This window comes from Salvelinus sp. IW2-2015, linkage group LG7, assembly GCF_002910315.2.
Source record: "Salvelinus sp. IW2-2015 linkage group LG7, ASM291031v2, whole genome shotgun sequence".
Classification (NCBI taxonomy): domain Eukaryota; kingdom Metazoa; phylum Chordata; class Actinopteri; order Salmoniformes; family Salmonidae; genus Salvelinus; species Salvelinus sp. IW2-2015.
The window spans coordinates 5005621-5129224 of record NC_036847.1 but is presented as its reverse complement, the minus strand read 5'-3'; the positions used below and the strand labels follow the sequence as shown (position 1 = coordinate 5129224).

The following is a 123604-nucleotide window of genomic DNA, read 5'->3' as shown; positions in this document are numbered from 1 at the left end:
CTGTGGTCTACTGTGCTCTACTGTACTGTACTCTACTGTGGTCTACTGTAATGTACTCTACTGTGCTCTACTGTACTGTACTGAACTGTACTCTACTGTGCTCTACTGTGCTGTGCTCTACTTGTACTGTACTCTACTGTGCTCTACTGTGCTCTACTGTACTGTACTCTACTGTGGTCTACTGTAATGTACTCTACTGTGGTCTACTGTACTGTGCTCTATTGCAGCTGTGGTTTCTGACTACTATGATTTCCCAATGTAGACAATTCAATTGCAGTCAAATCAAATCAAATTTTATTTGTCACATGCGCCGAATACAACAGATACAACAACCTTACCGTGAAAGGGGCCTTATGGCTTGAGGGTAGAAGCTGTTAAGAAGCCTTTTGGACCTAGACTTGGCCCTCCGGTACCGCTTACCGTGCGGTAGCAGAGAGAACAGTCTATGACTAGGGTGGCTGGAGTCTTTGACAATTTCTAGGGCCTTCCTCTGACACCGCCTAGTATAGAGGTCCTGGATGGCAGGAAGCTTGGCCTAGTGATGTACTGTGCCGTATTCACTACCCTCTGTAGTGCCTTGCGGTCGGAGGCAGAGCAGTTGCCATACCAGGCGGTGATGCAACCAGTCAGGATGCTCTCGATGGTGCAGCTGTAAAACGTTTTGAGGATCTGAAGACCCATGCCAAATCTTTTTAGTCTCCTAAGAGGTAATAGGCATTGTCGTGCCTTCTTCACGACTGTCTTGGTGTATTTGGACCATGATAGTTTGTTGGTGATGTGGACACCAACGAACTTGAAGCTCTCAACCTGCTCCACTACAGCCCCATCGATGAGAATGGGGGCGTGCTCGCCCCTTCTTTTTCTGTAGTCCACGATCATCTCCTTTGTCTTGATCACGTTGAGGGAGAGGTTGTTGTCCTGGCACCACACTTCCAGGTCTCTGACCTCCTCCCTATAGGCTGTCTCATCGTTGTCGGTGATCAGGCCTACCACCGTTGTGTCGTCGGCAAACATAATGATGGTTTTGGAGTCATGCTTGGCCACGCAGTCATGGGTGAACAGGGAGTACAGGAGGGGACTAAGCACACACCCCTGAAGGGCCCCCGTGTTGAGGATCAGCATGGCAGATGTGTTGTTGCCTACCCTTACAACCTGGGGGCGGCCCATCAGGAAGTCCAGGATCCAGTTGCAGAGAGAGGCGTTTAGTCCAAGGGTCCTTAGCTTATTGATGAGCCTTGAGGGCACTGTGGTGTTGAACGCTGAGCTGTAGTCAATGAATWGCATTCTCACATAGGTGTTCCTTTTGTCCAGGTGGGAAAGGGCAGTGTTGAGTGCAATAGAGATTGTGTCATCTGTGGATCTGTTGGGGCAGTATGCAAATTGGAGTGGGTCTAGGGTTTCTGGGATGATGATGTTGATGTGAGCCATGACCAGCCTTTCAAAGCCCTTCATGGCTACAGACGTGAGTGCTACGGGTTGGTCGTCATGTTGTGTAGCCATAGACACTGTTATTCTGTACTCGACACTGTTATTATGTTATGTATTCTGGCTCAAAGCAGCTTTCTGAATGACTGGAGTCATGAAATAGTTTGCTATGGAATTGTGCAACATTGTATGGTAACATCGTGTACTGTACACTATGTGACATGTGCCCTCTCTCTCCCACTCTCTCTTTCTTTTTCCCTTTCTCTCGCTTTTTCCCACTCTCTTATCCCTTTCATACGCAGATCAAAATCCCACTATTTTACCATGCCTGCTTTTTTATACCAGCTTTTTGGTATATCTGAAAGGGGTAGGGGTTAAAAAAACAAGGAAAAATAAAAGCCACCTAAAGACCTAGCCACGTTTCCTGCATTTTCACATACCCTGTAAGCAAAATACAGGAATCAGGTCTGTGTGAATGGTTCTCTGCTTTTTTGCCGGTAAAACCAATAACACTTATATTGTTTAACATCTCCCTAATTTGAAATGCAAACAGACCCCATGGTTTTACAACACCCCCCAACTCCCACCCCTCCCAATTAGCCAGGTTCTACTCACTGATGTGTGTAAAAGGGGTATACCTGCAAGAAAGTGGTAAATAAGGTGCGGTTTTAAAGGGGGTTATATAAATATTGCCTTATATATATTTTTTTACAGGTAATATACCACATATTCTGTCTGAAATGGGTATCTCTGTCTGATTCCATCTGGTTGTAAAGATCCTCCTAGATGTTCTAGAAGATAACCTTCAACACAAGTTCACTTTCTCACATGGATTCCATAGACCTGCACAGCTCTGACGCATCAAAGGTGGGAAAGGTGCAGTAATGGAAAATCAACCAAGGTCCACTTCTAAGACAGCCTAGGTAGAATGGCTGTTCCAGAGCAGCAGTGCTCGAACAGAAGCACACTCACAGTAGAGGAGAGAGCACTCAACGCTGCAGAGTAGAGAGGGATGGACAGTAAGTGGAACAAGTCTGTGTTGTGATGTGATAACTCAACTCTCACTCAGCCGCTCTCAACCTTCAGCACATCAGCCCCACTACAGTCAGGTGCAGTCTACGACATGTACACCTGAAGGACAACATACTCAAGGTATAGAAAACAAACATGATCCACGCTCACACGCACGAGCACAGCAACAGTGCATGAAGTGCTATAGATAAGGGAGTAAAAGTTACTTGGCTTGGTTCAGAATGCAGATGCCTGTTGGGTTCTGAGGAACCCCTGAGAAACACGAGTCATTCTGGTAACAGGGGCACATCTACCCAATCGATCTCCTCTGCGGAGAAACTGCAGTGTGGTGGGCATGGAGGAGAGGGGGTGTACAGAGGGTAATCCTGCAGGGAGAGATTATCTGATGTTGCATCGCCATCTGATGGTCATTGAGGAAAAATTCAATCCAGCACCACTTAGGCCTGTGTCAATGCCAATGCACAGCAGTAGACTACCATCAACAGCACCTTTTAATAAACAGAAAGTAATGTATCAATCCAGAGCATATTAAAGTGAATTGTGCATCTGTCAATCCACGCAGAGTTAAATACAACTGAAGTCACTTTGCGCCATATGTGGGCTCCCAAGTGGTGCAGTGGTCTAAGGCACTGCATCTCAGTGCTAGAGGTGTCACTTCTGACACCCTGGTTCGAATCCAGGCTGTATCACAACTGATTGGGAGTCCCATATGGGCGGTGCGCATCGTCTGGGTTTGGCCGGTGTAGGCTGTCTTTACTTACATGTCCTTCACCAACAATATAGTTTAAGAAAATACCTAAAAAAAAGTAAGAGATAAGAATAACAAATAATTAAAGAGCAGCAGTAAATAACAATTGCGGGGCTATTTACCGGTTCAATGTCACAAATGAGCAGTCAATGAAACACATGCCAAAAAAATGTACTTTGACATTTTGGAAAGCTCTCAATTTGAGCTGCTGTGAATGACCACTGAACAGACTACAAATGCTTAGCTAACATATCCCATCAGCCTGTTCTGTGATGTTTCCGGAATTTCCGGTCTAATTTCAGCGTTTAACGCGCGCTCAAACGTCAGTGAAACAACTGCAGTTGTACAGTCTCATCTATCTGTGAGGTTATCAACATTTTTAAAATATATTTGCATACTAGCTTAAGAAATGTCAGCTGCTGATTATGACCAGGCCTCTCTACTACCGCCGACTTTTCCCTTTCTCTCAATATTACCGGTGGCTGAACCATGGAGGAGGTGAGTAACGTTAGTTAGCTAACTAACATTAGCCTGCTATTTAACTTGAATCTGGGTTTATAGAAGAAGTTGAATATGGCGATTCTCCAAGCCCAGGAAGCAGCCATTCAATTTGCCATTCACCAGCTTTTCAAGCTTAATAATGTCAAAATTCGTTCGATACTTACCAAAGAATGGCGTTTTGCTCAGCAACTATCGTCACTACTGACGTGACCGGTAAGTTATGAACTGTATTTCCAAAAAAGGTCTAAATAAAAAGATACATGTATCAGAAAAATTGAAATAAACAAAGTATTGTTTTTGACCAAGTGAGCATGCATCTTCCGCAATTAATCATTACTGCCATGCACTGGTCGGCTGCACTTGGTAAAATAAACTATACTTAGATTCACCAAAAACTGTTGTATTCTTCACACAACACACGAAGACATTATCCAATTCAACTATCTTTTGGGGGTCGTTCCACTTGGTTGGTGTTTTGACACCAACCATCTCTGCTTGTTCTACAATCATTTCTGTAGTTAGAAACACATGATTAGCAGTCTTGCAACATTCTTTTGTTTTAATATAATTTGATCTCTGAGAAATTAAACTAATTGATTACACCAAAATTGGCTGTTTCAATTTATATGATTCAATAAATGTACTACCCAGCAACCGACATGGACAACTTCTTTCTAACAGTGAGTTAGCCACCTACGGACCCCGCGCTGCAATCTCCCTAACAACGAGTATATAGTATCAGTTCTTTGTCTGACAAGTAGTATCGAGCTGAGTATTGTTTTCTTCATCCTATGTAATGTATTCCCAGTGAATTTGGTGGTTTCTTCCCGTACAGAGAAATTATTCATTGAAGCTGTTAGGTTTATGTCTTGTCCTACATCCAGATATTACCCTGTTCTGATCACTAGATGGTGTTGTTCCATTGCCCCCCCCCCCCCCAAATGTTAAAAATTACATTGATTTCCTTACCCTTTCCTTACCCATTTCCTTTATGGACAAGATATGACAATAACCCATGCTTTGGTTTTGTTTACGAGGACACTAAAGTCCATAAAGCCTCTGAAGAGTATGGATCCTTAGCAACTGAGTCTCTGTAAAATAAATTATCAATGGCAACTTCAGGTTTTTCGGGAATACTTTGAAAAATAACTTGACACTATTAATCAAGTCGGATCTGCTGACTAGGAGCACTTCTAACAAAAAATTGCCAAAACTTGTAAATGATGGTTATGAAATAAACCAAAACGTGTTTCTTACAAGTGTAGCAGGTTGTGAACTCTGCAAACAACGTTTCCACTCCGAGAATGAGAAAGGTAAATAATTAATACATACATTAACAGAAATTTATGTAATCAAACTATGCGGTATTGCCACGTGCTCTGCCCAAATAGAGCTTGTAGTCCTAAACCCAAAATGAGTTACCTTGTTCGTTCAGCCATTCCTACGAAGAAAGAATAGGGTTTTGGATTAAATGCCAAAAATAAAGTTTGAGGTTAACACAGGCTTTGACGATTTTATACGTTCTATTACTTTAAAAAAAAAACTGTTACAGGGGAGAAGAGGGATGAATGAGCTAATTGGAAGCTGGGGATGATTAGGTGACCATGATGGTATGAGGGCCAGATTGGGAATTTAGCCAAGACACCAGGGTTAACACTCTTACGATAAGTGCCATGGGATCTTTATTGACCACAGAGAGTCAGGACACCTGTTTAACGTCCCATCCAAAAGACAGGACCCTACACGGGGCAATGTCCCCAATCACTGTCCTGGGGCATTGGAATATTTGTTTTTAGACCGGAGGAAAGAGTGTCTCCTACTGGCCCTCCAACAACACTTCCAGCAGCATCTGGTCTCCCATCCAGGGACTGACCAGGACCAACCCTGCTTAGCTTCAGAGGCAAGCCAGCAGAGGGAATTATGAAGCTTTAATGTGGTGTTTTTTTAATTACATAAATGTTTCAAAATTCAGTGACATTAGCTAATGAAGATTCTTAGAACAAAATGTATAAAATCTCTTAAGCTTGTTTACCACAGACCATATTTTCTGTGTTTCCAGATAGCCTATGCACTTGTGATTTGAAACAATCCACAGCTAATGATCCTTTGTGGCTAACTCGTGCTCTCTGGTGAAGTATTTTGAATGATTTGATCTTATATTTTGTACAGACTTGAGTAAATATATACTTTTGGCAAATGTATTTCATTTTACTTTAAGCCTATTGAATGTGCCACCTATTCAAAAAGTGGGTTACCTTCGCATGTTCGTCCAAAATAATTCCAACATCCGAATAGTGCGCCCAGCACCCGCCAATTCGCATGGCTGAAACTATATCACTGGAGAAAGCATCCGAGCCATACTCTTTTAGCCCAGACGGCATCAGATACATGGGCTACACATACTGAGACAGGGGAGTGCTATTTCGCTCGTTGGGCTGCTTTATCTGAGATTGATGCATATTTCTGTCGGTGTGCGTCTTGGTCAAATAAATTATCAATATTTAAATGTTTTATTTGGATGGGCAATGAGGTAGGGCGGGCGGGCCAACTAACGTTGCCGCTGTATCCTACTCTAAATAAAAGGTTGGGGAAAAACATCATGCACTATACAAAAATAGACACATTTAGAAAGCCCATCCCACACACTCAGTCATATATCAAATCCCTACAGGTTCAGACGTGTGGGGGCAGAACGTTCTTCGACAGGATTCCCTGCAAGGCCTCGGCTGTAAAAGGCATTTAGCCGCACCCAATTTTCTGATTTCTACTCTGTGCTGTGCCGTTTATGACCGTGTCCAAAGCTATAGCCATAATTGGTAGACGGTTCCGATTGGATAATCGCTGTTTGTATCACCGAGCAGTGAACCAAACTATTAAATCCAGTTTTTAGATGTTAACCCTGTCTCCCCAAATCAAAACCAAACAGATTCCATGTTGTTCTCACTTTGCGTGCACACCTGTCTGTGTTTTAAAAACATGTTTGTCTAGCTAATCCGCCTTGCAATATGGGAACGATGCTGCCCCAGACGGGAATGTAGAGGAAATGTGCCCGCAAAGTCAGAACAAGACATTGCCAGCCAAATTACATTTTGATTTTGGGGGGGGTAAACTGCGATTCTCCGATTGGAATCTTCAAGCGATCATAGATGTAGCTTCAGATGCGGAACACATGCTGCTAGCAGGTACAGTGATTGGACCATGAGTTATCTCAAACGTAGTCGCTATGGAATGCCCCTCTACTTTTTCTCATTCATTAAATAGAGGTCTAATATTGAACTATTTGCTAGCTAACCTTTTAAACACGAACCTCGGTGGCAGAGCTAAAACTTGTGTCCGAGGTCGGGTACAGGCTGCTGTTCAGCTGTAAGCAGCAGATTTTCGACCCACCTTTACTTGCCCGAAACTTTCTTTGTTCTCAATTGAAAGTCACCGGTGTCTTCTTAAAACCCTGCTCAACATGTTGTTGTTGCATGAGGCTTGGAGCTAAATTGATATCGGATGGGATTACGGAATTAGTTAACAAACTCAAAGAAATGGGCTACAGCAGCAAGATCTGTCTTATTTCTGAAGATATGGATGTTTTATCAAGCCCGACACGTTCAACAGTTGTTGATCATAACTAAGGTAAGTTTTCCTCTACTCACTTCTAATTGAAGCCTTTTGAAAACTTTAGTGGACACCCACCTGTCTCGATCAATGAGAGAAGATCAGAAGTGGACAAGATGGCAACAGTTTTAGCTCTGCCGCCGTTGTTCCTGTTTACAAGGCTAGTTGTTCACAACCAGTCAAGTTTTTAATGATGACAACTCATTTTGCAACCCCCTCCCCTCCTCAGTGACAAAGAACTACTTCCAAAATCGAGAGTTCTCCTTCACGTTGAAGAATGACATCTACATACAGTATCAGTCGTTCAGCACGCAGAACGAGCTGGAGAAGGAGATGCAGAAGATGAACCCGTACAAGATTGACATAGGAGCCGTCTACAGTCATAGGGTGGGGGTCCGTTACTCACCGTCTTTATCTGACCATCTGTTACACACATTCTTGCTTTCTTCTCCATCTGCCTAACTCAATCACTTGCCTCTGTCCCTCAAGTGTCCATTTTATAATTATAATTTTTTCATTCCTCTTCTTCTGCCACCCTCAGCCCAATCAGCATAACACAGTCAAGTCTGGATCCTTCCAGGCTCTTGAGAAGGAGCTGGTGTTTGATATTGATATGACCGACTATGATGATGTCAGAAGCTGTTGCAGGTACTTGGATCACAACCAGAAAGTGCATTTGTAGTTCCACCATCTTTACTGTTGTACAGATGTAAAGTATATTTGAATGTACAACAGACTAATTCAGTGACGGTGCCTTTTGACGTTTTGTTGGGGGTTGTGGGGCTGTTGTCTTGTTTTCCAGTGCTGCAGACATCTGCAAAAAGTGCTGGACTCTGATGACTACTGCTATCCGTGTCCTGGACAGGGCCCTTCGAGGTGAGTCAAACCCACTATCCTGGCTTTGCAACCAACTGAGCGACAGAGGACCAGGATCTTTCTATCGGTAATTTTGGAACGTTATCTGAATGTGATTCATTTTCATTGTTACCTGTGTTTGTTGCCTTTTTTTCCCTGGGGTGCTCCAGATGACTTTGGTTTCCTGCACCGCCTGTGGGTGTACTCGGGCAGGAGAGGGGTGCATTTCTGGGTGTGTGACGAGGCCGCCCGGAAGCTCTCTGTGGCGGCGCGCTCCGCTGTGTCTGGGTACCTGAGTCTGGTCAAGGTAAGACCACCTCTCATTACATAACCCACACAAGGCTAAAAGATGTTTACAACAATCAAGGGTTATACTCTTCTTAGATGTATTTTAATGGAGCAGTAGACTCAATCACATGCAATATTTGCTAGTGGTGATCCGGGAGCACGTTTCTTGATTTCTGTTCATTTGAGTTAAATGCTGAGCGTAAAGAAATGCCTCGGTGATTACATCAGCACTGTAGAAAGGGTTTCACACTAAATTTAAGCAAACTTGCACTGTGTTCATGTAAATCAGTAGCCTGGTCATTGAATATTTGTTCTTTTTCTTCAGGGTGGAGAAGAGACGGTGAGGAAAGTAGTGCCGTCAGACCCAATTCATCCATTCATCAAGTAAGATTATGATGCACTTTAAAAGCTTTCCAAATGAGCTACAACCTTTTTTTTTCACAAGTCACTGAGCCATACATGGCGATATCCTTGTTAGATGCTGTGGGTTCTAATAGCTGAGAAAAGGACCATTAGTTTGAGGCGTTGTCTGACTATTAGAGGGCAGCGTCATGTTCAATCTTGAATGACGAGTTGACCTCTGACCCCTGTTTTTCCTCCAGAGAATCCCCGAGTGTGGTGGAGCAATACTTTCCCCAGTATGCTCTAGTAGGACAGGACATACTGAGCAGCAAAGAGGCTGCGGACAAAGTGCTGGCCCTCGTGCTAGAAGATATCCTTTTCCTCTGCCAATTTTTATTATATGACACAATATGAAATGTGACATGTCTACAGTACATGCATGGCTACACACACAGTGTTCCGTATGTTACAGTTTAGCAGGTTTTTGTGATAAAATGCCTATCCTTAACGGAAACCACATGTCAGAAAGGAGCTGCTGCAGTGCTTCCAGACTGAAAAGAAAACCCTAAGAAGCGCAGGTGTGTACTTAAGACTGTGGTCCAAAACAAACGTGTAGGTGGCCATGCCCACACAACAGTGAAGACTGACAAGCCTTGTTTATAACACAGTACATCAATGTGGTGATGTCGTAAGCGCATGCTTGGCTGCCATTAACAACTCTACTTTCTACCACCAGATGACTGCCAAGGGCCATTACTTTGAGAGGGAGATCATGCTGCAGTACTGTTACCCTCTGCTTGATGTGAACGTCAGTAAAGGAGTCAACCACTTGCTGAAGAGCCCCTTCAGCGTCCATCCCAAAACGGGTAAGGGAAAAACTAATGAAGTGCAAGAGTAATGGATGAAACGTGACCGACATTTAACCTAAATGTTGCCTGTGAGAGAAACGGTCAAAAGACGGTCTCATCCAACTGAAGGAGATACTCTTAGGATGTCATTAGCACAACAACACCTTTTCTCAATTATCCTTACTTCCCCAAAGGGTGGATCTCTGTTCCTATTGACCTGAGAGAACTGGATCGCTTTGACCCCTGTGATGTGCCCACTATCAGGTAAGCCCTCAGTCAATTTGTCATAATAAGAACTTTGTAAAGAGCAAAATGTATTCCCAAAGCCTTAAACACAAAGTTTGTATGTGTGGCGTCCCTAGGGTTCTTCTCAGTTGGTACTCACCGGTCCTGTTATTGTATCTCCCTGTAGTCTGATCTGTGAGGCGCTGGATCGGCCCAAGACAGCAGAGAAGGAAGAACCCAAGGAGAATGAGAGAGAGAAGCAGGAGAGCGACGGAAGAGAGGTATTCAAAAAAGACAAGTGCAATTAATCACAAAGAACCAAGGGATCTAATATTATTTTGTTCATTGCATGTTGATTTTACTAACAAAAACGTTCTGKTTCCATAGACTACAAACGAACAAGCTTGGGGAAGTATGTGAAACTGTTTGATCAATTCCTGGAAGGGATGGCTCGCTCAAGGAAAGGGGAACATCTTAAAAAGAGTGGTGGGTGTAATTTAAAGACCTTTGTGGAAGAATGTTAATATGAACATTCAGATCTAAAAGAGTTGATGATCATGGATTTTTTTTCTCAATTTCTTTTCACAGATCTTCAAAAGGACTTCTAGCCCTTAGCGGTAGTCAACGGAATACTGTCTGATGCTGGGATTGGTACCTACATTGGTTGGCTAATCTTAAACCATCCCATCATATCAATTGTTTATAATCTGGCAGTTAAAGATGGAAAACACACATTACAGATGGTCTGTTTGAGAATTGTCATGCAAATATTTTACTATATCAACAATTAAAAAATCAGTTGTGCAATACTTTTATATAGCCTATTGTATTCTAATTAAAATGACTTTATACTACAGTTTGTGTCAATCTATGTTGTGTGTCATGAGAGTCAAGGATAGAGCAGGCACAATCAAGTCACACAACATAACAGTACATGCCAGGGTATCAATGTAAAATCATAAGATCTTCACTTTTCCAATAATTGGGTTGAAAATACATAAAGTAACTATCTAACAAACTTCTGCAAGGATACACCAGAGATTTATTTTTTGTAAAACCACCACTGGGAAACAAGAACGACCCGGAAGAAGTTAGTGCAAAAAGTGATATCGGGAGACCGAGGTCAGAAATTCTCTCTCACAACCATCTTGGATATAGAATCCTAACTCGGTGAGTGTGTCTGCCGCGAATCAAACTTCATCTAACCATTTATCGTAGTTTAAATTATTTAAAACAGGGCTCTGAAAGTACATGACAAGTGTGGCATACCCCTTACGCGGATATTTATCCATATCATTATCTGTACACAGAAATATTCACTGTTTATGTTATCGATCTCTGGTACAAAATGGGGGAACACGACTTTGCCCACATTTGCTAATGTTGTTGCTAACTGGTACATGCTTGGTTTCTTCATGTGACACGACAGTTGAGAACACAGGACGAATTAGACATTTTACAGATGGGGCAACTTGTGTAGTGTTCAGTGGAAGTTGTCAGTGAGTCAACCTATGAACATATCTTTGACAGCGCACATCCAGCAAGCAAGATTCAAGCGAAGCTTGTTCGAAAGTGAGAGTACCGTTAGCTAACCATCAACCTAATCTTTTACGATTTTCTTTGTAGACTATACAAGTTGGTAGCTATGATTTATTGCGGCGACGTTATATTAAACAGCGTTTTCGTCCATTTGTCTCCTAATTTGCAGCTTGTCAATATTAACTAGTTAGATAACGTTTATCCCTTTTAAAGTGGCTAGTTAGCTTGCTAACTAGGGAATGTATCATTACATTAGCAACACGTGAAAAACAGAAGTTAACGCTCGAGTTCGAAATTAAAATGGCTTGTTGGCTAACCACTAACTTATCCAGTTACCCTCACTGTCAGTAAGTACCTAACCAATGTTTGACCGTATGAGTCGGTCACATTGAGTATAATCTGCTGTTCTAGAATTTATCTACATCCGCAATAAAATTAGATTCGACACAGTGGGAGAACCTCAAATTCATACTTTTCGCGTCCTCTTTCTCAACACCAATTGGATGAGAGAGGCAGAGGTCCCTCCCCTCTGACTTCATTCAATGGGGTTTAAGGAGGTGAGAGAGGACTCGAAGTGTGCAGGTGATTTCCCTGAGACATTGAGTACGATTACATGCTCACAATAATGCGATTATTGTGGATAGATTGATATAATAGTTCGATTAAAACGTATACATGCTTTGCAAGAAGAACGATTCCCTTAATAATCATGTTTTACATAGACACATATGAAATCGGGCTACCTGATGGCACTCAAAATAAACGTTCTACCACAGCAAACATTGTTATTTTTTGGAAGCATGTTTGATTTTGAGATCAGACATATAAAGTTTGAACTACTTCTATGCATTCATTCAGTTCTCAACGCACTTCATTCAGCACTAAAGAGGGAGGCTAGCTCAGCTGGTGTTAACACATACACCGATCAAATACAGCACTGGGAATGCCAATTAAGGTGTTTACATGTGCAAATAATTTGAAAGATTGCTCAGAAAACCAGGTGCATTAATCGGTGTATGCTTACTTTGATTTTGACCTAATGCCGATTTTATGATGAGCAGAGTAAGGTGTTTACATGATTGCATAATCTGCCTACTACCATAATCAGTTTAATATTGAATTACTACTGTGCTGGTTAATGTACTCATTGAATCCAGTTCCTACTACTACATTTTTTTGTCATCTGCTCTCTATGGATTTACCTAGTCAATGGGAGACGTGTAAAAGTATCTAGTAAGTTAGTCTGTGTTTTATTCATGCCATGTCAGTTATCCCTGGTGAGTCATTCCTTGATTTCTCATTTCAGACACAAGCATGCCTGGTGAAGCCACAGAGACGGTCCCGGTCACTGAGCAGGAGATGCAGCAGCCACAAGTTGAGACTGGTTTGTATAGCATTATTACATCACACTTGCATGCTAAGATACTAAACTGCAAGGCTAATGGGGTCCTGGAACTCAAACACTGCAGTAGCTAATTCAACAGCATCAGTGCTTGTTGGATGTAGTGACTGAAGTCATATTCCCCCAGTGGAGTGGTGGCTGTTATTTGAGAGCTCTATATTAATTGAACTCCTTCAGGAAAGGTAGCACTCATCAGTTGACACTTAGATAATCAAGCAGGTGACACTGCTATAGAATGACACACTGTTGGTGACGTTCACTTGGAACCGTTTTCTCTGGGTCACCTGCTGAGTACAGCTTTACACATATTATCATATATAGGGATATGTGGTGTCATGTTTCTTTTAAGGGGAAGGGTGGGCTGATCAGCTGAGGGATCATATATAGTAGGCCCAAAAGTATTTGGACAGTGACAAATGTTTTGTTTTGCCTCTGTACTCTAGCACTTTGAAATGATACAATGACTGATGTTAAAGGGCAGACTGGCTTACATTTGAGGGTATTTTCATCCATCTCTGGTGAACCGCTTAGAAGTCACAGCACTTTTTGTACATAGTTCCCCCCATTTTAGGGAACCAACAGTATTTGGACAAATTCACTTGCATTAGAGTAGTCAAAGGTTGAATATTTGGTCCCATATCCCTAGCACGCAGTAAGTGTTGTCCCTGTATTCATTTAGCAGCAGCGTAACTCTGCTGCTAAATTGTTGCCACTCTCCCCCCCCCCCCCAAAAAAAAGTGTACATTCATATGGATGGTACCATGGTTACAGATCATCCTGGATTAATCATGATGAGTGAGAGGTACAAATATCATACCCCCCAAGACATGCTTACCTCTCACCATTACCAATAACAGGGGAGGTTAGCATTTTTTTTTGGGGGGGGGGGGTGATATTTATGCCTCTAACTTTCTCAACATTATTCACAATTCATTCATGATTATCTGTAGTCATGGTAGCATCCACATTAATGTAGAAGTGTTTAGAAAACATTTACATTAAAAGTGACTCAAATGACACTACATTTTTTTACCATTACTATTGGGCACAAAGTAATCTGAAATACAACCAAACTGCAAATGCAGTGTCACAAGCTTGATGTAGTCATTGCGAGCTAGGAATATGGGGCCAAATACTCAACTTTTGACTATAATACATGTATTAGTGAATTTGTCCAAATTCTTTTGGTTCCCTAAAATCGGGGGGGGGGACTATGTACAAAGTGCTGTAATTTCGAAACAGTTCAACCAATATGGATAAAAATACCCTCAAATTAAAGTTGACAGTCTGCACTTTAACCTCCTAGTCTTTGTATCATTTCAAGTACAGGGCCAAAACAACAAAATGTGTCACTGTCCAAATACTTTTGGACCTCCCTGTATAAACCATGGCCTGTAGATTATAATCCTGGGGGGTGACTCTTCTTTTTTACTTTGAAGTGAGTAGCCCTCAAGGATAATGTTTGGCCAGTCATCGACTCACTTTGCATTAATGTTGAAAAAAGGGTGTAGGAACAATTTTAGGGATTTGAGATGGCTTTAAAATAAAAATAAAAATGGATGTCTTGAATTTCACTACAGGTCAAATGGGTTATCCAGGACCCCTTATTTACTGAAACCTACTCACTCACAACCGCATGTGTTGAATGTTACTGCACCGACAACTGTGTTGTAAAACACTTTCTAATGCACGGGTATTGATGTAGTGGCATGTGCATGGATTTTTTTTTAAAGAAACACCCAGCACGCATGAATTATACTGAACAAAAATATATACGCAACATGTAACAATTTCTATCATTTTACTGAGTCACAGTTCAGTCAATTGAAATCAATTCAATAGGCCCTACCTAATCTATGGATTTCACATGACTTGGCATGGGTGGGCCTGGGAGGGCATAAGCCCACCCACTGGTGAGCCAGGCCCAGCCAATCAGGAGTTTTTCCCAACAAAAGGGCTTTATTACAGACAGAAATAGTCCTCAGTTTCATCAGCTGTCCGGGTGGATGGTTTCAGATAATCCCGCAGGTGAAGAAGCCAGATGTGGAGGTCCTGGGCTGGTGTGGTTACACAAGGCCTGCGGTTGTGAGACCTGTTGGACGTACTGCCAAATTCTCTAAAATGACGTTGGAGGCGGTAGAGAAATTAATGTTAAATTCTCTGGCAACAGCTCTGGTGGACATTCCTGCAGTCAGCATTCCAATTGTACTCTCCCTGAACTTGAGAAATCTCTGGCGTTGTGTTGTGTGTCAAAACTGCACATTTTAGTGGATTTTTGCCCCCAGCACAAGGTGCACCTATGGAATGATCATGCTGTTTAATCAGCTTCTTGATATTCCACGCCTGTCATGTTGATGGATTATCTTGACGAAGGAGAAATGCTCACTAACAGGGATGTAAACACATTTTTGCACACAATTTGAGAGAAATACGCTTTTTGTGCACATGGAACATTTCAGGGATCTTTTATTTCAGCTCATGAAATGTGAGACCAGCACTTTACATGTTTCATTTTATATTTTTGTTCAGTATACGTGATACTATTTTATTAGCAACCTCGGCATTAAAAAGTGTCACTGACTTATCATACAGCAGTAGGAATTCCTTATGCTTCTGGAAATATAGATTTAGTTTTTAGACCAGCTTTATTTTCTTTAAATATTCACACCTACATTCTCTTTGACCATGTTAGTGATATGGTTGGTAAAGTTATGCTCACAATTTGCGGGCCTTTTTATGGCATTGATTTTACTAAATGTTTGATGGCAAAGGTAAGCTGCTTCTGTGAAGTAGCTTATGGAGCTTTATTTTCAAGTCATTTAAGAAACATTGGTTTTGAATGGAATTAGTATTGATGGTTTTCTTAAAGCATTTTCTCATTTCATTTTCATGCTGCAGCAAAAAAAAATCTGATTAGTATAACAAAGATGCGTCAATATGCACGTGGAGGTAATTGGTGACACTGTTATGGATTTCCTCACTACCAAGCCCTGAACCGGAAGAGTGAAGTGTTGAAAACCATGACGGTTATAAGCTGATGAATCGCCATGTTTCCTGAAGAGACAATGTGTTGGAGCTGGTGAAGGCCACAGATTTGCTTTTGAAGACCACTGGTCATGATGGCAGCCGAAGAAGGTGCTGAACAAGTGAAGACTACTAATATTGATGGGAGAAGATCCTGGATGTTCAGTGCCACAGGTGCCTGTTAATGAAGTTGATGAGAAACTACAGTACAGGGTTTATGGAGAGAGCCCACATAGTTTTGCAGGTAATTACTTAGTGTTGCTAGTGGAAACACCATAGGTGTTGGCTGATAAATGGGAACTGTTAGCTATGACCACAGGGGAAGACTTTAGGAATTAAAGTTGGACTGTTGGAAAAGCGGTAAATAGTTTTTGTTCAGCAAGGAAGACTGCGTTGTTCCAGAAAAGTGTTGAAAATCCACTTGGGGATTTGGGTTAAATTGCATGAAGTGGATGAGAAAATTATTAGATTTTGCTTTTCAGTTCTAGTTATTTGACTGTAATTCAGGTAAGGTTATCAAATTGCCTCATCACATCAAACAGAATAGCAACCTATTAAATCTCAATTTTCTAATTCAACCGTTTTCACTAGTGGTTCAGTGTGCATGATTCTCTGTGGTAAGATTCTTTTCACTCTGAAATATTGTGTCATTCGGGTTTGTAGATGTATTGAATGCTGTTCGCTCTTCAGAGGGTTTCTACCCACTTTCGGTCTCACGGTTTTTCCAGTCACAATCTTGTGCATTTAGGCACTGCATGGTAACAGGGACATGGGCTCAAGTTTGGTTTTGTGGGTACACACAACATTCACCCATTCTTGGTTCACTTGTAGCAAACGGAAGGCTGATGTCTGCATCTTTGAACAACCTCACAAACACCTTGGTTCAACTGAATTGATACACTACATGACCAAAAGTATGTGGACACCTGCTTGTCGAACATCTCGTCCCAAAATCATGGGCATTAATATGGAGTTGGTCCCTGCACTTCTGGGAAGGCTTTCCACTAGATGTTGGAATATTGCTGCGTGGACTTGATTCCATTCAGCCACAAGAGCATTAAAGAGGTCGGGCGATTAGGCCTGGCTCGCAGTTGGCATTGCACTTAATCCCAAAGGTGTTCGATGGGGTTGAGGTCAGTGCTCTGTGCAGGCCAGTCAAGTTCTTCCACACCGATCTTGACCAACTATTTCTGTATGGACCTCGCTTTGTGCACGGGGGTTGTCATTGTCATGCTGAAACAGGAAAGGGCCTTCCCCAAACTGTTGCGACTAAGTTGGAAGCACAGAATCGTCTAGAATGTCATTCTATGCTGTAGCATTAAGATTTCCCTTCACTGGCCTAGCCCAAACCATTAAAAAAATGCCCAGACCATTATTCCTCCTCCACCAAACTTTACAGTTGGCACTATGCATTGGGGCAGTTAGCGTTCTCCTGGCATCCGCCAAACCCAGATTCGTCCATCGGACTGCCAGATGATGAAGCGTGATTCATCACTCCAGAGAACATTGGCGGCAAGCTTAACACCACTCCAGTCGACACTTGTTATTTTGCATGGTGGTCTTAGGCTCGTGTGCTGCTGCTCGGCCAAGGAAACCCATTTCATGAAGCTCCCGCTGAACAGTTTTTATGCTAACGTTGCTTCCATAGACAGTTTGGAACTCGGTAGTGAGTGTTGCAACTGAGGACAGGTGATTTCTACAGGCTCCAGCACTCGGCGGTCCCGTTCTGTGAGCTTGTGTGACGTACCACTTCGTGGCTGAGCCGTTGTTGCTCCTAGACGTTTCCACTTCACAATAACAGCACTTACAGTTGACCAGGCAGCTCTAGCAGGGCAGAACATTGTCTATTGAGATTGTATGGCTGTGTGCTCGATTTTATACACCTTATCAGCAACGGGTGTGGCTGAAATAGCCAAATCCACTCATTTGAAGGGGTGTCCACATACTTCTGTATATATAGTGTAGATCTAGATCCCAACCCCAGTTCTAAAAATGTACTCATTCAATTGTTTCCTCTTAATATTTTGTGTCATATAATCAAAACATTTGGACCCCAACTTCCTCATGTTGGTAAAAGTATCTGGTATAGGAGAATACCATTACTGTAGTTAGATTTTATTAAACGAGGGGTTAAATCATTTTGATCATATGCTTCAAAAAAACGTTATTGTAAGCTTATCAACCACTCCTCACACTTGCTGTGACTACCCCCTGCTGCTCCTTCCGCTCCTCCTTTCCTTCCTATCAACTCCAGGGGTGTTGAGTTCCTCTGCTCCCCCTGAGATGGCTGTGTCTGACGTGACCAAGGCAGCCGCTTTGGAGAGTCCTGTGCCTCTAGGACCCGCCACTGTTCTTCCAGAGGTCGAATCCCAACCGGTGTCAGAAATGGCTTTAGGAGAGGCATCTAGTGGACAACTTAATGGTGTTGAAGCAACCATTGTTGAGGAACGGAAAGAAACTGCTGAACAACAGGTCACCCAAGCACCAGAAGAGGTCATCATTCAAGATTCAGCTGAAGTTATAGAGGCTACCGTGGCAGCCACTGAAGATGCAGTGGCTGCTGAACCCGTGGCAGTGGCTGCTGAACCCGTGGCAGTGGCTGCTGAACCCGTGGCAGTGGCTGCTGAACCCGTGGCAGTGGCTGCTGAACCCGTGGCAGTGGCTGCTGAACCCGTGGCAGTGGCTGAAGAGACTCCGGTCCAAGAACCAGCACCTGCTGCTAAAGAGCCAATCGCAGACACTATTGATGGGATGGCACGTGTAACTCCAGAAGTCACCCCCGAGCCTGCAGTCAAGATGATCACTGAAGAGTTGGAGACTGTGAGTCTGGATCCAGCTCTTGATGATGCCGTACTATGCACTGAAGTGGCCAGCTCGGACACTGGGGCCCCAGAACCTGAACCACTGCCTGCTGATATGGCCATTGACACGCTAAACGAAACTCCTGTTGAAAAAGAACCAATTGCGGCCTTCTCTGAGGCCGTCCAGACGAAGGTGATGTCAAATCGTGCAGGCCCGACCGTCTCCACCTGTCTCCTGTCAGGTGGGTCATTCTGTGTGCAAAGTTAGTTGTTTTTCCCTTCTTACAGCAGCTCCCTCTTTTTGTCTCTTTTTTTATACTTGCAAACTTCTGCGCCAATGCTGGGCCTCTATTTGCCCTTTCAAATGTTATGTTTTGCCCCAAAAATAGTCAAATGTTATTATGCTTGTTGAAAAGGGCTTATGTTGAGAGAAATGAAGAGATTTTCAATATTACATTTTCTTTTTTAGGGCTTGTTATTATCTCATGGGTATCCATTGGCTCTCAATTTTCTCTTGCGTCACTGTTTAAACTCAGCGTTTCACCTTGAAACAGGCCAGTCCATTTAGGCACTTAATGTAACGAACTGACTTCCAGCAACTTCTTTGTCTTTTGTCATCAGATGTGGACTGTCCTTTGACTGTTCTATTTCAGTCTCTCTCACTTTCTCTGGGCTTATTGGTGTTTATCAGGAAGAATGCCACCTAGCCAACTGTGTTAATGTGCTCTTAACTGCAGTATCTGTTTTTAACACTGGTATTTGTAGCCAATGGGGGTGGTTAGGGAGTGGTAATAATTCCAGTTATGGCTTTTTTGTCATTGCGGTACACCTTTTTACTACTCACTAGCCACATTTAATCCATTGTGGGTTGTTTTTTTATTTAACATATGAAATTGGTCATGTTTCAATTAAGTAACAATTGCATTTATTTGTCTATACTATAGCCCGACTTTTAAACTTGGTCGTAAACAACAATTTATATTTTTACATCCAAAATGAACAACATCGCACCTCATCACTGCAAGAATTCTTTTTTGTGTGTGTAATTCGTTACTATCTCATTCAGTCGATTGAACAATTTCAGGTAATGGATGTTAGTGGGCTGAATTTGCCTTTAAGTGTGAACCCATTAGGGACCTTATGTCAAACAATGCATAGCATTGTTTATAACTGCTACAGTTCCTTAGAATTTGACCTGTCATACCACTGTCACATGTATTTTAGTGTAAATAGTGCCACGCTTACATCTGCACTGAGTGGGTCCTCACTTTTAATTTCTGGTCATGAAATTGGACTAACGCTGTAGAAAATGTTGTGTGTGGGTCTGTGCTTGGACCGGGTAGATGTTGGTGTTTTAACTTTAGGTTGTCAGTTGTGGTTTTGCCTGAATACTTGAATTGTAGTGTGCATTGAGTTTGCTGCCCTGCAACAAATCCTTCCATTTCGGAAATAAGGTTGGTGTGGTGTTCATCCTAACCCTGGAGTTCTGAGGTAACATTGTCTTGTGTGTTCTGATCTTTTAACCCGCATGGTTCAGGCTTTGACTTCCTTCCAAATTTTTAACAAACATATTTGTTTCATTCAGCCGCACCCTCTGCCCCTGCAAGTGTGGCTACCTCCCAGGAAGCCCAGGCGGCTTCTGGCCCTGCCAAGCCCAAAGGCAAAGAGGCCAAGGGTGGCTCTACCCCAAAGGCTGTCCCTGGCAGAAGAAAAAAGTCCTCGATGTCTGCCTCCTCCTCTTCTCCTACCTCCCCAAAGCCAACCTCCTCAACACCCCGTTCCCCCTTAGCTACCTCACCTGGGTCATCTGGAGCTCCCAGCCAGGGCAACCGTGCCGTCCCAAAGGTTGTAAAGGCTGGCAAACAAGGAAAGGCTAAGAAAGGAGAGGCTTTCAAGCCTGCTGCTGACCTGCCAGCCCCAGCCAAGGCTTCCTGCCCCCACAGAGGCCAAACCTGTTCTATTGAGCTTAAAGCTGCTCCTGACCAGTAGTGGCCATGCCAGCACCTGTTGCTTCAGATCCTGCACCTGCCTCACCAATCTCTCCCAAGCCTGAGGCATCCCTGTGGCCTTCAAAGTGACCTCAAAGCCTGCTGCATCAGCCCCTATATCATTTGCTGATGCTGGAGCTCCCAGCCAGGGCAACCGTGAAGTCCCAAAGGTTGTAAAGGCTGGCAAACAAGGAAAGGCTAAGAAAGGAGAGGCTTTCAAGCCTGCTGCTGACCTACCAGCCCCAGCCAAGGCTCCTGCCCCCACAGGCCACCTGTTCCTATTGAGCTTAAAGCTGCTCCTGCACCAGTAGTGGCCATGCCAGCACCTGTTGCTTCAGATCCTGCACCTGCTCACCAATCTCTCCCAAGCCTGAGGCATCCCCTGTGGCCTTCAAAGTGACCTCAAAGCCTGCTGCATCAGCCCCTATGTCATTTGCTGATGCTGTTGCCTCTAGTCCACTTAAAGCTGCCCCTGAAATGCCCAGGCCAAGCCTAAGCCTGTGCCCAAAGCTGAGGTGAAAGAGGTAAAGGCAGCCCCTGCACCAGCTAAGCCTGCTATGGAGAATGATGCCCTTCCACCTCTCATTCCACCAGAGGAGCCAGTAAAGATGCCAGTCTTCTCACCCCTACAGTAGTAGAGGCTCCTAAGCCTGCCCAGTTGCTTCTCCAGCTCCCCTAAACCAGCTCCAGTTGAGCCCGTTGTAGCTGCACCAGCTCGCCCAGGCCTGCGCCAATTGAGCCTGTTGTAGCTGCACCAGCTCCGCCCAAGCCTGCCGCAATTAAGCCCGTTGTAGCTGCACCAGCTCCGCCCAAGCCTGCGCCAATTAAGCCCGTTGTAGCTGCACCAGCTCCGCCAAGCCTGCGCCAATTAAGCCCGTTGTAGCTGCACCAGCTCCGGCCAAGCCTGCGCCAATTAAGCCCGTTGTAGCTGCACCAGCTCCGGCCAAGCCTGCGCCAATTAAGCCTGTTGTAGCTGCACCAGCTCCGCCCAAGCCTGCGCCAATTAAGCCCGTTGTAGCTGCACCAGCTCGCCCAAGCCTGGCCAATTAAGCCCGTTGTAGCTGCACCAGCTCCACCCAAGCCTGCGCCAATTAAGCCCGTTGTAGCTGCACCAGCTCCGCCCAAGCCTGCGCCAATTAAGCCCGTTGTAGCTGCACAAGCTCCGCCCAAGCCTGCGCCAATTAAGCCCGTTGTAGCTGCACAGCTCCACCAAGCCTGCGCCAATTAAGCCCGTTGTAGCTGCACCAGCTCCGCCCAAGCCTGCGCCAATTGAGCCCGTTGTAGCTGCACAAGCTCCACCCAAGCCTGCGCCAATTGAGCCCGTTGTAGCTTCCCCTAAGCCTGTTGAAGTAGCCATTGTACCACCACCACCTCCAGTTTCAAAACCTGCCCCCACCCCTGCTAAAACCCCAACCAAACCGGAGCCTGTGACCAAGAATGAGGGTATTTCTTCTTCCTCCTCTCTCTGTCTCCTGTGTCCCCTCTGTTTGCCTGCCAATGTTGAGTTCTGTTGCCCATTCACTGGCTTGCTCAAGTGTCTCTTCCCTTTTTCTTCAGGTTTGAGTTGAAGAAAGTAGAGATTGTAGTAGTCGGTGTATTAGATTTGCTTCAAATGTAACCTCAACTGGCCTGTTTCAAAGACTACATGTAATTATTGGAGCTATTGATTGGTGAAATCAGTGCTCCCACTTTAGTGCCATTTTTGTTATTTTGGATTATAATTTAAAGCAGCAATCAGCAGTAGAAACGATAACAGTGGTATCCCTGGTTTGGTAAAAAGCTAAGGGGTGGGGCTGGAGAAATGTAATCACTCTCAAATTAATCGGCTGGGCTATGGATGTAAGGATTTGACAGTCCATGATATCAAAATTATAGTTTTAACCATGTTTTGAGGCTATATACTGTTTATTTACATTTTCGTTGTTTACAAATATTGGAGTAAAACAAGCTTATTTTGGGTTCCGATGGGGTACGACAGTTGAACTAAGCTCATGAAGCATTTATAAGTCAAATTGATGTAGCAACTGCTGATTTCCCCTTTAACTGTGCTTTCAAACCAACCAAAAGGTTCCAGTTGGCATGTTTTGCCTCCCATCAAGATGCATGTTAAAAGTTCAAATTATGTAAATGTTCTCAAATTCCCTACTATTTTTAGACACTGTTTGGTGGATGTTTTTCCCCAGAATGATACAGTTAATTGAGCCATAGTATGGAACTCTATAAAATATCCTTTGGGGGGGGGTCATGTCATTCTGAAGTTGGGAGATCCATCTTTAAATCTGTATGACTAGGGCAACATTTTACCATAACATTCTTTTAACATTTATTTATAAGCAGGTCTGTTAATTTGTACACTGATATATATATATATTTTTACCTCATCCACATTTAACCATTCTTTCAGTGCCTCAAATTACTAGGTTAAATTCACTTACCACCAACAAATGTTGGGCTCATTCAACATCTCAATTTGTACTTTGCTCAGTTAAATGACCCATACAATTACAATTCTCCGGTCTTACACAGGCGCTACTGTAAGATAACTGGTTATCTGCTGCTCAGGCATCTGCCTGTGACAGCCTGTATAATGTGACTAATGCTTGTTTCTCTGTGGGGTGCTTACAGGGTCTGGCACTGAATCGGACAGCGACGAGTCTGTACCAGATCTGGAGGAACAGGACTCCGCACAGACACAGCAAGCACAGGTAAGACCACCTGAGTGATCAAGTGCCCAGGTAAGACTGCCTGAACAAGGGTCTGGTAGGGCACAGATTGGATTAACTGCTTATATATTGTATATACTGATACAGAAACAGTCCCTCCAGGATTCTGCAATCACAATTTTATTTAGCAAAATCAACAACTTCCCGCATAGTGAGGGCTTTCAAATTTGACCAATTGCCACAATATTTCTGCATTAAGAGTCAAAACGTCGCAATATTATCGCATAACTTCAATACAAAAAGAGGACTCGCAATTTCAACCAATCACTGCTAAGGATGCACCGATATGAAATGTTTTGGCAATACCAATATCTGGTATTTTCCTTGCCAAAAACCTGATGCCGCTAAACAATTTAAATAATCGGTATTTTAAGCATTCTAGTACAGTTAAATAGTTGAAACACACACACACACACACTGACCAAGAAGTTATTTTGTTGGCATTTACGTATGTTCCCCATTACCAGTATAAAAAAAACATAATCGAAACCTATTTCTTTCACTTACTTGTTGTGCTGTTTCGTTGTTCAGTCGTTTCATTCTCAGAGGATTTCATCATGCATGTCAAGCAGTGAAGTTTCAGCTCAGTTGGTCCTTGTCCTCTTCTATCATGGGTCCTCTTCATCGGTGCGCACTGTGTCCAACATTTCACGTAAACCCTGTTTCTTGTCTGCATCGAAGTAGCGGTCCTTGTACCTAGCATCGAGCATGGTGGTGACACAGTAAAGAGGCTCAGAGAGAATGCCACCGAATCACTTGTTCACAGCCTCTAGTAGAGTACTTTTGCTAGTTTTAACCCCACGGTCTGTTTTGGAAGTATTGTTGGGCAGGTGTTTCATTGCCATGACAGATAGTATCACGTCTGCTGCAGACACAGTTGATGAGCTTATTTCTCCAGTCAGTTGTTCGAATGGAGCTTAGGAGTGTGTTCATGTTCTCAAATGCCAGCAGCAGTATGAGAACCAGCACATTCTTGAGCATGCAATACGGCTTTCCTCAGTAAAAAATCGTTGTCGACCCACTGTGCTGTCAGACTCAGCATGCTCATGGGGCTGACATCGATGGTCCAAATGTCAGTCGTGAAGCTAATAGCAGTGACGCCCATAGCAAGTCGTTAATGGATGTGCGTTTCAACAATACTGTGTAATTCCGGTAGTATAGCGCCTACTTGGTAGTGTGTACCGGGGCTCGAACCAGTCGGCGAAAGCCAACATCATCCACAACAGAGAACGGTTGATTGTCAAGGGTAATGAATTTCATTACCTTGGCGTTGATGGATTTTGCCGTTGAGTTGTCTCACTGAAATGTTCTTACTCTTTCAAATGACTGGTCAATTTGAACTTGTTTAGTTGTTGGAAGTGTGCGCTTAGTATTTTTCTGCTTTTATTCTAGGTAGCCGCCGAACGTCTGGGGGTGATGCACGTTCAAATGAGTAATTAGGTTTGTGGTATTGAAAGATTTCACTTTCTCCCCTCTGGAAATAATAGCAGCACAAATGTTGCATATGGCCTTTTTGTTATCTTCCTTTGAAACTTCAAAATAGATCCACACAGCAGACGTTGTGGACTAGGTTAGGAATTGTGTTGCATGTGTAGCTCTGTATTTTTTCCGTGGCGTCATTACGTCATCTACCTACGTTATATAGGTATGCACGTCAGCTTTGACATCGATTTTGCACATCGGCGTTTATCTAGACATCGGACCGATGTTGCTATTTTTAGCTAATATTGGCCGATTCCGATATGCTTACCGATTTCTATCGTGTATCCCTAATCATTGCACATTTACCACATATGGTTCAATCTGTTAGGTTCTTATTTTTCAGAGTAAATAACTCACGGACACTAGAGAAGCTTTAACCAAGTTTATTCTTCCCAAAGGTTCTGTACAGCTGAAAACAGACAGCAAAAGATTTCAGACTTCACAGTTTATATGCATCCTACTTAAAACACTCCCCTTTCTCTCCAATCCTTACATTTTATGGCTCTACAGGAAGCTAATAAAGAGGGTAACAGGATTCCAAAAATGTATTACTCTTAAGAGAATCTGTCCTCACCTCCTGACCTCAACCCCTCTTTCATCTAATACACATTCCAAAGCCGACGCCTTTCTTCTGAGATCCATTAACTTCTAATATAAAACCCAGTCTCTTTCATTTCCTATCATTCATTTACTACCTCAATTATCAAAGTTTAGCACATTCCAACAAATCAAACCAGACTTTTTTTCCGTCGTCAGCTCATTTTCGCCACAGTGGACAATCATTACATATTGCCATGCAAATATCACAATGAAATCCCAGCGACATCCTGGAGGGACTGAGTAAACACTTGCACTGCACTCACAACATGATTAGAACCCCTGAGTATCTGTTTAAGAATAGATCCTTGACTCTTCAGTGATGATTGATACAGTGACTTTCGTTCTTCTGAGTCTACTGAAGCCAACCTTTCTGTCCTGAGAAGAGCAAAGGCCAAAGGGATACTTTCATTAGTTTTATTTTCACCATTCATGCCATATTCTTACATATGGGTGGAATTTTTGCTCTCATTCTGAAACCTTGACTGCCATTTAAAGGAGGAAAAGTGTATTTTTTCCCACAGCTTGCAGCTGCTGCAGAAATAGATGAGGAACCCGTTAGCAAAGCCAAACAGAGCCGTAGTGAAAAGAAGGCACGAAAGGTAACTAGCTTTTTAAAAAACTATCTGGACTTCATCATATTTTCATTAGACATTCCCATCTTAAAAGTGTACGTTGAATAATTTAAATTACTATGCCACCTTTAACTATCCATTGTATAGTATAAACAATGGATAGTTAAGGAGTACGGTTCCAGTCAAAATATAACCCATGATTGTTTGCTTTTCTTCAGGCAATGTCTAAGCTGGGTCTCAGGCAGGTGACGGGGGTCACCAGGGTTACCATTCGCAAGTCTAAGAACATCCTATTTGTCATCACCAAACCAGATGTCTACAAGAGCCCTGCATCAGACACTTACATTGTCTTTGGTGAGGCTAAGGTAAGATGGATCCAGGATACTGTTATAATTGTATTTTTCTGGTCTCCTTTTAAATCTGAAATGCTATTGACATTGTTCCATCTAGTCTAGACTGTTCTTTCACGATACCCTTGTAGTATGCAATTCTGGTTATCAGTCAAATATGCAGTGGAATGTCCTTCAACCAAGGTGTTGGTGTTCTTGCTAAAGGATACGGCACTGAAATCGCCGTTTCTCTCCCTTTGTGTCTCAGATCGAGGATCTCTCACAGCAAGCCCAGTTGGCAGCGGCAGAGAAGTTCAAGGTACAGGGAGAAGCTGTGTCGAACATCCAGGAAAACACACAGACGCCCACCGTACAGGAGGAGAGCGAAGAGGAAGAGGTGAGGGCATTCAGGGGTGCAAAAGTTAGCATGTAATCGGCAGGAGTTCATTTCTCTTCGGTGATGATTGATACAGTGACTTTCGTTCTTCTGAGTCTACTGAAGCCAACCTTTCTGTCCTGAGAAGAGCACTGTTAACTATGATAGGGCTTAGTTTGTACATGATCAAAAACCGGGCACCGTATGTTTTGTTGTCCATTAGCTTGTATAGCTCTGTTTGCCACAAATAGTTTGATTGTAGTAGTCTCCCATGCTTAATGGGGTAATTTATGGGCCCAATTCCCCTGGAGATGTCGGTGAATTGCAGTGCGAGTTGACTGTCAAATGTACTCATGTTTTGTCTCAATGCATAGGTTGATGAGACCGGGGTCGAGGTGAAGGACATTGAACTTGTGATGTCACAAGCCAATGTGTCGCGAGCGAAGGCTGTACGCGCCCTGAAAAACAACAACAACGACATTGTCAACGCAATTATGGTAAATCATTTTTAACACACAATTCCCCTTGTCACCAGACAAAATAATATCTGGCACAGGGTCCATTCACTCCAAATATTTGTATATTTGAATTGTGACCTGTGTCCAAGTTACCATGGGATCTACCAGCAGGAGATCCTTTCTCTTCAGTGATGATTGATACAGTGACTTTCGTTCTTCTGAGTCTACTGAAGCCAACCTTTCTGTCCTGAGAAGAGCAAAGCCGTGTTCACTATGATGGGACTTAGTTTGTACATGCATCAACACATTGTATTCTTATATTCACAGGAATTGACGATGTAGGCTGCTGGAGTCGACGGGGTTCTGAAAGGTTGCTGATTTAATCTATCGTTGGTACAATTTATACCCTAGATGGAAATAAAGTTGTAAATCGATGCGGTTTCCCTCTATTGTCCTTTTGTTTTGTGAAATTATGCATCTGACACGTCTCCAAGGGACACTTGTCTCCAAGGGATTTGTCTGAACAGGGATATTGAATACAGTTGAGTCCTTTACAGGTGTAAAGTCTGCTCTGTTTTACTGAACTTTCAGAAGTCCCTCGTCTTAAATAATATTGTAGGACTGTATATCTTATCATTGCTGGCAGTTCAGTATACATTCTACACAGAGGAGTGTACCACAGATTTAAGTCGGAAGGGTGGAGTTTATGAGCTGGTGCTGGAAATTACTATGACTCATCGGAAGACGTCAAGTGAAAACCTCCCCTCTGAGGATCAAGGAAGCTGTGGCATGCACTCGGGAAAGGGTGTGGAAGGTTGGTAAAGGGACCACCAAACCATTTCAAGCATTAGTATGCAATTAATTTGATATCCTAGAAATACCTGACTGATGCCTATGATATTACACCAGGCATCAACCCAGAGTGTTTCAACGAGGTATGTTAACCCCTGATACAGGGTGTTTCCCCATCCCCCTAATGATAAAGGCTAGGAATAGCGTAACCGTAGATATGTGGTCAGGCCAAGTCAGCCACTTCTTTTTTTTTTTTATTAAACTAGGCTATGAACAAATTCTTATTTATAATGACAGCCTAGGAACAGTGGGTTAACTGCCTTGTTTGGGTGCAGAATGACAGATTTCTACCATGTCAGCTCTGGGATTCCACCTAGCAACCTCTCGGTTACTGTCCCAACACTCTAACCACTAGGCTACCTGGGGTTTGGCAGTTTTCTTAATATATATACAGTATATCACAAGTGAGTACACCCCTCACATTTCTGTAAATATGAGTTTATCTTTTCATGTGACAACACTGAAGAAATTACACTTTGCTACAATGTAAAGTAGTGAGTGTACAGCTTGTATAACAGTGTAAATTTGCTGTCCCCTCAAAATAACTCAACACACAGCCATTCATTTCTAAACCGCTGGCAACAAAAGTGAGTACACCCCTAAGTGAAAACGTCCAAATTGGGCCCAAAGTGGCAATATTTTGTGTGGCCACCATCATTTTCCAGCACTGCCTTAACCCTCTTGGGCATGGAGTTCACCAGAGCTTCACAGGCTGCCACTGGAGTCCTCTTCCACGACAACATCACAGAGCTGGTGGATGTTAGAGACCTTGCACTCCTCCACCTTCCGTTTGAGGATGCCCCACAGATGCTCAATAGGGTTTAGGTCTGGAGACATGCTTGGCCAGTCCATCACCTTTACCCTCAGCTCCTTTAGCAAGGCAGTGGTCGTCTTGGAGGTGTGTTTGGGGTCGTTATCATGTTGGAATACTGCCCTGCGGCCCAGTCTCCGAAGGGAGGGGTTCATGCTCTGCTTCAGTATATCACAGTACAGGTTGGCATTCATGGTTCCCTCAATGAACTGTAGCTCCCCAGTGCCGGCAACACTCATGCAGCCCCAGACCATGACACTTCCACCACCATGCTTGACTGTAGGCAAGACACACTTGTCTTTGTACTCCTCACCTGGTTGCCGCCACACACGCTTGACACCATCTGAACCAAATAACTTTATCTTGGTCTCATCAGACCACAGGACATGGTTCCAGTAATCCATGTCCTTAGTCTGCTTGTCTTCAGCAAACTGTTTGCGGGCTTTCTTGTGCATCATCTTTAGAAGAGGCTTCCTTCTGGGACGACAGCCATGCAGACCAATTTGAYGCAGTGTACGRCGTATGGTCTGAGCACTGACAGGCTGACCCCCCACCCCTTCAACCTCTGCAGCAATGCTGGCAGCACTCATACKTCTATTTCCCAAAGACAACCTCTGGATATGACGCTGAACACGTGCACTCAACTTCTTTGGTCGACCATGGCGAGGCCTGTTTTGAGTGGAACCTGTCCAGTTAAACCGCTATATGGTCTTGGCCGCCGTGCTGCAGCTCAGTTTCAGGGTCTTGGCAATCTTCTTGTAGCCCAGGCCATCTTTATGTAGAGCAAAAATTCTTTTTTCAGATCCTCAGAGAGTTCTTTGCCATGAGGTGCCATGTTGAACTTCCAGTCAACTTCCAGTCAGTATGAGGGAGTGTGAGAGCGATGACACCAAATTTAACACACATGCTCCCCATTCACACCTGAGACCTTGTAATGCTAACGAGTCACATGACACCGGGGAGGGAAAATGGCTAATTGGGCCCAATTTGGACATTTTCACTTAGGGGTGTACTCACTTTTGTTGCCAGCGGTTTAGACATTAATGGCTGTGTGTTGAGTTATTTTGAGGGGACAGCAAATTTACACTGTTATACAAGATGTTCACTCACTACTTTACATTGTAGCAAAGTGTCATTTCTTCAGTGTTGTCACATGAAAAGATATACTCAAATATTTACAAAAATGTGAGGGGTGTACTCACTTTTGTGATATACTGTATATTTCACTGTGACCTGCTGTTGATTGTGAGGCAGCCTGTTGCAAAGTGAGTGAGATTTCAGACACACAAAGAATTCGAAAACAAATCCAATTTTGACAAACTCACATATATTGGGGGAAATACCAGTGTGCCATCACAGCAGCAATATTTGTGACCTGTTGCCACAAGAGATGGGCAACCAGTGAAGAACCCATATGTATGTTCCCTTTTGTGCTTTAACTATTTGCACATCGTTATATAGCCATAATATGACATTTGAAATGTCTATTCCTTTGGAACTTCTGTGTGTGTAATGTTAACTGTGCATTTTTTGTTTTCCTATTTCACTTGCTTTGGCAATGTAAAAACATGGCAGCTGAGTCACGTGAGTGAAGAGGAGGCTTTTTTGTTTAACTAGGCAAGTAAGTTAAGAACAAATTCTTATTTACAATGACTGCCTACTCCGACCAAACCCCCAATTGTGCGCTACCCTATGGGACTCCCGATCACGGCCGGTTGTGATACAACCCAGGATCGAACCCGGGTCTGTTGTGACGCCTCTTGCACTGCATCGCCACTCAGGATCCCCAAGACATAAGCACGTGCACGTCATGACAACTTCTTAGCAGTTGTAGGTATGCTACTTAGGTTGTCATTATGGAGACACCTATTCCCATAAAATATTAACGCGCTAATGTGCGTCAAGAAATACGGCGACAATGCACAGGAAAACGAATAGGCGCTCTAGAGCGCATGAGATAATTAGGTTTAAACTGCCTTCTAATGTCGACTTTGCTTATGGAAAACAAATATCAAACCAAACATGCAGTCAGTCTTTGGTTCTCGAGCGCTGCGCGAGTGGACATTTTAAATTGAAGTTATGGAACTTCTGTTCCGGGGAGAAGTCCACAATGAAACTGACATTACATGTTGAGAAGGATACATCTGTTGGCCATTAAATAGCCTAGTAATTTCTATGCAGGTTACTGTAACCTACCATTTCATTCAATAAATATGTTGAAATGACGATATCACTGGAGGCATTGCAAATAAACGTGTGCCACTTGTGTAGCCTACCTGGTGCTGGCAAACTATTTAATAAATAGCCTCCATATTATTAATATATGATTCAGTGATTGAAATTACAACCCCATTCTCAGTAGCCTAATCCTGGAGGCGTTTGGGCAACAGGAGCACTTCTTACCTCGAAATCGCCTCGTTATTTATGTTAAATGAGTCTCAATTGGAAATAAGCAAGCTGCTAAATCGCTATCGGGGAAATATAATTAGCCTATGCCTATTGAAATGACAAGTCAATCTCGCAAATATGCCATTTATAACGGTTTGTAGTTTTAACATCTGGCACAATTGACAGAAAATAGCCTAACATTTGTTATTTTTTAAATTCGTCCAAGATTCTTGCAGAGATTTCGAGATCCTCTGTCGAATTTTCACCCCTCAAACTCTACTGTTGGATTTGTCTATCGTTATGCACTTAAGGGATTTATTGACAATCATGGCAGTCAAACGAGTTAACATCCATTGATGGAAAAGGATCTGGCGAGTTTAATAAAGGCGAATTATATTTTCTCTTGCAACCTATTCAAATCCCTTTAGTCACGTTAGCTCACAATTATTATTTTGATGCAAAACTGATTTTTCCCCCCCGTCATTACAAATTACGTCAATAGTCCTTAATTCACTCGATAACGTTATGTAAAAAATATTGTTTGGGCTAAATGTTGCAACTCCACTCTTGCTGCTGAAAACAAACATTTGGGCTAGTTTTCAGGCCTTGTCGTAGATGTTGAGTAGTCACTGGGCTAGAAAATGTGGCTAGACCTGGCAACCCTGCTCGTGAAGGCTCTAGAAACGTCGAAGGCGCGGTAGCTGCGTCACAGCGTCAGGTCCGATTCAGAGTCCGCGAGGTGTAGACAGGGTGGCCTTGCAGTGTGTGGATATACAATACACCGTTTTTGTAGTTTGCGCACACTTTTCTACAGCCCATTGAAACGAAATCCCCATAAGGACCGTATTCTAAATTGAATTGTGTATCCCCAGGGAGACGGCGATCACAACGGTATTTGACATACAACAAGACATGTAAGTTTGTGAGGAATGGCGAGCGCGTGCTCCTGTACAATTTAGCCAGCAAAAGAACGCTAGCGCCAGTAGCTAGCTAACGTCGCTGGGTTCGTTATGCTGCTAGCTACCTAGCATACCAACATGCTTTTGCGAAAGATTTGAGGAACACCTAGCGATGATAGGCCTTATTTCATAGCTATCTGTTAACTACCAAGCTAATTTACAATGCAAGTTAATGATTGCCAATGTCCATAATTTGATAACTAGCGCTAGCTACTAACGTTAACATTTACTCGTTTTCTGTTTACTCGGTCCCTTTTTGCTAATGGGAATTTTGCCCATTAGTTCGCCAGTTAACTAGTTAGTTTCTACTATCTAGCTACAGTAACGGAAGTTGGCTGGCTAGCTAACGCGTTAGTGTGGTCAAGTGCATGGCCCCGCATGGCGTGTGTGGTGTGCTTTCCTGACCATGTTTCAGTGAGCTAACGCTAGCTAACTAGCCAGGTAGTAAAACATTCTACAACTGATTTAACTTTTAACTAGCTAGATTAGTTAGCATATCGATCAGTCACCATGGGTTGGTCTTACCTACATAGCTAGTTAGCTTACGTTAGCCACAGAACGGAAATCCCTTCACGAGATTTAACGTTCAAAGAGCTCTATCTAGCCTAAGTAGCTAGCCAGATTAAGAGGCTTTATAGAAATAATGAACGATGCATAGTTTTGCTGTAACGAAATGTTTATTCATACCGTGCAAATGGCTAGATAATGTCCAGTTACTCTCAACAAAATGAAAGATTTATCCTACTGCTGACTGTAGCTGTAAGGAAGCCAAGCGAGATGGCTAACTTAGTTGGCTAATGATACAGCATGCTCATTGTTGACTGTCCGTAATAGTAGCTAACGCTACGTGCATTCGGAAAGTATTCAGGCACGTTGACTTTTTCCACATTTTATGTCACAGCCTTATTCTAAAATGGATGACACTTTTTTTCCTTCTCACCTGTACACACACTACCCCTTAATGACAAAGCTAAAACTTGTTTGTAGAAATGTTAGCAAATGTATTAAAAATAAAAACAGAAATACCATATTGACATAAGTATTCCGAACCTTCGCTATGAGACTCGAAATTGAGTTCAGCGGGGTCATGGGGCGACGCACAATTGGCCTAGCGTCGTCCGGGTTAGGGAGGGTTTGGCCGGTAGGGATATCCTTTTCTCATCGCGCACTAGCGACTCCTGTGGCGGGCCGGGCGCAGTGCACGCTGACCAGGTCGCTAGGTGTACTGTGTTTCCTCCGACACATTGGTGCGGCTGGCTTCCGGGTTGGATGCGCGCTGTGTTAAGAAGCAGTGCGGTTTGGTTGTGTTTCGGAGGACGCATGGCTCTCGACCTTCATCTCTCCTGAGCCCGTATGGGAGTTGTAGCGATGAGACAAGATAGTAACTACTAACAATTGGATACCACGAAATTGGGGAGAAAAAGGGGATTAAAAAATCATTCTTGAGCTGATTCTACAACTTCATTGGCATTCACTTGTGGTAAATTCAATTGATTGGACATGATTTGGAAAAGCACACACCTGTCTATATAAGGTCTCACAGTTGACAATGTCTGTCAGAGCAAAAACCCAGCCACGAGGCCTAAGGAATTGTCCATAGAACTCAGAGACAAGATTGTGTCAAGGCACAGATCTGTAGGAGGGTCCCAAAAAATGTCTGCAGCATTGATGGTTCTTGGGGACCATCATTCTTAAATGAAAGAAGTTTGGAACCACCAAGACGCTTCCTAGAGCTGGCCGCCTGGCCAAACTGAGCAATCGGGAGAAGGACTTTGGTCAGGGAGGTGACCAAGAACCCGATGATCACTCTGACAGAGCTCCAAAGAACCTTCCAGAAGGACAACCATCTCTGCAGCTCTCCACCAATCAGGCCTTTATGGTACTGTCCAGACAGAAGCCACTCCTCAGTAAAAGGCACATGACAGCCCGCTTGTAGTTTGCCAAAAGGCACCAAACGACTCTTAAACTCTCTGGTTGGATGAAACCATGATTGAACTCTTTGGCCTGAATGCCAAGTGTCACATCTGGAGGTAATCTGGCACCATCCCTAAGGTGAAGCATGGTGGTGGCAGCATCATGCTATGGGGATGTTTTTCAGCGGCAGGGACTGGGAGACTAGTCAGGATGAAGATGAACGAAGCAATGTACAGAGAGATCCTTGATGAAAACCTGCTCCAGAGCTCTCAGGACCTCAGACTGAGGGTGAAGGTTCAGCTTCCAGCAGGAGTGGCTTTGGGACAAGTCTCCAATGTCCTTGTGGCCCAGCCAGAGCCCGGACTGGTCGAACATCTTTGGATAGACGTGAAAATGGCTGTGCGGCAATGCTCCTCCTCCAACCTGACAGAGCTTGAGAGGATCTGCAGAGAAGAATGGGAGAAACTCCTCAAATACAGGTGTGCCAAGCTTGTAGCGTTATACCCAAGAAGACTCGAGGCTGTAATCACTGCCAAAGATGCTTCAACAAAGTACTGAGTAAAGGGTCTCGAGGCTGTAATCGCTGCCTAAAGTTCTTCAAAGTACTGAGTGCTTTGTCATTATGGGGTATTTTGTGTAGATTGAAGGGGGGACAAAAACAATTTAATCCATTCCAATAAGGCTGTAACATAACAAAGTGGGGGGGAAATCAAGGGGTCTGAATACTTTCCGAATGCACTGTAATTGGGGCTTTTCTAATCCAACTGTTACAGAATCACATGAGAGCAGGAAGTAGTTAAATTAATGAAAAAATTAAATGTTTTTAAATGATCACAGTTGAGTTTGCACAGGGAACTTTGCATATGTGATTGGTATGACATAATGTCAGTTTTGAAGAGCTATAGATGTTTCAATCAGCTTTGACATTGCATCAGTATTTTCCATCCTCTTTGGTATGATCAACGTGAATCTGTTGACAGCCGGGTTGCTTTTTAATAAATGCTCAGCCGTTTTCCATTTTGGAACCATCTTGCCTTTACTGTACTCGCAGCAAATTGATGCCTTATTGGCAACCTGATACACCTGTCTTTGACGGTGAGCTTTTGTGTCACAACTCACAACGGTGTCCCACCTGCTCCATGCAGGTGCTTCACAGCCGTCTGTCCCCGCCTCCCACTGTTAGTATCACTGGGGTAGAAGTTACCCTTGGGTACAGCTGTAGGATCAGTGTAATGATTAGGGTGATTTGCATGCAGTTTGCGATCCAAGACAACATTGCTGGAAAATACCAGCAGGAGATTCTTCCTCTACCGTGATTATAGATACAGTAACTTATGCTCTTCTGGTTATACTGAAGCCAACCATTCTGTCCTGCGGGGGGGGCTTTTCTCAATTCACAAAATATTATGGGGAACGTTGGCATTCATTGAGTTTCTTGATCTGTGTTTCCAGGCATCCAGCGACTGCTAAGTGGTATGACAGACGGGACTCCGTCTACATCGAGTTCTGCGTAGCGGACAGCAAGGATGTCAAGATCAATTTCGAGAAAGCAAAGTTTGCTTTCAGGTGAGTTATGACATCTGTCAATGGAGTTTAAAAGAAAAAGTTTGCCGGACTGCTCTAGGTATTTGAAAATCCCTCTAATTCAGTTTAAATATGTGCACCGGGACTTTAGCAACTACTAAGTAGATTTTAACCCTCCCACTTTGGGCTGGATGTGTCACTGTGTAGTTCATACATCGGGAACCACTTTGGCTGAATTCTTTTCGCCCCTCCCTTTACCAGTTGTCTTGGAGGAACTGACCAAGTCAAACACGAGAATGAAGTAGACCTTTTCGAAGCCATTGATCAAAATGTGAGTCAATCACTTCATTACATTGTCATCAGGACGAGGTACAGATTGCATGATGTATAACTAATGGAACTTAATTTTGCGGGATGAAAGTGTTCATGTATCTCTTGTACACACACACACACAGGAATCCATGCACAAACGCACAGATCGGTCAGTGTTGTGCTGTTTGCGAAAAGCAGAACCTGGGAAGCCGTGGCTGAGGCTAACAAAAGAGAAGGCTAAGGTCAGTTCTAGTATCTAATGTATTTGCCATATATAGTTAAATAAAAATTCTGTGCTTAAGTATTGGTTGATAATTGATTTCGGAACACGCTGAATTCTAAATGCATGTAAGGAGCCAGGAAGATGACCTCCAAACGAGCATCTGCAATCCTTTTTGTCATACATGCTATCCCTCAACAGCTAACTTGGCTCAGCGTCGACTTTAACAACTGGAAAGACTGGGAGGATGATTCAGACCAGGAGCTAGGCAACTTCGATCGTTTCTCAGAGGTAGGAGATGGGGATATGGCGTTCAACACACAAGAAGCAATGGCTAAAGTAAGGGCCCTAGGGCAACTGGTGAACTTGCTCTTGATTGCTGTATGAACGGTTGGGCCAAGACTGTACAAATGAGTACATGGCAGCATGATGATATTTGGCTCAGACTGTTCTTTGTGATTCTGATTGCAGATGATGAACAACATGGGAGGGGAAGATGACCTACCTGATCTAGATGGTGCTGATGATGTAAGAGCTACTCTGTGGAGTTCATTCTCTTTTTCTCCGTTTCACTTTACTTGACTTTGTACAAAAACATAATGTCACGCTCTAGTCATGTGCCTCTTGTGTATGGGCTTGCTAATGACTGATCAGTCTCTTTGGAAGAATGTGTGGGGCACAATATGTTCAAACCTTAATTGCGACAGTCATATCAGCGAGTCACACTAAAATTTCCCCTGGTGGCGCTGTTGCCACTAGGTTTCTCCAGTTGGTTGCATCAGCCCATGATTTGGTTGCACCAGTTTGTCCTGCGACGGCATGCAATAGAGAAAATGAGTAATCGTCTTTATAAAGATATTCAGTGCTTTATTAACCCTTCTCCTACAATTTCCGCGGCCCCGTGGAAATCAAATTGATGTAAAAAAGGGAAAAAATCCATCATAATCCCTGTTTAAGATATGTTTTTTTGAGTGGGCTGCGTCTCAATCCGCCGATATCGCTCTTTGGCATCTGCCATGGTGACACTGCGAAAATCGTCCTTCTCACAAAGTGTCCAGTTTGACCAACAAACTATTATGATCCCTCTGTGGAAAGATGACTCACTGAGTCACGGGACAACTTCTGATGCCCATTTCTGTATGTATCGTTCGTTCAAACAATTTTGCCTACACACTACGAACGCGTACATGTGGTTGTTTTGCTCTAGGACAACCATAAGGCTCACAAGACTAGTCTGAAGATCCCTAGTACCAGTTTAAGAAATGAATGGAAGTACAGTACCTTCGGAAAGTATTCAGACCCTTTGGCTTTTTCCAGATTTTGTTACGTTACAGCCTTATTCTAAAATTGATTAAATAAAACATTTTCCTCAGCAATCTACACACAATACCCCATAATCAAAGAGCGAAAACAGGTATTTATGTTTTCATTTCTAAATATTCAGAACCTTTGCTATGAAACTCTAAATTGAGCACAGGTTCATCCTGTTTGGAGCCATCTGTGGTAAATTCAATTGATTGGACATGATTTGGAAAGGCACACACCTGTATGTAAGGTCCCACAGTTGACAGTCCATGTCAGAGCAGAAACCAAGCCATGAGGTTGAAGGAATTGTCCAAAGAGCTCTTGAGACAGGATTGTGTTGAGGCACAGATTTGGGGAAGGGTAACAAAAAAATCCTGCAACATTGAAGGTCCCCAAGAACACAGTGGCCTCCATTCTTAAATGGAAGGAGTTTGGAACCCACCAAGACTCATCTGAGAGCTGGCTGCCCGGGCAAACTGAGCAATCGGAGGAGAAGGGCCTTTGTCAGGGAGGTGACCAAGAACCTGATGTTAACTCTGACAGAGCTCTAAAGTTCCTATGTGGAGATGGGAGAACCTTCCAGAAGGACACCATCTCTGTAGCACTCCACCAATCAGGCCTTTATGGTAGTGGCCAGACGGAAGCCACTCCTCAGTAAAAGGCACATGACAACCCGCTTGGAGTTTGCCAGACATTACCTAAGACTCTCTTGAGAAACAAGACTCTGGTCTGCTGAAACCAAGATTGAACTGTTTGGTCTGAATGCCAAGTCTCACGTCTGGAGGAAACCTGGCACCATCCCTACGGTGAAGCATGGTGGTGGCAGCATTATGCTGTGAGCATGTTTTTCAGCGGCAGGGACTGAGTAACTAGTCAGGATCGAGGCGAAGATGAACGGAGCAAAGTACAGAGAGCTCTTTGGTGAAAACCTGCTCAGGACCTCAGACTGGGGCGAAGGTTCACCTTCCAACAGGACAATGACCCGAAGCACACAGCCAAGCAACGCAGGAGTTGCTTCGGAACAAGTCTCTGAATGTCCACATGTTAGCTTAGTAGAACCCCCCCTAGACGGGGCTTAGACTAGATGGTTTGGAAGTGTAACAAGACTACTGAGATGGCTTCATCTAACATGTTATCATTCAAAATGTTATGATCCAGCCATTGTCATGAATTTTGGGTTGACAACTAGGCTATTGTAGTTTTATATTTAACTGTTAAAATAGAGCTCAAGAATTTAGATTTGTTTTGTTCAATAGAGATTTATTTGCATATCTTTATATGCACGAATCTATGCTTATTTAGGTTCAATTCACCACCTGAGTAAGTAGAAACTCAAATGCTAGATTGCTAACTAATACCCAATGCTAGTATCCATGTATTAATCTAACAGTAAATGTAATGTCCTAAAAAGCTTTGCAGTTGTAGCCTACTTCCCAGTGAGACTTATGCAATCACAATGGCGGGTGCGCATTTCGCGCCCTCCATATCTCAAAAGCCATAGGCCTATAAAATATCTTTGTTTTAAAATGATGCTATTGAGCTCAATATTGAGAGTTGAGAAATGAATAAGAAAGCTGAGAAATGCCTCTTCAATAGTGACAACTAGAGGTCGGCCGATTATGATTTTTCAGCGCCGATACCGATTTATTGGAGGACCAAAAAAAGCCGATACCGATTAATCGGCCGAATGGTTTTTATTTTATATTTTTTCCCCTTCTAATAATGACAATTACAACAATACTGAATGAACACGTATTTTAACTTAATATAATACATCAATAAAATCAATTTAGCCTCAAATAAATAATGAAACATGTTCAATTTGGTTTAAATAATGCAAAAACAAAGTGTTGGAGAAGAAAGTAAAAGTGCAATATGTGCCATGTAAGAAAGCTAACGTTTAAGTTCCTTGCTCAGAACATGAGAACATATGAAAGCTGGTGGTTCCTTTGAACACAGTCTTCAATATTCCCAGGTAAGAAGTTTTAGGTTGTGGTTATTATAGGAATTATAGGACTATTTCTCTCTATACCATTTGTATTTCATATACCTTTGACTATTGGATGTTCTTATAGGCACTTTAGTATTGCCAGTGTAACAGTATAGCTTCCATCCCTCTCCTCTGCGCTACCTGGGCTCGAACCAGGAACACATCGACAACAGCCACCCTCGAAGCAGCGTTACCCATGCAGAGCAAGGGGAACAACTACTCCAAGTCTCAGAGCGAGTGACGTTTGAAACGCTGTTAGCGAGCAACCCGCTAACTAGCTAGCTATTTCACATCGGTTACACCAGCCTAATCTCGGGAGTCGATAGGCTTGAAGTCATAAACAGTGCCATGCTTGAACCATTGCGAAGAGCTGCTGTCAAAACGCACGAAAGTGCTGTTTGAATGAATGCTTACGAGCCTGCTGGTGCCTACCATCGCTCAGTCAGACTGCTCTATCAAATATGAAATCATAGACTTAATCATAACATAACACACAGAAATACGAGCCTTAGGTCATTAATATGGTCGAATCCGGAAACTCATCTCGAAAACAAAACGTTTATTCTTTCAGTGAAATACGGAACCGTTACGTATTTTATCTAACGGGTGGCATTCATAAGTCTAAATATTCCTGTTACATTGCACAACCTTCAATGTTATGTCATAATTACGTAAAATTCTGGCAAATTAGTTCGCAACGAGCCAGGCGGCCCAAACTGTTGCATATACCCTGACTCTGCGTGCAATGAACGCAAGAGAAGTGACACAATTTCACCTGGTTAATATTGCCTGCTAACCTGGATTTCCTTTAGCTAAATATGCAGGTTTAAAAATATATACTTCTGTGTATTGATTTTAAGAAAGGCATTGATGTTTAGGTACACGACAGTCCTTTTTCTTTTTTAGTGATTATGATTGATTGATTGTTTTTTATAAGATGAGTTTAATGCTAGCTAGCAACTTACCTTGGCTTCTTACTGCATTCGCGTAACAGGCGGGCTCCTCGTGAGGCAGGTGGTTAGAGCGTTGGACTAGTTAACCGTAAGGTAGCAAGATTGAATACCTGAGCTGACAAGGTAAAAATCTGTCGTTCTGCCCCTGAACAAGGCAGTTAACCCACCGTTCCTAGGCCGTCATTGAAAATAAGAATGTGTTCTTAACTGACTTGCCTAGTTAAATAAAGGCGCACATTTTTTGTTGTTGTTGCAAAATTGGCGTCCAAAATTACCGATTTCCGGTTGTTATGAAAACGTGAAATCGGCCATTCCGATTAATCGTTCGACCTCTAGTGACAACCGTATAACAGGATAGCTGTTTCCCCCGCAATTGGATTTTTAAATGTTATACAATCAGATGAGATTCTCCCAGAGCATTTTTTTTTCTTCCCGGGAAAGGCAGTGAGTGGCCCACTTGTCACCGCAGCAGTCCCCAGCCAAATGGGCACTGGGCCATGGCAGATCATTTCATTGCAGGAATCATGAAGATAATGCTCTTAACTTGTTTTTGAGCAAATCATGGTTTTAACCTCTTAGAAAAATAGGAAGTTTTGCATGAGGTGACCATGTAGAATGTGCAGCTCGCATCCCTACGACCAATTACAACTTGAACTTCCACAGCCAGGTCAACGGGTCGCAAAATGCGACTAAATTGTCAGTCAGGAGCCCTTTCATATGCAACTTCTCATGCTTATTTCTATTCCTGTTTAGGATGAGTCTGCAGATAGTGACGATGAAAGTAAGTGAAAGATTTTCTCACCAGACACTGATTTCTAATACTTTTTATACTCTGACATCCCTTAACCCAGAAATGTTAAGTGCTATCGGAAGTATATTGTTGTTTTTATCACATAGCTATTTATTTGCTTTCCATTATTAATTATAATTTTTCCCCCAGAAATGCCTGATTTGGAATGAAAAACCTCAAACCTGGACGAGGGATGGAAGGAAGAATCAAACTATCTTGAAATCGAAGACAAAAATCTGTACAGATATGAGTCGGTAGCCATGTTTAAATCCATAGCCTCTGCTCCAGAGCTAATTTCCAATCAGTACACTTACGGTTGATATGCATAGTGTTGTACAGAGTAGCAGTCTCCACTTCCATTTGCAGTGCTGCACTCTTGGCGTGTCCTGTTTTACTATTATTAGATTAAGCATTCATGATTTGTTACGGATGTACTGTATAGTCATCCTCAACCTAGAAAGCAATACATGTGAAGAGATTGTCAAATGTAATGAAAAGTAATTAAACATCTGTTTTATCCTCCCCCACAAGGTTCTGTGGTAAGTTAGTTGAGCAGTGTACCAGAACAGTTGAACATTTTCTGTTTGGTTCCCACTTGTGAGCTTCCCCTGTGGCATATAGATAGTGATCAGAGAAACAGTTCCATGTTTCAGTAGCTTAGCCTTTAAGCTTACATGTTTCCCTTTCTTCCTCACCTGTTATGTCGCAAACAGTTTATCAATGTTATGTTCATTTAGATTTTAAATGTTCTGGAATTCATTACAGGCATCTGACTTGACATGTTGCTCCCCACTATCAATTTTTTTATTTGACTAATCCTGTATTACTATTTGCGATCCAACAGCAGTTTAGTTATTCATCACACATTTACACAGGAATAGAGCATACACATTCCTATCTGTTTAGGCCTTTGTAAACATCTGGATTTGTCTTGTACCCTAAAGAATATTCCATCTGTTTAGAGTTATGGCAGTTAAAATACCCCTTGTGTGTGGAGGGGGTTGTAGATATGAGATGGTAAACTTGTATAATGACCAAATTATATTTGCACTGTCAAGAAAATGTAAGTCAGGGGAGACGAATATAAGCGTCGTTATTGGTGTGTATGTCAACTTGTCAGGTTATCACAGGCTGAAGAACTTAAATTGATGTTGAATTGCAGTGGATTTTTTTTATTTTTAATGTCTACGTCTTTTTAATAAACTAAGACTCATGTTTCACACGGTGTGTGTGTTTGAAGACAGTCTGTGTGTCAAAGCAGTTTTAGAGTACGGTTTTCAGTGGGGTGTGACATGGCTACTGAAATACATTAATCACTGTTTTTCCAAAACAATTTACCAAGAACAGGCTACTGTATAAAGCTGTATGCCTCAACCTCCAGACATATTTGGACAGCTGCTTGCTGAAGAAGGAAAATAAATATCCTAGAAATAATTCTGCTCCGTGTTCAATATCTATCACCAATAACGTTATGAGCGCTTGGGCGGCCATACACCTGTGCTTGGGTGTGCGCTTGTCTCCCCCCAACCTTGCACTTTTAAATAGGCTACAATAGCCTGGACTAATTAAGCAAAAAGGCACAAGGGGGTGTGGTATATTGGTGATATACCATGGCTAAGGGCTGTTCTTATGCACAACGCGGAGTGCCTGGAAATAGCCCTTAACCATTGTATATTGGCCATATACAACATATACAACAAGCTGAGGTGCCTTATTGCTATTATAAACTACTTACCAATGTAATTGGAGCAGTAAAAATAAATGTTTTGTCAGCCAATCAGCACTCGGGGCTCGAAACACCCAGTTTATAATCAACATTTGAGGATATATTGTATCGTTGGTTATCATCCATTCTTTCAGGGTGAAAACGTGAAATGATGGAGAGGAGAGTGACATGTCCGAGCAGCGGATGACCACCGGGTATAGGGGATGGGGAGGCTGAAAGATGGCCACCGAGAACTATTTTTATCTGTACAACAAGCATTAAATGTTAATTATTAATTAAAAATGTTAATTAATTACACTAAAATGAGAACAGGGCTATATATTTTTTTAAAGCATACTGCGTTCAGTTCTGGTGTGATGGGTGAAAAGTGTCACTAAAAATATATAAATGTACATACAATTATTTCAATTTATGTAGGTATTTATGTAGGTTTATTAAAGCTGCAATATGTAACTTGAGGGACGACTAAATTCATGTGAGTTGTATATATGTAATTCTCATTGAAAACAAGTCTAAGTGTGTGTTAGTAAATTCACTCTGGCCATCTAATCAGATTTCAGAGCAATCATCTGACACGCAGAATAATTGATGCAATCAATCATCAAGTTTGCAGACGACACAACAGTAGTTGGCTTGATTACCAAACAACGACGAGACAGCCTACAGGGAGGAGGTGAGGGCACTCGGAGTGTGGTTTCAGGTAAACAACCTCTCACTCAACGTCAACAAAACAAAGGAGATGATCGTGGATTTCAAGAAACAGCAGAGGGAGCACCCCACTATCCACATCGAAGGGACAGCAGTGGAGAAGGTGGAAAGTTCCTTGGCGAACACATCACAGACAAACTGAAATGGTCCACCCACAGACAGTGTGGTGAAGAAGGAGCAACAGCGCCTCTCCAACCTCAGGAGGCTGAAGAAATGTGGCTTGTCACCCAAAACCCTGACAAACCTTTACAGATGCACAATCAAGAGCATCCTGTCGGGCTGTATCACAGCCTGGTATGGCAACTGCACCGCACTCAACCGCAAGGCTCTCCAGAGGGTGGTGCGGTCTGCACAACGCATCACCGGGGGCAAACTACCTGCCCTCCATGACACCTACAGCACCCGATGTCACAGGAAGGCCAAAAAGATCATCAAGTAGGGTTGCAGAGGGTCGGAATCTTTCCGGAAAATGGGAAGTAAAGCCAGAGAATTTGAGGAATTTTGCTTAAATTCATCAAAAAAGTTAGCTTATAACAGTGACCTTTTTTGTGGGATACACATAAGGCAATTCTAGGTCTTGTGGCATATTTTGGTTAAACTATCCCCAATTCAATGGAATTACAACCCTCTGCATGCACAGTGAATTCTTCCATCATGTGCAGTGCAGTCTTCCATCACATGTACAGCTGATTCTGAAGATCTTGCACACTAATGAGATGCTATTGAGCCCACACTACTATACTGTCTGAGCCAAGGACAACATGCTTTCTGGTAAGTTTTGATTACAATACTGGGTGGGGTGAATATATTTTATTTGACATACATGATTTTTTGTTAACTAGTAAATAGTAGCCTACAGCAACGTGTGTTTCAATCATTTCTAACTTAACAATTTCTGCAAGTTTTTGCTACCATGTGGGTTTTAGCTTGCTTGAGCCTGCTAACTGAGGAGTGTTAATTCACCTGTTCCCATACATGTTTCATAAAAAAAAAGAAAAATGTATCTTACAAAGGAGTTTAATCTAACTGCTTAACTATTTATCTGTACATGGAATTGTATCTGGGGTTTCTTTCAATTTTTTCTCCCCTAATCTTTACAGGAAATTGCCACGGGAACTATCTGATGTGTGGAGACATTTCGCTGCAGCTAATGTAGAAGGAAAGGCTGTGTACATTTGCAAATACTGTGCCAAATCATATGTGAAGAATGCAACAAAAATGCAGAATCATCTGGCCAAGTGCATAAAGTTCCCTCAACGCTCACAACGAGCAACCTCTGACAAAAGTCCCTCTACTTCTATTCGAGGTGTAAATGATGAATCAGACACCTTATCGATAGCAACAGCTCATGGTCCTCCTGAAATCAGAAGTTTTTTTGACTCAATGGAGGAACGTAGTCAGAGAAATGCTGATGAATGTCTTGCTCGAGCTGTGTATGCAACTGGTTCACCTCTGATGCTCACAGGCAATGTGCATTGGAAGAGATTTCTGAATGTTCTTTGCCCAGCATACACCCCTCCAACCAGACATGCTTTATCTACTCATTTGCTGGATGCAGAGTTCAACAGAGTTCAAGTGAAGGTCAAGCAAATCATAGAGAAAGCAGACTATTGCAATCATCTCTGATGGGTGGTCGAATGTTCGTGGGCAAGGAATAATTAACCACATCATCTCCACACCTCAACCAGTATTCTACAAGAGCACAGACACAAGGGACAACAGACACACCGGTCTCTACATTGCAGATGAGATGAAGGCAGTCAGTAATGACCTTGGACCACAGAAGGTATTTGCACTGGTGACAGACAATGCTGCGAACATGAAGGCTGCTTGGTCTAAAGTGGAGGAGTCCTACCCTCACATCACACCCATTGGCTGTGCTGCTCATGCATTGAATCTGCTCTTCAAGGACATCATGGCACTGAAAACAATGGATACACTCTACAAGAGAGCCAAGTAAATGGTTAGGTATGTGAAGGGTCATCAAGTTATTGCAGCAATCTACCTCAACAAGCAAAGTGAGAAGAATAAGAGCACCAGATTGAAGCTGCCCAGCAACACCCATTGGGGGGGGGGGGGTGTTGTTGTCATGTTTGACAGTCTCCTGGAGGGGAAGGAGTCTCCAAGAAATGTCCATATCACAGTCTGCCGATATGGACAGCCCCATCAAAAGGATCCTCCTGGATGATGTATTTTGGGAGAGAGTGGTAAGCAGCCTGAAACTCCTGAAAACTATAGCAGTAGCCATTGCACGGATTGAGGGAGACAATGCTATCCTGTCTGATGTTCAGACTCTGCTTGCAGATGTAAGAGAAAAAATCCGTACTGTCCTGCCCACTTCACTGTTGCTACAAGCAGAGGAAACTGCAGTTCTGAAATACATCAAAAAGCGTGAAGACTTCTGCCTGAAGACCATACACGCCGCAGCTTACATGTTGGACCCCAAGTATGCTGGCAAGAGCATCCTGTCTGGTGCAGAGATCAACAAGGCCTATAGTGTCATCAATACCGTGTCTCGCCACATTGGCCTGGATGAGGGCAAGGTTCTTAGCAGTCTGGCGAAGTACACTTCCAAGCATAGGCTTTGGGATGGAGATGCAAGATGGCAGTCGTGCCAACATATCTCATCAGCCACCCGGTGGAAGGGACTTTGTGGATCTGAGGCTCTTTCCCCTGTTGCCTCCATCATCCTCCAAATCCCACCAACATCAGCCGCCTCAGAGCGCAAATGGTCCTTGTTTGGGAACACACACACCAAAGCATGCAACAGGCTGACCAATACAAGGATTGAAGAATTGGTGGCCATCCGGGCAAGGTTGGAGAACAAGCCATCCTCAACAAGGTTGGAAAGTGACAGTGAAGATGAGGCCTCAGAGTCTGATGTTCAAGAAGTGGACATTGAGCAGGTCCAGGGAGAAGACATGGAATCCTGAGAGGAACACAACCAAAGCTTTAGTTTCCAGACTATCATTTTACAGATGTATGTTGAAAAGGTTTTGGGGAGATGCGATGGATCATTGGGGATCATTCAATATTCCCTTTTGTTGTTCAGTGAAATCATCCCATGTGAAGAGTCAACTCATTTAATTAAAGTTCAATTCGTAACTAAATTGTTGTTTTTATGTCTATTGGAAGGATTTAATCATTTGCAATTATGTCTACTTATGATGAGGTAAAAGGTTTATATTTCTGTCTCCATATGATATGGTAAATATATCCAATGCAAAAAACATCTATATTTAAATGATATTAATATTAATTTGCATATATTTCCGTTAATTCCCACGGAAAGTTTCCACCTCTGAATATTCCCCAAAATGTGCAACCCTATCAAGGACAACAACAACCCGAGCCACTGCCTGTTCACACCGCTACCATCCAGAAGGCGAGGTCAGTACAGGTGCATCAAAGCCGGGACCGAGAGACAAAAAAACTGCTTCTATCTCAACGCCATCAGACTGCTAAACAGCAATCACTAACTCAGAGAGGCTGCTGCCTACATTGAGACCCAATCACTGGCCACTTTAATAAATGGATCACTAGTCACTTTAAATAATGGCACTTTAATGTTTACATATCCTACATTACTCATATCATATGTACAAGCTAAGCTAGCCAACTTAGCTTGGGTGCTCAACTGCTGTTGTGAGGTCAGAATGTTCGGATCAAACCTACAACCCTACTCCTCAGACAAAAGAGTGTGATCTGAACGCTCTGAGAGTGAAACACTCTGAATTTACAAATGGACAATGTGACAACTCTCGGAATTTACCAACGGACAATCTGACAGCACTCTGAATTTACGAACGCCCAATATACAAACACACCCTAAGAAGCGGTTGATGTGTTCAATGTGAGCTATTTTTATGCTTCTCTTGCTTAAGTTTCGTTTTAGCTTCTTTTACTTTCGGTTTTGTACACCAGCTGAAAATACAATACTTTTTTGGTGATGGAAAATATATTTCACTGCGGTTTAGATGGTACAATGATTCTCTACACTATACTTCCTTGTTTTGTCACATTAACGGAAATCAGGCGAACTATTAGAGTTTTAGCAACCAGGAAATGGCGGATTGATTTCTGCATAGTGCATCTTTCAACGACAAACTCCCATCTCAATACTATCTCATCATCACTTCCTGTTGCATTCTGACCAGACACACTTTGCGCTCTAATGATTCCGAGGGAGACATCCCGTCGGGTCCTAGAGCCGCTATTTGTATTCTGTATTGAATGAGAGTAATTAAATAGTTATGCCATGAAAGCTGTGGAAGACGATTAGGAAGTGTGAGACAAGAGGAGAGGAGGTAGTGGGTTGAAAAGGGTTCAACAATGAAGGGGATAATGTGAAATGGCTTAATGAGAAAGCAATAGTTATCGATTCAAAATCATATTCTTGAGTACAGTCTTTCTTTTGAGTAACAATATTATGGTATTTGTTTTATGCTTTTCTTGAATGTGCCCATTTTATTGTGAAATGAAACTCTGGCAAAACTGAAGATGAAATACAGTGCATTTGGAAAGTATTCAGACCCCTTGACTTTTTCCACATTTTGTTACGTTACAGCCTAGTTCTAAAATATATATATTTTTTTATCCCTCAGTCTACACACAATAACCCATAATGACAAAATCAAAACAGGTTTTTAGAAATTTTTGCAAATGTATTAAAAAGTAAATATCATATTTTCATAAGTTTTGAGACCCTTTACTCAGTACTTTGTTGAATGACCTTTGGCAGCGATAACAGCCTTGAGTCTTCTTGGGTATGACACTACAAGCTTGGGACACCTGTATTTGGGGAGTTTCTCCCATTCTCCTCTGCAGATCCTCTCAAGCTCTGTCAGGTTGGATGAGGAGCGTCGCTGCACAGCTATTTTCAGGTCTCTACAGAGATGTTCGATCGGGTTCAAGTCCGGACTCTGGCTGGGCGACTCGAGGACATTCTGAGACTTGTCCCGAAGCCACTACTGCGTTGTCTGTGTGCTTAGGGTCATTATCCTGTTGGAAGGTGAACCTTCGCCCCAGTCTGAGTTCTTGAGCGCTTTGGAGCATGTTTTCATCAAGGATTTCTGTACTTTGCACCGTTCAGCTTTTCCTCGATCCTGATTAGTCTCCCAGTCCCTGCCACTGGAAAACATCCCCACAGCATGCTGCTGCCACCACCATGCTTCACCGTAGGGATGTGCCAGGTTTCCTCCAGACGTGATGCGTGGCATTCAGGCCAAAATATGAAATATCTTTGTTTCATCCGACCAGGGAATCTTGTTTCACATGGTCTGAGAGTCCTTTAGGTGCCTTTTTGCAAATTACAAGAGAGCTGTCATGTACCTTTTACTGAGGAGTGGCTTCCGTCTGGCCACTCCACCGTAAAGGCCTGATTGGTGGAGTGCTGCAGAGATAGTTGTCCTTCTGGAAGGTTCTCCCATCTCCATAGAGGAACTCTGGAGCTCTGTCAGAGTGACCATTAGGTTCTTTGCGACCTCTCTGACCAAGGCCCTTCTCCCCCGATTGCACAGTTTGGCCAGCTCTAGGAAGAGTCTTGGTGGTTCCAAACTTCTTGTATTTAAGAATGACGGAGGCCAATGTGTTCTTGAGGACGTTCGATGCTGCAGAAATGTTTTGGTACCCTTCTACAGATCTGTGCCTCAACACAATCTTGTCACGGCGCTATAAGAACGATGTCTTCTACCTCTTGGCTTGTCAACTGTGGGACCTTATATAGACAGGTGTGTGCCTTTCCAAATCATGTCCAATCAATTGAATTTACCCCAGGTGGACTCCAATGAAGTCGTAGAAACATCTCAAGGATGATCAATGGAAACGGGATACACCTGAGCTCAATTTCGAGTCTCACAGCAAAGGGTCTGAATACTTAGGTATTTCTGTTTTATTTTTATACATTTGCAAAAAATATCTAAAAACCTGTTTTCACTTTGTCATTATGGGGTATTGTGTGTAGATTGATGAGGAAATTGTTTATTTAATCAATTTTAGAATAAGGCTGTAACGTAACAAAATGTGGAAAATGTCAAGTGGTCTGAATACTTTCCAAATGCACTGTATATTATGTGGTGTCACTTGTGTCCTAAAGGGCAGGTTTTTGCTGCAGGATTGGATAGTCTTTATAAAAGTTCAATGATGTTTTGCACAATGATAGTGTGTGTGTGCCTGTTCAAAAGTAGGCCACTGTAGAACACTCTTCCAAGAATTATCCAGGTGCAGGGTTCAACAAATGTCATATGAAATGAATAGAAACACCTGCACGCAGTTATGTTACCATGAATTTTATCGCACTAAAATAAATTAATGAAAGCCTAGAATGTAGGTTGTTCTATTCCTTTAATATAATCTATGTTCTCATTCTGGAAATTTGCCTAATTCATTATAGGAGATGTAGTAGCCTGTACCACAATATTGCAAAATTAAAACATTAGTTTCATTAAAAGGGATTTATTTTGGGATTTTGGCAATGAAGCCCTGTATCTACTTCCCAATAGTCAGATGAACTCATGGATACCATTATGTCTCTGCATCCAGTATGAAGGAAGTTAGAGGTACTTTCGTGAGCCAATGCTAACTGGCGTTAGCGCAACCACTGAAGTCTGTGGCATCTACTAGCATGCTAGCTGATACCATAGACCTCCAGTCACTGCGCTAATGTTAGTTAGCAATTGCACTAACTCTCGTTAGAAACTCCCTTCAAACTGCACGAAGATACATACAAAATGTTATTCGTGAGTTCATCTGATCCTGGTGAAGTAGATAATGGCCTTCATTGCCAAAATCCCGAAGTATCCCTTTAACAGAATCGTTTACCGTGAAACGTTAGACTTTAAAACAATGTAACAGGAAATTAATAGGTTAAAATTGTGGCAGTGTTTAAGTATATTAAAAGTATCAGAGCACCACACATATGCACTACACTGAATTTGCAGGCCTTCAAGACAAGAACCATATGATGTGAGAGACCATATCCCTACTTTGTAGTGGGCTATCTTTATAAAAAGAAGGGCACAAACTAATATCATGATGTCTATACTCGAGACATTCAAGTTTCAACTTTATTTCTCCCAGAGGGCAATTTGTTTTGAAGCAGGTGAGCACTAGACATAAAAAACATTAAAATCCACATGGATCTGAATGATGGTAAAATGAAGATGTCACAGCGGTCCACCCCTTAAATTCATGCAAAGGAAGCTTCAATCCAGTTGTAGGAGTAACATGTTTCTCCAGACAAAAACGTCAAATGTAGATGGTTTGAGTGCTGCTGAAATTTGTTTTGCATGTAGCTGAAGGTTTTAGGTCATGCACTTTTAGCTTGGAAAATGCTCAAAATGGTCACTGATGACAGTGAAATGTGGGGAAATGTGTGAGATGACAGGCCAAATACATTTGTAATCCGAAATAACACTGTGATAACTCACCCTATATTTTCAGTACCAGTAGGTTATGTATATACTCTGTGTCTAGTATTAGACCAAATATACTTATCTAACTCGGTTTCCCATATTCATTTGTGTTTATACTCAAATTCATACGTACTTTTAATTACATTGTATTGATCCATACCTTCATTTTTGTTTGTAGCCTAAGTACATCAGATGACAAGTGTAATTTTATGATAGTTCGGCGGTAGGACCCTGAGCTCACCAGGCTGCACGTAGTGTGTACCCATTCACTTCCTCTTGCGGCTCGATGTCTTTCTCTTCTGTAATCATGGCTGCGCTCAAACACCAGCCATGTTTGCTAATTTGAAACCCAAAGGTTAGCGAAAACCTGTTTATTATTTACATCGCCTGTACCGTCTTCAACCATATTTGTTCAATCGGAGGATCAAAGGCATCGGTGCCTTTGAAATCCAAGGATTACAAGGTTAGGCAGTTTTAATTAAATTTTAAGGCGAAAACTTTTGTGTGTGAGGATGATGCTGTCTCGCAATTTCTAAGGCAACTAACGTTAACGTTACAGCTAAAACAATGTGTATTACCTTGCTAACAAAAGAGCATCCAAAATGATCAGTAACGTAAACAAGAATGAGACTCCAAGACGGCCTACTATGTTTCGATTCTCCATAAGTTTTATTAGCTAATGTAGCTAGTTACCCGCTGTGACTTATTAGCTAACTAGTTTTACACTACGGTGTTAACTTCAGTTGCTGATTATTGTAAATAACCTTGAATTTAGCGGTATCGATGTGTCGAATGTTGAAACAACCAGCAAATTCTAGAATGTAAACCCGATTGTATTAAATGTAACTAGCTAGCTATATCTCACCTCACGACATCCTTGGAGGATTGTTTTTGTTGCAGAGAAAGACATGAAATCAGATGTTAACTGCGCGCGGTGTCGCTAACCAGATAGGCCTATCTCGCTGGTTGGAAAGGACGTTATTTAATGAGCTTTAGCCACTTATCTACTAGCGAGTTTTGAATTAAAGTTCATTTGAAAATATGTAGATACTGTTGTACACAAATTAACTAACGATAGCTAGTCAATATATCGACAATACCAAAACGTAACATGCTTAATGCAACTGCTCGAGCAATTTTGTTATTGAATTTCACTAACATTACAAGCCCTACTAAGCCCTTTTTGTTTCCGTTGTTGACCGTTTGATAAGCAACTGGATAACGTTAGCCACTGTAGCTAGATGGTTTAGCTATATTGAGCTAGCTAACAAGCGAACATTAAATGAATGAACTTCAACTGGACACGTCAAATAGCTAATGTTATCATGAAATAAATGTACAACAATAGTTTTTATTAAACATAGCCATAGTGAGAAACCAAATGTTGATTTTTTTATCAGAGGGCTACATTTTGATTTATGTCGATGAACACTTAGCTAGCTCCACAGATCATCTAGGTAGCTAGTTGATCTGTGGATGAGAGAAATTCAGGTCCATCCAGGGGGTAATATCCGCGAGCGCATGGTCACGTGTGGTAGTTAGCCCAGCCAGTGTGAGATGGTAAGCAGAATTATGTACAATCGAATAACATTTTATGTCCTTCGAAAGTAACTAATAAATGACTAACTGTTGTTTTGGTTATTGCATTACCATATATTTGTGATATGGCCCAAACATGTATGTTGCAGCGAGCTACGGTAGTATAGAACGCCAATGTTTTCAGCTAGCTACTAGTGTTAGTTAGCTCTTCGTGCTAATATTACTCTTTATCGTGGGATGGATGTTGAAAAATGCAGTTAAACATTGGGTTTACGAATGGTTTGACGTTCCATACAATATGTACTTGTTGTAAACTACGATATAATTTTTTTTCAACTTGTAGTTATCTTGAAAACATATTTCTCAGACCAAAATATTGTTGTTTTCCCGTTATCAAAACGGGTCCGTTGTGCTTTAGCTACCGTGGATCAATCCGTGGCGTTCATTGTCCATTATTTTGTTGGCCAGAGCATCCCCTTCGCTGCTTTAACTGCGACATTGTTAGGGAGCTATGGGAGGGCAATGTTTGATAATTAATTCCACACCGTGTCATCCATAGTAGTCCATCTCAGGCTTGCCAACGCCTGCAGTTCTAACCAAGTAATGTTAGTGTATGGATCTAGCTAGCTACTTTGTTTTTAAAATAACACATACTATTTTCTATTTATTTTATAATACACACATTTTATTTATGAAAACCATCCATTGCACGTGTATTCTGCTTGTAAGAATAGCCTATTTATGAGACAGCTGCATGGAATTTGTGTGATTTGTATTTTATTTGATATGCAGGTAAAATATTTTTTCTGGTTTCTGTTCATGACTTGTGGTCTGTGCTACTTGTCTTTTTCAGATGGAGTCGAACAACCATTTCAACTATGGCAGCCACTCCTCCGTGTCTGCTAACTCAGGACTGAAACTCTCCTCAGGGGATTCTCTCTATTCTAACAGGTCTCCCATGAGTTTCCCTCCACAGGAGAAAAGTGAGTACCCCTCTAACCACATTTGCTGTGGTTACTCGCTGCATCACTATTTCTATATCAATAACTGATTTATATTTCATCTCTCTCTGCCCTAGTCTCTTGACCCCTTATAATCAGCAAAATATTGTATGTAACTCTAGACCAGGTGTTCGGTGTATAAGCAATCAATATCATGATCATACCACAACAAATTGATGTAACCTCACCTTAAATTCACTGGACATTTTATGATTGCAGGATGCATGACCTGTGGATGCTGTGTGACTTGAACACACTGAACAATTAATAATCTGATTCACCCCTGACCACCTTTGCAGATATGAATGGCGAAATGAATGTGAATGGCGTCACTACTGTAATTGGGCCTAGTGTGCCTGGCTCCCACCTTCCAACAGCCTCATATCCCCACATGAGCAACCACCACCACCAGAGTAGCATGGGCTACGACTACCTGTGGGGAGGACAGCCACAGTACAGCCCAGCCATGGGCTCGTCTCCTGGGCATGGCATGCACCAGAAGCAGCCTCCACCTGGGGGGATGCAGCAACAGAGCCAGCACCACTTCCAGGATCATGGACAGTACCAACTGAACGGGGGCATGTCTGGGTCCCGTCAGCCACCCGTGGCGGCCCCACCAAACGTGACTCTTACAGGGGGCCAGTACTGGAACAGGGGTAACCCGGGGCAACAGCAGAGCAGCACAGCCATGGCAATGGGGTATAACTCACAAGGTGTGTACGGGTCCTACCAGAGCCAGGTGCATCCTGGGATTGCGCCCTCACAGCATCACCAGCAGCAGCCTCCACAGTCATCCCCTCACCAACAGACACAGCAGCACCTCCACCCGCACCACCACCCACATCACCAGCAGCAACACCAGCAGCAACCTCAGCACTACAGCATGGTACCCAATGGGATTCCCTACTACCAGCCCCAGCACCCACCTCTTCCCGCTCCACAACCCCAGCCCCCATCCCAATCTCAGTCCCAGGCTCAGATGATGCCCCCTACCTCCCAAAATTTCACCCCTCCACGGGGCAGTCCACAGCACCACCACATTGGCCAGGGAGGCACTGGCAGCCCCCTCCCCCTGGGGGTGTCCTCTGTCCCAATGATGTCACCCTCGACAATGGCGGATAGTGGATCGCCCCAGAGCCAGACCAGGGAGAGGAGTCCCCATGGAGGTACTGTGGGGATGCCTGCTGTCATGCAAGGTAAGATTTAAATATTTACACAGGTGGCAAGTTTTCAGAGTAACCTAGTCCCTTTTTTTATGGCACTAAAGAAGTAAGTATCTGTTTCCGTGTTTCATTTTCATATGGTCACTAGAGCCAGTGTCTGTGGAAACGGCACAATATATCACTGGAGTTCGAAATACCTATTTCAAAGCGATTTTTATTTCCAAACGATGACTCAATTACGCTCAATTAGGCCTAATCAGTGTCTCAGCTGTCAGTGATTTAATTTGCTAAGCAGATTTAATAAAAAACAATGTTTCCATGACAGAACTGAAAACCTTTGCCGATATGAAAACATATATTTCAGTGTTTTCTCAAAGTGTCTACTTTTTCCACTTCATAAGTTAACTAGGCATATTTTCATTTAGAGGAGAGTGGGGTAAGTTGAACCGGTGTCCAAAAATACAGATTTCCGATTGTTATGAAAACTTGAAATCGGCCCTAATTAATCGGCCATTCCGATTAATCGGTCGACCTCTAGTGGGTAGTAATGGGGCTTTGGTGACAAAACGGATGGGACTGTGATAGACTGCATCCAATTTGCTGAGTAGAGTGTTGGAGGCTATTTTGTAAATGACATCGCCAAAGTCAAGGATCGGTAGGATAGTCAGTTTTACCAGGGTATGTTTTAGAGGTCGACGGTCAAATTCCAATTTTTCATAACAATCAGTAATCTGCATTTTTGGACGCCTACACAGCTTACTTCGCCAAACGGGTGATGATTTAACAAAAATGCATTCGCGAAAAAAGCACAATCGTAGCACCAATGTACCTAACCATAAACATCAATGCCTTTCTTAACTTCTCTAGGGTACGTAAGACGGTAGCGTCCCACCTCTTCAACAGTCAGTGAAACTGCAGGGCGCCAAATTGAAATACAGAAAGACTCATTATAAAAATTCAGGAAAAAAAACATATTTTACATAGGTTTAAAGATGAACTTCTTGTGAATCCAACCACGGTGTCAGATAAAAAAATGTTTTACTAATAAAATAAAATTTAAAAAATGCTTTACGGCGAAAGCATACCTTAAGATTATTTGAGAACATAGCCCAGCAGACAAATCATTACAAACAGTAACCAGCAAAGTAGAAGAGTTACACAAGTCAGAAATAGAGAGAAAATGAATCCCTTACCTTTGATGATCTTCATATGGTTGCACTCAGCAGACATTCATTTACTCAATAAATGTTCCTTTTGTTCGATAAAGTCTCTTTATATCCAAAAACCTCAGTTTTGTTCGCGCGTTTTCTTCAGTTATCCACAGGCTCAAACGCAGTCAAAACAGGCAGACAAAAAATCCATATTGTATCCGTAAAGTTCGTAGAAACATGTCAAACGATGTTTATATTCAATCCTCAGGTTGTTTTTAGCCTAAATAATCGATAATATTTCAACCGGACAATAACGTTGTCAATATAAAAGGTGAACAAGAAAGGCACTCTCTCAGTCGCACGCATGAAAAAGCTCTGTGACACTTTAGGGTCCACTCATTCAGACTGCTCTTACTTCCTAATTTTTCAGAATACAATCCTGAAACAATTTCTAAAGACTGTTGACATCTAGTGGAAGGCATAGGAACTGCATTTGGAGTCCTAAGTCAATGGATACTGTAATGGATACTGTAATGGCATTGAATAGAAAACTACAAAACCAACAAAAAAAACTACTTCCTGAATGGATTTTTCTCAGGTTTTCGCCTGCCAAATCAGTTCTGTTATACTCACAGACACTATTTTAACAGTTTTGGAAACTTTAGAGTGTTTTCTATCCAAATCTACCAGTTATATGCATATCATATCTTCTGGGCCCGAGTAGCAGCCAGTTTAATTTGGGCGTGCTTTTCATCCAAAATTCCGAATGCTGCCCCCTAACCTAGAGAAGTTAAAATCAATACACAAGTATATATTTTTTAAACCTGCATATTTAGTTAAAAGAAATTCATATTAGCAGGCAATATTAACTAGGGAAATTGTGTCACTTCTCTTGCGTTCAGTGTAAGCAGAGTCCGGGTATATGCAGCAGTTTGGGCCGCCTGGCTCGTTGCGAACTGTGTGAAGACCATTTCTTCCTAACAAAGACCGTAATTAATTTGCCAGAATTTTACATAATTATGACATAACATGGAAGATTGTGCAATGTAACAGCAATATTTAGACTTAGGGTTGCCACCCGTTCGATAAAATGCGGAACGGTTCCGTGTTTCACTGAAAAAATTAAACGTTTTGTTTTTGAAATTATAGTTTCTGGATTTGACCATATTAATGACCAGAGGCTTGTATTTTTGTGTGTTTATTATATTATAATTAAGTCTATGATTTGATAGAGCAATCTGACTGAGCGGTGGTAGGCAGCAGCAGGTTCGTAAGCATTCATTCAAACAGCACTTTCCTGCGTTTGCCAGCAGCTAATCACAATGCTTGAAGCATAGTGCTGTTTATGACTTCAAGCCTATCAACTCCCGAGATTAGGCTGGCAATACTATAGTGCCTATAAGAACATTCAATAGTCAAAGGTATATGAAATACAAATGGTATAGAGAGAAATAGTCCTATAATAACTACAACCTAAAACTGGGCATATGGAAGACTCATGTTAAAAGGAACCACCAGCTTTCATATGTTCTCATGTTCTGAGCAAGGAACTTAAACGTTAGCTTTTTTACATGGCACATATTGCACTTTTACTCTCTTTTACACTTTGTTTTTGCATTATTTTTTTTATTTTTTAAAAATCCCATTTCTCCCCAATTTTCGTGGTATCCAATCACGAAAATTGTGTACCTGGCCCCCTTGGTTAGCGCGCACTGCACCCGGCCCGCCACAGGAGTCGCTGGAGCGCGATGAGACAAGGATATCCCTACCGGCCAAACCCTCCCTAACCCGGACGACGCTATGCCAATTGTGCGTCGCCCCACGGACCTCCCGGTCGCGGCCGGCTGCGACAGAGCCTGGGCGCGAACCCAGAGACTCTGGTGGCGCAGCTAGCACTGCAATGCAGTGCCCTAGACCACTGCGCCACCCGGGAGGCCCCCGTTTTTGCATTATTTAAACCAAATTATTTATTTGAGACTAAATAGATTTTATTGATGTATTATATGAAGTCAAAATAAAAGTGTTCATTCAGTATTGTTGTAATTGTCATTATTACAAATATATATATATATAATTACCTTTTGTTAAATCATCCCCCGTTTGGCGAAGTTGGCTGTCTAGTTAGGAAGAAATAGTCTTCACATAGTTTGCAACGAGCCAGGTGGCCCAAACTGCTGCATATACCCTGACCCTGTTGCACAAAATGCAAGAGAAGTGACACAATTTCCCTAGTTAAAATAAATTCATCTTAGCAGGAAATATTAACTAAATATGCAGGTTTAAAAATATATACTTGTGCATTGATTTTAAGAAAGGCCTTGATGTTTATGGTTAGGTACACATTGGTGCAACGACGGTGCTTTTTTCGCGAATGCACTTGTTAAATCACCCGTTTGGCGAAGTAGGCTATGATTCAATGATAAATTAACAGGCACCGCATCGATTATATGCAACGCAGGACAAGCTAGATAAACTAGAAATATCATCAACCGTGTGTAGTTAACTCGTGATTATGTTAAGATTGATTGTTTTTTATAAGATACGTTTAATGCTAGCTAGCACCTTACCTTGGCTCCTTGCTGCACTCGCATAACAGGTAGTCAGCCTGCCACGCAGTTTCCTCGTGGAGTGCAATGTAATCGGCCATAATCGGTGTCCAAAAATGCAGATTACCGATTGTTATGAAAACTTGAAATCGGCCCTAATTAATCGGCCATTGCGATTTAATCGGTCAACCTCTATTCTTAACATATGACCCCCGTAGTGATTTGTTCTTGCAATTTTTGTGACATTTTAGATTTAAATATAGCGTTTTTTTCACAGCAGTTTGGATTTTACTTAATTACTTTTTCAAAGTAACTTTAGTTACTTATTCTAAAATGGATAAAATACCCCCATCAATCTACACACAATACCCCATAATGACAAAGTGAAAACAAGTAATTGTTGCTTAAAGAAATACCTTATTTACATTAGTATTTAGACCGCTTGCTATGAGTCTCAAAATTGAACTCAGGTGCATCCTGTTTCCATTGATCATCCTTGATATGTTTCAACAGCTTGATTGGAGTCCACCTGTGGTAAATTCAATTGATTGGACATGGGTATGATTTGGAAAGGCACACAAAATTAAATCAAATTTTATTGGTTACATACACATGGTTAGTAGATGGTATTGTGAGTGTATTGAAATGCTTGTGCTTCTAGTTCCGACAGTGCAGCAATATCTAACAAGTAATCTAACAATTCCACAACAACTACCTAATACACACGTCTAGGTAAAGGAATTTAATAAGAATATATACATATAAATGTATGGATGAGCAATGACAGAGCGGCATAGGCAAGACTCAATAGATGGTATAAAATACAGTATAAACATTAAAGTGACTAGTGATCCATTGAAGTGGCCAAGGAACTCAAGTTTGTGGGTAGCAGCCTCTCTGTGTTAGTGATGGCTGTTTAACAGTCTGATGGCCTTGAGATAAAAGCTATTTTTCTGTCTCTCGGTCACAGCTTTGATGCACCTGTACTGACCTCGCCTTCTGGATGGTAGTGGGGTAAACAGGCAGTGGCTCGGGTTCCACTTTCTCCACTGCTGTCCCGTTGATGTGGATAGGGGGATGCTCCCTCTGCTGTTTCTTGAAGTCCACAATCATCTCTTTTGTTTTGTTGACGTTGAGTGAGAGGTTGTTTTTGTGACACCACACTCCGAGGGCCCTCACCTCCTCCCTATATGGCTGTCTCGTCATTGTTTGTAATCAATCCCACTACTGTTGTGGCGTCTGCAAACTTGATGATTGAGTTGGAGGTGTGCATGACCACGCAGTCATGGGTCGACAGTGAGTACAGGAGGGGGCTGAGCACGCACCCTTGTGGGGCCCCAGTGTTGAGGATCAGCGAAGTGGAGATGTTGTTTCCTACCTTCACCATCTGTGGGCAGCCCGTCAGGAAGTCCAGGACCCAGTTGCACAGGGTGGGGTTGAGACCCAGGGCCTCAAGCTTAATGAGCTTGGAGGGTACTATGGTGTTGAATGCTGAGCTGTAGTCAATGAACAGCATTCTTACATAGGTATTCCGCTTGTCCAGATGGGATAGGGCAGTGTGATGGCGATTGCATCGTCTATGGACCTATTGGGGCGGTACGCAAATTGAAGTGGGTCTAGGGTGACGGGTAAGGTGATATGATCCTTGACTAGTCTCTCAAAGCACATCATGACAAAAGTGAGTGCTATGGGGTGATAGTCAGTTACCTTTGTACAGGAACAATGGTGGCCATCTTGACGCATGTTGGGACAGCAGACTGGGATAGGGAAAGATTGTATATGTCCGTAAACACTCCAGCCAGCTGGTCTGAGCATGCTCTGAGGACGCGGCTAGGGATGCCGTCTGGGCCGGCAGCCTTGCGATGGTAAACGTGTTTAAATGTCTTACTCATGTCGGCCACGGAGAATGAGAGCCCACAGTCCTTGGTAGCGGGCCGTGTCGGTGGCGCTGTATTATCCTCAAAATGGGCAAAGAAGGTGTTTTAGTTTGTCTGGAAGCACAACGTCGGTGTCCATGACGTGGCTGGTTTTCTTTTTGTAGTCTGTGATTGTCTGTAGACCCTGCCACATATGTTTCGTGTCTGAGACGTTGAATTGTGACTCCACTTTGTCTTTCTACTGACATTTCACTTGTTTGATTGCTTTGAGGATGGAATAACTTCACTGTTTGTTTTCTGCCATATTCCCAGTCACCTTTCCATGGTTAATTGCAGTGGTTCGCGCTTTCAGTTCCGCGTGATCAAAACAATCTTGAAGCGTGGATTCCCATTGGTCAGACCAGCGTTGAATAGTTCTTATCATGGGGACGTCCTGTTTGAGTTTCTGCCTATAGGAAGGGAGAAGTAAAATGTAGTCGTGGTCAGATTTGCCGGAAGGAGGGAGTAGCAGTGATCCAGTGTTTTGCCAGCGCAAGTGCTACAATCAATATGCTGATAGAATATAGGTAGCCTTGTTCTCAAATGTGTTTTGTTAAAATCCCCAGCTACAATAAATGCAGCCTCGGGATACATGGTTTCCATTTTGCATAAAGTCCAGTGAAGTTCCTTGAGGGCTGTCGTGGTATCGGCTTGAGGGGGGATATACACGGCTATGACAATAACCAACGAGAATTCTCTTGGGAGATAATGCGGTCGGCATTTGATTGTGAGGAATTCTAGGTCAAGTGAACCAAGGGACTTGAGTTCCTGTATGCTGTTACTAGGCCGTCATTGTAAATAAGAATTTGTTCTTAATTGACTTGCCTAGTTTAATAAAGGTTAAATAAAATAAAAAGTATAGCCTTGTTATTATTCTTGTGTTACTTTTTATTATTACTTTATTTTAGCCTACTTGGTAAATATTTTCTTCTTCTTGAACTGCACTTTTGGTTAAGGACTTGGAAGTAAGCATTTCACGATAAAGTCTACACTTGTTGTATTCGGCGCATGTGGCAAATAAAGTTTGATTTGATTTGGGGCGAAGGTTCACCTTCCAACAGGACAATGACCCTAAGCATACAGCGAAGACAACGCAGGAGTGGCTTCGGGACACGTCTCTGAATGTCCTTGAGTGGCCTAGCCAGAGCCCGGACTCTGGAGAGAGCTGAAAATAGCTGTGTAGCGACGCTCCCAATCCAACTTGACAGAACTTGAGAGGATCTGCAGAGAAGAATGGGAGAAACTCCCCAAATACAGGTGTGCCATGCATGTAGAGTCATACCAATGAAGACTCGAGGCTGTAATCGCTGCCCAAGGTTCTTCAACAAAGTACTGAGTCAAGGGTCTGAAAGGAAAATTACATAACAATACCGAGGCTATATACAGGGGGTACTGGTACCGAGGCAATGTGCGGGGGTGCAGGTTAGTCGGTAATTTGGAAAGTGACTATATATAGATAATAAACAGCGAGTAGCAGCAGTGTAAAAACAAAGGGGGGAGGTTCAATGTAAATAGTCCGTGTGGCCATTTTGATTAATTGTTCAGCAGTCTTATGGCTTGGGGGTAGAAGCTGTTAAGGAGCCTTTTGGTCCTAGACTTGGTGCTGCGGTACCGCTTGCCGTGCTGTAGTAGAACGAATAGTCTGGCTTGAGTGACTGGAGTCTTCGACAATTTTTTGGGCCTTCCTGTGACACCGCCTAGTATATAAGTCCTGGATGTCAAGAAGCTTGGCCCCATGTACTGGGCCGTACGCACTACTCTCTGTAGAGCCTTACGGTCAGATGCCGAGCAGGTGCCATACCAGGCGGGGACCAACCAGTCAGGATGCTCTCTATGGTGCAGCTGTAGAACTTTTTGAGGATCTGGGGACCCATGCCAAATCTTTTCAGTCTCCTGAGGAGGAAAAGGTGTTGTCGTGCCTTCTTCACAACTGTCTTGGTGTGTTTGGACCATGATAGTTCATTGGTGATTTGGACACCAAGGAACTTAAAGCTCTCAACCTGCCCCACTTCAGCACCGTAGATGTTAATCAATCAATCAAATGTATTTATGAAGCGCTTTTGACATCAGTGGATGTCACAAAGTGCTATACAGAAACCCAGGCTAAAACTCCAAACAGCAAGCAATGCAGATGTAGAAGCACGGTGGCTAGGAAAAACTCCCTAGAAAGGCAGGAACCTAGGAAGAAACCTAGATGGGAAGCACGGGGCCTGTTCAGCCCACCTTTTCCTATAGACCACGATCAGCTCTTTTGTCTTGCTCACGTTGAGGGAGAGGTTGTTGTCTTAGCTGGGGTTGCAGAGGGTCGGAAACTTTCCGGTACTTTTCCTGAAATTTTCCATGGGAAGTTAAGCCTGTGAATGTTGGGAATTTTGCTTAAATTCATCAAGAAAAGTTAGCTTATAACGGTGAACCTTTTTTGTGGGATACACATAAGGCAATTCTAGGTCTTGTGGCATATGTTGGTTAAACTATCCCCAATTCAATGGAATAGCAACCCTCTGCATGCACAGTGCATTCTTCCATCACATGTGCAGCTGATTCTCAAGATCTTGCACACTAATGAGATGCTACTGAGCCCACACTACTACACTGTCTGAGCCAAGGACAACATGCTTTCTGGTAAGTTTTGATTACATTACTGGGTGGGGTGAATATATTTTAAGACATACATGATTTTTTGTTAACTAGCAAATAGTGTGTTTAAATCATTTCTAACGTAACAATTTCTGCTAGTTAATATTTGCTACCATGCGGGTTTTAGCTTGCTTGAGCCTGCTGAGGAGTGTTAATACACCTGTTTCCATACATGTTTCATTTAAATAAAAAAATCTTACAAAGAAGTTGTTTATTCTAACTGTTTAACTATTTATCTGTATATGGAATTGTATTTGTTTTTTTTTACTCATTTTCTTTCTTTCCAGGAAAATGCCACGGGCACTATCTGATGTGCACTATCTGATTTCACTGCAGCTAATGTAGATGGAAAAGCTGTGTACATTTGTAAATACTGTGCCAAATCATATGTGAAGAATGCAACAAAGATGCAGAATCATCAGGCCAAGTCCATAAAGTTCCCTCAGCGCTCACAACAAGCAACCTCTGCCAAAAGTCACTCTACTTCTATTCGAGGTGAAAATGATGAATCAGACACCTTATCGATAGCAACAGCTCATGGTCCTCCTGGAATCAGATTTTTTTTTGACTCAATGGAGGAACGTAGTCAGAGAAATGCTGATGAATGTCTTGCTCGAGCTGTGTATGCAACTGGTTCACCTCTGGTCTCTTATACACATCTAGATGTGTATAAGAGACAGGGCAATGTGTATTGGAAGAGATTTCTGAATGTTCTTCGTCCAGCATACACCCCTCCAACCAGACATGCTTTATCTACTCATTTGCTGGATGCAGAGATCAAGTGAAGGTCAAGCAAATCATAGAGATAGCAGACTATTGCAATCATCTCTGATGGGTGGTCGAATGTTTGTGGGCAAGGAATAATTAACTACATCATCTCCACCCCTCAACCAGTATTCTACAAGAGCACAGACACAAGGGACAACAGACACACCGGTCTCTACATTGCAGATGAGCTGAAGGCAGTCATCAATGACCTTGGACCACAGAAGGTATTTGCACTGGTGACAGACAATGCTGCGAACATGAAGGCTGCTTGGTCTAAAGTGGAGGAGTCCTACCCTCACATCACACCCATTGGCTGTGCTGCTCATGCATTGAATGCTCCTCAAGGACATCATGGCACTGAAAACAATGGATACACTCTATAAGAGAGCCAAGGAAATGGCTAGGTATGTGAAGGGTCAACTTGTTATAGCAGCAATCTACCTCACCAAGCAAAGTGAGAAGAATAAGAGCACCACATTGAAGCTGCCCAGCAACACCCATTGGGGTGGTATTGTCGTCATGTTTGACAGTCTCCTGGAGGGGAAGGAGTCTCCAAGAAATGGCCATATCACAGTCTGCCCATCAAGAGGATCCTCCTGGATTATGTTTTTTTGGAGAGAGTGGTAAGCAGCCTGAAACTCCAGAAACCTATAGCAGCAGCACGGATTGAGGGAGACAATGCCATCCTGTCTGATGTTCAGACTCTGCTTGCAGATGTAAGAGAAGAAATCCGTACTGTCCTGCCCACTTCCCACTTTGTTGTTACAAGCAGAGAAAGCTGGAGTTCTGAAATGCATCATAAAGCGTGAAGACTGAAGTCCATACACGCCGCAGCGTACATGTTGGACCCCAAGTATGCTGGCAAGAGCATCCTGTCTGGTGCAGAGATCAACAAGGCCTATGGTGTCATCACTACCATGTCTCGCCACCTTGGCCTGGATGAGGGCAAGGTTCTTGGTAGTCTGGCGAAGTACACTTCCAGGCAAGGGCTTTGGGATGGAGATGCAAGATGGCAGTCGCGCCAACATATCTCATCAGCCACCTGGTGGAAGGGACTTTGTGGATCTGAGGCTTTTTCCCCTGTTGCCTCCATCCTCCAAATCCCACCAACATCAGCCGCCTCAGAGCGCAAATGGTCCTTGTTTGGGAACACACACACCAAAGCACGCAACAGGCTGACCAATACAAGGATTGAAGAATTGGTGGCCATCCGAGCAAGGTTGGACAACAAGCCATCCTCAACAAGGTTGGAAAGTGACAGTGAAGATGAGGCCTCAGAGTCTGGTGTTCAAGAGGTGGACATTTTTAACCTTTATTTAACTAGGCAAGTCAGTTATGAATACATTCTTATTTACAATGACAGCCTAGGAACAGTGGGTTAACTGCCTTGTTCAGGGGCAGAACAACATATTTTACCTTGTCAGGTCAGGGATTTGATCTAGCAACCTTTCAGTTACTGGCCCAACGCTCTAACCACTAGGCTACCTGCCGCCGACATAGAGGAGGTCTAGGGAGAAGACATGGAAGCCTGAGAGGAACACAACCAAAGCTTTAGTTACCAGACTGTCATTTTACAGATGTATGTTGAAAATGTTTTTGGTCAATTCATTTAATTAAAGTTCAATTCGTAACTAAACATAATTTCTTTTTCTATACGGAAGAATTTAATCATTTGCAGTTATGTCTACTTATGATAAGGTAAAAGGTTTATGTTTCTGTCTCTGGATGATATGGTAAATATATGCAATGCAAGAAACATCTACAGTTGAAGTCGGAAGGACCCAAGTTAAACAATGTTAAGGCAATGCTACCAAATGCTAATTGAGTGTATGTAATCTTCTGACCACTGGGAATGTGATGAAAGAAATTAAAGCTGAAATAAATCATTCTTCTATTATTCTGACATTTCAAATTTTTAACATAATGTGGTGATCCCAGTTGGCCTAAAACAGGGACTTTTTACTAGGATTAAATGTCAGGAATTGTGAAAATCGGAGTTTTACTGAGTATTTGGCTAAGGTGTATGTAAACTTCCGTCTTCAACTGTACATTTAAATGGAATTAATATTTAATTGCATATATTTCTTTTAATTCCCATATTCCCATATTTTCTCTTTAATTCCTAATGAAAGTTTCCACCTCTGAATATAACCGAGAATGTGCAACCCTGGTCCAAGCATGTATATTGATGAGGGGAATAAAATAAAAAAACWATTTTAGAATAAGTCTAACATAACAAAATTTGAATAAATTCAAGGGGTCTGTATACTTTCCGAATGCACTATATACCTTCCTCTTCAAAGTGTTGCTGATGGGGCTAGTGAAGAAGGGCTGTATGAGGGACCACTGACCATATGCTGCAGCCCCCCCCCCCCTTTTCCCAGGACTTGCTTCCTTGTCTTGCTGAGAGCGCTCCACTTAGTGAACAACGCCACTGCCAACCTCGCTGACCCCCATCATAAAATTGGTAATGTCCTGGGCAGCTTGTCCAGGGCATTTTTGAAGAGTGTTTGTGCCTCACAGGATTTGTGCATTGATGAGTCTCTCATGGCTTGGTAAGGGAGGCTTGCGTTCCGCCAAAACATCCCATCAAAGCGCCACAGATTTGGAGTAAAGTTCATTGTTTTATGTGACTGTCTGACAGGATACGTACAGGACCTGATCATCTACACCGGCTCCACCACAGATATAATAGATGTTGAGGGTCTTGCCATATCTGGATCAGTAGTGATCACCATGTTGCAGCCAGACTTGGAAAAGTGGCACGCTGTATTTGTGGACAGTAGTCTTACCCTTTTCTAGTACCATTTTTGAGGGAGAACACCGGGGCCTGTGGCATCGTGAGATCCAACAGGAAGGGGATACCAATATTCTAAAAGTAAATGAGCAAGGGGGAGGTGGAGTGAAGGCAGTGAATAGCACAACAACAAAAACACAGTGCACATGTTCTGGCGACAGTGCACACCTATAAAATGTCAGTCACTGGAAAACTGGACTATGTCACCGGAGAGGAAAATGAAGCCGGACTGTGTCTTGGAGTACAATAAGAAAATGGGAGCAGTTGACAAAGTGGGCATACAGAGCAGTTTTGTTGAGTGTGCCAGAAAGTCCCTCAAATTGTACAATAAGTACATTTTCCACCTGACAGACATAGCTGTCGTCAACGGCCACATTGTCCACTGGCAGGTCACAGGACAGGTGAAGAAAAAGTATTTAGGATGCCAGCGTTTCCATTAGCCATGGTCGCCATATGTAATATGCCCATACCCCGCTCTCACTTTGTTTGTACGCCGCTATTGTATCAAAGACACCGGACTTTGCACCTCAGGTTTCCCGCCCTGTCTCACACGCAGAGCCCCTCACAGGCTAATACCAAAGCCTCTTTCAAATAATAAATGTAATATAGATCGTCTTATGAAGCCTCATATGAAGCTGACTGTGGTCTTGATGCAGGGAGGGGCGCAGAGAATTGTGGGAAAATGCAACAATTTACATTCTAGAACAGCAGCATATAATTTTATCCTTTTTTTTCTGAATGAACAGTTGACCGAATGACCGCAATGCTGCAGCAGCAGCAGCACACATAGAAATATAATTAATAGAACAGGCTTGGATCCTCTAACCCTGGCAATTTGACTGGTAAACTCATGGGTACACTCGCAATGGCTGCTTGGTATTGCGATGCAATATTTCCATGGTAATGTAGAATGTTCATTCAAATTATCAATGGAATGTATTTTTTGTAATGTCAGTTGATTCAACAAATCACAGCTCATATTTTAGTACATATTTTACTTCCTGCCTGCTTTGCTCCTATGGGTACACTCACAATGGCCACCAGTCCACCCATTATGCCATCGTTAACTTGATTGGGTGACACCCGTTCTATTCATTTTATTTCTATGGCAGCACATGCAGTAAGGAGCGGAGAAGAGAGAATGTGTCAAATGTACTGTCATCCAAAATTGTGTATCTCACCTACACATATCCTTATTCTCCACCGTCACCCGTAGGGTGTGGCATACCTCAAATCTAATGTGCACCACAATGCATAATGAGAAACTCCTCGCCCCTTGCAATGATACAAACACTATTTATATTGCCGCCTTTGCTGTCTTACTGAGGTGGCACGCTGGCATGCAGCAGATTGTCCCCAAGGTGTTTTTTAAAAGCGCCATCTGCTCTCCAGATTCCCTCTTAGAGTTACCTTGTGGCTGCTGTGTTGTGTTTCTGTCGTTTCTAATGGTCTGACTGTTGTTTGTGTTCCTGTTCCTTAGGGCGGATGAGTGAAGTGTTTAAGGATGTAGATAAAGGCTATAATGGGATGGAGAGGGCATCTGTCACCCAGCTGCTGCCTAAATGCGACAGCTACCCTCCCAAGCCCCCTGGACCCCCGATGGGGCCCACCAGTGACTACTGCCAGCGCTCCGAGCAGCCAATGGCCCAGCACCATGAAATGGCAACCTCAGCGAGGGAGTCTGCGCTACCTGCGCCTCCACACTCGATGTCGTCCCATCCTCCGGCTGTGTCTGCGCCTTCCACCCATTCTAGGCTCTCTGCACCTCCTGCAATGTCTACGCCTCCAATGGGTACATTAGGACCTCCTGTCGTTTCATCCTTCTCTGTTAGTTCTGCGCCTCCCCGAAACTCAGAGGCTCCCATGTCCTCTTCTCCTTCTCTCCCTGTGCTTGGACCTCCTCCCGGGCTGTCTTCGCCTCCTCTGATGAGCATAAGACCTTCTCCAGTGTCTTTGTCCACACCTCCATCAGGGGCATCTCCACCCTTGTCAGTGTCTGTACCTCTTCCCAAGCCACCTGCACCACCTCTTCTCCTGGACAAATCCTCTATACCTCCAGCTGTGTCTGCTCCCCATCCAGTCAGTGCTCCTCCCCCAGTGTCTGTGGCACATCAGACTGCTCCCATGACATCTGCACCTCCTGCGATGGACTCTACTCCTACCATGGTGTGTGCTCCCTTGCGCTCCATGTCTGCGCCCATCTCTGCACTTCAGCAGATGGTTCAAGGATCCAGACCACCGCCTTTGACTTCTTCTCCCACAGCTTTATCTGGAGCTCCTCGAGAAAAATTTTGGACACCATCAATATCTGCAGTTGCACCTCCCCCAACGGTTTTCGTGTCCCCCCCAGCGGTGTCTACTACCTTGGTGGCAGTCAGGCAAACTTCCTCAGCAGTGCCCAGTCCACCTTGGGCAGTCAGTGCACCTTCTATATCAGTGTCCTCACCTCCTCGATCTGTGTCTACTCCTCCCCCAGCAGTTTCTGCTCACTCCACAGAGTCTGCGTCTGCAGTGTCCTCTTCTCCAAAGGAGGTATCTATGCCTCCTTTAACAGTCCAAGGCCCTAAAGCTCAAGCCTCCGGAGTTTCTTCAATGTCTGAGCCTCCTGCCTTGGTGTCTGTGCCTCCTGCAGTGATGACTGCTCTTCATATGGTCCCCTCAACCCCTCCTGCTGTCTCTGCGCCTTCCCTATCCGTTCCTGCTCCCCCACAACCCCCTAAACGCATGTTTTCCGCTGAGCCAGAGGAGCGAGACATGGGGAACAAGAAGGCCATGGGCAACAAGAAGGAACCCTCTGTAGAACCACCTGGAAAACCAGAGGGGAGTTCTGCACAGCCTAAAGTCGACCCAGTTAGAACACCATCAAAGATGGATGCCACCAAGTCTCTTACTCGTCAATCTGAAAAACACTCACACAAACCCCTCACAGATATTCCTGGGACTCCTCCGCCTCCCAAGGACCAAGAGAATTCCTTTGGCGACAAAATGCGTGCGGAGAGAATGGACACCGCCCCCCTGAGACACTCATACTCTCCCCTGGAGAGAAGAGGTCTGGATGACACCTGTGAGATGGACGAGTCAGCAGATGAGGAGTCTGCGTACGAGTCGTCGCAGGTGTCCACGTGCCTCGACAGCACCAGGATGGAGAAAACCAGCTTTACTGAAGAGGATGATGCCTGTAACGACTCGTCACTCAACGACACATCTCAGTTTGGTGACACTTCTAGACTTTGCGCTAACTCTCGAATGGATGACACGTCTCGATTGGATGACAGCTTCCGTGTAGATGGTGAAACCTCTCGGTTTGATGATACCTCTCGCATGGATGAAGACTGCTCTCGATTGGATGTCGCCTCTCAATTGGATGACAGCTCTCGCATAGATGGCGGCAAATCTCGATTTGATGATACCTCTTGTTTGGGTGACAGCTCTCTCATGGATCACCCCTCTCGTGAGGATGAAATATCACATGTTGCTGACACTACAATAGATAGCAGCTTCTCCTCTGTGGAGGACTCCAGGGACTTGACACTGGATGATACCCAAACAGAGGACTCTTCCCAGGCAGAGGAGACCATTGACAGCTGCCTGAGCACCGGGGTGTCCATGCTGGATTCCTCTCTGAACAACACCTCTCAGATGGAGGACTCCTGTGTTGAATCCTCCCAGAATGACGACTCCCGGTCAAGCTCAAATGGCCCTGCCAAACCACCCCCAGCCTACAAAGGTAAGATCCTTGCCATAGTTGATATGACAACCTATGTTTGTATTTAGTTAGCTTAAAGGGTTATTTCACCCAAATTACAAAATTACACATTGGTTTCCTTCCTTTTTAATTTTCCAAATGATCACAAATGTATTGTGAATCCCAACAGCCACTTCTAGATGTTTTGAACATGTGTGAAAAATGCTAATATCGGTCGCATCTAAATCGCTGTGAAATTATTTAGTCAATAACAAAGCATATGGTTTTTACAGCTGTTTGAAGTTGGTGGACCAAAACCGAAAGTAAAAGGTTCAACTCGTGCTTGAGCCTTTTACTTTCGGTTTTGGTCCACCAGCTTCAAACAGCTGAAAAAAATCATATGCTTTGTTATTGACAAAATAATTTCACAGTGATTTAGATGGTACATTGATTCCCTAAACCAAGTGCTTGTTTTCTCACTTAAACTGAAATTGAGTGTAGAATTCTTGCAACCAGGGAATGACAGAGCGATTTCCACTAGATACAGCCACAAAGTCAGAACAGCTTTCCCATTTTGACAACAGATGCCTCTCCAGCGGGAGAAATCAGGAAGCAAAATCACAGCCAATCACAACGCTGGTGGTTAAGTAACACTGTGAAACACTATCATTACACTATTACTGCAGATGCAGTATGTTATGGTCATTTTCTAAAATTACAGCGTAAATATTTTTTTCAATCCTGTGTAGCACCTTTATGTAAGATAGTGTGTGGGTCGATGGTTGAAGAGTTGTTGGTTGGGTCTTGGATATTAGAGTTGATTAATTATCAACTCTATTTATCACAGCCAGCTATGGGAGCACTTATTTTGTCAACAAACAGTGACTGTCAGTTAATTTGAGGTTGTTAACCATTAACCCTTAATCTTATGACCTATTGACAGGGTTTGAAGGTGAATGTGAGTCGGAGGGCCAGGATATACCCGACTCTGCTGGCACCACCAAGGCCAGTGCCGTTAGTATCATGGCTCCCCCTGTTATGGACAAAGGCAAGCACACAGCGGCGCTCAGTGCCCTGGTGGGGAACCTGGTTGCAGCCCCACTCCTGCCCTTAGCCGCCCCAGCCGTACCCACCAACAGCCAAAAGACACCAAGGAAACCCAGGAAGCCACGCACTCCAACAGCCTCCACTCCCGGTAAACCAACTTCTTTGTCCCTTTTTTTCTTTAGGATATTTCTGTGCAACTCCAATTCATTTTGAGCAAACAAAGTTGTGTACAATGGCCAAGCAAGGATTTCTGACTTTCTGTTGTCTTTCTCTCCAGTTCCCCAGGTCCCCGGGCAAGCACAGAGGAGGTCCGCTGTTAAAACTCCAAAGGTGGATAAGATAAAGGTGGAGAGGAAGAAGAAGAAGCTTGAGAAAGGAGAGGTAGTAGAGAAAAAGGAGAAGGGACCACCAAGAAAGAGAAAGAAGACAGAATCAGTAGCAGTCACAGTAGAGGCTGAACGTTCTGCTGAAGGCTTACTTTCTGGTCAAAGTGGACCTATCACTACCATCAATGAACCATGTTTGACCAGTGGCGAGACCCTGCCGGCCATCAAACCCAAGAAGGTTAGGGTCAAGAATCTGGAACCGATGCCACCCAAAATAGCGAAAATTGATGTTGACACTAAACCCAATGATGGCAATAACGACAATGACGGAGATGACAGTTCCACTGCTGGTAATGAACACGCTAACTATTTTGATTCTGGAAATGATTGTATATATATTTTTGGTTTGTTGTTTCTCTAGATGTATACTGAACAAAAATATAAACGCAACATGTAAAGTGTTGGTCCCATGTTTCATGAGCTGAAATAAAATATCCCATAAATGTTTCATACGCACAAAAAGCTTATTTCTCTAAAATGTTGTGCATAAATTTTACAACCCTGTCAGTAAGCATTTCTCATTTGCCAAGATAATCCATCCACCTGACAGGTGTGGCATATCAAGAAGCTGATTAAACAGCATGATCATTACACAGGTGCACCTTGTGCTGGGGACAATAAGGCTACTCTAAAATGTGCAGTTTTCTCACAACACAATGCCACAGATGTCTCAAGTTGAGGGAGCGTGCAATTGGCTTGCTGACTGCAATAATGTCCCAGAGCTGTTGCCAGAGAATGTAATGTTCATTTCTCTACCATAAGCCGCCTCCAACATCGTTTTAGAGAATTTGACAGTACGTCCAACTCGCCTAACAACTGCAGACCACGTCTAACCATGCCAACCCTTGACCTCTACATCCGGCTTCTTCACCTGCGGGATCTTCTGAGACCAGCCACCCAGACAGCTGATGAAACTGTGGGTGTGCACAACCAAAGAACTTCTGCACAAACTGTCTGAGACCGTCTCAGGTAAGCTCATCTGCATGCTTGTCGTCCTCACCAGGGTCTTGACCTGACTGCAGTTCGGCGTCGTAACCGACTTCAGTGGGCAAATGCTCACCTTTGATGGCCGCTGGCACACTGGAGAAGTGTGCTCTTCACAGATGAATCACTGGTTCAACTGTACTAGGCAAACGGCGTATGAGTGGGTGAGCTATTTGCTGATGTCAACGTTGTGAATAGAGTGCCCCATGGTGGTGATGCGGTTACAGTATGGGCAGGCATAAGCTATGGACAACGAACGCAATAGGATTTCATCGATGGCAATTTGAATGCACAGAGATACCTTGACGAGATCCTGAGGCCCATTGTCGTGCCATTCATCCGCCGCCATCACCTCATGTTTCAGCATGATAATGCGCAGCCTCATGTCGCAAGGATCTGTACACAATTCCTGGAAACTGAAAATGGCCCAGTTTTTCCATGGCCTACATACTTACCAGACATGTCACCCATTGAGCATGTTTGGGATGCTCTGGACCGACGTGTACGACAGCGTGTACCAGTTCCCGCCAAGATCCAGTAACTTCGCACAGCCATTGAAGAGGAGTGGGACAACCTTCCACAGGCTACAATCAACAGCCTGATCAACTCTATGCAAAGGAGATGTCATGCTACATTAGGCAAATGGTGGTCACATGCCAGATACTGGTTTTCTGATCCACGCCGTTACCTTATTTTAAAGGTATCTGTAACCAACCGATGCATATCTGTATTCCCAGTCATGTGAAATCCATAGATTAGGGCCTAATGAATTCATTTCAATTGACCAATTTCCTTATATGAACTGTAACTCAGTAAAATATTTTAAATTGTTGCATGTTGCATTTATATTTTTGTTCAGTGTAGTTATGACCCAATGATTATAAACTCTAAACCAGGGATCATCAACTAGATTCATCTGCAGGACTATTTTTTTCCAGATGGTCAGGTGGCTGGAACATAATTACAAATAATTTGTAGACTGCAAATTGAACGCAAAGAAGCCCAAACAGATATTCGAAAAAAAATAATTTCATACCTTGCTTAGGTTTTTCTCTCTGCATTGTTGTGAAGGGCGTGTAAAGTAAGCATTTCATTCTAAGCCTACACCTGTTTACGAAGCATGTGACAAAACATTTTGATTTGTATGTGACCACATATACAGTATCTCCCTATTATGCATGGGAATACTTTTTTGGAACAGATTTCCAAATTAAACTAACTTGGTGTGACAGGTGTTGCTTGCTCATTTGGTGTGTGTGTATATATATATATATATATTTTTTTTTATACATTTTTATTAATACATTTTTTTGGCTCTGAAAACTTGGGGGAACCATGCTCTAAACCGATGTTGATGGATGAGAGTAATTCTGTACAAATCTAATTCTCTTTTTGTTCCTTGTACAGGTGACACCCCCAGGAGGAGGATAGCAACAGAGGAGCAGGTCCACTTCCCTCTGCTCCATGGGTAATGATACACACACTTGTGAAAAGCTCCCCTAATTAGTGTGTCTCTGTGCAAAATATTTCAAATGTGTGGAAAGTGCAGGTTAGTGTTCACCCATAAATACAATACTCCTCGGTTTCATCCTTCTATTCTAGGCCGACTGCAGGGATACTATGATACTTCTACTGTGTGTTGAATGTGGCTCTTAACGTGACTTTTTATTGATCTGTGCTTTAGCTGGAGGAGGGAAGTCCGAGTCAGGAAGACTGAGGACCGGCTGAAGGGGGAGACCTGGTACTATAGCCCCTGCGGGAGGAGGATGAAGCAGTTTCCAGAAGTCATCAAGGTAAATGGCCCCGAGTTAGAGTAAAACATTTTTGTCACAGAAGGTCAGCAGCTACAAATATCTCTTGATACAGTGGGATATCTTTCCCGCAGGGCATTTACCACGTCACACAGAAACTATAAGAGAACATGTTTTTAGTATACAAACAGCAGTTGCATTTGATCTTATTTAATTGAACCGTCAGTTGCTCATACTGTGCGTGGATCACATGTGACTTGGTGACCTATGATCTGGCTTTCTCCCATGTTCCCTGGCTCTGTCACTGACCCATGGTCTTGTTCTCCCTCAGTACCTGAACAAGCACAAGGACACCGCTGTGACCAGGGAACACTTCAGCTTCAGCCCCCGCATGCCCGTAGGAGATTTCTACGAGGAGATGGACTCCGCTGAGGTGTGTGTGGATCTGTTGTCTGTGCTGACAGATCTCTCATCATAAATAGCTGTAGTAATAACTCAATGCAGACTGTCATAAGCCCTATTCGGACGGGATTAGTTTTACCGGGGAAGGTTGGGTAATGTAATTATGTGCACGAGCACAAAACAAATCCGTATTTTAAGTCCTGACCGAATCTGCCATGTCAGTCATTTTTACATGGCAGGAGAGTAACAATTCCAGCCAGAATAACCTACAGTTTTTTTGGTTAACTCCAAAATCCCTGCGAATTGACATCCCTGTGTTCTGAGAGAAATGTCTTAAGTTTGACAGGCGTTGCTCGCGGTTTGAGCAAGAAAGTGCTTCGCGTAGCCTATATATGAAGGGCTTACACATTCACAGTGAATGCTTTTGTTTATCAGCTTTTTGCGATTGAATTGAACATCGCCAAATGCACCATTTAAAAGATATTGTGCCTATTTAATGCAACCTGTGCGGTTAATAAATCGCAAAGCAGCATACAACTGACCTTTTGGAGATGACAGTTCAATTTGTCATCCATAGTCTAAAAACGCGTATCAAGTGCAAGTGAGCTGTTTAGCTGACAACTGAAGGCAGAGGGGGGCATTTAGGACGTCTTCTACCTCGGATCGCTGAAATATCCTAATGATTATGATCACACTTCCGCAATTCAAATATTATGGCGACACTATACCGAAGATGGATTAGAAACTTGTGAACCAGTCTCGAGATATCAGTGTAGCCTATTATCGCTTGGACTTGATGAAGTATCTTCACGATTAGAAGGAAAAAAACTCCAGGCTTAATAAAAAATATAAATACAATTAGGAAAAAACGAATCCTGTGGAATAGTATACATAACCAATGTTCTCTAGTAGTACAAGTCCCATGCGAATAGGGCTATAGTGTAATATCATAAGGAAGACACATTTCCCGTTAATMTTTTCATATGATCTCCTCCAGGGAGTGAAATGGTGCCTCCTGGCCAATGAGGAGGTGCCCTCCATGATCATGGCCATCACAGGCCGACGCGGCCGACCTCCGAACCCTGACAAAGAGAAGCCCCGCCCCCGAGCTCGGCGCACCAAGGGTGGGCTAGTCCGAAAGCCCGGCAGGCCGCCCAAACCAAAGATGGTGGACCTTCTTAGCAAGGTTGACGCCAGAATGCTGGAGAGGCTGGAGGCCAAGGGTGAGTGGACATAGCCTGGCGAAATGAGTCTGTTCACTGGTTGGAATGTAGGCCACTATACAGACTGATTCAATGGCAAGACTGGATCAGAAACATAATATTGTAGAATATGTCTGCATCAAAAAGCTTGTATTAGGTTGGGGTTTTGACGTCTTGAATGTAGCTGTTCGATCTCTATTTTTAGAAGCTCTGACTGAGGAGGACAAGGAGAAACTTGTCAAAATCAAGAAGAAAATGAAGAGAAAGGTATGGTGTACCAAGTATCAAAATCTGAAGACTAAAATTGCATCTTTGTGGTGTTTTCAGGTTGCCTCCAACACACTAAGTCAAATGGTTACTCTCTTCTAGGCAAGGATGAAAAGAAAGGAGAATAACAAGAATAAGAAGATCCGACAGGAGAAAAAGCAAGCGAAGGTAAGGATTTACTTTCTTTATGACCAAAACACAAATCGGTCTCCCTCTTTATCTAATAAATCCCTCGCCTTCTGTGTTTCCTGTGCTCAGCTTGATAAAGCCAAGGAGACCAAGGACCAGGAGGAGGTGAAGGCTGAACCAGCCGACCAAGAGCCCCCACAGCCTGCCCCCCCACAGCCTCCCGCCCCAGAGCCCAAAAAGCGTGGACCTAGGAAGAAGAAAGCTGCGGTGCCTTTACCGGTCGTGGAGACGGACCAGGAGAGGGTAGCCCAGGGGAAGAGAGTGCTGGGGGCCAGGAGTAAGGCCAAGGCCCTGGCTAAGGCCCAGGCAGAGGCGGAGGCTGCGGCCCAGGCGGCCCTGGCAGCTAAGAAGCAGGTGGAAAGGAGAGCCCAGTCCCAGAGACGGCTGGAGGAGAGGAAGAGACAGCAGATGATCCTGGAACAGCTGAAGAAGCCCACTGAGGACATGTGTCTCACAGACCACCAGCCCCTTCCGGAGCTGTCTCGGATCCCTGGCGTGGTTCTCTCTGGCGTGGCCTTCTCCCACTGCCTGACTGTGGTGGAGTTCCTGCACAGCTATGGCAAGGTGCTGGGCCTCCACATCCCCAGGGACGTGCCTAGCCTCAGCACACTGCAGGAGAGCCTCCTGGGCCTGGGAGACAGCCAAGGCGAGGTCCAGGATCTGCTCATCAAGCTGGTGGAGGCTGCACTACACGACCCAGGCCTGCCACCGTACTACCAGGTGTGTGTTGTGAACTCTATGGAGCTAGTATTGGAGATGGGTGTTCCTGTTTAAAAAAATAATAATAATAATTTGTTCTGTCTTCATGTTGACATTTTACTGTTAGCAATAGTTGACCATTTAAAAAAATGTAGTTGTACGTTGCATGTTAAACCCTAGTTCAACAGATTAACCAGTTCCCTTCTCCCTCCAGTCGGTGAAGATCCTAGGGGAGAAGCTGGTGGATCTGGAGCTGACTCGCAGCACAGTGTCCGAGGGCCTGCGAATCTTCCTGGAGTACCACGGCTTTGACATGGGGGTGTGCAACGTGCTGCGGACCAAGACCTTCCATGCCCTCGGCCCTGACACAAAGGCTGCCATCCTGGGCTTCCTGGTGGAGGAGCTCAACGGTAGCAACATCGTCATTAGGTCAGGGTGACAATACAGATAAACTAAGGAGCTACTATCAACCTTCATATGCTATTACTGCTCATGTTTGTTTAATGAAGTATCCTAAGTATGATGCAAATATCTTTCACAATGGAAATGTGTCAAAAGAAACCCCTTCTGGAAAGAATTTCCCACATTTAAGTGATACCTGTGTATGTTTTTGCATTGCAGTGAGATTGACAACACACTGGAAAACATGGCTACTTACAGGAAGAACAAGTGGATCATCGAGGGGAAATTGCGCAAGTAAGACCAGTCACGGCTCCTTTAATTTAGCTTTGTCTTAGTTGGTGGAAGGAGAGTGTGTGATACCACTGATGTTGTGTGTGTTTTGATATCTGATGTGTGTGATCTGACGTGTATGTGCTCCCGCAGACTGAAGGCAGCTCTAGCACGGCGTACAGGGCGGTCTGAGGAGGAGCTGTGTCTAGAGGAGAGGAGGCGCAGTGCCAGGGTGGCAGAGGAGGAGAACGTCATTCTACAAGGGAGCAGCTCCATGGAGAGGGGCCGCCGCGCGCCCAAGGAGGAGCCCAAACTCGACGACGTACGTGTGTGTGTGTGTGTGTGTGTGTGTGTGTGTGTGTGTGTGTGTGTGTGTGTGTGTGTGTGTGTGTGTGTGTCAAATTCAATGTGGCGGTGAGGATGTACTATATATTGTACTCACCAAATGCCCTTTCCACAGACTGACAGCCCCACCAATGACAGCGTTCCGGAGTTGGAGAGGCAGATCGATAAGCTAACGAAGGTAAGGCTAACATACTCTGCAGTTCATCTTCCGCATTCGTTTTTTCTGTCGTGTATTCTAATTACATTGTGTGCGCATCTGAGTTGTTTTATATTTGCAAAATGTCGCCCTAAGTATTTCCTCTCCTCCGCAGCGGCAGGTGTTTTTCCGTAAGAAGCTGCTCCAGTCGTCCCACTCCCTGCGTGCGGTCTCTCTGGGCCAGGACCGGTTCCGCCGGAGATACTGGGTCCTGCCCCACCTGGGAGGGGTGCTGGTGGAGGGGCCTGAGGAGATCCTAGGTGAGTCACAGAGAACCTGCCCTCAACCCTCTGCTAGCCAACAAAAAAAGTTATTTAGCATATTTTTATTGACTCTAAACATATCTCTCCTCTGTCTGGTAGCGTCAGAAGATATCCTGGTGAAGGAGGTGCCTATCACTCTTCTGAAGAGGGAACCTAAAGTGGAGGAGATGCTCACTCCTACTACCCCTCCTGCCCCACTCCCCCCCTCTCTCCCTCCCAAGTCTCAGACTTCCTTCCCCCCTGAGGAGGACCCCCTCCCTGGCACCGCCTCTCTCATGAGCAGACCCAGGGCCCGGGGTCGCCCCCGCAAGATCAAACCAGAGGTGGAGCTACACCTCCGCACTGCCAAGTGTCGCCGCCGTCGCCGTAGCAGCAAGTCCGGTGGGGAGGAGACTGGGCCAAGCATTGCCCCAGAGGCCACCACCAACGGCTCACAAGACCTCACGCAGTCCGCCTTCCACAACTGGCTCAGCCAATCGCAGGGCGCCATAACTAACGGGACGGAGCCAGCAACAGGCAGCCAACCAGAGGACAGTGTGAAGGAGATGGCGGAGAAACAGGGGCAGTGGTTCAACTTGCTGCCCAAACAGCCCTGTGACAAAACCTCTCTAACAGAATCCCAGACCCCCCCCAGCACCCCCCCCAAACGCCTCCCTCTGACCCCCAGCACCCTGCCCGCCCTCGCCGCTCCTCTGCTGCAGGTGAGTACCAACCTCAGCCCCCTGCACACTCTCCAGGACCCTCATGGGAGAGAACACTCTACATGCATTTTCATATGATCTCTTATTAAACAAGCACACTTTCTCCCTTTCCCTCTCCAGTCTGTCCCAGCCACCTCGGACTCCCCACCCCAGGTGGCCCCTACCCAGACCCCCACCCCAGCCAAACCGGGGCGCAGGCGGAGGAGGGGCAGCAGGGGCAGCAGTCCCGCCCGTAGGGTTGGAGCTAGAGGGGCTGCAGCTAAGCGTCGTGGCCGCCCTCCTTCCACGCTCTTCCAGGAGATAGAGCAGCAGTACTTCACTCAGCTCGTGGTCAAGCCCATTCCAGCATGTAAGCCTTCAATTCAATCCATTCAGTTCAAGCCCATTCCAAAACCACTGTGGTTACGTGTATCAAATTTCCTCACTGCGGTTTCTGATGAGACTTGTCAGCAATGTAAACATGCTGCAATTTGAGCTGTTGATTTGGCCTACATGATTATGCATGGTTAGCTGAAAATACTAGCATGTTCAACAAGATGTAATCAGTAGTGGTTGACATGTTTGTGTGTGGTTAGCCGATATGACTAGCATGGTTAGCTAACATGATATGCTAGGCGCGATGCGGGTGTCTAATGTGTGTGCTGCTGCTGTTGCGTTAGCGATGGTGCGTGGCTGGTGGTGGATCAAGGAGCCTGAGGAGCTGACGGCTACCCTGCATGCCCTGCACCCGCGAGGCATACGGGAGAAGGTGCTCCACAAACACCTGGCCAAACACATGGAGTACCTGGCTGAGGTCTGCACACGGCCCATCAACGGTGAGGCAATGAACACTGGTCACTCAGTCAGCTATAGGGGAAGATGTGGATAATAAAAGGCGTACTGTGTTTCAGATTGCTTGTGTTTTATATTGAGGCTGCTTTTGACATCAATGGGACTTGGTTTAAATAAGGATGGTTTTGTAATGAATGGAAACTGGATTACAACACGTCTTTCCGTTCCCTTTCTCTCTTTACCATCTCTCCCTCTCTGTCCCCTTGCCTCTTCTCCTCTCGTCCACCCTGTCCTCTCACCAGACACTATATTCCAGGTGAAGGTGGAGGTGGGCGAGGCCCTGCTGGAGGCTCTGCAGCAGACGTGGCAGGTCCAGGAGCGGGCCCTGGAGACAGACGTCAGCGCCCTCCGCTGGGTGGAGGACCTGGAGCGGAGGGTCATCGCCGCTGACCTGCACCTCAAGGTGAGGCGCCAGGGGGACAGTGGGGCTGTGTTGCAGTAGTCTAAAGTGGATTCCAGTGTTTGGTTCAATGCCTTTCCCTACACAGACCTGGAAATAGAATTGGGGGAGAGGAGATTCCCAAATAAGTCACCCCCACGTTTACAGCGTTTTCAGATCTGTGCGGACAAAGGCGAGGAAGACACTTTAGACTGTGGAGATGCACCCAGGGCTGCGTGGGTAGAGTGGGTGGTTGTTAGATATGCCAGAGCTTAATCATTTTGTCCGTTTTTCTATGGCTGCAGTTGCACTGAATGTCCAGAGGGTGGCGTATTTGGCCTGTGCTGCTGCAGTTTGTATAGAGTGAATGTGCGCCCCCCCCCCCCATGTCGTAGTGTCATGCAAAAAGAGGTCACACTCATCACATCACATGTCCATGACTTATATTTCAAGATGGCTCCCCAGAATGGAAGGAGTGACACTGACAATAGCACGGAAACGCCAGGCGCAGGATTCCAGGTACAAACCAGGTTTCAGATCTAATGTTCGCTCGTCGTCACCCTGTTTTAAGATCTACACTCGTTCACACATCTTCATGTTTCCCCTTTTCCTTTCAGAATTGTATCTGTTACAATTCCTCTTTTCCTACACCTCTTAAAATGACATGGAATTGTCCCAAATATCAGAATGTGTAGGATTCTCACTTTAACACCCCTGCTCCTTACTGTTAGAAATACGAGCTGTTTGTCTCTCTGCTCCTTCTATTCACCCTGCCTCTGTCCTTTTTTAGGGGCCTGCTGTTATGTTGTTAATTAGTTTACGTCGTTATACAAATGTATTGTTTGATGTCTTCACTTGATGTCGCTTACCTTACCTCACAACCCTTTTGAGTCTTTCTCTAGCTTCAAAGTCCTTTGCTAACTGCTTTTTGGTTGTCGAGAACTATAATATTCTCTTTTCTGTCATTCTCCCTCCTCCCCTCCCCTCAGCCCTACACGGTCCCAGAGGCAGACTCCACACGTGACGACCTGCAGTACTACGAGCATGACACGGACCCCCGGGACGACTGGATCGTGCGGACCAAGAAGGAGTGGTCGGACCTGCCCCGCGTGGCCAGTCACCCGCTGGACCTGGCAGTACTGCGCCTAGCCAACCTGGAGAGGAACATCGACCGGCGCTACCTGAAGGAGCCCCTCTGGAACCTGGCCGAGGTGGTGCGTCTCGCCCCGCTCACCCCCGAGGAGAGCCAGATGGGCCAGATGGACGTCATGAGGTGAGAGGAAGGGACAGGGTCAAAGTCAGGCTAGGGGGTTAGAGGTTGGAAAGGATGGAGTGGATTTGTGTAGCATTTGGTCAATTTGCTTAAAACACTTCAGAGTGATTTAACCTTTTTTCTCACTTAAGCTCTTAACTGTTTCCGTAATCTCTTCCTTCCCCTCTCTTCCCCCCCCCCAGCCTGGAGAGTGAGATAACCTCCAGGTTGCGGACATGGCGTCAGGCCCTGGACCGTTGTCGGAGCGCCCCCCAGCTGTGTCTGTGTCTGCTGCAGCTGGAGAAGGCCATCGCCTGGGAGAGATCCGTGGTCAAAGTGGTGAGGACAAATCCACTTTAGCAATACTCAATATCTACACTGAGAGTAGAAACCATTGTTATAAAGGGAGGAGGATGGATGTTGGCGAAATTAGTAATATAGAACATTAGTAGAGATAGCAGACACTTTGATCCAAGGCTTTCGACTCTGTCAACCACCACATTCTTATCGGCAGACTAAACAGCTCTTGGTTTCTCAAATGACTGCCTCGCCTGGTTCACCAACTACTTCTCTGACAGAGTTCAGTGTGTCAAATCGGAGGGCCTGTTGTCCGGACCTCTGGCAGTCTCTATCGGGGTGCCACAGGGTTCAATTTTCGGGCCAACTTTCTTCTCTGTATACATCAATGATGTCGCTCTTGCTGCTGGTGATTCTCTGATCCACTTCTACGCAAACGACACCATTCTGTATACTTCTGGCCTTTCTTTGGACACTGTGTTAACTAACCTCCAGACGAGCTTCAATGCCATACAACTCTCCTTCCGTGGCCTCCAACTGCTCTTAAATTCAAGTAAAACTAAATGCATGCTCTTCAACCGATTGCTGCCCACACCTGCCCGCCCGCCCAGCATCACTACTCTGGACGGTTCTGACTTAAAATATTTGGACAACTACACATACCTAGGTGTCTGGTTAGACTGTAAACTCTCCTTCCAGACTCACATTAAGCATCTTCAATCCAAAATTAAATCTAGAATCGGCTTCCTATTTCACAACAAAGCATCCGTCACTCATGCTGCCAAACATACCCTCGTAAAACTGACCATCCAACCGATCCTCGACTTCGGCGATGTCATTTACAAAGTTGCCCCCAACACTCTACTCAACAAATTGGATGCAGTGCCATCCCAGTGCCATCCGTTTTGTCACCAAAGCCCCATATACCACCCACCACTGCGACCTGTACGCTCTCGTTGGCTGGCCCTTGCTTCATTCTCGTCGCCAAACCCACTGGCTTCAGGTCATCTACAAGTCTCTGATAGGTAAGGCCCCACCTTATCTTAGCTCACTGGTCACCATAGCACCACCCACCCGTAGCACACGCTTCAGCAGGTATATCTCTCTAGTCACCCCCAATGCCAATTCCTGCTTTGGCTGCCTTTCCTTCCAGTTCTCTCTGTTGCCAATGACTGGAATGAATTGCAAAAATCACTGAAGCTGGAGACTCTTTTTTAAATATTTCTTTTATTTTTAATTTTACCCTCCTTTTTCTCCCCAATTTCGTGGTATCCAATTGTTAGTAGTTACTATCTTGTCTCATCGCTACAACTCCCGTACGTGCTCGGGAGAGACGAAGGTCGAAAGCCATGCGTCCTCCGAAACACAACCCAACCAAGCCGCACTGCTTCTTAACACAGCGCGCATCCAACCCGGAAGCCAGCCGCACCAATGTGTCGGAGGAAACACCGTGCACCTGGCGACCTTGGTTAGCGTGCACTGCGCCTGGCCCGCCACAGGAGTCGCTGGTGCGCGATGAGACAAGGATATCCCTACCGGCCAAACCCTCCCTAACCCGGACGACGCTAGGCCAATTGTGCGTCGCCCCACGGACCTCCCGGTCGCGGCTGCGACAGAGCCTGGGCGCGTTCCCAGAGTCTCTGGTGGCACAGATAGCGCTGCGGTGCAGTGCCCTAGACCACTGTGCCACCCGGGAGGCCCGAAGCTGGAGACTCTTACCTCCCTCACTAGCTTTAAGCGCCAGCTGTCTGAGCAGCTCACAGATCACTGCACCTGTACATAGCCCATCTGTAAATAGCCCATCCAACTACCTCATCTCCATACTATATTTATTTATTTTGTTTATCTTGCTCCTTTGCACCCCTGTATCTCTACTTGCACATTCATCTTCTGCACATCAATCACTCTAGTGTCTAATTGGTATATTGTAATTACTTCGCCACCATGGCCTATTTATTGCCTTACCTCCCTTTTCTTACCTCATTTGCACACACTGTATATAGATTTTCTTCAACTGTATTATTGACTATGTTTTGTTTATTCCATGTGTAACTCTGTGTTGTTGTATGTGTCGAACTGCTTTGCTTTATTCTTGGCCAGGTCGCAGTTGTAAATGAGAACTTGTTCTCAACTTGCCTACCTGGCTAAATAAAGGTGAAATAAAAAAATAACAAAATCCAAAGCAGCTTCCAGTAAACACATGCTGTATACTATCATAATCTCAAAGACAGCAACATAAATTTTGTCTTCAAGACTCTACCTGTGTGTCTGTTGTAGACGTGTCAAGTGTGCAGGAAGGGGGATAATGATGAGTACCTGCTGCTGTGTGACTGCTGTGACCGCGGCTGCCACATGTACTGCCTGAGGCCAAAGGTCACCCAGGTGCCAGAGGGGGACTGGTTCTGCCCCACCTGTTTCTCCAAGGTGAGGACTGACTGGGGTTCTGCTCGGCTACCCTTATGGATTACAGCAGTGGTCACTGTTCACCTAAAGGTCGATCCACAGCTTACTCGGTCATTTAAAGGGCGTGCGTTTGCCGGAGTCAGATTCTTTGGGGATCAATGTATACCTTTTGGTAGCATGATACTTTGCCGATCCTTGCGTTCCTAGTCTCCCAAATAGCAACATTCAGACGGGCGATAGCAGTGATTTTCTTGTCTTCCCTTGCTTGCTTGCTTGCTAGCTAGCTGGCTAAAACGGCTAGCTAGCTAGCTTTTTAGCTTCCCACATGTCCATGTGAAATAATCTGATTTATAATAAAAAATTATGCCTTGGCTAACCTGCAACATTGTAACCTACAACATTATACCATTTTGATATGCTGCTTGAATGCATTCACTCCCATATCGGATAAAAATACAATGTAATAATTTTTGCTCATGTAGTAAAAGCACATGGCTAGCACCTGTTTTTACCATTTTAAAATAGACTGGAATCGCATAGTTTTAGTTGTATCTAGTTGTATTTATTTGCACCAAAGAAAACAAGTGATAGACAACAATACAAATAAAATAATTATTTAAAAAACAATGTGCAGGTGTGGTTGGAAGCCCAAGGGCTTACATGAAAACCACACCACCAAAAAATATATTCAATACATAAGTACAAAAATTTTAACCGATAACAAAACCTAAGTATAAATTAATTGATCAGTAGTCACACAAAAAATATATATATTTGTTTTGTTTAAATGTGTGTGACTGTGAGAGAGTTAGGCTATATGGAGGAGATTACTTAGTAGTTTGGTTCATCAGGCTGACCCCCAGTCTTCGCTTGAAGTTATTGAGGGATGATGTTATGTGAAGATAATTGTATAGATGTATTTCAGTATTAACCTGGAAGAATCCATTGAAGGGTTTAGGTAAACTGTCTGGGAGGTGCATAATTGTCGTACATTGTCGTAAATAGACAAGATATTGAGTTTCTTAAACAAAGGTATAGATGGAGCCAGGTAATTAGAGAAGGTGGCTAGTCTTGCAAATGTATTTTGTATGAGTAATTCTGTGTAGGTGTGAGGCATATGTACTGGCCAGTAAATGAGATATGGGTAAATTAAGCTATATTATAGAGTTAGGAAGCAAGCCTGATGAACCAAACCATTAATCTTTCTGATGATATCAACAGATTTCATCACTTTGCTGCAGACAAATTGAATATGATCTTTCCAGGAAAACTTTTCATCTATTAAAACTCAGAGGAATCTAGTGGATGTAACGTGTTCCTTTTCATTCCCACCAATTGAGATTCTGGCTCTTTTTTTAAACAATATTTCTTATTCTTACTAGTGAATACAATAAAGTTTGGGGGGGGAAATTGCATTTAAAAATAATTTGTTTTTCTGGAACTATTCAGAAAATGTGGCCATGCCTGAGTTGGCTTCATTGATTTGTGAATCAAAATTCTTGTGTGATAAAATCAAATTGGTATCATCAGCAAAGAGAATGGGAAGTATGATAGACACAGCACCAAGGTCATTGATATAGATTAAGAATAATACAGGTCCAATTGTCATACCCTGTGGCATGCCACAATATGTCTTGGCCCTGGTAGATCTGTATCATAAACATATCTATATAGCCAATTATACAATTGAAGTTGGAAGTTTACATACACTTAGGTTGGAGTCATTAAACTCGTTTTTCAACCACTCCACAAATTTCTTGTTAACCAGCTATAGTTTTGGCAAGTCGTTTAGGACATCTACTTTGTGTATGACACAAGTAATTTTTCCAATAATTGTTTGCAGACAGATTATTTCACTTATAATACACTGTATCACAATTCCAATGGGTCAGAAGTTTACATACACTAAGTTGACTGTGCCTTTAAACAGCTTGGAAAATTCCAGAAAATTATGTCATAGCTTTAGAAGCTTCTGATAGGCTAATTAACATAAATTGATGCAATTGGAGGTGTGCCTGTGTACGCAGCCGTCATACCGCTCAGGAAGGAGACGCGTTCTATCTCCTAGAGATGAACGTACTTTGGTGTAAAAAGTGCAAATCAATCCCAGAACAACAACAAAGGACCTTGTGAAGATGCTGGATTAAACAGGTACAAAGTATATATATCCACAGTAAAACGAGTCCTATATCGACATAACCTGAAAGGCCGCTCAGCAAAGAAGAAGCCACTGCTCCAAAACCGCAATAAAAAAGCCTGACTACGGTTTGCAACTGCACATGGGGACAAAGATCGTACTTTTTGGAGAAATGTCCTCTGGTCTGATGAAACAAAAATAGAACTGTTTGGCCATAATGACCATCGTTATGTTTGGAGGAAAAAGGGGGAGGCTTGCATGCCGAAGAACACCATCCCAAACGTGAAGCATGGGGGTGGCAGCATCACGTTGTGGGGTTGCTTTGCTGCATGAGGAACTGGTGCACTTCATGAAATAGATGGCATCATGAGGGAGGAAAATTATGTGGATATATTGAAGCAACATCTCAAGACATCAGTCAGGAAGTTAAAGCTTGGTTGTGAATGGGTATTCCAAATGGACAATGACCCCATGCATACTTCCAAAGTTGTGGCAAAAATGGCTTAAGGACAACAAAGTCAAGGTATTGGAGTGGCCATCACAAAGCCCTGACCTCAATCCTATTGAACATTTGTGGGCAAAACTGAAAAAGCGTGTGCGAGCAAGGAGGCTACCTGAAACGTTTGACCCAAGTTAAACAATTTAAAGGCAATGCTACCAAATACTAATTGAGTGTATGTAAACTTCTGACCCACTGGGAATGTGATGAAAGAAATAAAAGCTGAAATAAATCATTCTCTCTACTATTATTCTGACATTTCACATTCTTAAAATAAAGTGGTGATCCTAACTGACTGAAGACGGAATTTTTACAAGGATTAAATGTCAGGAATTGTGAAAAACTGAGTTTAAATGTATTTGGCTAAGGTGTATGTAAATTTCCAACTTCAACTGTATATATGTAATAGAAATAGCTTTGTTTTTAAGGAAATACAAATAAGAATAGATGAGTGAGAATACATTTTGTGTATTTAGTGCATATATTGCGGTAGAGGCATTTTAGTTCAACGTCTTAACTGTTTTGGGAGTCAAATCTAAATGTAATTGTGTTTACTTAAGTGTAGTCATTGTTCATTCAGTGGGAAGGGTAGAGAGATGATCGTTAAAACTGCAGAGGACCTCATTTTCATAAAGGTCTTTGAAGCTTATCAAGGCTTTGTTTTTCCACATACAATAGGCAGAATCCAAAGACGAAGGGGGAGAAAATGGTTGTTGCAAATGGATCCCAGTACAGAGGGGCCTTTAAAACCAAAAATGGTTCCCGAAACTTTGTCCAGATCTTAAGAGAAGAAACTACAACCAGATTAGAAGTAAATTTGGATGCAGTAATGGGTTTAGTGGAGCTAACAAGGGAAGTGAGAGCGGAAAGGACCAAGCTTCTAGAAGGCACCAGTCTGTCCCAGGGGTATGAAGCCAAAATGTGAGTTTCTGAATGTTAGCAGCCCAATAATAGAATTTGAAATTAGGTCAAGCTGAACCACCTTCAGAGTGGTTTATTTGAAGCATTTGGTTTTTTTTTATTCCGGAAGGTTTGCTATTCCAGATGAAGGTAGATATCAGCTGCTCCAGAGATTTGAAAAAGTTTTTTATTCAAAATTTGAGAGGAGAAAAACTGAGTTGAAAGCGAAGTAGGCAGGCCTACGTACTACAAGGAGCCCCCTTATTTTGTGACGAAAAACGACATTCATGTACTGCGTTGAGTTTCGTTTTGTTCCAATAGGTAAAGTCTGCCAAGCCTCTACCAGAGGGCAGGGGTTCATAACGTCGCAGATAGAAATCTCCTGCCTTTTCAACCTGGGAGAAACTGATTACTTTTTGAAAATTCAACCAAAAAGTCACATTGATGCAATGTGATTACAATTATCTGCCCTGTCGTTTTGACGAATTTCATTTTAAACTGAACCCGTTATTAAACCGTAATACTGTCAGTAGCAGTGAGGCCCTTAGGCCTAGTCATGCTAACACCAGCCTCTCTACCCACAGCTCGCTGTGTAGTCACGTGGGTCGCGCGTCACCCAGGCTACCGTACGCCCTCATCTCCTTCAAAACCTGCTACTCTGTAAAGTGGCCCTGAGTCCTCCTTAACCTTTCCCCAGGGCTGTTATTTACTCTCTGTCTCACTGTGTCCCGTTGTTGTTTATAAGGCGAGTGACGGTGAGTCACCACATAGCAACCAGCGCTCCTCCAAGCAGAGGACCCGGGTGAAGAAGAGGAGGTACGAAGACGACAGTTCTGGCGAGGAGACGGTGCCCAGCAGACGTAGTGGCGGTGGTGATGGCATGGCAATGCGACATAAGGACGGCGGCCCCACCTCATCCTCCTCCTCCCGTTACTCGGGAGACGGGGGATGCACGACGGGCTTCTCGCCCGCCAAGCGCCGCCGCATGACCACTCGCAACCAGCCCGACCTCACCTACTGCGAGTGAGTCTGAACTTAGATCAGTTATCTCCTCAGTGTTTGTCGTTAAAGGACCACGAGCTTCCATTTACTGACTTCAGATCACTTCTTGTTACACTGGTTTCTGTAGGACCACTTCTAACGTGTGTGTGTGTGTGTGTGTGTGTGTGTGTGTGTGTGTGTGTGTGTGTGTGTGTGTGTGTGTGTGTGTGTGTGTGTGTGTGTGTGTGTGTGTGTGTGTAGAATCATCCTTATGGAGATGGAGTCTCACGCTGACGCCTGGCCCTTCCTGGAGCCAGTCAACCCCCGCATGGTGCCTGGCTACCGACGCATCATCAAGAACCCCATGGACTTCCTCACCATGAGGGAGAGGCTGCTACAGGGAGGGTACAGGGCACTACTTCACTCTCTGTCTGTGTGTCAGTCGACAACATAACCCAAACTTCCTTAAGGAGGCCGGTTTCTCTCGTTTTCCATAATGTTACTGAAAACCTGTCACCTTTATATTTGACCTGTCTTTCTCCCCTCTCCTCCCCTGCTCCCAGGTACTGCAGCTGTGAGGAGTTTGCAGCGGACGCCCATCTGGTGTTCAACAACTGCGAGCAGTTCAACGAGGACACGTCCGAGGTGGGCATGGCTGGACACTCCATGAAGGGCTTCTTCGAGAACCGCTGGGCGGAGTTCTACGAGAGCAAGGACAAATAGGAGCCCAGGGCGCTGGGGGTGGGGCCAAGGACAGTGCCCTAACCCCATTGTCTGACGCTTATGCTCTCCATTACTACTAAGACTGTCTGGGCTGGAGTCTCCTCCAGCGCTGTATAGATATGTATAGATTTGGTTATTTGTCTGTCGTTCTTGTTTTTCCTTTTTAAAACCTCGACCCTGTTGGGTTGAAATTCTCTTGATGACAGAGAGGGGGATGTTTGAGCTCTCCACCTCTCTTCCCTCCCGCCCTCCCACTGCACCCTCACTTCTGCACCTGACCACCTGCTTGGAATTCTGCTGTCGTCACCTTCTCTCCTAAGCCTCACGTCGTCACCTTCTCTCCTAAGCCTCACCCCTTTTCTCATAACAAGGCCACAATATTGGTCCATCCCTTGCTCTGGGGGGCGGGAGGAGGGTCTGAGGCCCTGAGTTGATTGGTTCTCAAATTCTGCCCTGTGTCATGGTCCTGGCCAGACCAATGCGACCACTTCGCTTCAGACCGGATATGCTCTGACCTCGTTTCGACCACAAGTGGATCAAAACCCTACGGTTCGCTCAAACACTTTGGGATTGGAATACTCTCTTAACTGTTCAATGGAAATGTAATGTGTGGTCTTATGCCTAGAAGCAATTTTTCTCAATATATTTTTATTATATATTCTATATATATATATATATATATATATATATAAAGAGTACAATAGCTGGGATTATTTAATAGCAATAGCTTGTAGTGAATGTGTACAGACTATATAGTTGAGATGTCTAGACGATTTATGAAAAGGCCAGTAAAACAAAGTGGAAAGGATCGTTTTTTTCTCTCTAAAGGTTGTCACATCACACGTAACCAACCCCTAACTCACACACACACACCCACACACCTACAGACACACACACATAAACACGACTACCCTGCTGCTGTGTGAAGGACACTGGTTTCAGAAACTGGAGGCTTTTTTAAAAATTACTTTTTTGTGTTTTCACTGCTTCGTAATCACAACAAAGACCGGTAGTCACAGCAATGGGAATTTTCAGGTGAGGTGTGCCCATAGACTGTGTGAATAGGACTAATAAGACGCTACCGCCATTTTAAACCTCCGTTTAAAACACTGTTCGCTTTGTGTTGCAGCTTACCATATTGGCCAAATTATGCGGGAAAACTAGCACGCTGCTGAAATATTATTGGTTGACTGTTCTGTTGCAATATGTCATGTTTTTACCGACATCCTTTTGTTGGAAGAATTGTTTTGATGTTATGGAAAAATGTCACTCAATATTTCCTAGTGATTAAAAAATATATCTGCATTCTAAGTTTAAAGGATCTTAACAGGTATTTGGGAAACACTGAAAATGTTCAATCGTCAATTTGATACTTAACGTAGAGACACAGGCTTGTGCTTCTAAAACAAGAACTCATAACCCCCTTCCCGCAAAATACAAGCTTAACTTTCAGGTTGGGGAGATGCTATTACTCTTTTCTTTCTGAATACTGCGGAATAACAGGAAATGTGCGTTGAGAGGTGTTTGTGTGTAGGTTTCTGCAGCTTGGCAGTAGAGAACAGGCATAGCTTGTGTGTTAGGAGAAACCTTTTGTTCTTGACTCGTGCTGAAAATAGGCGTCTATACAAGTATGTGCACATTTAGCTAACCTCACGTTCTTATTATGAATACATTTTTTTCTCTGTAAAGGGGCCACTGCGCTCCATAGCGTGGCATGTTTGGTGGGTTATGGGAAAGGTATGACGGCGGCAGGGCGATACTCCACAATCCAGGTTTTATTTAAAGCTTCTTACACTGAACTGAAACCAGTCGATAGGAAATGCATTGTTGTGTTCCTTGCTACACAAAAGGGACATTCTTTTTTCTATATTTAAAAAGAAAAGACATGAAAATAAAAGCAAATGTGGTGTTAAGTGAATTTTTAATAATGTACAGTTTTTGTGACTTTAAATTTGTTCCTTTCTATATTTCTAGGACCAATCTATCATTTTTAAGAGGACGTATTACGAGACCATGTTGTATCGAGGTGATGTAACACGTGTGCATCTGTAGAATGTACTGTGAGTTGAATAAAAAAACATCTAGTAGAGAGACGACACTCCAAATGTCCCTGGGTCCTCATTTCACTCCTGTTTGTGTTTTATTAAATCACTGTAGCAGTCTCGTACAGTAGCCTCCGCTTGAATGGAGGTGTAAGAGCGGCGCTGTACACACTCGCAGACCAACCCTATGTACACCTCAGTACCCTGGTGAGCCCTGTCTGGAGCACATGCTGCAGGGAAGGCCCTCCAGTCGGCGCCAGCTGGACTTCCTCTTCTTAAATGGGACCGAGGGGGAAGAGGTCTCATTTACACCTTTCACACAGAAACCAGAATGGGTGAGTGTGCTGATCGTTTAGAAGTTGATGCTATGGAAGAGGGAGATAACGGCGTAACTTTCTTCTGACACTATCCATGCACTCTCTATTATGGGATTGATGGATGGTCTCTATCTCCCTTGTATCCCTTAGCTGGCACTTTTCGAGGGGTTTTAGTGGCAACCAGTTAGAGGTCTGAGTGGGGGTTTGTGTGTGTGTGTGTGTGTGCACATGGTTGTGGTTGTGTTAGTGTCAGCACTCTGGGTGGAGGGGACTGAAAACTCCCCAGCCAGCAGGTTCCACTGCTCGACCCCACCCATCCTGCCCCACAGAGGGGGGCTTAACTCCACAAAAGGGGCATAACAACGCCCGTGGAGTGGGGTAATCCACCCCATAATGGGGCACGCTACCATTCCCCCCCAACCAGTTAATTCTGGACCGGGTCTTGTACGGAGTGGGCCCCTGAAGCCTAGGGGGCTTCTCTTGGACATTGACCTCGTCTGGTCCCCTCTTGTCCCCCATACACCACTCTATCAGCCATTTAAAAAATGTAAGCCTGATCTGTTTGATTAATCTTCTAATCAAAACTATCACACAGCCTGTCGCACAACACGTCACAACTTGAGACTCATGGCCGTGCAATTTGGCTCATATCTTGACTTTATTGCAAGGATAATGTTTGTAAAATGGTTATCAAATACCTCAAAAAAGTAAATACATTGTGAATGTTAAAATACAGCAACTCTGTGTGTTTTTTTAGGGTGGATCTTCACAGGGGTATTTGTTTCCTATCAAAGATGATGAGAAAAAGCATCCATTGAGCCAGCATCACAATAGGCGCCATGGCAACTGCATCATGAAAGAGACTGTCTCCATGGCGATTCGAATGGTACCTCACAAGTAGGTTGATGAAAGAGAGAAAAAGGAGGAGGGGCGGGAGGAGATGCCATGGTGCGTGGGAGATGAACAGTTACATATTAGATCATTGAAGATAAACTTTAGATTAGATAGAAACCTTTGGCCCTTTTTAATACCAGGAAAGTGTTCAGTTCTTTTCCGTGTGGAAGGATCATGACGTCAAGGTCAACCTTTCACTGTCCTTCAGACACCCCTGCACTCATCCCACTATCACTGCAGCCTCTATCTTTTTCTCTGCCTCTGTTTCTCTATGCCAACATGATAACGTTGTTACAGCTATCAATCATTCAAAAAAGTATTGATTACAATATATGGGATAGATTGACCTTGTGGTTGGATCCAATCAAACTGTACCCATATACAGTTGCTGATCAGTCCATCCCATAATGTGGACAATGTAATTGTGTTTGGTAATGATATGGCCTGTTCATGATATGGCTCCTCTAGCTCTCTCCATCTCTACTCAGTAATGGGCCTCTCCTCAGTGTCATTGATATGAAAATGAGTCCGAGGAGCTATGATGTGTGCCAGGTGCTCAGGACACTCCAGCTGAGCTCAGCCCAGGAGGAGAAGCCCTCGCTTGGGGAACATAGCCTCATACTGGGGGAGGGGGAATGGTGACCAAACACACTTGGACAATCACTCCACTTAATTCATAACACACAGGTAGGAGAGGGAGGAGGCAAAACGGAGAGGAAGGGGGTCAGTAAAAGGAGGGGTGAGAGAGGGGGGTGAGGAGGGGGACAGAGAGGGGGGCAGTCCTCTTGTGTTGTGGTTGGGCCACTCAGACGCTCCTCCAGGGAAAGACCAGTCACACAGACGAAACACACGAACAGAAGGCGAGACAGGCAGACAGAGAAAAGGATCCCGCAGAAGGACAGAAACGGACGGAGAGAAAAACAAGACAGATAATTACGCACTCAACCTGTTCAACATGACACTGCGTGAGGTGAGTTAAAATATATATTTTTTTACTTCCTACACAACTTATAAAGGCTTTATCGAACATTCATAAAGTTTCCATAAGCCCAATGTAGATGCTTACTTTTCCTTTATCTTACTTCACCTGTAATTAACTAATGTTGGTTCAAGACAACAAATATTGATTTACAATGACAGCCTTGTGAGTGTGGCTGTGTGTGTGTATATAAAAAAAAAAAAAATCTTGGTTTTTACCACCGGTTGGCAAGAAGTGATTGGACATTATCAGGCAATTAGTCAAGTTATTTTAATAACCTGAACGTGGATCAACGTGGCAGTAAGGCCTCTTCAGACATTGATAATGATCAATCCACAGATTAGTTCCATAACTTCATTATAACTTGCTAGGCCATTTGATTTGGATTGTGCCCACATCTACCATAATCTAATGATAAGTGTTAAGGATAAGCCGAAATGGAAGTATCAGAGAGGCGTGGGTTGGTTAGCATGCTAATAAAACTCTTATTTTTATATGGTTTGATATGGTATTTACAATGGTAGTTTAATGCTATATCCTTCTGAGACCTGAAAAAAAAGGTTTGGGATTTACATTTTTTTGTGGGGGTATAGTACGTAAAAAACATAGTTGCTGCATCCGGGTGTCCACTACAGAGGACATTTCTTGATAATCTCTTATTTAGCTCTTATTTAATGTGAACAAATTATAACACAGTCCTGACAACTCACTTAACTATTCCTGATATATTTACTTACTAGAAACAATTTGAATATCAAACTCACAAAAATGATAATAATTACACACACTTCTTTTCAAATTTCCATAAAATGTGCACATTTTGACATTTTTTTAAGAACCAGGGCTCAGATTCACAAAAAACCTATTTCGTAAAAAATATGTAAGATAAAGAACTTCATAAGATAGTTTGTAAGTGCAATTCCTAAATAATATCCTCAGATTTAATGATTTTTTTATGAACTTCTCAAATATATTTTTAGGAATATTCTTAAGATTTTTCTTGCTACATTTAGCTAGCTATCTAGCTAGCTATCTAGCTAGTAATTAGCATATTTCTTGTTGAGATTACGTTTCTAAAACCTGTTCTTGGGTTTAAAAGAATCAATACTGAAAATTTCAGATGAAGTTTGTGAGTGAATGAAACATGTTCAATTGCTTTCATGAGCTTTTTCTCTCACTGCCCTGAATTTAAGACACGGGTTTAGCTATCTTGGAATTAAGAAAATTAGATTCTTGAAAATAAATTTCATCTTGACTTTCTGTGCAAGAACATTTCCAATGACCTTTTTAAGGAATAGCAACTTTGCTTAACTTTCTTCTTAAGTCTATAGTTAAGGAAAAAATGGCATTTAAGAAGAAATGTCTTCTTAATAAGGTTTTGTGAGTCTGGCCCCAGGAAGATAAAGTTGTCAAGGTCACACCCCCACATATGTGATATGATTGAAAAGCCCAGAATGTCTTCTCAAAAGGACAACAGGACTTAATACAGGGCTTGTATGGCCTCAGAGATATGCACAAGGAACTGATGTCCACTAGAGAGGACAAAAATTAATTGCTTTGTCTCAGGAGGATTAAAACATGTGGCCCTGTTCCCTCTCCCTGAGGAGTTGCGTAGTCGTGAGTTCTGGCGTGCCATGCTGGCCGAGCTGCTGGGTTCCCTGGTGTTTGTGAGTGCTGTTCTGGGGGCCTCTGTGCCGGGCCCTGGAGAGGCCTCCACGGGGCCCCTCTACCCAGCCCTGGCTGCAGGCATGGTGGCTGTTGCCCTGGGACACTGTTTTGGAGAGATCAGCGGAGCCCAGGTGAACCTGCCTTTCTGGACTTATGGTTGTGTGTCTGTATGCATGTGTGTGTCTCTAACCTTTCTCCACAGAATGACTGTAAAGTGATCACTATGATTGAGTGTCAATTCTAACTCTATGCCTCTCTCTCTCATGGTGCAGGTGAACCCAGCAGTTACCCTGTCTCTGTTGGCCACGCGGAGGCTGGACCTGGTGAGGGCCCTGGTGTACGTGGGAGCCCAGTGTCTGGGGGCTTCCCTGGGGGCCGGGGCTCTCTATTTCGCCCTGCCCCTCAAAACCAACGCAGACTGCTTCGTCAGCAGGGTCAGTGTGTGTGAAAGGAGGGGGGGGAGTCTAAATCTAATCATGTTACTCTTTTAGACTTTTTGTTTCATTTGGAACCCTAACACCCCTCCCATCCTCCAATTCTAGGTTCCTCTCGAGGTGAACGCGGCCCAGGCTCTAGGGATGGAGCTTCTGGCAACGTTCCAGCTGGTCTTCACTGTGTTCTCTGTGGAGGACCACCGTCGGAGGGAGAACACAGAACCAGGGAACCTGGCCATCGGCTTCTCTCTCAGCGCAGGCGTGCTCATCGGGGTCAGAACTGTTCACGTCTGATTCCTCTTATCTCTAATGTAATTTAGTTTAATAGTTTAGTGTAGTTGAGGGTAGTTTAGTTTAATCGTTTCGTTTATTAGTGTTGTTTTGTGTAGTGTAGTTTAGTTCAGTTTACTGTACTATGTTTTAATCATTGGGTATGTGTCCTCTTAGGGTCGGTTCTCTGGAGGCAGTATGAACCCGGCACGTTCCCTGGGTCCAGCCATCATCACTGGCTTCTGGGAAAACCACTGGGTAAAACCCTCCACATCTATTAGTCACAATATCACCTTGAACTGCATACCGAACAAATTCTCTCTCTCTCTTGCTCTCTCTTTCTCTCTCTCTCCCCCCCTCTCTCACTCCCTCCCTTCAGCTCTTTCCCTCTCTTTCCCTCTTTCTTCTATCCATGTCTCCATTAGTCCTAACCACTATCTCTCCCCTTCCACATCCCTCCCCCAGGTGTACTGGATTGGACCGGTGCTGGGTGCAGTGCTGGCCGGGGTGTCCCATGAGTTCTTCTTTGCCCCCAGTGCATCGAGGCAGAAGCTGGTTGCGTGTCTGACCTGTAAGGACATAGAGATGGTGGAGGCAACCAGCGTATCCCGGTCCTCCCTGTCCACCGTCACCCAGACCGCCATGAGGGCTAAGCAGGTCAACAAACAGGAGCAAAACTAGAAAGGGACACATCATGCTACACAACAATATATAGTGGGGTCTGAAATTATTGACACCCTTGATAAAGATGAGCAATAATAACAGTATAAAATAAATTATTCAAATAATGAGCTAAATTGACTTCAGAAAGTATTCATACCCCTTGACTTATTCCACATTTTACAGCCTGAATTAAAAAATGGATTCAATAGATGTTTTTCTTACCTATCTACATACAATACCCCATAATGACAAAGTGAAAATCTGTTTTTAGATTTTTTTTGCTAATTTATTGAAAATGAAATACATAAATATCTCATTTACATAGGTATTCACACCTCTTTGCTATGACACTCCAAATTGAGCTCAGGTGCATTCAATTTCCTTTGATCATCCTTGAGATGTCACTACAACTTGATTGGAGTCCACCTGTGGTCAATTCAATTGATTGAACATGATTTAGAAAGAAACACACCTGTTTATATAAGGTCCCACAGTTGACAGTGCATGTCAGAGTAGAAACGATACCATGAAGTCCAAGGAACTGTCCGTAGATCTCTGAGATAGAATTGTGATGAGACAGATATCTGGGGAAGGGTTTAAAATAATTTCTAGAGTGTTGAAAGTTTCCAAGAGCACAGTGGTCTCCATCATTGGGAAATTGAAAAAATATGTAACTACCTAGACTCTGACTAGAGCTGTCCGTCTGACCAAACTGAGCAACCAGGCAAGAAGGACCTTGGTCAGGGAGGTGACCAAGAACCTAATGACCACTCTGACAGAACTACAGAGTTCCATGGCTGAGATGGGAGAACCTGCCGGATCGCTAAGTCTCTACAGCACTTCATCAAGTTGGGCTTTACGGGAGAGTGGCCAGACAGAAGCCACTCCTGACAAAAAGGTAAATGACAGTACACAAAAAAGTTTGCAAAAAGGCAAAATAATCTGTCGTCTGAAGAAACAAAAATGTTACTCTTTGGCCTGAATGCAAAGCGCTGTGTCCAGAGAAAACCAGGCACAGCTCATCACCCATCTAACATCATCCCTACCGTGAAGCATGGTGGTGGCAGCATCATGCTATGGGGATGCCTTTCAGCGGCAGGGACTGGGAGACTGGTAAGGATAGAGGGAACAATGAATGAAGCCAAATACAGGCAAATCCTTCATGAGAACCTGCTTCAGAGTGCAAAAGACCTTAGACTGGGGCAATGCTGGAATGGCTTCAGAACAAGAATGTGAAAGTCCTTGAGTGGCCCAGCCAAAGCCTAGACTTGAATCCTATTGAAAGTCTGTGGAAAAATTGCTGTTCACCGCCACTCCCCATCCAATTTAACAAAGCTTGAAAAAAGAATGGGTGAAAATCCACAAATTCAGATGTGCAAAGCTGATACCGACATACCCAAGATGACTCAAAGCTGTAATCACCGCCAAAGGAGCTTCTACAAAGTATTGACTCGGGGGTGTGAATAGTTATGTAAATTAGATATTTCTGTATTTCATTTTACAATACATTTGCAAAAATGTATAAAAACATGTTTTACTTTGTCATTATGGAGCATTGTGTGCAGATCGGTGAGAAAAAAATCTATTTAATCAATTTTGAATTCAGACTGTCACACAACAAAATGTGGAATAAGTCAAGGGGTATGCATACTTTTTGAAGCACGCATAAAAAAAGGGAAAATTATATTATTTTATACTAACACAATTGCACAGAGAAAGAGATTTAGTTTAGCAAGTAATATTTTTTTCCCTAAAAAAGGTGGGTAAAAGTTATTGACTCCTCTAAAGAGTCTTGGAAATAAAGTAGTCAAAAGTTTGGTATTTTGTCCCATATTCCTACCACGCAATGATTACATCAAGCTTGTGACTTTACAAACTTGTTGGATGCATTTGCAGTTTGTTTTGGTTGTGTTTCAGATGATTTGTGTCCTATAGAAATTCATGGTAAATAATGTTTTGTGTCGTTTTGGAGTCACTTTTATTGTAAATAAGAAGAGAATATGTTTCTAAACACTTCTACATTAATGTGGATGCTACCATGATTACGGTAATCCTGAATGAATTGTGAATAATGAGTGAGAAAGTTACATAGGGTCAAAGATCATACCCCCAAGATACGCTAACGTCTCACCTTTACTGATAACAGGGGACGTTAGTATTCCTTGACCTTTGACCCTATGTAACTTTCTCACTCATCAATATTCTACAATTCACTCGAAAGACAAGGCACTCTGGGAAATATGCAAATAACACTTTACACTAAGCAGTGTATTAATTTAACACTGAAAAGTGTGGACCTGTATAGACACTGGACCAGTGTTTAATTTAACACTGGAGAATGTTCTGTGTACATTAGCATAAGATAAATGCAATATTATAAACTGGGTGGTTCGAGCCCTGAATGCTGATTGGCTGACAGTTGTGGTATATCAGACCGTATACCACGGGTATGACAAAACATTTATTTTTTACATTGGTAACCAGTTTATAATAGCAATTAGGCACCTCGTGGGTTTGTGGTATATGGCCAATATACCACGGCTAAGAACTGTATCCAGGCACTCCACGTTGCGTCGTACGACGGCTAAGAACTGTATCCAGGCACTCCACGTTGCGTCGTGCTTAACAACAGCCCTTAGCCGTGGTATAATGGCCATATACCACACCACCGGGCCTTATTGCTTAAATATACAATATGATCATATAATGATGAAGACAACACAGTTATAATTTCTAAATACATATGAATGTGTAACCTTCACACTTAGCCACAACATGTAAAATTGTACATACATTATATATCTATTACACAATTGTATCAATATTCAGTGTTATCAGTGATGTTATACTAATTTACGCAGAAATGTGAGATATAACCCAAAAACCACTCAAAGAAATGTCCGTTTTGTAACACAGAATCCTTTTATTTTAGCATTACTCACCCTGTTGTCTGTGAATGCTTTGAAATGCTAAAGAGGCTAGCGTTCTGTACTCTGATCATTGACACGCTAACATAGGCCACCATCTCTGTCATCTTCCTAAGGCTCGCTCCCCTCGAAGCTCTGTTATTCTGCTATTCACTGTCAAATCAGTCCTCAGACAAGAGCCCTCTAATGGCCCAGGTCTAAACCGGTTGTGGGATCAGCTTTTCCCTACCCCCTTCTAAAAGATTCTTGGGTTTGTAATTAGCAATTGTAGGAGGAAACCATTTTGGGGGATGATATACCTTTTGAATATGTTTTGGGTTTTGTTACCTGAATTGTTATGGATGTCTCGTTGCAAATGTTAAACTTTTTGAATTGTTTTTTGTTAACTCTATAAAGTTATGGATGTTTAAGAATAAAAACTGGGCAATCGTTATTGAAACCATAATGATATTTCTTGCACACACTCAAGAGTTGCGCGAGCGCACAGACACTCTCGCTCGAAATGTGTGCGCGCAGACATCGTCTAACATGCACACTCATACGAATGCACCTTCAGTTTCTAACACACATGGATCTGCTTTCTAATCTACACACGCGCACGCACACACACACTCTCACTCCCCATAACAAACAATAGGAAATAACTGCCTTGTGCCGCCAGCATTTTGCACTGTGCGTGTTTTTAGAGAGTTGAAATGCTGAGCGCAGCGTTCTCCATTTAAAGCCCACTCTGCCCAGTGATGGCTCTGGACTGGTCAGCTCGATGCTCCAGTGTTGGAGCTCAATAACCCCTGTTTCCCCTGTCCCCCACTCCTGTCCTGCCCTGTCCCTCCCCCTTTCCCCAGACCCATACAGGGATTTTTCAGGGCTTTGGCTGCTAGCGGGCCACCCTGCCTCTCACCCCTCCTGCCTGGCAAACACACACACCCTCATACACAATACAAACCTCTGCCTAATCAATTCTCCACTGAACATCCCAGCACCTCCTAGAGAGATGGAGAGCGAGGAAGAGAGAGTGAGAAAGAGACGAAACAGCTACCTGCGTCTAAATTATACCTGACTGTTCTGGAAGGGCTGATATTTTATAGTTCGACTAATTCTGTTCGTTTTTCTAAACGTATTTGTTTCCAACCACTTTGCAGCAGTAGTCAACGTTTATATGTTCATATGCATGCCTCTGTCCTGTGCTTTGGATGTCAATGTCAAGTTCATTACCTCTAAGAAGTGCCCTATTATTGTACATTATATGCAGACATTTAAGGTCCCAATGTCTTGCTCAAAGCCCCTAAGTATTTCTTATAACTACTAACGTATGCTTAATACCTCTGTTAACAACGCCGTTTGGATTTGAGGTCAGTGATTAAATGCACTGCTTTGTGTGATTGCATTCACCTCTACCTAGTAGATGTTACAGACCAGACTGACATACAGACATGATACTAATCCACAGCTGATCGTGTCAACTATTCATTTGTTTCCCCTCCCTTCTGTGCACAACACGCGCTTCCTGACATCTTATCAGTCATGAATGATGGCTACGAACACATTTCTAACAACCAAGCAGCTCCGCTGTTCACATGCGGCGTACATGCTCGATGCTAAGACAATGGTTTCACAAGGTCAGGCATTTCAGTCTACATGTTAATTCCGCACACTGTTGGCGTTAGGCTCTTCTGCTGTCTCTTATACACATCTAGATGTGTATAAGAGACAGGTATTATCTGTGTGTGTGTCCGTTCCCCGCCATCAGCACTTGTCCCCATGGTTATCATGGTTATAACATGTCAACAGATGACGTACTGTACATATGCCACTATCCCAACTAGACAAACTCCCCTCATCACTTCTGTGGGGTCGATATCCATACCTAGTTCTTATTCACCCAGTCACTTGCTCTCTCTTGATTCCCTCCTCCCTCTCATGTCACTCTCACTCTCACTATTTTCTCTTCCTCTCTTACTCTCTCACCCCCCTCCCTTCCTTCTCTCCTCACAATCACCCTCTCCCCTGATACTCCCCCTCTCTTCCCGCTCTGTCTATTGTGGGGGGGCGACAGAGGGGTTAAGTTTGTTTGATTTCGGGTCGTCCTGTATGTCCGCCCCCCCCACCCCTGGCCCAGAGGGGGGATTATGGCGTCACTCGGGGCCCCTGGGGGGGTGTTATAAAGCCCCCGGCGGGCCCTCTCCCCTCCGTCAGAGAGGCTAAAACGTCCACAGGACACTCCGTCTATCCCTGTCTCTATTCTAGAACCACTCCTCTAGCATCAATGCACACCTCTTGACAACTATTCTGAGACACACACTCCCCCCACACACACACACACCCCTATGTCTCTACGACAGGCGGCTAGTGGAGGCAAGCAAAGCTGAGTTGATGTTCGACTGCCTGCGAGTCAACTCCAGATCGTTCGTAGATTAGAAATAGATCTGTCGGTGGATTCCTCTGTTGACTTTTTAAACCGTTTGTCTTCCAACTGATTGGCTCAGTGAGACAACGTTTAGGTCAGCCCAGCTAGCTGACTGCCAAAGGGAAATCACTTTTTTTTTTTTTTTGTGCATCAGAAACAGTACAAAAAGATCACCTAGACTTTTAGAAGGTACAAGCTTTTTCTAGATTCACCCCAACAACTTTTTCCCCAAGAACATTTCCCGTTCCGAGGAGCGTCCAGTGAACGGTCAGCATGTGGGAGTTCCGGTCCATGGCGTTTTGGCGGGCGGTCTTCGCTGAGTTCTTCGGTACCATGTTCTTTGTGTTTTTCGGCATTGGCGCTGCGCTGCGCTGGACCACTGGGCCTCACCACATCCTGCATGTGGCGCTGTGCTTCGGCTTGGCGGCTGCCACCATCATCCAGTCCATCGGCCACATCAGCGGCGGCCACATTAACCCGGCCGTCACTTTCGCCTATCTGGTAGGCTCCCAGATGTCCCTGTTCCGCGCTTTTTTCTACTGGGCTGCCCAGTTTCTGGGGGCCGTGGCCGGAGTCGCCGTGCTCTATGGGGTCACCCCAAAAAACATGAGGGGCAACATGGCTCTCAACATGGTAAGACACCACTCACCCACATCTCAAAAAGCACTGGGCCTATTCCCTATATTCCCTTCATGGTGCACTGCAAAATATGTGCACTATATAGGGAATAGGGTGCCATTTTGGACCCTTGTTAGCTCAAATAAGCAAAAAAATATGATATATATATATATATCTCAACAACAGTCAACAATGTTGATAAGGTTTGATAATTGTTTGGTTTAGCTTCGGTAGGCTTCTTGAATGTAATTGGGGATTTAGAAAGGGTAGAGATGAACAGGGATTAGGGAATCATCACGGAACCTTCTGGTAACTATAGTTGCTACTGTACAATGAGCACAATCCAAGCCATCAGTGTTATGTAAAACTGAGGCTATAGCGGTGAGGCCACTGAAAGCATTGATGAAAAAATGAATGTAAAAAACAGTTTGGGTTGATTTGTGTTGCATCTTTGATTGAGCCATTCCTGACATGTCCTGTTACGAACCTAACTTGAAGACCACATCTAACTGCGCAAACAATATACACTTCATTAGAAAGAGGACAGACTTATTTTACAAAATGACTTGTCCACAAAGGACCTCAAGTTTGATTCATATTTTTCTCCTCTGGCCATCTACAGCTGCAGCCTGGCATCAGTCTGGGCATGGGCACCACAGTGGAGGTGTTTCTGACCATGCAGCTGGTGATTTGTGTCTTTGCCGTGACGGATGAGAGGAGGAACGGACGCATGGGCTCTGCTGCCCTGTCCATCGGCTTCGCTGTCACCGTCGGACACCTCATGGGGGTGAGCAACACACTGACACTAACACACACCCAGAGTAACACACACACACAGATAGGGGAACACACACACACACACAGATAGGGGAACAAACACACAATGACCAAAAGGTACTCATAGTGGAATCCACACAAAAAAACAGCATTGTGTACAACAGAAACACGTATTTCATTCTGAGCGCCCGGTTGTCCTTCTCTGCTGTAGATGTACTACACTGGTGCTGGAATGAACCCTGCTAGGTCTTTTGCCCCCGCTGTACTCTTCAGGAACTTTGTCAACCACTGGGTGAGAAACGCACAGTCATACACCATAATGCAGCATCTGAAATATTCGTATAATAGATAAAATAATCCACCATGGATTCTATGATCTTATAGTATTTAAGAGTATAGTTAATACCAAAACTATATTAGCGTCAACAATACAAGTTGCTCGTGCCATATCTTCATGCTAACCTTTGCGCGCGTGTGTGTTGTGTCAGGTGTACTGGGTGGGTCCCATGATAGGAGGTGCTATGGGCGCTCTTCTGTACGATTTCATGCTGTTTCCCCGCATGCGCGGTCTGTCTGAGCGCCTGGCCACACTGAAGGGCAGCCGACCCCCCGAGACGGAGACCCAGCAGGACACCCGCGGGGAGCCCATCGAGCTCAAGACACAAGCCCTATAAGCCTGTCCCTATCTGGGGACGAGGGATGAGGGACAGGCCCTGTGTCGACCAACCCCCGTGCTGCCCCCAACCCGTCAACACACACACACTCACTCACACAGACTCACTAACTAACACACAGACACACACACTCACATTGAGACACACTGACTAAACCTGCAGATTCAGACATGTATTTATACACAAACTGTACACACACCCATACACAGACAGGTTCACAACCTTCAACCTCAACATGCAACGAGACTCCTCTCCCTCCAACCTCACTCTGTATACTGAATTGGACATTGTGTTTGATAGAGGCGAACAGGGCCTGCTCCAACAGTCCCACTAACCTCCCCTCGTCCTCCTCCTCCTCAGCCACACCAAGTCTTCCCTTCACACATCCACATAGACGCAAGGACCAGACCTGTCACCACAGATGCATGTGGGTGAGGTGTAGGTGGGCACCCACTGGGCACAGACGTCAATTCAACATCTATTCCCACATTGGTTCAACGTTGATTCAACCAGTGTTTGCCCAGTGGGGATGTAGGTTTGGGTGGGGTAAGAGGTAAGGGCATGGGTGGGCTTTGGGCAGGTGAGGGTATAGGATAGAGGGTAGGGGGTAGGGGTGAGGATAGAGGGGCAACACTCCAGGTTTTTAGTCGGATAGGGTTGTGTTAGATCAGTAAAGATGGGCATGCTTTTTCATTACGCATCGGATTTATCGCTCTCAATTTTTTTCAGTTGTTTTCTGCACTTCAGACACAAGACGTGGATGTATGATACCATTAGATTTGACCAGGGTTTCATTTTTCAAATCACTTCATTTTATCTATGTGTGTGTGTGTGTGTGTGTGTGTGTGTGTGTGTGTGTGTGTGTGTGTGTGTGTGTTGTTGAATGTGTGTGTGTGTGTTGTGCGTGAGTGTGGGTGCTTCTACAGTATGTGTGTGTGAGAGTGTGTGAGTGAGAGTGAGTGCGTGTGTGCCTGTTTGTGCGTGAGTGTGTTTGCCAGTGAGTGTGTGTTCGTGTGTCCGTATGTGAATTCGTGTTTAATCGAGTTCGCAGAAACAGTACTTTTCATTTTGTTTTCTTTTCATGACCACTCTCCTGTTTGTGTCACGATTATCTTTCATTACGTTATCCATTTTTAAGACATATAACTTATCCTCCCCTCACTGTGGTATTTGCTATGATATTCATTTTTACACAAACCATCTGCTTTTTTGTTCCGATTTTTAATTTTTTTTTTTAAAGGAAATGTTGTATCCCAAACACGATTCCTTTCACTAGAGAAGGGCTGCGTAAGCTTTTCATGAAGTCTCCTTTTATGATTTGATCCTTAATGTCAGCATAAGGCAGTTTAAAACATATTTAAATGAAAATAAACCAAAAAAACTTGATACAAAATGTGTGTCATCGTGTTTTGTTTACCCCATTATACCAGTATGGCATTTAATGCCCTGTGTTGCGTTGGCTTGCAGTAAGTGGGAATGACCACAAGATGATGCTCCCCACATGTTTCTGGCTCCCCTTCCCCCCAACTTAAGAACGTTGAAAAAAGCCTTGTCTGCCTTGATGTTCATAGAACTCCACCGACCTGCTGTTGCGTAGTTGAACCAAGAACGATATGTGACCACTTGGTTATCGCGACACCGTTCTGCCAAGGACACCCATACCAGAGTGGCCACCGCAAAGCCCAAGAGCCTGACCCGATCTGGAAGTTGCTGTAGCCCTGCTTGGGATATGTAGCCTATATTGGCTATTGGGTGAGACGCAAGGCCCATTCTAGCTTGATAGGCTATGTCAGGGTGGGAAATTGGACCTGTAAATTGGGCCAAGTTGAAGTTAATAATGCATTTAGGTTCTAGCTTATTGAGATGCATGAATGCCTGAATACATCGCACCAAAAGCTTGATAAAAAAAAAAAACGAATTTCCTGCAATTCTATGTACTAATGATTTACGTTCACCACGTGGTCAATTTATTTGATGATTAAATCTATGCAAATAAATTAGATGAATGAATAGTTCACACCTCTGTTTTATTTTATTCTGTAACATTGTATATTGTAACCATGTGCTATTGTAACCAGCTTACCTTTAGAAGCACTCAAATCATTTAAAATAACACTCATAAAGATCTGCTGCCTATACACCTAATAGTCCTACTCATCACGTATTATTATTACAAATAGAAGATTATCACTTCTTGCAATGGTGCTCGTTTAGTCAAGTCATATCAAAGCTGTGTTAAGTTTTTCTCTCTTTCCTTAATTCTGTTTCCCCCGTCTCCCTGTATTCTATGAACTCACTGGTCACAGACGTCGACTCAACGTCGGTTCAATGTAATTTCCTTGAAAGGACGTGGAAACGACGTTGATTCAACCAGTGTGTGCCCTGTGGGAAGGGGCTAACTATAAACATGTCCAGACCATTATGAGAATACAACAATAGCAACATAGTTTCCTATGGGGACAGAGAGGAGTGAGCTACAGCTTCTCTGTGTCCCTCGAGGGTTTCTCTGGAACTGAAAGAGTACATTTGTTCTCTACTGTTGGTGCTGTACCAACCAGGGCATCATCAGTAGGTGCATCTTGTTAGTCTGAACTCTCTTCCTCTCTCAGTCTCCTCTCGGTATTCAGCACGGATCAAAAACAGATGGTGTGTGTTTATTTTAGCCAGTGCTGTGTCCCAATAAGTCTGTATGTGTGTGATGACTGAGTATGGCCATGAGACTCCTCCAGTTGACTTTGTTCCAGCTCTCACCAGCCTCCGGTGTTTGAGCAATACTGTCTGTGTGCTGGAGTAGGGAGGGTCAAGGCTATGGGTGTTTCCCATATCGATAGACAACAGCATTTCCCCCCAGATATAACAGAATTATTTTTTGGTTGAATAAAGGGAAGAATCGAAGGAGTTGGTGTAGAAATGAAGTCTGTGTGTAATCCAAGTGTATGTCTTTCTTCACTTTGAATATTTTCTGGAAATGTCTTTTTAAAAACTGATACTCCCACCACCACACGCACGCACGCACACACGCACACACACACACAACACAGATGTCCAGTACAGATGGTCATGGTAAGCCACCCAAACACTCCAGACCGCCAGTGTCCACACACGCGCAAACACATCATCTGTGAATTAACCAGAGCATGTAGACCAACACTTAATGCACATGTCATGACATCTTGGTATATAAAAAAAAACAGTCATGTCATTTTGTTTAATTACAAATTATTTTTATTATGCATATTTTCTTGTGGTTGTATGGCTTCATCATACATGTGAATAAGGTGGTTATGTAGACAGAGACTCCTGGAGCAGCTCTGTACCCTAAACTGCAGCTGGCCCAGAGACAATGGCACAACGCTGACTCTCACAATGGGGGCTGACACTGAAGCTAACAAAAACACACACTCATACACTGGCACACTCACGCGTACTCACTGCCTCACACACACACAGACAACTACTGAATCGCGCCCCCCCCCAATAGCATCAATCAGTCAAGTATGGACAAGAACGTTCTAGCAGAGATCATTTCACCTTCCCTGATAACAACTATTGTATCGTTATAACATTACGTTACTATTCCAATACCAAATAGTACAGACTACATTCGCCTGGAATTTTTTCTGCATCTGCTCATGTTAAAAAATACTGAGGAAGTCAGTTACCCCAGCTGTTGCAGGTCTCCCCATGATGATGAATATGGAAATACATACTTTACTAAAATCTGCTTTGACATGAATATCTTAGGGTAACAATCATATAAAAAGCATATGTTACAGTGTTGTCTACCTTATACATATTCATCCCATACTCAATTAGAATAATAATAATGGCATATTCAGTGAAATTGTGATTATCTCAATCTGCAATAATTTACTCACAAATATGGAGGACATGGAAAATGGGAATAGAGCAGATAGACGGAGAAGCAGAGACAGAGAGAGTGCATAAACATTTTCCACTGGAGGAATGAATCTTGAGGAAATGGACATAGAACAAAATTCTGAAATAGAGAATAGAATGTACAGAGGTGATAAGGCCACGTACAGAAAGGTATTCCTGAAGATTGTCCAGGAGAGGGTGCTGCCCATATACAATGCCTTCAGAAAGTATTCACCTGGACTTTAGCCACATTTTGTTGCGTTACAGCCTGATTTTAAAAAGGATTCAATTGAGAATTTGTCCCTGGCCTACACACTATAATGTCAAACTTATGTTTTTCAACATTTTTCTAAATGATTACAAAATGAAAGCTGAAATGCCTTGAGTCAATAAGTATTCAACCCCTTTGTTATTGCAAGCCTAAATTAATTCATGAGTAAACAAGTCACATTATAAGTTGCATGGACTCACTCAGTGTGCAATAATAGTGTTAAGCATTATTTTTTGAGTGACTACCTCATCTCTGTACCCCACACGTACAATTATCTGTCCGTTTCCTCAGTTGAGTAGTGAAGTTCAAACACACATTCAACCACAAACACCAGGGAGGTTTTCCTCGATCGACCATGGAGTTTTTTTTTAAAAGCCACATTGAATATCCCTTTTAGCATGGTTAAGTTATTAATCACACTTTGGAAGATGTATCAATACATTGAGTCATTACAAAGATAACTCAGTTGCCGGAGAAGAAGGAAACCACTCAGGGATTTCACCATGAGGTCAAGGGTGAGTTTGTGATTATAGAGTTTGTGATAGGAGAAAACTGAGGATGGATCAACAACATTGTAGTTACTCCACAATAGTACCCAATTGACAGATTTAAAAGGAAACCTGTACAGAATAAAAAATATTCCAAAACATGCATCCTGTTTGCAACAAGGCACTAAAGTAATACTGCAAAACATGTGTCAAAGCAATTCATTTTATGTCCTGAATACAAAGTGTTACGTTTGGGGCAAATCAAATACAACACATTGCTAAGTACCACTCTACATATTTTCAAGCATAGTGGTGGCTGCATCATGTTATGGGTATGCTTGTAATCATTAAGGACTGGGGAGTTTTTCAGGATAAAAAAAATGGAGCTAAGCATAGGCAAAATCCTGGTTCAGTCTGCTTTCCACCAGACACTGGGAGATTAATTCACCTTTCAGTAGGACAATAACCTAAGACACAAGGCCACATCTAAACTGGAGTTGCTTACCAAAAAGACAGTGAATGTTCCTGAGTGGCTGAGTTACAGTTATGACTTCAATCTATTTGGAAAGATATGGCAAGACCTGAAAATGGATGTCTAGCAATGATCAACCAATTTGACAGAGCATGAAGATTTTTGAAAATAATAAAATGGTAAAATATTGTCCAATCCAGGTGTACAAAGCTCTTAGAGACTTACCCAGAAAGACTCACAGCTGTAATCGCTGCCAAAGGTGTTTCTACAAAGTATTGACTCGGGGATGTGAATACTTATGTAAATTAGATATTTCGGTATTTTATTTTCAATAAATTTGCTAAACTTTCTAAAAACATGTTTTCACTTTGTCATTATGGGGTATTGTGTGTAGATGGGTGAAAATTTTTTTTTTAATCATTTTTGAATTCAGGCTGTAACAACAAAATGTGGAATAAGTCAAGGGGTATGAGTACTTTCTGAAGGTACTGTAAATCCTACTCAATTACTAGAGGGGGCTATAAAATTGCCTCTGAAATATATGTAAACAGAAAGCTGTGAGTGCTATTATGTGATACAATATCAGTACTTGTTGTATTTACAACTTGTCTAAGTCCCATTAACTGATTTGAGCCAGTGTATGGCTGTGAATTAACAATTTTTTTAATGGAATGTTGGCATATTGGCAGCTAATTTGACAAATTTATAGAATCATTTCTCTTAACCTGGCTGGCTAGCTAGCTAACACAGTGCTGATAAATTCTTCACATTCATTGCTTTATCACAGCACTGGCAAACCATGGTTCCAACTCCCTGACCAACATGGCTGACCTTTGGACCATCATAAGAAGGTTCATGTCCATTCTAGTATTCTAATTCTATGATGCTGCGTCTGTCTCACCTCGCTAATGAAATGTTCAGTAGTACTTCTGGAAGAGTGAGGCGGAGAATCTAGTGAAATATAATGGCTATCCAACTCATCTTCGCCCAACCTTCAAACCCCATCCACTGCATTAAAGGGCTGCTCAGAAAAGCCTGAGATACTTGTGTACGAGGGTGGGTGGTCTCTGCCGGTAAGGAGTGGAAGGTGGTAGGTTCTAGAATTATTCATTCTCCTCTTCTTGTGTTCTCATGTTCCATTGACTCCATCACGTTTGGCATTGGACATAAGGAGAGCTCTTCAAACATTCATATAAACATTGGCGACAACAGCAATAGTAGTATAGTAACAACTATGATAACAATAATGGATAATAACCCTAATAGAAAAACAGGAAGAAATCTCAGTGTGTTTTGTTTGTTTTCACAAAGCCCTTTGGATTCTGACCCCACTCTCTCCTTGGTTGTCGGGAGTCTCGTCCTGATGATGTCACAGGTCCTAGTGCAATAATCCTCTTGTTCCAAGTCTCCAGACGTTGTTGTCATGAGTGTCCCCCTCCGATTACACTCACCCACCTCCATAACCCAGGCCCCCCTCACTGCATACGGTCGGGGTGGTGGAGGGGATATTGGAGGTAGGCTGCAGGGGGGGCAGAGAGGCCAGCGAGGGGGTTGAGGGAGAGGTGGATGGGTGTGGGAGGGGTGGGGGGGGCAGACATGGTAGGGCCTGGTGTGGCGGGGGAGTAGCTGTAGCGGAGGTAGCTAGCGGAGGGCGAGGGGGCGTAGGGGTAGAGCTCCAGGCCAGTGGAGGGGGTGGAGGTGTAGGGGGCGTAGGCTGAGCTATAGTCCAGATACGGGGAGGAGAGGGAGGCCTGAGAGGGGCTGAGGTGGGACTGGAGCAACAGGCTGGGCTGGAGGAAGGCCTGGGGGTACCCATACTGCTGGGCCAATCTGAAGAGACAAAGAAAATTATAGATACAAGTGTACAGTATGCGGTTATACATTAGGAATGTATGCACAGGCCTGAGGACACACATACGGCTCAGCCATCGTGGAGAAAGAGGCACGTACACTACAGTATCCATAGATGATGTACCACACCACTGTAATTACAGGGGACATACAGTACCCAGTATGCCCAGTGAATGACTGACATACGGCATTGAACACTCAGCTTTCGAATAGTGCTAGCTTTGGCATAGTATTACCCGAATACTGTATGTAAAGATTTACGTCAAGCACACACAATGTGTAGATCAGGATCCTTGTAAAATAATACCTTGGAATGTGAGATGGGCACGTGATCAAATGTTTCTGAATGTCAATCCCTTTCATCAGGGGGATTGTAACAACTGGGTTTTTATAATTGGCTATTTTAGTGGAGAGCTTTGTCTAATTACGTCCCTGGGAAGCAGAAAATAACACCTGAGGGAAAATGATTTCACCCCAATGCTCAATAGGTAGAGAGGAGAGACGGGGGGAGGGGAACGACTCGGAAGAGGAGAGACTATCTCCATGTCCAGAGGATATAGAGGGTAGAATACAGGCAACGAAGAGAAAGTAAAGGAGGGAAATGTAGGGGAATGAGGAGACTGCGAATAATAAAGGAGGGAGAGGGGAGAGAGAGGCTCAGTTTGGATGGTATGCTGTTTTACAAGAGAGGCACTGTTTGGATGGTAGGGTGTTTTACAAGAGAGGCTCAGTTTGAGCCATTCTAAAGGCGACCGCATGCTTCCCAGCCGAGACAGTTCGGAAGGCGTTGTGCATATATTATGATGACATTTTGGACTTCGGTGAGGGTTTTTTCGGGTTGTTCGGGCACACAAAACTTTTGAGAGGCACGCCGAAGTCTAGACCCCTTCGTCGGTGATTGGTTAACATTAGGGATTCTTCCATGAAGACTTTGCTGTCATTCAACGAGAGGGGGGGGGGGGGAGTAATACTTCACCAAACATCTTAAGTTAGAGGTCAAATTGTGTGACTACGATCCCCTCCGCAAAACGGTCAAAATTAATGACAGATGTCTTGAGTTATCTTAGATTAATTCTGACTATTTTGAGGAAGTGTATACTGCTACAGTGTCTCAAAGCGAACAAACAGTACTATTTCTGCTTTTTCTCATTTTTCAAGTGAAATGCATTTTAAGGGAGTATGCGAGCACACTCGTTCGGTTTGCCTAGTCGACTTTGGCCAGCCGCCAGCCGAACTGAAGCACGCTGACACCGTAACACTGCCACTTCAGCAAAGGACAACACAACTTCACACATTCACACACGGACACACACACACCCGCCCTCAAATCCTGCCTGCCTCCCCAGATGTGTGTTTGCAGTGACTGAGCCCTATAATCCCCCCCCAACCCCACCCTGTCTCTGTGTTTCAACAGGAAACACACCCCACCACACTGCACCCGCCCTCCTCCTTCCTCCTTCAAAAAAAAGAACAGAATTTGAATAAAGTGCCAAATCTCACTTCTCTGTCAGCGCCCTGCCTGGCGTCTGCCCTGCCAGCTAGCTGGACCAGATGGTGCCTCAGCGGCTGCCTTGCCAACTCTGGGTCCTACAGGCAGCCACTGGACCCCCCCCCCCACACACACACACACTTGCATTCACACACACACACCTCTTCACAGCCACTCCTACCATTAGTCATTAGTCCCCTCTTAAACATCCATGTAAATACACCAAGCCTGGGGACAGAAGCTCTGTTTCTCTTGTTCTGTTTATCTTTGTTATTTGCCCTTTACAATAAGACAGACAGAGACACACAGAGACAGAGAGACACACAGACAGAGACACAGAGACACACAGAGACAGAGACAGAGACAACAGACAGAGACACAGACAGACAGAGCAATATTTGAACCCCGGGCCAGAGAAACTCCTGGAGAGACGGAGCTCCCCACAGAAGGAGCCCGACTATTAGCTCTGAGACAATGGTGCTTACTTACCGCCAAAATGATGAGTTTGGGTGGTTTTTTTTGGGGGGGGGGGGGTGCCTGTGTGTTTTGTGTGTTTTGACAGAGTAGTCAAGACTTCACCAAGATAGATCAATCCACCCCATACCAAGTGACTTCCGCAAAAGATTAAGAAAGAGGAAGTCCTTCCCATTGTTGTGGCAGACAAGACAGCGACTTTATCATGATCAAACCCAGGAGAAGAGAGGGAGCACTTGTGCTTTAATTGTCCATTGGTTCTCTGAAGGAGACATTCAATCAGCCCACCATAATTCATTCACAGGCTCATCTGGGTCAGCCTCAATTCCCTTACCACTCAATATATCATTCAATAATTGAAAGCCGGCGGCTGCAATATTAATAGCCCTGTGAGCCATGGGGGTTTGACGGGCCTATCACAATCCCTGCTCCCACTGAACACAGAACACACACCCCAATCAGACTGGCCTCACAGAATAAGAAAGGATCATTTAGCCTAATATAGTATAGCACTCATCAGAAACCATGGACAGCTCTGGTCATCTCCCTTCTGTCCAAACAAATGCCAGAGAGATGTTTTATTTCTGGGTCAAACTAAGTGTTCACAACTAAGTTAGTTGTGAAGTACACTGGGTGTACAAAACATGCACAAAAGCTCTTTCCATGACAGACTGACCAGGTGAATGCTATGATCCCTTATTGATGTCACCTGTTAAATCCACCTCAATCAGTGTAGACGAAGGGGAGGAGACAGGTTAAAGAGGGATTTTTAAGCAAGACAAAAGATTTAAGCGCCTTTGAAAGGGGTTTGGTAGTAGGTGCCAGGCGCACCGGTTTGTGCCAAGAACTGCAACGCTGCTGAGTTTTTCACACAACAGTTTTCCATGTGTATCAAGAATGGTCGACCACTCAAAGGACATCCAGCCAACTTGACAGAAGTGTAGGAAGCGTTGGAGTCAACATGGGCCAACATCCCTGTGGAACGCTTTCGACACCTTGTAGAGTCCATGCCCCGATGAATTCAGGCTGTTCTGAGGGCAAAAGGGTGTGCAACAAAATATTAGTAAGGTGTTCCTAATGTTTTGTCCACTCATTGTAGATTCAGAACTAGCCTGCCACTTACCAGTATGAGTGAGTTGACTGAAACGGTGTCAACAGTGCTCTTTCCCACAGACACACAAACAAGCACACGCACATCCCATGCCACTGAGACTGTTCACCCATCCATCACACCCTGACTCACAGGCCAACCCCTCACTTCTCTACTCAGCCTGTTTTCACAACACACTCGTTCCCTGGAAGTGTGTGTGTGTAAGGAGGTGTTGTAATGGTTTGACTGTGTAGGTCAACCATGGCCGAGAGAGTGAGATGAAGGAAAGATACAGAGGGGGGAGGGAGGGAGAGAGAAAGAAGAGAGGAGAAAGAGAGAGCGTGAGAGAAGGAAAGATACAGAGGGGGAGGAAAGAGAGAGAAAGAAAGAGAGAGAGAAAGAGAGAAAAAGAGAGAGAGAAAGAGAGAAAAAGAGAGAGAGAGAGAGAAAAAGATAGAAAAAGAGAGAGAGCGAGAGATGAAGGAAAGATACTGAGGGGGAGGAAGAGAGAGAGAGAGAGAGAGATAGAGGGGGAGGGAGAGAAAGAGAGCCATAAGCAGGCTAAGAATATCCCCATGTCCAAATGTATCCATGTTAGGAAACAGCAGCAGGCTCGCCAGTTAAGTGAAGCAAGCCAGTGTCTGGATATTCTCACTGAGTTGTGTTCTCTTGTAACTGATGCTAGCACAGCTGGCTGACGGGTCATTCTCAGACTCTATGAGACCACTGGGACTGTCAGCTACAACATGTGCTGAACACACAACTAGACAGATTGGCAAGAGGAAAAGGTGAAAGGAAGAGATTAGGGGAAGAGGCCGACAGAGACTGAGAGAGTGATTCCTTCTTACCCATACTGCCTCTGGATCAGGGCGGGATGGACCTGCTGCACACCGATGGAGACACCTGTGTGGCAGAGAGAACCCAGCAGGGTCAGAGACCATCAGATACTATATAAAACAACAGACATCATCTGAGCTACTGGGAGGACAAGACGGAAATCAGACCAGGACAGACAGACATACAGAGCTTGCATAAGGGACAGAGTCTGGAGGAAGAGATCCTACCACTCATTTACTTTTCATCTCTCTGTCCTTCCGTCTTTCCCTCCCTTGGTGAGCTGAACAGACTCTGGCACTGTTTAAATAAGCGAAACCGAGAATCTACGGGGACACTCATGAGAAACAACACACACTCGCTGACACGTTCACACACATGCAGCTCTGACCTCATTGACTCCTGAGTTCACCATGAATGTGACGATAGGAGACTCATCTCTCCTTCCTTCTTTCTATTGCTCTCTCCCTCAATATCTCACTACCTTCAGACTCCTTTTTCTCTCACAAACACTTAATGTTCCTCTGACTCTCACAGACACACACCCAGACCCCCCCACCCCACTGGTAATGTTCTGTTTATCATGACTCCCTGGGTGAGTTGAGTCACACAGGACAAGGAAGAGTCAGATCTGCTGATATTCCCCCCCCCCCCCCTCTCTCTCATTATCACCACCACACACACACCCACACACAGACTCTCTCAACTCACACAAAATAACAAAATACCATGCTCTGACATATCTCATCAGCTGCATGTTTGAAGTGTAACATAGCAACAACACCCCAACAGAGGTACAGTATACTGCTGTGCGTCATTCACACATATGCTACATCTAAAAATGACATGCCTGTCATCTATATAGTGGTGCACTAGATTTCATCCCTGTATTTTCTCCACAGGCTGAGAGGAGAGTGAGTGTGTGGAGTCTGAATGGGGAAAAAGAGGCTGGTGGTTGGTAGGCTGGTAGTTAACAGGCTGGTAGTTAATTAACACTATGAGCCTGACCACATGGCCCCCTCAGGGAGAAGCTGTGTGTGTCACCAAGTGTGTTGTCTGTGTACCGTATAATCTAGAGGAATGTAGCTATAATAGTAGTCAACTGAGTGTGTCATCTGTTGCGCTCACCTGTATGTCTGTGTATGAGAGAAAGAGTGTGTGTGTGTGTGTGTGTGTGTGTGTGTGTGTGTGTGTGTGTGTGTGTGTGTGTAACACCTGTCTGTGGGCTGCGGGGCTTGGCTCCCAGGTAGGCCAGGTTGATGTTAGCCTTCCTACCGTCGATGATGGGGTTGGGGTCTTTACATGCCCGCTCTGCCGCCCCCCTGTCCATCATAGTCACCTGACAGGAAGAGGAAAGAACACACAGGTTTGGGATTCAGGAAGTGATCAATCCGGGAACTCGTATCTCACCAATAAATCCCTGTAATCCCAGTAAAGCGTATCAGTGTTCATACTGTACTGTTTGAGCTCCAGTAGATAGTAAGATCCTGTGTGGTTATGACATAGTGTGTGATGGTAAAGTATGAAACCGAGGATTTCAGGGCTGAGCCGTCTGCTGCTGTGGGGGAGTAAGTCTCTCGGGTTAGGGGGCACCGGCATCCTGACCTATCACAGGGAATGGTGGGCGTCTGGGTCTGCAGGGAGGGGATCTTTCAATTCTATCATTATTTTACTAACAAGGGGATGCTAAATAAGAGCAATCAGTAACATGGTACATCGAAACACACATTCATTGTCTCTCTCTCTCTCACACACACACACAGCTGTGACTGCCTCTATTACAGTAAGAGTAGTCCCAAACTCTGCTAATAAATGAGGCGAAGTGAACTGAAACATGACATTAGTAACAGTACAGGGCACCGATGGGACTGCGTTTTTTTGTTGCTTTTATATCAAAGCATCATACTCTGGAGTCCTATGCGAACACTGTGCTCTGGACGGGTTGATTGCTGTGTTTCTGAAGGCTGCCTGCCGGGGGAATTCGACTGCTATGGGAAGTCAGGGTTGAAACGGGCAGACTGTCCGGCCCTGGGCCAGAGACAGAACACGCACTGGTTGGCTGGCTAAACTCATCAACATGAGTATGAACAGGCAGGTAGGGAAAATATGCATTGCTTTAACTCCCCTCATCTCTCTCTTGTCTTGTTATCTATCTCTCTCGCCGACACTCTCCCTTCCCCCCCTTTTCTCATAACCACACACAGCTTGACAAAGGGGGGGGGGGGGGTGTCTGTGTGTGGAAGGAAGTCAAAAAGAAACTGCAGCCTTATCGCAGAGCGCCAACACGTCACACCTCTGTGACCAGGGGATTACCTTCTAACACACAACACATAGCCTCCCCCAGAGAGGGAGGGAGGGACAGAGAGCATTGAGCTATAAATGGGGAGGGGGGACAGAGAGAGAGAAAGGGAGAAGGAGGGGAACAAAGGGACAGAGACTGCACGAAAAACAGTACAAACAGAAGCTCCTCAGGGACAATCCAGAGACCCTATTTGTGGACGATTACAAGACTGGGAACATAAACAACTGTTATAAGAGCACACTACCCCTCTGTCAGAGGCAGAGAGTGGAAAATCTGAATAGTGAAAAAAAGGAGGACCCTGAAACTGAGACAGCCTGGAACAGTGGCCATGCAGGGCAACATCAAACACTTCCAACAGGACTTTTACAGAATCAAAGAGAGAGCACAGCAGGAGAAGTTCTGTTGGTGACGACTCCTCCACCCAAAGTGAGTCGGTCCACCCCCCCCCCACAAACGAGCAACCCCATGAGTAGGCTTTTGGCCTACAGAGAAGGAACCCAGACTTCACCAAAGAAATCAGAAACACAGACATTGTCATCCTGCAAGAAATATGGTATAGAGGAGATGGACCCACTGGTTGCCCTCTAGGTTACAGAGAGCTGTTATTCACATCCACCAAACTACCAGGTGTGAAACAGGGAATAGACAGAGAACAGTATATTTGACCTACAGTTTCAGCTAACATATCAAATTGTAAAAAGAAATCTAGCAGAAAACCTACAAAAACTAACAATAACAAATGGTTTGATGAAAATTGCAAAACCAGAATTAAGAAACCCATCCAACCAAAAACACAAGAGACCCAGAAAACCTTCCCTAAAACAGAACCGAAATACGCTAAGAAAAAAAAGAAGGAACAGCATGTCAGAAAACAGCTCAATGTGAATGTATAGAATCAAATCACTTCTGGGAAAATTGGAACACATGAAACAAACAAAGAGCTACAGTATATAAAGCAGACAGGCATCGAGGCATTCAGTTAGTGTACGTACGATTGAACGTCAGAACGGGCAAAACTAGTAACCCTATGCGTCGTCGAGCGTGGTATGATCGTCAGTGCCAGGTGCGCTAGATCCAGAATCTCAGAAACAGCTGTCTACCTGGGCTTTTCACACACGACAGTGTCCAGGGTTTACCGAGAATGGAGTGACAAACAAAAAACATCCAGTCAGTGCCAGTCCTGTGGGCGAAAACAGCTGGTTGATGAGAGAGGTCAAAGGAGAATGGTAAGATTCTTGTAAGCAAAAAGGCGGCCCACAAACAGAAAAATAATGGCGCAGTACAACTGTGGTGTGCAGAATGGCATCTCGGAGAACACAACTCGTGGATCCTTGTCAAGAACACCGGGTTCCACTACTATCAGCTAAAAACAAGGGGCTCCAGTGGGCACACAATCACCAACACTGGACAATTGAGAAGTAGAAAAACAAATCTCAGTTCCTGTTGCGTCATGCTTATGGCTGAGTCAGGATTTGGCATACGCAGCAGGAGTCCATGGACCTTTCCTGCCTGGTGTCAACGGTACATGCTTGTGGCAGTGGTGACTGGTGTGGGGAATGTTTTCCTGGCACATGTGAGGTCCCTTGATACCATTTGAGCAAGATTGAACACCAAACCCTAAAGAATTCGGGCTGTTCTGGAGGCAAAGGGTCCAACCCGGTACTAGATGGGTTTACCTAATAGACTGGCCTCTGAGTGTTATATCAATGACTTGGTGAGGGCACTAGAACAGTCTGCAGCACCTGGCCACACCCTAGATTCTGATGTCAAATGTCTACTGTTTGCTGATGATCTGGTGGTTCTGTCCCAAACCAGGGAGGGCCTACAACAGCACCTAGATCTTCTCCACAGATTGTTAGACTTGGGCCATGACAGTAAATCAGTAAGACAAAAATGATGGTGTTCCAAAAAGAGGTCCAGTTGCCAGCACAATAAATACAAATTCTATCTAGACACCGTTGCCCTAGAGCACACAAAGAATTATACCAACCTCGGCCTAAACATCAAGGCTGTGAACGATCTAAGAGACAAGGCAAGAAGGGCTTTCTATGCCATCAAAAGGAACATAAAACTCGACATCCCGAGAATTAGGATCTGCTTAAAAATACTTCAAATCAGTTATAGAACCCATTGCTCTCTATGGCTGTGAGGTTTGGGGTCCGTTACAGAATAACGCCTCACYGAAGGGGAGCATCAGGGAGTTTTTTGTGAGTCTAGGTGACATCAGGTCCGGCTGCCGCAACCGGGGATGCCTCAGCAGGCAAGTCAGGCTTCCATGCCTCAGCAGGTTCGTCAAGTTTACAAGACCCGGTTGTCCAGTCAAGTGTCCGTTGCCAAATCTACCGAGGATGCCTCAGCTAGCTTGTCAGGCTCCCATGCCTCAGCTGGCTCATCAGGTTCACAAGACTTGGTTGGCTCGGCAGGCTCCAATGCCTCGGCTGCTTCGTCAGGCTCCAATGGCCCGGTCGGCTTGTCAGGCTCCAACGCCTCAGCCGGCTCCCGCGCCTCAGCAGAAGAGACTGGCCCACTCCTGGTCCTTGGGACCGTCCCTCTGGTCGGCGTCCTGCGGTTGGAACCGCGCGTTAGGGAGGTGGTACTGTCACATATATTCCCTCTCCGGCACTCGAGGTTGTCAGGCTGCTCATTATTACGCACACCTGTCACCATCATTACGTGCATCATCAGACTCACCTGGATTCAATCACCTGCCTGATTACCTTCCCTATATATATATATATATATATATGTCATTCTCTTTGGTTCTTTCCCTAGACGTTATTGTTTCTGTTCCGTTGTTTCATGTCTGTATGCTACTCGTGTTTCTTGTTTTGTCCATGTTTATTTATTAAATGATTCACTCCCTGAACTTGCTTCCCGACTCCCAGCGTATACGTTACACTGGGGCTCTATTCATAAACACAAACAGACCCCACAGAACCCCAAGACAGCAACACAATTCGACCCAACCAAATTATGAGAAAGCAAAAAGATTACTATTTGACACACTGGAAAGAATCAACAAAAAAAAAACATAGCAAACTGGATGCTATCTGGCCCTAAACAGAGAATACACAGTAGCAGAATACCTGACCACTGTGACTGACCCAAAATTAAGAAAAGCATAGTGAGCATAGCCTTGTTATTGAGAGAGGCTGCCATAGCGAGCATAGCCTTGCTATTGAGAGAGGCTGCCATAGCCTTTCTTCTCTCGAGAGCCAGGTCTGCCTATGTGCCCACTGCCACAAAATGAGGTGGAAACTGAGCTGCACTTCCTTACCTCCTGCCAAAGGTAGGCCCATATTAGAGACACATATTTCCCACAGATCACACAGACCCACAAAGAATTTGAAAACAAATCAAACATTGATAAACTCCCTTATCTGTTAGGTGAAATACCGCAATTGCAATGTGCAATCATAGCAGCAAAATGTGACCCGTTGCGATGAAAACAGGGCAACCAGTGGAACACAAACAGAATTGTAAATACAACCAATATTTTTCTGTTTACTTATCTTCCCCTACTATTCGTATTACAACTATTTTTTACACATAGTTAAAAACACTGTTCTGAACTGCGTAAATAAACTTGCGTGCAAATTAGTGTGAAATATCTCAGAGCAAGTACAACCCTCACGCTTGGTCATCTCACATTGTTTCAGCTCATATTCATTATGCACATATATTTGATGTTGTTAATCATTGTGTGTGTGTGTGTATTTCTCTGTGTATGAGAGGAAGTGTGTGCGTGTGTGTGTGATTGGAGAGGGAGCGGGTTGTTGTTCAGGACTCGGAGATAATTGATGTTACACTTTGTAAGAAATACATGGTGACTGCAACACCACACATCCTTGTTGGCCGAACAAAGTGTGTAACACCGAGTTAAGAACCCGCGCTCTTTGCTTTGCAGATTACACAAGCACCTCCAGCCCAATACACAAGGGAGTGTCAACAACACATGTACAGATCCATACAGAAAATGTCAAATAAACGTACTGGTTTACAGTTGGTTGTGGGAAACGTGCAGTGGGCCCAGCCTACCCAGTAAAACATAACTGAAACTTGCCTCACTTTCAATATGTTCTCAATTCAAGGTGGTTGGGTAAGTATTACAGTGGCCTAATTCAAGGTGGCTAGGGGAACAGTTTGTGAAAGTATCCCGTGATAGAATATCTCATCTGGGTGTACTTATCTGTCACAAGGCACTTTCATCATTGGTTACAATGTAGTAACTTTGTTATAAAGGCTTTGGTAATATAAAGTGTCATCAAAATAAATGCAGTGTACTATGAAATTAAGTAATATCAGTGAATCTACATGATACCACTGAGTTTTGACACCAAAGGGAACAAGATAATGTGCGCTCAAAATAACTGGCAGTTTCCTACGCGCTCTGTARCGCACTACTCACACAATTTCTCACACGTTACAGTAGTCCACTTCCTGTAACCTACAATACGCTACATTTACAGTCAAATTAAATGGTTTCTAAACAAAGAACATGGGCAGAAAATAACAGCAGACAGTCAGCCTGACATGCGTTCTGTCCCGCCAAAAGGAAGGTTATGGAGAATTTGGAAGGGAGTATTGCACAGCGTGTTAGATGAAGTACGATACACTTACAAAGCCGTATCCTCGGGATTTCCCGGTTTGTCTGTCCGTTATCACAACGGCCTCGTCAATATCCCCGAACGTCTCGAAGTATTTTCGAAGGGATGCATTGTTGGTATGATAAGGTAAACCACCGACAAAGATCTTAGTGAAAGTAGTGTCATTCTGAATAGTGGGATGCATTGTCTCCAGACCTCCGTTAACAAATTGATGGAAAAGCATTTGTCCGTTGCGTCCGAATGGAAAAACTAAACCGTCTATGGGAAAAACCACAATATAAAGAGTCACAGGTGGTATATCAAAGTTCTAAACAACACAACTGGTGCTGGAGAGATGGAAGCTTAAATGCGCAATGGTTTGGTTTTCAAGCGCGCAATCAGATTTGATTCGTCCAGTCTGTATCGATGCAAAAGGACTTCTTTATTCCATGCTTTGAGTTATATCGAAGCAGGGCGACCAATGTACGGGCTACACTCCAGGTTCTTCTTGACAGGTGTCTTGAATACTCCTTCGAAACATCTCACGAGAGGAAAAAAATATTTATACTAGGGGAGTTTCAGACACGCCCACTCCCATTTTGGCCAATACATAAGCGAAGCAACGCCCCCTGTGAACTTTATATGTGACGTTTTCCGCTGCCCACGCCCTCCCAGCTGCACCCTTACGTTCTCCTACACCTGTCTTTGTCTTTTGAAGACACAAAGAACACCGTTTTATGCTGCAATGAATCCACATAAACATACTTAACCGTGATCAATAGGTCATTTTAACGTGTAGGCTAGTAGCCTAGGCATTGATTTGACTAATTTATGAGTTTTCAGCCTTTCGGACTATGTCGAGTTATAAGACATAAGACTACCGGATAATAGCATATTCCAAGAATTCAAACGGTGTGGATGTTGTTCCAAGTAACATGGAAACTGGCGCCCAACTTCATGGGACTGGTTTATTCTGAGTTGCTGTCATTTTATAAGTTCCAGRTTGCTGACCATAAAACATCACCTTCACTTTTGATTAAGGGCTACAGCAAGCGCAAAAGGCTTGGCTAGAGACAGTAACGCACATAAAACGGCAGTTGAGGTGAGAGGAAATTGAGATAATTAAAGACAAAAGCGCACGCCAGGGGTGACCATTCACAGGAAAGACAAGATAAAAGGTTGTAATGTTGAGGTGACCATGTATTCTCTCCCTCTCAATTCAATTCAAAGRGCTTTATTGGCATGGGAAACATATGTTTACATTGCCAAAGCAAGTGGAATGGATAAACCGAAGTGAAATAAACAACCGGAAATTAACAGTAAACATTACACTCACAAAAGTATCAAAGGTATAGAGAGAGACATTACACATATCATATTATGGCTATTTACAGTGTTGTAACAATGTGCAAATAGTTGAAGTGCAAAAAGGAAAATAGATAGTCATAAATATGGGATGTA

General features: G+C 43.8%; 6 protein-coding genes, 3 non-coding genes and 1 pseudogene across 14 annotated transcripts; 9 read left to right on the top strand and 1 right to left on the bottom strand.

Annotated features, from left to right (window-relative positions):
• The first annotated feature begins 3488 nt into the window (after positions 1 to 3488).
• Positions 3489 to 10726, top strand: LOC111966237 (DNA primase small subunit-like; annotated as a pseudogene).
• Positions 10727 to 10938: 212 nt separating this feature from the next.
• Positions 10939 to 27603, top strand: LOC111966236 (nascent polypeptide-associated complex subunit alpha). Of its 2 annotated transcripts, XM_023990715.2 has the most exons (9): positions 10939 to 11040; positions 12716 to 12793; positions 18090 to 18878; positions 23250 to 23329; positions 25951 to 26028; positions 26220 to 26366; positions 26599 to 26727; positions 27081 to 27203; positions 27492 to 27603. In XM_023990715.2, the coding sequence occupies exons 2-9, from the start codon at positions 12724 to 12726 to the stop codon at positions 27504 to 27506; spliced, it is 1431 nt and encodes a 476-aa protein (XP_023846483.1). In that variant the 5' UTR covers positions 10939 to 11040; positions 12716 to 12723; the 3' UTR covers positions 27507 to 27603. The 2 variants fall into 2 exon arrangements, with proteins under 2 accessions (XP_023846483.1, XP_023846484.1); XM_023990716.2 differs by lacking the exon at positions 18090 to 18878 and having other exon boundaries at positions 10947 to 11040.
• LOC111966967 (small nucleolar RNA SNORD59) lies at positions 25740 to 25813 on the top strand. The gene has a single exon (XR_002877699.1). It is a non-coding gene; the product is annotated as a small nucleolar RNA SNORD59 (small nucleolar RNA).
• LOC111966968 (small nucleolar RNA SNORD59) lies at positions 26782 to 26855 on the top strand. The gene has a single exon (XR_002877700.1). It is a non-coding gene; the product is annotated as a small nucleolar RNA SNORD59 (small nucleolar RNA).
• On the top strand, positions 27347 to 27420 carry LOC111966966 (small nucleolar RNA SNORD59). Its single transcript, XR_002877698.1, has one exon. It is a non-coding gene; the product is annotated as a small nucleolar RNA SNORD59 (small nucleolar RNA).
• A 4278-nt stretch (positions 27604 to 31881) lies between the features above and the next one.
• On the top strand, positions 31882 to 42113 carry LOC111966234 (prostaglandin E synthase 3). Of its 2 annotated transcripts, none has more exons than XM_023990713.2 (8): positions 31882 to 32129; positions 35541 to 35654; positions 35874 to 35943; positions 36068 to 36166; positions 36346 to 36483; positions 36616 to 36672; positions 41146 to 41173; positions 41333 to 42113. In XM_023990713.2, coding segments are annotated over exons 1-8 (528 nt in total). In that variant the 5' UTR covers positions 31882 to 32127; the 3' UTR covers positions 41353 to 42113. The 2 variants fall into 2 exon arrangements, with proteins under 2 accessions (XP_023846481.1, XP_023846482.1); XM_023990714.2 differs by having other exon boundaries at positions 31925 to 32129; positions 36346 to 36435.
• A 10413-nt stretch (positions 42114 to 52526) lies between these two features.
• On the top strand, positions 52527 to 91835 carry baz2a (bromodomain adjacent to zinc finger domain, 2A). 4 transcript variants are annotated; one of them, XM_070444377.1, is made up of 29 exons: positions 52528 to 52588; positions 53421 to 53550; positions 53868 to 54764; positions 68027 to 70273; positions 71175 to 71426; positions 71556 to 71954; positions 74056 to 74116; positions 74333 to 74441; positions 74731 to 74832; positions 75799 to 76024; positions 76209 to 76270; positions 76373 to 76438; positions 76529 to 77179; positions 77373 to 77587; positions 77780 to 77854; positions 77984 to 78152; positions 78291 to 78353; positions 78487 to 78631; positions 78734 to 79335; positions 79456 to 79684; positions 79995 to 80150; positions 80409 to 80569; positions 81011 to 81064; positions 81535 to 81818; positions 82001 to 82136; positions 84372 to 84518; positions 88779 to 89056; positions 89276 to 89419; positions 89578 to 91835. In XM_070444377.1, the coding sequence occupies exons 1-29, from the start codon at positions 52586 to 52588 to the stop codon at positions 89735 to 89737; spliced, it is 8223 nt and encodes a 2740-aa protein (XP_070300478.1). In that variant the 5' UTR covers positions 52528 to 52585; the 3' UTR covers positions 89738 to 91835. The 4 variants fall into 4 exon arrangements, with proteins under 4 accessions (XP_070300479.1, XP_070300478.1, XP_023846477.1 ...); XM_023990709.1 differs by having other exon boundaries at positions 80999 to 81064; XM_070444378.1 differs by lacking the exon at positions 84372 to 84518 and having other exon boundaries at positions 52527 to 52588; positions 80999 to 81064.
• Positions 91836 to 93787: 1952 nt separating this feature from the next.
• LOC111966065 (aquaporin-4) lies at positions 93788 to 100364 on the top strand. Its single transcript, XM_023990495.2, has 6 exons — positions 93788 to 93960; positions 95574 to 95768; positions 95910 to 96071; positions 96180 to 96344; positions 96519 to 96599; positions 96807 to 100364. The coding sequence occupies exons 1-6, from the start codon at positions 93946 to 93948 to the stop codon at positions 97020 to 97022; spliced, it is 834 nt and encodes a 277-aa protein (XP_023846263.1). The 5' UTR covers positions 93788 to 93945; the 3' UTR covers positions 97023 to 100364.
• A 1743-nt stretch (positions 100365 to 102107) lies between these two features.
• LOC111966232 (lens fiber major intrinsic protein-like) lies at positions 102108 to 105800 on the top strand. Its single transcript, XM_023990707.2, has 4 exons — positions 102108 to 102971; positions 103579 to 103743; positions 103945 to 104025; positions 104222 to 105800. The coding sequence occupies exons 1-4, from the start codon at positions 102612 to 102614 to the stop codon at positions 104405 to 104407; spliced, it is 792 nt and encodes a 263-aa protein (XP_023846475.1). The 5' UTR covers positions 102108 to 102611; the 3' UTR covers positions 104408 to 105800.
• Positions 105801 to 107609: 1809 nt separating this feature from the next.
• LOC111966231 (RNA-binding protein 38) lies at positions 107610 to 122695 on the bottom strand. Its single transcript, XM_023990706.2, has 4 exons — positions 122178 to 122695; positions 116471 to 116594; positions 115270 to 115324; positions 107610 to 111347 (listed from the first exon to the last, which is right to left on the bottom strand). Exons 1-4 carry the CDS (start codon positions 122385 to 122387, stop codon positions 110993 to 110995), a joined length of 744 nt encoding a protein of 247 aa, XP_023846474.1. The 5' UTR covers positions 122388 to 122695; the 3' UTR covers positions 107610 to 110992.
• Between the last annotated feature and the right edge of the window lie 909 nt (positions 122696 to 123604).

What these genes read in the sequence shown, in the direction of transcription:
- LOC111966236 (XM_023990715.2), top strand. Translation starts at nt 12,724, where the DNA reads ATGCCTGGTGAAGCCACAGAGACGGTCCCGGTCACTGAGCAGGAGATG. An exon ending in GCAGCCACAAGTTGAGACTG is followed by an intron (nt 12,794 to 18,089) that starts GTTTGTATAGCA and finishes TATCAACTCCAG; the next exon opens with GGGTGTTGAGTTCCTCTGCT. An exon ending in CTCCACCTGTCTCCTGTCAG is followed by an intron (nt 18,879 to 23,249) that starts GTGGGTCATTCT and finishes GGGTGCTTACAG; the next exon opens with GGTCTGGCACTGAATCGGAC.
- LOC111966234 (XM_023990713.2), top strand. An exon ending in TCGAAGCCATTGATCAAAAT is followed by an intron (nt 35,944 to 36,067) that starts GTGAGTCAATCA and finishes ACACACACACAG; the next exon opens with GAATCCATGCACAAACGCAC. An exon ending in ATCTAGATGGTGCTGATGAT is followed by an intron (nt 36,673 to 41,145) that starts GTAAGAGCTACT and finishes ATTCCTGTTTAG; the next exon opens with GATGAGTCTGCAGATAGTGA.
- baz2a (XM_023990709.1), top strand. An exon ending in ACCACCCCCAGCCTACAAAG is followed by an intron (nt 70,274 to 71,174) that starts GTAAGATCCTTG and finishes ACCTATTGACAG; the next exon opens with GGTTTGAAGGTGAATGTGAG. An exon ending in AGAGATCCGTGGTCAAAGTG is followed by an intron (nt 82,137 to 84,371) that starts GTGAGGACAAAT and finishes TGTCTGTTGTAG; the next exon opens with ACGTGTCAAGTGTGCAGGAA.
- LOC111966065 (XM_023990495.2), top strand. An exon ending in CAGACTGCTTCGTCAGCAGG is followed by an intron (nt 96,072 to 96,179) that starts GTCAGTGTGTGT and finishes CTCCAATTCTAG; the next exon opens with GTTCCTCTCGAGGTGAACGC. An exon ending in GCTTCTGGGAAAACCACTGG is followed by an intron (nt 96,600 to 96,806) that starts GTAAAACCCTCC and finishes TCCCTCCCCCAG; the next exon opens with GTGTACTGGATTGGACCGGT.
- LOC111966232 (XM_023990707.2), top strand. Translation starts at nt 102,612, where the DNA reads ATGTGGGAGTTCCGGTCCATGGCGTTTTGGCGGGCGGTCTTCGCTGAG. An exon ending in CCGTCGGACACCTCATGGGG is followed by an intron (nt 103,744 to 103,944) that starts GTGAGCAACACA and finishes TCTCTGCTGTAG; the next exon opens with ATGTACTACACTGGTGCTGG. An exon ending in GGAACTTTGTCAACCACTGG is followed by an intron (nt 104,026 to 104,221) that starts GTGAGAAACGCA and finishes GTGTTGTGTCAG; the next exon opens with GTGTACTGGGTGGGTCCCAT.
- LOC111966231 (XM_023990706.2), bottom strand. Translation starts at nt 122,387, where the DNA reads ATGCTTTTCCATCAATTTGTTAACGGAGGTCTGGAGACAATGCATCCC. An exon ending in AATCCCGAGGATACGGCTTT is followed by an intron (nt 116,595 to 122,177) that starts GTAAGTGTATCG and finishes TCTTCCTGTCAG; the next exon opens with GTGACTATGATGGACAGGGG. An exon ending in GCCCCGCAGCCCACAGACAG is followed by an intron (nt 115,325 to 116,470) that starts GTGTTACACACA and finishes TCTGCCACACAG; the next exon opens with GTGTCTCCATCGGTGTGCAG.